The sequence below is a fragment of the Cheilinus undulatus genome, linkage group 4, assembly GCF_018320785.1.
Source record: "Cheilinus undulatus linkage group 4, ASM1832078v1, whole genome shotgun sequence".
Taxonomy (NCBI): Eukaryota; Metazoa; Chordata; class Actinopteri; order Labriformes; family Labridae; genus Cheilinus; species Cheilinus undulatus.
This window is the reverse complement of record NC_054868.1, coordinates 10,169,789-10,279,163: the sequence shown is the minus strand read 5'-3', so window position 1 is coordinate 10,279,163 and position 109,375 is coordinate 10,169,789. Positions and strand designations below refer to the sequence as shown.

At 38.8% G+C, this 109,375-nt stretch overlaps 6 protein-coding genes across 10 annotated transcripts in view; 3 read left to right on the top strand and 3 right to left on the bottom strand.

The window, feature by feature from the left end:
* LOC121508713 (nicotinate-nucleotide pyrophosphorylase [carboxylating]-like) overlaps positions 1-12,059 on the top strand; it is a 15,176-nt gene extending 3,117 nt beyond the window's left edge. For 2 of the 3 annotated variants that reach the window (XM_041785739.1, XM_041785740.1), the window contains exons 2-5: positions 729-1,026; positions 5,287-5,597; positions 7,349-7,480; positions 7,564-8,964. In XM_041785739.1, coding sequence (XP_041641673.1) covers positions 774-1,026; positions 5,287-5,597; positions 7,349-7,480; positions 7,564-7,791 — 924 coding nt within the window. In that variant the 5' untranslated portion in view covers positions 729-773 and the 3' untranslated portion in view covers positions 7,792-8,964. Of the gene's footprint in view, positions 1-728; positions 1,027-5,286; positions 5,598-7,348; positions 7,481-7,563; positions 8,965-10,815; positions 10,907-12,017 lie in introns of those variants that run through there. The other variant, XM_041785741.1, reaches the window with a different exon arrangement.
* An 8,289-nt stretch (positions 12,060-20,348) lies between these two features.
* Positions 20,349-58,249, top strand: zmp:0000001082 (integrin alpha-D). Its single transcript, XM_041784913.1, has 31 exons — positions 20,349-20,473; positions 27,831-27,948; positions 28,244-28,326; positions 29,221-29,303; positions 29,391-29,505; positions 29,605-29,735; positions 29,849-29,991; positions 32,069-32,219; positions 34,634-34,769; positions 34,883-34,956; positions 36,420-36,537; positions 38,469-38,611; positions 40,706-40,852; positions 41,197-41,394; positions 43,195-43,325; positions 45,752-45,909; positions 46,003-46,169; positions 46,491-46,607; positions 49,712-49,782; positions 49,867-50,008; positions 50,815-50,910; positions 51,066-51,145; positions 51,269-51,349; positions 51,440-51,515; positions 53,517-53,624; positions 53,708-53,749; positions 53,836-53,961; positions 54,050-54,163; positions 54,268-54,321; positions 54,436-54,546; positions 54,677-58,249. The coding sequence occupies exons 1-31, from the start codon at positions 20,425-20,427 to the stop codon at positions 54,911-54,913; spliced, it is 3,600 nt and encodes a 1,199-aa protein (XP_041640847.1). The 5' UTR covers positions 20,349-20,424; the 3' UTR covers positions 54,914-58,249.
* A 260-nt stretch (positions 58,250-58,509) lies between these two features.
* LOC121508882 lies at positions 58,510-72,557 on the bottom strand. Of its 2 annotated transcripts, none has more exons than XM_041786007.1 (11): positions 72,397-72,557; positions 72,229-72,307; positions 70,902-71,090; positions 70,299-70,412; positions 70,054-70,168; positions 68,129-68,238; positions 67,923-68,050; positions 64,304-65,994; positions 64,114-64,215; positions 61,525-61,610; positions 58,510-60,246 (listed from the first exon to the last, which is right to left on the bottom strand). In XM_041786007.1, the coding sequence occupies exons 1-11, from the start codon at positions 72,477-72,479 to the stop codon at positions 59,977-59,979; spliced, it is 2,967 nt and encodes a 988-aa protein (XP_041641941.1). In that variant the 5' UTR covers positions 72,480-72,557; the 3' UTR covers positions 58,510-59,976. The 2 variants fall into 2 exon arrangements, with proteins under 2 accessions (XP_041641941.1, XP_041641942.1); XM_041786008.1 differs by having other exon boundaries at positions 64,114-64,212.
* Positions 72,558-73,989: 1,432 nt separating this feature from the next.
* Positions 73,990-81,422, top strand: LOC121508778 (group XIIB secretory phospholipase A2-like protein). The gene is made up of 4 exons (XM_041785857.1): positions 73,990-74,339; positions 77,473-77,561; positions 80,176-80,341; positions 80,957-81,422. Exons 1-4 carry the CDS (start codon positions 74,081-74,083, stop codon positions 81,073-81,075), a joined length of 633 nt encoding a protein of 210 aa, XP_041641791.1. The 5' UTR covers positions 73,990-74,080; the 3' UTR covers positions 81,076-81,422.
* A 1,523-nt stretch (positions 81,423-82,945) lies between these two features.
* On the bottom strand, positions 82,946-94,986 carry LOC121508760 (NK-tumor recognition protein-like). 2 transcript variants are annotated; one of them, XM_041785836.1, is made up of 8 exons: positions 94,576-94,986; positions 93,918-94,454; positions 93,687-93,815; positions 93,130-93,282; positions 91,611-91,763; positions 87,984-90,002; positions 85,815-85,890; positions 82,946-83,390 (listed from the first exon to the last, which is right to left on the bottom strand). In XM_041785836.1, exons 2-7 carry the CDS (start codon positions 94,410-94,412, stop codon positions 85,816-85,818), a joined length of 3,024 nt encoding a protein of 1,007 aa, XP_041641770.1. In that variant the 5' UTR covers positions 94,413-94,454; positions 94,576-94,986; the 3' UTR covers positions 82,946-83,390; position 85,815. The 2 variants fall into 2 exon arrangements, with proteins under 2 accessions (XP_041641770.1, XP_041641769.1); XM_041785835.1 differs by having other exon boundaries at positions 94,792-94,986.
* A 2,271-nt stretch (positions 94,987-97,257) lies between these two features.
* Positions 97,258-107,795, bottom strand: LOC121508762 (cyclin-dependent kinase 12-like). Its single transcript, XM_041785838.1, has 4 exons — positions 107,617-107,795; positions 103,912-104,607; positions 103,716-103,817; positions 97,258-101,583 (listed from the first exon to the last, which is right to left on the bottom strand). Exons 2-4 carry the CDS (start codon positions 104,551-104,553, stop codon positions 100,081-100,083), a joined length of 2,247 nt encoding a protein of 748 aa, XP_041641772.1. The 5' UTR covers positions 104,554-104,607; positions 107,617-107,795; the 3' UTR covers positions 97,258-100,080.
* Between the last annotated feature and the right edge of the window lie 1,580 nt (positions 107,796-109,375).

Here is a 109,375-nt window from a genome sequence, read left to right as displayed (position 1 = left end):
CTTGTTATCAGTGCACAGGTCAAAAGCCTGCATCTCTGATGGTATGGAGTTGAATTAGTGCCTATGGCGTGGGCAGATTACACATCTGGCAATCCTCTATCAATGCCAAAAGTATAAAAAGGTTTTGCATATTTGCATATTTCCGCAAGAAAAAGATAAACCACACACTACATCCATCACAACAGCATGGCTTCATGGTAGAACAGGCCTGCCTGCAGTCCAAACCTTTCACCAATAGAAAACATTTTGGAGCATCATAAAATGAAAAATCAAGCAAAAAAAGATCCAGGACTGTTGAGCAGGTAGAATTTTATGTGAGACAATAATGGGACAAAATTCCTCCTCTAAAACTCCAGAAACTGGTCTCCTCACTTCCCAGACATTTACACTGTTGTTAAAAGAATGCCTGATATATTGTTTATTTTCTATTGTTAATAGAATATGCATGATCATCTTATGTCATAATATAAAGGGCAAAAAAGAGTTTGATGCAATAAGTAAACAAATAATCTGTCAGTTTGGTAAGCAACTTTTTCTTGATTATTGTATTGAAATAACATTCATCTAAATCAGGTATAGTACATCCCTTTAACAACAACATAAAGTCCTCTCAAGTCTATGTTTCCTTCATGGTTTTCAAATTTTCATCTTCATTGTAAAATCACAGCCCTGTGATTTGATAATCCTATCGTTTTTGACACTGCTTTCATTTTCTACTCACATGTCAGCCTGAGCCACAGAAAACCAAGCTGCACCATCCTACACATCACAGAATGTCTGCACCCTCACACCCAGCAGCACTCTCCATCCCACCTCACACTCTGACCCAACTGGCTCGAGAGTGGCTGGCAGAGGACACACCAAACTTTGACCCGGCTGGAGTATGTGTGGGGTCCCAGGAAGTGGAGGCCAGGTTGCTGTGTAAAACTCCACACAGTGTCTTGGCAGGACGCCCCTTCTTCACAGCAGTGTTCTCTGAGGTCGGCTGCACAGTGGACTGGATTCACCAGGAGGGAACCGAGATTGGTAGGTAATACAAAGCTGCTTCAACTGCACCAACATAAAGGAGGAGAAAATTCTTTAGACTTCAATAATCAGTGTTAATATATGCTGAATCCAGACGGACAGAAATGTTGCAGATCTGTGAAACCAAAGAGCTATTAAAACCATAAAATAAAACGGTTACCTTATCACTGAAAGACCAATAGGCAAGGGGGGGGGGGTTTACAAATCCATGTGCAAGTTGAAAAACCATTGCCTACTAACTTGAGTGATGCACATGGGCTTGTTTGGGAATGATTTGTGACAAGTGTGCATGGATTTGCTACCACAGTTTTCAAATCTGTGAGCATTTGTAAACCATAGGAACAGATTTAGAAAAGCAGTCTTGTTCCTTTCTTAACTCAGCCCTGGGTATAGTTCTGTATCCTTCATAAATTTTCACTTCTGGCACAAAATAGTACACTCTAGGGATGCACAATATTATCGGTATATTTGATTCAGCAAATATGAACATTTCAAGCAGAAGAGACTCAAGACAAGTTTAACAATCATCAAGTTTACAAATTTAACGAAAGAGAAATGTGCAGTCTTCTGTGATTAGACCCCATTGTGATAACTTCATGTACTTGATGAGGTAGTGAGGCAAATGACAGGAATAGGATACCCCCTTAGTAGTCTAGACTCTGGTGGTGGTGTTGATGAGGTATGCAGGGTCAGAAGACTTCTGAGAAGCTGGACCAATGAGGTGGCTTGGAGGAGAAAACTGATGTATATAAGCAAAAATCTCTGGTATTCACAGTTCAGTGCAGTAACACAGCTTGGGACTGTCAGTCCTTGAACTGGGTAGGGAGCTTTGGCAAGGTAGACCCAAAGAGAAGACTCGTGAATGGCAACAGAGTCAAAAACCAGCACTCAAACAAACGCAGAGTACATATCAAGTCCAGAGTATGGCAACAGTGACAGTGACAAGCCAGTGGTTCTCAAACTGGGGTCCGGGGACCCTTGGAGGTCTGTGAGCCATGGCTTGGGGGTTTTCAAAATAATTTAAAATAAATTATTAAAGTAATTCTATGTCATAAAAATATAAAATAAATACTTAAAGGGACCACAGCGCCATAAAACAACTGTACTAAACCGATGACTCCCACATAAGTCAGCTTCGGGCCAGTAAAAACTCAGATATGATTGCGACATATCATGTAAATCTATCACTCGTCACGCCTCAGTCACTTTGCTCAGGACGCATTTGGTGTGCAGCTCCAGCTAGCAACGATGGATAGATATTTTAGCATGTCCACTTCATTAAGTGATGCTCAGCAAAACAAGCTAAACTGAGAAAATATGATGACAGCTACCTCGAGTTTGGTTTCATTGAGAACAGCAACGGAAGACCAAAATGTGTTGTGTGTCTTCATTTATTTGCAAATAAAGCCATGAAGCCCGCCAAGCTATCATCTGGTGACAAAGCATGCAGAGTTTTAGGACAAAACAAAAGATTATTTCGAAAGGATGAGGAAAACATCCACCAGAAACACAAATGTTGAACCTGAGCACAACCTCAGAAAAAGCACAGAGGGCTTTTTATTTGGCTGCTCAAAGGATCACAGATCGTAAGAAGCCACACTCAATTTGACAAGAGCTTGTATTTAGGTTGAAGAGTTTCAATACAGCATCTAGGATTGCAAATGGCAGTTGGCGTATGTTTAATCAGCATGAGGGTAAATGTTGGGGTCCTTGGAAAATGTTCTGCCCCGTAAGGGGTCCCTAGCCCTAAAAAGTTTGAGAACCCCTGCTCTAAGCCAACAAGGACCTAAGGTGAGAAAAGGTGGCACACAGCCAAACAGAGAGGCAGACAGGAACAGAAACAGTCAGGAACCAAAGGCTGATGTGATAACAACAAAACAAGCAGGTCAAATCAAACAGGTAGGGTTGGCGTCAGGTAAGCAGTCAAAAATAGTGCTGGAAAGTCTTGCATGGATTCACAGAACATTCTGGCAAAGTGTAAGTGAGCAGGGGAAGCTTAAAAACTGGCTTGATTGCTGATGCGTAAGAACTCATAGGTGAGTAGAGTTGAGCTTGATTAGGTGGGCGTGGCTTACTGGCAGGCAGAGTGGAGCATGGGCAGCGAATACATTTTTATGTAAGTAATTTCAGAAATTCTATAGTTTAACAAAATTACCTCCTTTTTGTTTTATTTTGAAATTCTACTTTGCTTTTTTAACAGGTTTTGTTTCAGTAAGGAGTTTGGTTCTCCGTCTTCAGCTAACCGACTTCCTTTTGGATAAAACCCTGCCTTTATTTTGAAAGAAAATCAGAGACTTCGGAAGATTGAAGATTATGGGAAGAACTTCACCAAAGGACATAGAACTTTTTAATGGGCTGAAAACCAGTGAAGCAATCAAACTGTATTTTTAATGCACTTTTCAGAGAAAATAGCGCAAAAAGCTTTACATGAATTAAATCTTTAAAGGAAATACTGTAACTGTAAAAAAGCTGATTGCTGATAGCACATGATTTAAATGATTTTCAACTTGTCCACTGAGCTGTCTGAGTTTAGTGTGCATCGGGCACGGCCTCACCACAAGGTGGTCTGCGCCCTGTCTGTGAGTTTTTCAACATGAAATAACACATTAAAGAGCAGTGGTGGATTTATTTTACATCACTGTGGCTGCAGGGAGACACTGCAGTGGTTTAACCAAAGTTTGCTGGAAGGGACAATAAAGGATGTGATTCATGTGATTTTAAAAAATGATTGCACTAATTTTGGACATTGCATATTGTTACGGGCTAAACCAAGGTAAATAAACAATGCCAGAATCCAAAGCCCTAACATTTAGTGTATTACAGAAAAGATGAAAGAAATAGGACTGGTTTTCAGTATTGGAAATACAGGCTGGGTTAGCTCACCTGCACGGCATTGACGTCTGGGCCTCTAGCCTAGTTCACTCTGGAAACATTGCGTGATCGGCGAGCCCAAGCTTCGGTACAGTTCAGTTATAGTTCAGTTGGGATGTAACTCAAAAACAATGACTAGTTTCATTCAAGTCCATGGGATTTGGTTTGCTGTAGAGTCCGAGTTGGCGTCTTCTCCTTCACTCAGTGGCAGCGTTCCCCACTACCTGAGTCTTGTGACGTCATTTAAAAAAAATGACGAAAAAAGAATAAAAAAGAACAGCATTGAGTTGTCTTCTTTTCAAAAACAACAAAAGTCGTGTACTGACATGTCTACAGTCACCATGGTTTGTGTTATGCAGTTCTCTATGGAGTTTAGTGCTAGTAGTGGTGCAACTCTGTAACAGCTACGTCACCTGTTTTGTTGCTCTGATTGGCCCGTGAAGATGTGAGACTGACTGAACGTTCATCCAATCACCCCTCGAGTTTTTTTCAAAGGCTCTGCCCTTTCCCAAACGCCATCTATGGGAAGTTTACCAGATGGATGTACAAATCCATCTGGCGTGTCAGTTAGCATTAATACTGACTGCCCAAAAAACCCCTAAACTTTGATGTTGTGTTTTCTAGTTGCCTGTCAGTCTATCAGTACCACAACGTGATATTTCAAGAATGAACATACAGTATGTCAGAGTCATTGGGTCCCATGTGCATCCCTTTCTTGTAAATATCTAAAGAGTGCTTTGAGGAATTTTCTTCACACCTTCCACAAATATCGACTCTGGATGAAGGATGAACAGATTAGATCTGGAGGTAAAAGGTAAAGGCAGTTAAGCATCATGGTTAGTCCTTACTAATAACATTTGTACCACAGAAAACGCTCCAGCCCTTCCTCTTGACCTACCATTGTTCTTTTATTTGATACTCTGCAGAGGCAAATAACAACTGGAATGCACTTCTAGTTAAAAAACAAACCAAAAACTGCAACAGATCCTTACAAAAGCTGAACAGCTTCTTCTTGAATACAGCCTCCTCAAAAGATCATTTCACACTTGATCTTAGAGCTATACTAAAAATATGCTTTTCGCTTCAATTTGATGGCTATTATCCACAGATACCACAGAGAGATGAAGAGCTTTGGTTTTATGCAACCTCTTTCAAATCCAAACAAATTCATGTTAATCTTGTTAAACGCTGCAGGGGCTTTCAATACTATCAAAATCACCTGATCAAATCAAAATAAACTTTTGAACCTTTGCTTTTAATTCCTCTGCACACATGAAAAAATATTATTATCATCATATTATCTTTATAATTATTGTTCTTTTATTCTTTATTAAAGCCTTAATGGCACTTTGTCTGTGTTTAAAGTCAGCCCTCTGATTTCTCCCACAGGCCCAGATGCAATCACATTAACTGCTGTAGTGAGGGGCCCAGCAAGGTGCCTCCTCCTTGGGGAAAGGCCGGCCCTTAACTGCCTTGCCCGAGCGTCTGGCATCGCCACTCGCTGCTGCCAGCTACAAGCGATGGCAAGAGAGCGAGACTGGCATGGAGAAGTGGCTGGCACACGCAAGACCACTCCGGGCTTCCGTCTGGTGGAGAAGTACGCCATGCTGGTTGGCGGTGTGTCCATGCACAGACAGGACCTGAGTGGGATGGTGATGCTGAAGGACAATCACGTGTGGGCTTCAGGGAGCATCACACAGGTGAGAGGCTGCAAAGCATGTCTTTTTAAAATAGACTGTGTCCATGCAGCTCATTCATATGAAAACTTAATAAAAAACAAAAAGGATTGAATTTACCAGACAAAAGAGCAATGAAATGTTTAAACTAGGGCTGTCAGCATTAATACTTCAATCCCAATGAGACAAAGGTTGATAATTAGTGCGTTAATGATTTTAATTACATAAAACATGTACTTTATTATCCCTTCAGCACACTTTGGTAAAGCCACTGCAGCACCAGCCTGCAGCCATAGTGATGTAAAATAAATCCACCTCCAGTGTTAACTTTGGCAGCTATTTTTAGTTGCAGTTTTTATCTTTAAATAAAATGCATTTTAGTATTAGTCACATTTTAGTCATTTCTACCCTTTTTAGCTTTAGTCTAGTTTTAGTCGACGAAAACTCAAAATCATTTTAGTCTAGTTTTCGTCCATAAAAAGTGGAAAGAGGAAAACTAAACTTACTTTTTGTCAGTTTTAGTCATCACAGATCTATTTTTGCTGGTCTTTGTCTAGCTATTGTCATGGAAAAAAAGGCTGTCGACCAACATTTTTAGTCATAGATTTAGTCGACGAATTTAACACCGTCGACCTCTGCTCCTTAAAGTCTAATTTTCTTAAAAAACCATCACAGCTCAATGGACGAGTCAAAAGTCATCTGCACATTGTGATATCAAACATTTTTTCTTTTCCCCTTATTTCTTTTCTGATCCATAAAAAGTTCCCTCTTTAAGCCGATATCATTCATTATCGTCTTTATTCTCTTTCAAAATAAAAGATGTTTGCATTAAAACAGGAAGTCAGTTTCCACTAAGACAGTACAAAAATCCAAAATGAAAAAAGACAGCATTGAACTCAAAATTGTAAAATTTTAGAATACAACAAAAAAGGGTACAATTGTGATTTACTTACGAAATTCTAAAATTGCAATCAAAGTAGGTTTTTTTCAGCACAACTTCTCCAACTTTCAAGGTACAAAGAGGATGGAATAAGTGTTGAAGTAAACAGAAAGCTCCAGCAACATTTATTAAGGAAACAGAAAAATGTGATAACATAAAAAGTAGAAAAATCAAAAACTTGCATAAATATACCAATGGTATACATTATATATCATCCAATAGAGCAATAGCACTAAATGGTCTGATGGGTTTTGACCAATAAATACTGACAGGCAGACAAGGGGAGTGACAACCTGGAATACTGACAGACACCAAATTTCAATCAATAAATTAGGAAGAAGCAGCCACTGGGTGGAGTTAGACTTCATGCTGTGTTCTTTGAAAGTGTTATCTGCAGAAAGGTTGTTAAAAATATATAAAGGTGTCTTTAAAACATTCCTACAAACAGGATAAAACAACTAATGATAAAAACATTGCAAATGTACACTTTTAAAGATACATTAAAACTCATTAAATAAAGAATCCCCATTAATCCCCCTTAGAAATCAACCTTTCAAATAAAAAATCCCAAAATGTTCCTTTTTAAATAAAAAATGAATACTAACACCCCACAGACTTGGTTTGATTCCTTCTATACCTAGTAAAATAAGAAAGACATACTGTAGGGTGTTTGGCTCATTAAAATATTTTGTACTTCTGTGCTCAGTGATGCACTCCTAAAAGAGATGAGAATTTACTTCAGCAGAGCCTGAGAGATAGGATACTCACCTCTTTCATGGGCAGATTTACTCAGAACAAGCTCAATCTAAAACTAACAGCCATGTTTGCTCTCTAGGCCGTGAAAGCTGCGCGGTCAGTGTGTGGCTTCAGCAGTAAGATCGAGGTGGAGTGTCGCTCTGCAGAGGAGGGCAGAGAGGCAGCTGGAGCCGGAGCAGACATCGTTATGTTGGACAACTTCAAACCTCAGGTAGTAAATATTTCACTACTTAGTACTTTTCACTACCTGTGATATAATCACTACATGAAACTTTACACTCATTTCACCTGCAGGAGCTTCATGCTGCAGCTCGCTCTCTGAAGGAGGAGTTTCCTACTTTACTGATAGAGGCCAGTGGAGGAGTGACCCCGGATAACTTAGCTTCTTATTTCTCCCCACATGTAGATATCATTTCCCTGGGCTGCATTACTCAGGGATGCCCAGTCGTGGACTTTTCTCTCAAAGTTAAACATGCCTCCAGTGATGATGAGCACCACAGATGTCATGTTCAGACACAGTGATAGAGTAAGAAAATGTTTAAATTAAAAGAGAAGACTTCTTCAGGGTTTGTTTTATTTGAAAGAGCAACTGTGATTACAGCACTATAGCTGCAGCTAAAGATTGAGAAATATTTCGTGTCCTGATCACACCCTGTCACTGGTTGTTTGATAAGGATCAAAAGAGAAAGAAAACTAGACTGTACTTGTTTTTCTTCCAGCACCAAGCAGGCCAAATGAGAGTCAGCTTTTTTTCTGAGAGAAAGTAGACATAGGTAGTTTGATCAAAACTTAGCACAGACAAAAATGAGAAAAGGTGATAATATACCATCCACACAAATAGGCCACTATATTAGGTACACCTATAACATCTCACTAAAATCAAGACTGAAATAGTTTGGGATATTTTCAGTAGTTTTTATTTTGTTTTCCTGTTTTGTTGCTAAATTAAATTTCTTCGTTATTGGTTTTTAGTACTGGTTTTAAGGTTAAGGTTAATTTCTATGTTTTAAAAATGCTTCATCTCAGTTTAGTTTTTATTAGTTTTAGGCCTATTTTTGTTTTTTTCAGTAAAAAGGGACACTTGTTAGGGATGAGAACCTAAGTGACCAGAAAAAGTACAACCCCAGTTCTAAAAAAGTTGGGGCACTGTGTACAATGTAAATAAAAACAGAATGCAATGATTTGCAAATCTTATAAACCAATATTTTGTTCACAATAGAACATAAACAACATATCAGATCTTGAACCTCAGATATTTAACAGTTCGTGGAAAATATAGGCTCCTTTGGACTTTTGTAGCAGCAACACATCTAATAAAAAGTAGGGACAGGGCCATTTCTACCATTTTGAAGCATCACCTCTTTAACAACAGTCTGTAAAAATCTGGGTAGTTAGGAGGCCAGTTACTGGAGTTTTGGGAGAGGAATGTTGTCCAATTCTTGTCTAATATATAAAACAGTTTTTTGTTTGTGTTTTATTTCAGTAAAATCTCAGTGTACAGTCATATAAATTATTAATGATTTCCTTTTTTGGGGGGTGGGGGTTGGTGGTGTTTAACTACAATTCATGATTTTGGTTTGAGAAGAGATCTTTATTATGACCCCAAAAGAGGGCAAAAAGCTGTTAACTATTTTTTGTGCATCTTTATTTATAATTAACTTAATTTATTTTTCAAGCAAGGTTTAAACTCTATCATATTCCCAGTTCTAAGAGAAACCAATACAAATGAGCAGTGTTTGGCACACTATGGATTTTGCCAGTCCAGTCAATGTTTTCACTATATTAGTTTGAATACCCACATTTCAATCATGAGACATTTTAAAACAAATTAGTCATGCAATACTAACATTTCAAAATATTTGAAAAAAAAAGTTTGAAATTTGAAAGTGTTTATCAGTTACAAAGTTTAATAAATCAGACACTGATGTTAGAGCCAAAACTGTTTTGCACTGTTAAGGGGGTACTTGGCTGAAAACATATTTGACAGGGGTGCCTGAACAAAAAAATGTTGAGAACCTCTGGTCTAGACTACCCTCTCAGTTGGGGTCTATTATAATAGACTATGTTGATCATTAATATAATAAAGACTATACCCTGTTATAGTAAAGACCAGCGTTGATCACTGTGACCACAGCACTAGCAGTATCTAGCCCTGTTACAGAGGCAACATATACCATCCCTAACTAAAGGGAGGAACCACCAAAGCTGCGCTGGGGTTGGAAAGAGCTAGGAGGGGGGATAGGGGTGGTATGTGGTTTAGCATTGTTTTGTTGAACTATGCAAGGCCTTCCCTAAAGAGGATATTGTCTGTATGGAAATATTTTTTGCTCTAAAACCTCTGTATACATTCCAGATGTGTAAGCTGCCCACACCATAGGCACTAATGCAACCCCAGACCTCAGAGATGCAGGCTTTGGAACTGTGTGCTGATAACAAACTGGATGGTCCCTCTCCTCTTTGGTCCACAGGACTTCGCATCCGTGGTTTCCAAAAAGAATTTCAAATTTTGATTCATCTGATCACAGAACAGTTTTCAATCGTATCTCACTCCATTTTAAATGAGATTGGCCCAGGGAAGAAGGCGATGTTTCTGGGTAGAGGGTGTAGATGGTGGGGTATGGTGGTTCTGAAATGTTTCCACAGTTTTTCTTCGATTGGTGAACCTCCACCTATCTTTACTGGGAGATACTGTTTAAGCCTGAGCCAGATGAAAATTTGCCAGGCCAGTCCCTCATGGTCTACATGTGTTCTTAAAGGGTCAGATTTCATAGTAATTATAAATTGGTTGTGGGCAACCTAAAAAATTGACTTATTAAGACACCTCTAAAAGTTTACAGCTAGTATACGTATTGCGGCTAGACTTATACACCATTACTAACCATATGACTGACATTATGTATTATTCAACTTAGTTAAGGCCTTTTAGAAACACAGAATTGTGATAGTCAAGATTTTTTTTCTCCTAACTAATTTCTTAGATCAAGGAAGAGTTCTGTGGTATAACTTCAGTTTCCCTGGAAGACATTTATCCTGAAGCTTGATGGGTACACGCCACGTCTTCTGCAGCCGATGCGTGCTAGAGTAGGAGCTGCTGGTACCAGGATGCATCATCCCCTGAACTCTTTAGATGAGGTAATTTTATTAGTGTTGTCACGGCAAACACGACCCTGAGCAACATAACGTTAGTCTAGGGCTTCCAGGCGCCTGCTGCCCATGCCATACTAGCATGTGGCTGCCAAGCTCAATGAAAGGGAGACGGACCTTAGACGGGACAGTCTATGGTTTGCTCCAAAACGTTCTCCACGAGGTAGCTCTCGGTGTTGCATTGTTCCACACTCCTCCAGCACACCTGCCCACCTCAGCTTAATCAACACAGTGGTCCCCCGCCTCTCATTAGCTACTGGCTGTGAGGGCTGGTAGGCCCGCCCCCATAAAGCTTGACAGCCATGCCATACAACCTATCAGGAGTGTTGCCGTAACAGCGCGTAAATAGCAAAAATAACATTGCAGACAAGAGCATAGTAACACCAATGCATGTCATTGCAGTCCCAGAGTATTGAAGAAAAGGGATGGGATTGTCAGCTGTCTCACTTAGTACCTTGGAGAACAGAAGGAGGAGCTCTATCAAGACTGTCAGGTATGTCATTAAGAAATGGTAAATGAAAATATTAAATAACTGAAACTGATCACTTGCGTAAAGATTATCTAATAGTATAAGACAGAGCACCTGAGTAACATTTTAGGACATTCATTCAAGATTTTATGTTTGCCTACTGAACCTAACAGCCTGCTTATGTAAAATTAAATGGATCGATCTAGTACACCTACCTACATGTAGCGTATGGTGTCTGTGGAGTCTTTATAAAAGTATTGATACATCAGTTTGGTGAAAATTAAGGCTTTATATAAAAAAAAGTATGAAAACGTCTTTAAATCAAATTGGAATGTAATTAAAATTTAGAGCCAGTCTTCCATTTCCATAGGCTATTCACCAAAAAAGATTCTAGGTTTTAATTTTTACAAGTTTGTTTTTGTGTGTATGGGTTGTACAACAGCATGAGTATGGTTTTAGCAAAAACACAAAACAAAAAGAAATAAAAAATTTTCAAGACAAAAATAACTTTGTTGTTTGTAAGATCATACATTCACAGCTTTATAGGCTCAAAATTTCAGTTTTTTTTTTCTCAGAAATTTACAGTTTTATGAAGGGATAAAGTTTTTACTTGATAAGCTTATAAACTTATAACTTTGTGTATCTTTTCCCAAAAATTTACAACTTCATAAACTCAAAATTTTCAAATTTATTAGATCACAAATATTTTATAAACTTTAAATTTGAGATTACCTCCAAAATTGTAAAATTTCTTAAATTAAAAAATGTGAACTTAAGTCTCAAAATTTACAAATTCATTTAATTCATAAAGTGCATTCAAGGGCATTTTAGCAAATAAATAGAAGGAAGTTATACATTTTCAAGGAAAAAACTCAATATTTTAAAATGTGTAAAGTCATGCATTAAGGAATGATAAACTGATGCGCTGTTAGACTTTCACAAACTAAGATTGTTCAGTTGTTCTATGTTGTAGCCAGTAGGTATAACGGGGTCACTAGTGTGACCAGTAAGAAACTGAAGATGCAATGGAATTATGGAGAGGGTCTTAAAAGTATAAAATATAACTCAGATTTTCTGTTAAAAGCACAATGTTAATATATTTGACCTAAAGTTTCTGTTTGTTGTTTCAATGGAGGCTGAAGATGGGGGCTACACAGATGAGACCATGAAGATTCTGGTGACCCACAGTCCCTTGGTCAACAAAGATCCAGCAGATGTTGCAATCGTGATTGAGGGAATCATGGTGCTGAATGGATGTGGAGACCTAACTACTGCATGCGTATGTTGATGGGACTGATCTATGCTTTCAACCTTGAATAGACTGAACTGAAATACACCTTGGAAGTATTTCAGAAACTTTTTCCGGAGCTTGATGAAACAGAGCTGTTCAAGAAGGTACAAAGCCTAAGAAAATAAGCACCTTGAAAGACCTTTGTCGCAGAATTCACAAAAATACAGACTTGCTGTCTTCATCCCTAGGACTGTATGAAATCATTTTTTCACATTTGCATTTGTGCAAAATTATGCATTCTGTGAGTTGAGATCATCAAAAGGGTTCCTCAAAAAAGTTGCAAAACCATTTTTGATAAGCAATGTTTCATAGACTATAAACTATGTCTTGCTTAGTTTTTATCCGGATATTGCTCGAGCAAGGTTGTACTGTTACCCAAGTTTGGTTTACATAGTACATAATTTGTTATGTCTTTTCTTGTCCTTTATGTTAAATTTGATGAAAACTGAGTCAAATAAAACATTTGACAAGATGAATGATGTCTTATTTGTATGGCTAAGGTTTTTGGTTAAAATTCACCTTGATGGAAGAAATAAAAGTTACTTAATTTTGGTTAGTAATTATTAAACAATCCCCTATAATGTATACACTAGAATAGAGTTAATTGTACTCATTTTTAGTAAGTAATTAATTGCAAAATCTATCTAGAATTTTTAAGTACATTCTACACAATTTTTTCCAGTATAATGCAGTGAGTTTAATAAGGTAATCCTTACTCAAAATACAGGGGTATGATGTACACATTTTGATTGAGTGCAAATTGTTACCTCAATTAAATTGAGTAGATTCTATAGGTTTCTTTTTATAGTGCAGTGTATAGCTTGTTTAACAGTGTAAATTTACTGTCCCCTTAAAATAACTCAATTCACAGCCATTAATGGCTGGCAACAAAAGTGAGTAGACCCTTAAGTGAAAGTGTCCAAATTGGGCCCAACGTGTCAATATTTTGTGTGGCCACCATTATTTTCCAGCACTGCCTTAACCCTCTAGGGCAATGGTTCTCAAACTTTTTTTTACCAAGGCACACCAAAAAGCAACCTGACGTCTCAAGGCACACCATATTAATGTCCTTGCAAAATAGCCTCTTTAGCATGTGTAGCAAGTAGCAGCATGTCCCCGTCCCAACTGCATGCAATGTGAGCAAGTGCCAGCTACATCAGTTTGATTACAGAGTTTCCTTTTGTAGCATCCTGACACTCTGCAAGTGATGCACTGCAGTTCCCTAGGTTTATACCTAGTCACGCTGTTCCTATTTTCTCTCTGTCACTTCTATTAAGATGGACAAGTAACAAGGGAAGAGGTTGCACAAAGGATGCCAAGGCACCAGGAGTGTCCCACCAGAGTATATTCTTAATTTTCTTCCACTTTTCACACTCCCAAAACTTGTTAGCTTGTTTTACAAAGAGGAGTGTGTTGCATGGATATTCTTCATACCCATTTATGAATTTTTTATGGTCTGACTTTTGCTAACATGGATACTTATGTAAAGTCAGACGAATTTTCAAGGCATACCTAGACTTGCCTCAAGGCACACCAGTGTGCCACGGCACACCATTTGAGAACCACTGCTCTAGGGCATGGAGTTCATCAAAGGTTCACAGGTTGCCACTGGAATCCTCTTCCACCCCTCCATGACGACATCATGGAGCTGGTGGATGTTAGAGACTTTGCGCTCCTCCACCTTCCGTTTGAGAATGCCCCACAGATGCTCAATAGGGTTTAGGTCTGGAGACATGTTTGGCCAGTCCATCACCTTTACCCTCAGCTTCTTTAGGAAGGCAGCGGTCGTCTTAGAGGTGTGTTTGGGGTCGTTTTCATGTTGGAATTCTGCCCTGCGGCCCAGTTTCTGAAGGGAGGGGGATCATGCTCTGCTTCAGTATGTCACAGTACATGTTGGCATTCAATGAACTGTAGCTCCCCAGTGCATGCAGCACTCATGCAGCCCCAGACCATGACGCTGCCACCACCATGCTTGACAGTAGGCAAGACACACCTGTCTTTGTACTCCTCACCTGGTTGCTGCCACACACGCTTGACACCATCTGAACCAGATAAGTTTATCTTGGTCTCATCAGACCACAGGACATGGTTCCAGTAATCCATGTCCTTAGTCTGCTTGTCTTTAGCAAACTGTTTGCAGGCTTTCTTGTGCATCATCTTTAGAAGAGGCTTCCTTCTGGGACGACAGCCATGCAGACCAATTTGATGACATGTGCAGCGTATGGTCTGAGCACTGACAGGCTGACCCCCCACCCTTTCAACCTCCGCAGCAATGCTGGCAGCACTCATACGTCTATTTTCCAAAGACAACCTCTGGATATGACGCTGAGCACGTGCACTCAACTTCTTTGGTCGGCCATGGCGAGGCCTGTTCTGAATGGAACCTGTCCTGTTAAACCGCTGTATGGTCTTGGCCAACCTGCTGCAGCTCTGTTTCAGGGTGTTGGCAATATTCTTACAGCCTAGGCCATCTTTATGTAGAGCAACAATTCTTTTTTCAGATCCTCAGAGAGTTCTTTGCCATGAGGTGCCATGGTGAACTTCCAGTTATGAGTATGAGAGAGTGTGAGAGCGATAACACCAAATTTAACACACCTGCTCCCCATTCACACCTGAGACCTTGTAACACTAATGAGTCACATGACATCAGGGAGGGAAAATGGCTAATTGGGCCAATTTGGACATTTTCACTTAGGTGTGTACTCACTTTTTTTGCCAGCGGTTTAGACATTAATGGCTGTGAGTTGAATTATTTTGAGGGGTCAGTAAATTTACAATGTTGTACAAGCTGTACACTGACTACCTTACATTGTATCAAAGTGTCATTTCTTCAGTGTTGTCCCAGTGTTTCATTATATGAAAAGATATAATTAAATATTTGCAGAAATGTGAGGGGTGTTCTCATTTTTGTGAGATACTGTAGCTTCTGAACCAGCAGCAAGCCTTTAAATCAAAACTAATGTTACATAGCCTCTGCTACTACTGGCCTCTTCTGAAGTGCATGTGTGTGGCCATTTCTCTTTTATTTTTGTGACCTCTTGCATTCTTCACTTGCATAAGTTCCTGTGTCTTATGATGCTCTTCCAAATAAGGAACTGAAAGAGAAATGAAAAGAAGAGGAACAAGGACAGAAGTTGTAAATACATGTGAGGTGTGGTGTTCGTGTCAGAGTTTTATTTTATTTTGGTAATTTCCGGTGGCCGGCTTTTGCTGGTCCTTTGTGTTTGCGGCCAACTTACCCGTATTCTCCCGAGGTTCCACCATCCCCTCGCGGCACTGTGGAGAGCGGCAACACCTGCAGCGAGTTTCTAATCAGCGCCTGCTTCAAGAGGCTGCATCTCCCACTCCACAGTGTCTGCTCTTGACTTCTTGCTACTAAGTATCTCTCATGAATATTTCCAGTGCTTTTTTGTGGACTTTTGACTTACCTGTGTCTTTTTGCCTTCTAGTGCCTCACTCCTCACTCACCTGCCGCCCTGCTTAGCACTCTCTCCCACGAAGACTCTCTGCACTCTGGACCTCAGACCCCGCTCCCTGCTCCCCTGCTCCTTCAATAAACTGTTAAACCTGGGTCGAACTACCACCTCACATCACAGTGAGGATTTGTTAGGATAATATAAGCTAAAAGAAGAAAAGTGAGGAGAGGAGTAGGGGTATAGCCTATAGGGGGGATTGAGTTATACTGGGAGACTTTTTGAATTTCTGTCTTCTGGCAGCTGTCATGCCATGAAATTGAAGGAAAAAGTCACATGATGCATTTTGTAACATTTTGAAGATGTTGACTGTCCATTTACAAGAAAGGGAGGGTTTAATCATGTAACTGGGAGAAGGAAAAATATAGCATGCTACTGAGCATTGTTGCTTGAGAGAGCAATTTTCCTTTTTGAGAATCTACACAAAAGATCTGTTTCTTGCATGTGTGTTTGACCAATCACAGCACAGCTTATTAGCATCAAACTCAGTGATAGACAGCAAGAGGGTTCCAGAAATATGTAGGCAAGATATTTCAATCGCCCCCTTGTGGCTGGCTTCAGTATAGGCGATAGGTATATAAGAGGTGTCAGACATGTCCATCCATTTTAAAAGAAATAATATTTTCACAAGAATATTTTAATTCAAGCAAAATATTGAATTTAGTTTAGTTTCTTTCAATGTCAGCCCCCACAGCGTCTGTCAAGAAAATGATGGCCCTTGTGTGAATGGAGTTGATGATCCCTGCTTTAGAGGAAACTGGTCCATAACTATTACTGGAGTGACTGGGGCAGACCCTTTGGGTGTTTGGAACAGGAAAAGTTGATTGCTGACTATTGTGAGCATTAATTTTTCTATGTCTTTGCTTTAATTAAGTTCAAATAGTTTTTGAAAGTGAGATTTTATTGAACATAAGTTAAAGATCACATATTCTACCATTTTAAGATAATTTTAAATTGTTCTCAGTGGTCCCCAAAACATGCCTGTGAAGTTTGTTGCTGAAAAACACTCCAGTATTGGATTTTTGCAGGCATCAGCCTGTTTCTCAGAACGAGCCATTTCGGTGTCTGTGGCTTTAAATGTTATTGACTTGTCTGACTCCACCCCTGACCACACCCCTCTCAGGGGTCCTGATGTTACAAAATTACAGACACTTTCATCCAAAGTTAAGGACCTGACAGAATTTGAACCCTCTGTCTCCCAGATCAAAGTCAGCAGGGTAACCCACTGAGCTATCCAGCATCTCAGCTGGCATCTGAGAGGAAGATCAGGAGAGGAGGGTGGAACTTTCTTCCAAGTGGGGAGGGCCAACCAAACCTGGGGGCGGTGCTAACTCCCCACATGACATCATGAGGGTAAAATCTGAGAATGGCTTGTTTCAGCACAAGTTTTCTGAAAGGAGGGAGGGAGGGAGGGAATGGATTTTTCTGGTACTTGAGGGGATTGTGGACAGGCCAGGGCACATATTTTTGTTAGAAAGGCCTGAAAAGGTGATTTCTGAATAATAGGTCTCCTTTAATGAGGCAATGCCATGTTACTGCATTTGTTTAAATTAGACTAACACGATCTCAAACTCCAGGTACTTGGCACAGCTGCCACTATCCAGCAGCTGACCCTTCCCCATCCCCCCTCAACTGAGCAGGTCAGCATAGGCACACACAGTCATGCCAGTGATACCCAAAATTGTGTGTCTGGCCATCAGTCAGCATCCAAGCCTCACAAGAGTATAGAGATACCAGGTGGACCAAGAACTAAAAGAATCTGACTGGTTGGATAGGACAGCATACTAAATTCCAAATTCCAAAAATATAATGTTTTTTTTTTCTACTGGTTTTGCTACAAAATTTAAATTCAATTTTAGCTCATTTTTGTTAATTCTACCCCCCCAAAAAATGTGTGATATCACATCTGTATGGATGTGCAGTTATTCTGATGTGGTTACTCAGCTAAAGCAGCTAAGGCAGAAAAAAAAATTCATTTTACTTTGAGGAAATAAAACTGTTTGTGGAAGTTACACTTCTAGTTTCACCTACTCCTGTTACAACACTGTTACTTTGTTTATTTAAATTGCATTGTTTTATTTCTGGGTTTGAAATAAAGTCCTTCGTCCGTAAGTGTCCATTGCTCAGAACTAACAGACATCCCACAGCCAATAAAAACCAAGATAGAACGGTTTAGATAGGACACACTCAGTCTGTACTTTGTCTCCCTTTATAATGCATCATTAGTGAACGCAGAATGGTTATGAGCATTTACTCAAGTTCATCTGTAAATGTTGGAGTTTTTCCTTTCTTTTTCACACAAGAGTTAAGCATAACCCCACCCACCCATAACAAGAAGTAAACTGGTTTCTGGAAGTTTCTCATGAGATTCTCACAAGTTTCAAACTTTCACATCAACACCACCCTGTTTGTTTTTTCCCTCTACACATAACTGCAAACCCATACTATGATGCTGTGTTATGTAAAATGAGAGGTGCTTGGCTTTAACCCTGGCATATTTAAGAAGTTCACCTTATATGATACAACAAAAAGGGGATTATCTTGGTTAATATATAATCCTGCCAACAAAAAGCTGCATCATCATGTTGATGATTCTCTCCTCTTTGTTTTTACTGCCTTACCAAAAACTTGCAGCTTCATTCTGCATGTGTTTTTTAAAATCTGGCCATGCTAACATTTCTAATTCATGTTAGAACTGAGTAGAGATTAAAATAAAAACAGGGGCTGCAGGCACTGAGCAGGGCCCTTGCACTCCACCTCATGTGGGGGTGTGTGACAACTGTGGGTGTGTAGCAGTAGTTGGGTGTTAGAAATCCATGTGGTGTACTGCAGCACAGCAAAGAGACCAGATTCTTCCAGGACTGCCATTAAATTAAAGTCAAGAGTATATTGCATTTTGTATATGTGGTAGTACTGACTGCAAACAGTAGGTGGCAGTATGACGAAACAGGATGCTAACATTTAAATGTGAGGGCAGGGCTGATATTTATCATGTCAAATTCATAGAAGATTTGATGTTATATGTGAGAGGTGATGTGGCACCACAGCAAATCCATGAAATAAACATATAAAGTAAATGTGTAGAGACAGACCTTGATCATATGTGTGAAATTTAAAGCCCTTCAAATGTTTCATATGAGAGTTAACTTCCTGTGAAATGTCAAGATATTGAAATGCTTTCCATCACCAGTGAGGCGTACTTTCAAGAATCATGTGGGTGTTGTGGACAGGTACTTAGGCCTTTATTTCAAAATTCAAGCTCAATAGGTTCAACACAGTACGAGGAATATACAAGTGACTCGATTGTGTCACTTCCTGTTCGGGGTAGGGGGTGCCATGATGAAATAGCTGCATGTAGGCATGTTCACATTGATACTGATGTCTAGTCAGAAACTGGCAAGGACACAGGGTAATGTATAAAAGAGTTACAACAAGTAGAAGTCATTTGGCAACATCAAAAACACCTTATTTTGAAATTGAGATGAAGCCGGTGGACTTCCTGTTGGGATTCAGGTATAGGTCCAAGAGGCTTTTTCATAGGTCTTATGATAATCCATAAGTGGACACAAAATCATACGTTTAGCTTGAATGGTGTGCGGGGGCTGAATGTTCATAGTTGTTTTGGAGGAAAAAAAATTCAAAGGACAAAATTATCAATTGGCAGAAAGAGTCACTGTGACAGTGTAGTGATATTGATGCATGAATGTATTCAGGATTTTAAAAAAAATGAAAAATAGTGCAGTTTAAACCTTGTACAGTACAACCCCTGAAAAAATCAAAGAGACCAGACCAAACAAGCCTGTATTAAATAAGTGTCACCGACTTTTTGGCCTAACTTTTGTTTCCGTGAACACACTTACCCACTGAACCAACTGAAAAAGGATCAGCAACCCACTTTGGGTTCACAACCCACCACTTAAAAACCACTGTTTTGAGGATGTATAAAAGAGACCTCTATCATCTAGACCTGACATATATGTGTAAGACATGCCATGTGTGTAGCTCTTACCCAGTCCCCTGACTGATTTCTGTGCAATGGACAAAAATGCCTAAATTTACACCGGGGAACAACATTTCTAGAATGGTTTAAGAATTTTTTTAGGTATGTTAAGGCATCCAAGTTGGCGATTTATTTGCAGGACTAAACTAACTAATAATAATTCCTTGCATTCCAACAGTGTTCTTGCTCTCAGGTCGGTCCCTAAATTCTTATTTTCCCAGTTTTTTGCCTGCAAAGGTAAAAATTTATCCTTGGCTTGCATGTGAAAAAAATGCTATTTAAAAACACAGCTAGAGCATAATGAAAGAAGCATAAAAACAGCTTTAAAACCAACAGAGTGACATTAAAGTTGGGCAAAAGACATGAGCATTACAAACTGTGGTATAAGATTATCAATAAAAAGAAGAAATAAACACTGAAGGCCTGTTCAGTTGAGTTTAAAAAAGTGCTGTTTGTGGTTTGAGATATTAGTACAGACTTTAAATCTATTTCAAGGTGTTGTCAGCTTTTGGTAACCACAACTGTTTCCATTCTGTGACGCCTATGTTTCCTCCAGACAAGAGAAATACGGTTAAGGAACTGCAAAAGGAGGAGCATGAGGGAAAAGACTTTTTTTTTTTTTGCTCAGACCATTGCTGCAAGAAACAGAAGTGTCATAACCACCTGTTACGGAAACGCCTGAGTTTCAAAAATTCGCACAGGAAATAAACTTATGCAGTGAAGGCGTCAGAAGCAGCAGTAGCAGATCTGTCGGCCTAGAGAAGAGTGATGTGAGAAGATGCATGGGCAGGTTGACATCTTCCTGCTCAGCTACATGGTGGCTGCTGGTAAGTGTGATCATTCCTTTAAGTCTGAAACTGAACCCCTCAATTTAATGAATTTAATGACAATAGGAAGCTTTTGTCTGAAGACAGTAGGAGATTATATGGCTCATCCAGTAAGAGGAACAAGGAAATCATGTAATGGAAAAAAAGGATTTTTTAATGCTTGAATGCTCAAAAAAAGGAAAAATCCATTTAAATATAAACCTGAAACCTGCATTGGAGAATCTGTGCTGTGAGCAAAAACATATCTAGAGAGCCGAAATGGTGCATGAATGCAAATTTTCATGGTGTACTTTAAAAAAATGAAGTTGCTTTGGGTAAGACTAACGCAACTTTAGCAGGTTTTACAGAAATAGCACCGCCAGGAGAAAGTGATACTGATTTTTTTTTCGCAAGAAAACAGAACATTTATTTTTAAGGAAGAAAACTTTTGCCTTTTCAACTTAGAGTTGCACAAATGATTTTCCCTCAGTTGTAGCAGGGCTGAGAAAGAATCATCAAGACTTATTAAGGCATTTTTTACTTTTACACTCTGAATGAGATTGAAGAAATTGTTTGTGTGTTTGACCTAAAACTTTATGGACTTCTCAAAATACGGGAAATTTAAAAAAAAGAGGAACAGTCTCCCAAAAAGTTTTCATTTTAAGACTCTAGCTGGGGCCATGTTTATTCTTTCTCTCGGCCAAACTATTAAAAATGGTAGGACACTTTTTATCAGACAAATATGATTAAGCTTACTTGTTTATTTAATTAAAGCACCAAGTGTAGAGCTTTGTTTCACTTATACTGATATTTTGAAACTAAAATGCAAAGGGGTGCTTAATATTAATGAGCCAGGCACAGAACTGAAGCATATTTGGGCTATTTTTTAAAAGCGATGAAGAGAGGCTTTGCCGATGATGTGAATCTCCCAGGGTAAAAAAGTCAACCATAACAGAGGCAGAACTGGTGGATCTGACAGACTTCGGTTAAAGCTGTGTCCATCAGACCTACACTGTAAAAATAATAAAAACCAAAAAGTTATAGCTTTTTTATTTATATCTATTTATTTATATCTTTATTTTTATTTATTTCCACTGAATATAATGAGTTGTGAAGTTCAACTTAATGTCATGAGTTATTTGTTTTCCAACTCAGTGTTTGTGTCTTTAGTGAAATGAAATTTTCAGTGTTTCAACACTCAGAAAGTAGTCATTCTCCTTCACCTTAATGCTACAGTCGAAAAAATATTTTTACTTGCATTAAACTATTCTCTGTTCCCTATGGCAAAGTGAAACCAGTATTTTTTGCAAGTTTATGAAAAATAAAAAACGGAATTATCACACTGACTAAATTATTCTAACCCTTTTCAACAACTCTTGAAATGTAGCTCAGGTTCCCCCCATTTCTCTTGATCATTGCTGAGATGTTTCTACTTGCTGACTGGAGTCCACCTGTGGACTCCTCTCTCTCCTCAGTGAAAAAAACACATGAAATCCAACTTGGAGTTTGTAAACCTCCATGTGAAAGCCACTCTGTCTAGCCACCCTGCCATAAGCCCAGATCAGCGGAGGGCTGCAGTGATGGCTGTCCTTACAGAACTTTGTCCCATCTCCACACAGGATTTCAGAAACAGTCACAGTGACCATCGGGTTCTTGGTCACACCCTTTTACGAAGGAACTTCTACCACGATTGCTCAATTTAGCAGCTCCAGCTCTTGGAAGAGTCCTGGTTGTGCAAAACTTCTTCCATTTGGGAATAATGGAGGGTATTGTGGTCTTGGGAACTTACAGTGCAGCAGAATTTCTTTGAAGCCTTCCCCAAATCTGTGCCCTGCAATAATCCTGTCTCTGAACTCTGCGGGCAGTTTCATTGACCTCATGGCTTGGTGTCTGCTCTGATATTCATTATCAGCTGTGAGGCCATCTAAAAAGAGGTGTATGCCTTTCTAAATCCTGTCCAGTCAATTTTATTTACCACAGGCGGACTTCAGTCAAGGTGTAGAAACATCTCAGCAAAGACTGGGAGAAATGTGCGGAACCTGAGCTAAATTTGAAATGTTTTCGCTAAGGGTCTGAATACTTGTGTCAATGTGATATTTCAGTTTTATATTTTTTAAATTATTTAAATTCTGTTTTCAATTTGGTAGGATACAGTACTGAGTGTAGATTGATGGGATTTTTTTCTTTAACCATAGCATCAGGCTGAAACAGAACAAAATTGGAAAAAAATGAAGGTGGTCTGAATGCTTTTATATCAGTGTTGATTTTGTCAAAACTATGACTAAAATTATTTATTGACTGCCTTTTTTCCATGATAAAGACTAGAGTGCTAGCCAAAAAACTGATCTTTGCTGACTGAAACTGACTAAACGTAAGTTTGATTTTTATCAAGATGACTAAAACTAGAATAAAATGTGATTTAGTTTTCGTTGGACATTAAAAATCCTTAAAATCTGTCAAAATACAAAGCATCTGTAGCTCTTCTGCATCTCAGCTGTAGAACACAGAGACCCCAGGTTTTGCAGGGCGCACTACCGTGGTTTGGTATCAAGAGAATTAATGCTTGGACTAAAAGTTAAGACTAAAATGAGAGAACTTTTTATGGACTAAAACTAGACCAGAAAGTTAATCCGCCTACACTAGATTAAAATTATAAAGGGTAGAAATGACTAAAATGTGACTAAAACTAAAAGGCATTAAATCTAAATGCTAAGACTGAGACTAAAATTAAAAAATAGCTGCCAAAATTGACACTGCTGTATATCTTACTCACTACAACATGCTGGGAAGTTGAGACATAAATGTTTTCAAGGGAAGTTATTTTGCATACTCATACTCTTTTTCTGATGCTATTTCATCCTCTATAGTACCTCTACTTCCATCCAAATTTGTCCACAGTTGAAGCACGGTGCTATCATTAAACCTTTAGGCTAATCATGAAAGTTGTAGAAAAAGTGAAATGAAATTTTATTATTATTGTGTTAATAAACCAACAAACTACAGAAGATTTTCTTTAACAAGTTTTCAGGGCTACAGTTTGATTAGTAATGTCTTCACCTTCAAACTTTAATCAGTCAATCTCTGCTTCTCTTTTTCCTCCTGTTATCAGCAGATGACAGAGGCGTGTTTCTGTGAATGCATCGGAAGTTACAGAGCATTTATTAATATTAGTGCTTATGACGGAAATAATAATGAGAAAACATGTATGTAGTGTCATTGCTGAACTTTCTGCTGTTTTTTTGAGCCATCAGAAGACACAGTCGCTTCTCTATCAGTATTTGAGATCACTTTGAAACCTTGCTCTGCTCACACTGTTGCTTGATGGGTGCTAATATATATATATATATATATATATATATATATATGTATATATATATATATATATATATATATAAAGAAAGAAAGAGGGTGCGTGAGAAAGAGGCTTCACTGAGAGATGCAGAAGTCTAAACCTGTAACATTGCTGATTCATTTAAAATGTTCAGGGCTTACATCAGCATCATCTTCAGCATACCGCTATAGGCAACCACATACTTCACCCACACCCAGAACTAGCCCTGTAGAGTTGTCTTGCTGTGTGTACGTTTACAATACAATACTATGTTAATCCCTCCAGCGAGTTCTGGGTCTTCCCCAGGGTCTCCTCCCACTTGGATGGCCCAGAAGACCTCCACAGGGAGGCAACCAACTGGCTCCTTTCCATGAGCAGGAGCAGTGACTCTCTATCCTTTTGGATATCTGAGTGCCTCACTCTCTCTCTAAGGCTGAGCACTGACACCCTCCTGAGGAATCTCATTTAGACAGATTGAACCAGGTTAGATCAAAGGTATGGCTCTGGAGCTCTCTGGAGCTCAATCAGAGTGACCATTGGGTACTTGGTATTAAGGCCATTCTACCCCAATTACTCAGTCCTGGTTGTGCAAAAGTTCTTCCATTTGAGAATCATGGAGGCCACTGGACTCTTGGGAACCTTCAGTGCAGCAGAATTTTTGGTAGCCTTCCACAGATCTGTGCCTGTCAGCAATCCTGTCTCTGAGCTCTGTGGGCAGTTCCTTTGACTTCATGGATTGGTTTTTGCTCTGATATGTATTGTCAGCTGTGAGGCTTTCTATAGAGAGGTGTGTGCATTTCAAAATTATGTCCAGTCAGTTTAATTTACCACAGGTGGACTCCAGTCAAGGTGCAGAAAAACCTCAGCAAAGACTGGGAGAAATGTGAGGAATTTGAGCTACATTTCAAGTGTAGCTCAAAATTTCCAAAATTCTTTTTTCACTTTGTCATGATGATTAAAAAAAAAAAGTTTTTTTTCAACTGTAGAATCAGGCTGCAAGATAATAAAATTGTAAAAAGTGAAGGGGGTCTGAATACTTTCTGAAAATATGATGTTCCACAATCATTTTTGGTGTTACAGTTCCAAATGTGACCCTGTTTCCCAGTGACTTTCAACCTAATGAGATGTTGAAAACAAAAGGCACTTGGCCTCTGTTGTTTCAATAAATACACATCTGATGAGCATAAATTGGCATTTTTATGAGGAACTAACCAAAGCAAGGAAATCTACATTTTGTTTTTGTTTTGTTTTATTTTGTTTAAGGAGTTATCAGGGTTAGGTTAGGTAGAATCCGTAGCATGAGGTGGCAGTGCTGTTTAGGTTTTGCTGCTGTGGTCAAGGAGGTAACATCTGTGTGTTGGCATAGGCACAAAGGGTTTGGGTTGGGCTGTCAATATATATATTTTTTATAACTGTGATCAATCTCAGAATTTCTGTAGTTAATTGCAATTAAGCGTATTTTGAAATGTTAGTATCTTTCATTTAAAATATGTTTTACTGTCCTCAACTGAGGGTAACTGACTTCCTGTTTGGATACAGATCTGCCTTTGTACAGAAATTAAGAAACTTTTGGTAGATCAAAGATACTGGCATGAACTTAACCAGAGAAAAAGGAACATTTTATAGAATTAAAAGGAAATAAGGGAATTAAGCTTAATTTCTATAAACTTTACATCAGGATTAAATTCTATTGTGTAGAGGGAAACTCATACTATTCCACTTATTAATGTAAGCATATTTTCTGTTTTTCAGATTCTGATTAGTCAGATATAAAGTTACATTCTGTTTTATTTTATTTACTAGAAAACTTTTTTAAAAAAATGTACGTTTGTTGTGTAGATGGGAGATTTAGCATTTAAAAGGATACTTCAACATTTTGGCAAATTCGTCCATTGCCATAATCGCTATAGTCTTAGTAATAGGTTCGTTACCTTCAGTTGTCGGTGCAAGCTGTTTTTAGATCGGCCGCTGCCGAGTTCGGACCTGCTGTGCCAACTCAATGTAAGCAGACGTTATTCCGGCTTTCCCTCATCAAACTCATCAAATACACAATCCAACAACTCCAAAACGCTCTAGTGGACAAGTTGTGACCTGCACATTCACCACGCTATGAAATAATAACGTATAATAATGTAACATTACGACGCATGAAGCAAATAGTCGGAACTATTTCTTGAGTAAACCACTGGGTGGAGTGACACAGTGCAGCAGCCATGCCTGGAGTGTAGTTCCGGCTTTGCGTTTAGCTTAAAAACATCTCCGTCTCATAATGTTTCATGAATATTTCATAGCCTATAGCCTATTCATACGCCTTTCTCTTCTCCCGACTGGAAGTGTGGGAGCGGTCTAATGCCAAATGCGGAAGCAGTTCATGCATAGAACACATTGTGGAGCAACGCGTTCCCTCGACGCAGAACTTTGAATGGTCAACGACAGTGTCGCGTCCACGGCGTACAGAGAAGTATTAATCAGGCTAAAGTCTGCTCACAGCAGACCCAAACCTCCGCCCTACTCCCATTGGAAATGACTGGAGGCGTGTTGGTAGCCTACTACATGTGCTCGGCAGTGTGTCTGTAAGCCCCTTTAGTGAATAGATTAGCGTGCAATAATTTTCTTATCGCGCGATAAGAGTCTCGCATTAACGTAGCACGTTAACGCCGTTAATGGCCCAGCAATCGTTTTTAATCACCACATACAGCGACAAGTAATGACAAGAGTCTGGCTGCAGAACACAGATCTCAGACACCCCCTCTTGCAGACCATTATACTGTGAGACGACCCCTTTTGTCAGGATGGAAATGATGTACTTTTCGGGTATCATTCAACTTATTTCATGTTTTACCAAACGGTGGCTTACTAGTTGCTTCTGTATTTAACATTTATGTAAGGCAATGTAGCTATGCTAACTTTAGCTTAATTTCCTAGCTTTGTTAGCTATGAAGGTAACATTGCTATGTGGCTAACATAGCTAATGTAGATACTGTAACTTTAGCAACCATAGCTTAAGCTCAGAGTTATCTATACTTTACATGCAGATATTTATGGCATAAGCTAATGTAGCTGTCTGAGCTTAAGCCACATTACTGTTACTTACATGGCTTTCTTTAGCTTCAGCCTCAGCAACGTTACTCGTCTTACAGTGTTGTAAGCATCCTCCTGACAGAGGCTGTGCCTCATAATTAGGAGTGTGCAAGAGTCTGCAGTCTGCAGCCAGACTGTCTGGCCAAGAGTGACAGATTTAACTGTTTTTGTTCTGGTACTGTGGTGTGGAATGACACGACGACTCAGCACAACACAGATTTATTTACTGACAGCCAATGTCTTCCCTCTCAACTCAAAATCTTATGCTGTAAAATGCCACCTTAGAACTAACAAGCTAAATGTTAGCTGTTAGCAACTTGCTACATCCACAGAGGTAGCCATTTCAGTCCAGCTCCCTCCTTTGTCAGTTTAAATGTGGTATGTTTTACTATACACATCGTATCAACGCTCATGTTGTTGCCACAAATCAACAAGTTGCTCCTCCATTTCTGATGTCTATCTGACTTTAAACTTCATGTTTACTATCACCATGGCTGTATTTGTTGTGCTTCCTCCTTCAGTCCACTTGTTTCCTTATTGGCTATTGCTCTGTTCCATGTAACAATCCTACTCATGTCAGAATGGCTATCCATGGTGTTTCCCCCCACACAACAGGATTTCTGATTGTGATATACTGAACATATGTAATAATGTCAGTCATCTTGCTGGACACCACGCACTATAAGTACAAAACAGTTAAGACATTTTCATCATGTGTGGGGCTTCTCATGTTTAAAAAATTTGATCAAGATTATGATAATCTTTCAATGTGTTAGAGGCTGTAACTTTCAGCTCATCTTTAAACTTGCTCACTTACTTGTTAATTAGATAGTGAAAGCATTTTTTGTTTCAAAGCATGGGTTACCACTCCATGAGACAAGGGAAAATACACGATGTACTCATAAAAAATGTGATAAACACAACCAAATCTCAATGAAACATATTTTCTCCCTCTTTTAAATGCAGCTCTTCCCACCTTCCTGGCTTTTAACATCAATTTGAAAGACCCTGAAGTCTATGCTGGTGAACAAAAGGATTTCTTTGGGTACAAAGTGCTTCAGTTCAAGTCTGGCACAGACAAAGGGTAAGTTTACTGGTTCTGTCAATGCTGTGTGTTTTGCTCTCATCTCTTTAGGTTACATCCATTTCTAACATATCAGACAAGGTTTTGACTTGAAAGTAGAGATGGAAGATAAAGGTAATTTCCTTTATCAGAGGCTATAGAGCAGAGTGCTGAACACTGTGTTTTTATACTTAAAATGTATCACATCCTGTGACTAACCTGCCTGTGTCATCACTTAAAGATCACTAACGCCTTGCATGCAACAGGAAGAGTTTTCTTTTGTTCCCCTGGTAACTGCAATATATTTTGATGACAGGTTCATTGTTAGTGCACCTCTGAAGCGCAATGGAACTGGAGGAATATGCAAACCTGATCTGTCGCGGTGCTTCAGCCCTCCAGGTAAATGAATGGCAGAAAATGAGTTTGTGTATCTAAACTGGAAAAGTATTCATGTCTAAGGAGTGTACAAGCTGAAACTTCAGGATATGTTGATACTCTCCGAAGCCACATTTGTTAAAACAATTTTTTTTTTCATAATTGATAATTTTTCAAAAGTAAAAAGGCTTTAATAAAATTTTCATACTATAAGAAAAATTGGTTGCGCCATTTGAGAATCATGGAGGCCACTGTGCTCTTGGGAACCTTCAGTGCAACAGACATTTTTTGCAGCCTTCTACAGATCTGTACCTTGCAATAATCTGTCTCAGAGCTCTGCAGGCATTTCCTTTGATTTCATTAACTAGTTTTTGCTCTGATATGCAATGTCAGCTGTGAGGCCTTCTGTAGAGAGGTTTGTGCCTGTCCATAGTAGTGAAATTTGTTACATAGTGGCAAAAATGGGCACAAAGAGGCAAAAATGGGATACAAGCAGCAAAAATGGGTTGAGAGAGGCAGAAAAAGGTGAAAAATGGGTGTAAAATGGTGAAAAGTGGCAAAATTGGAGGCTAATGTAGTGAAAAGGTTAAAAACGGCAAAAATACTGTTGTTAAAAGAAGCAAAAATGAGTCAAATTTGGAAAAATGTGGGAAAGAATAGCTGTTTTTAAAGTAATCGTTGGCCAGGATGTTAGCACCAACTGCTACTGATCCAGCACCCACTGATATCATCAATAAATCATGAATTGGGGGGGAGATGAAAACAGGACATGGCCTCGTCATTGGTACTTAGTGTAAGACTATTTCTGTTGCTTCAGTACTGATCAAGCATTTTTATTTGATCTTTACAATAAGTGTCATGTAAAAGTTTAAATTCTGTTGTCATAAGAACCCTACTAACAAAATGATGCTGTTGTAGAATTCCCTCTGACAAATGGAACGGTACCGGTCAAGCATTTCGGGCTGTCGATAGCTGAGGATCCAACAAGCTCCAGTTTCACAGTAAGAAAAACACAAATGACTGACTTCAGACTGCATGAACTCTATCTGTAAGACTTCTTTGTGAACGTATGCTATTCTTTATTCTAGGTTTGCAGTCCAAGTATCGCTCATGAATGTGATGAGAACACCTACCTGAACAGTGTATGTTACCAGATGACGGATCAACTTCAGGCAGTCTCCTCCTTCAAACCTCTTTTTCAAAGTAAAAGATTCAAAAACTTGATGTTTCCATAACTCTGTGTTCACAGCATGTTTTTCTTATTACATTTATGTACCTGCTTTAATTGTATTTTTTTGTCAGAGTGCACCGAGAAGGTAGTGGACCTCGTCTTTCTTTTTGATGGATCTGCAAGCATGAATGAAAAAGAGTTCAACAAAAATAAAGACTTCATAGTGGATATAATGAAATCCCTTACAAGCACATCAATCAAGGTAAGTGAACTTGTTAAACACTGAAGCATTTCTAGAATTTATTTTCAAAGTGAAATTTACATGCTGCTTAATGAAATCTGCTTCATTTGATCTGTTGTCCTCTGTTTTCCTAGTTTGCAGCTGTTCAGTTCTCCACGACGTACAGGAAAGTCTTTGACTTCAATGACTATGCAGCTGGCACTGCTCTGGACAAGCTTAGAAAAGAAGAACACCTGAAGTCTCTCACCAACACACACAGAGCCCTCAAATATGTGTTGTAAGTTCAGATTTATCCTACAAACAGCTCTCAGGCTGATGAACAATCAAAAAAATCTTAAAAACTGACAGGAGGAGTTGCTTGTACTTTGACGAGAGGCTCTGCATCAAAATCAAATCAAGTGTGTGATTGCTGCACTGAACATACAGGACAACAGGATATAGTGTCTTTAATTTTGCTTGGACACCTGCAAAAAGGCCTAGCATGTTACTATAAAAAATCCTTGAAGGCAATCCAATGGCAAGTTTAGAAACACAAAGATGTTGCTGATGCAGGAAAACGAATGTCTGCAGTGGTGTCAGTTGCACTATAGAAAGCTTTTGAAACTGTGAGATTCTTGTTCCTTGGGCAGACATAAGTCCTCTCCATCAACGGCTGCCATAACACTCCACCAAGATGGCCATGGCCAAGTTCCAAAGCCAAGGGTGTCCAAACTTCTTCCACAGAGGGCCGCACACCAAACATTATATGGAGTGTAGGGCCTCACCTTTATGATACTGGAGTCAGAAAATCCAGTCTAAGTAAGGTGTAGATGTGCTTAGTGATTGGATACGCTTAAATCGCTAATTTAACAACACAAATAGACATTCATTCCAAGGATTTTAAAAGGCCTATCAGATTTTATTCAAGCCCTGCTTAGCCCTGGCTATCACTGGATCTGTCCTGGTCAAAAACAAAAGTTTCTTATCATATTGGCGTTTCATCCACATGGAAACAGTGGTTTTGGAGGCTGTAAACACAACTTTTTGAGACCGCATCCCAGAGTGAACAAATCTGTAAACACTTACCTTTTCATCCCTGTGTGGACAGCCGACCACATCTTTCTTGAAACGGTTACATCATACATAGCATAGCCCACTTTAGCCACAAGCACATGTCAAACAAGACAACAATTGCAGATTACAGGGGTGTGTTCGTGCTGCAGAAGCTACTGAGCTTATTATGCCTTTTACAGCAAAATCTGATGCTCCTTTACCACCACTGAGAACAGCATACACCAGATGTTCTTAAATCCACTGCAAAGAACAACCAAAAGGGCAACCAAGAGAAAGTTTGTGGCAGTTTTCTGTGACCTTATTCTCTCTTTTGGTGCATTTCTGTGGCAGCGTTACAACGCATATACACTGCAGTGTTTTCAGTTGTTTTCAGTTGTTCCGTGCTTATATGGACCTTTCCTGAAACAATCCTGTGTTTACGGAAGATTTTTTCAAAATGAAACAGAAATATATCGTTTTCATCTGTGTGTGTGGACAAGGCCTAAAATAAGCAATAACCTGAATAATTTCATACCATCTTCATAAACTATATATTTTTTTCTTTGTTTTCTTATTGACAGACAAGTATAGTTTTGTGTTACCATCCCAGGTGAACCCCCAAGGTAACATAGTTTGGTCACCTCTGTCCAAAGCTGTCTGGACAATTTTCTGTTCTCTCTCAGCACACTAAGAAAGCAGGGCACTTATGGGTTTTTGGTTGGGCAATGGCAGCATTATAACTGACTCCAGATGCATGTCGGAAACATTGTTAGGAATAAACTTTTATTACTATATAATAAATTCTTGCTTTGCAGCAAACAAAGCAAATAGTTCGCAATCACGGCCACCTTGAAAAAAAGCCTGACTGAAATGGTTACTCAAATGTTTCTGTCCCAAGTTAACCTGACGCACAAGATAGACTGTTTTATATATCCACTGCATACATTCAACAATCATCTTGGAAAGCTTCAACAGAAAGCATCGAGGATGGGCAGGATGTTTCAGAAAATTCTCAGAATGTGATTGGACGAACGTTCTGTCAAAATGAAGTTGTACGCATGCCCTTCTCTTGAGCTGACAGACTGTCGTAGACTGTTAATGGCAGGGCATCTCAATGAAAACTAATACCAAGGCCAGTCAGGAGACTTGCTTAAACATATTCTCTGCTGGGACTAGCTCTCAGTACGGCTCTACGCTCTTTAAAAAAAAAAAGTGGTCCTGTTCTGGTTAAACTGCCGCTTTCCTACATCTACATCTGAGCTAACACTAACAGCTACCATGACAGCAGCCATTTAAAATGACTTCTTCCGCTTTTGTTTCAGGGAGGATTTTTTTGAAAACCCAGCCTCAGGTGCCTCTACTGATGCAACTCAAGTTGTGGTACTGATCACAGATGGCGATCCCAGCGACGCTGACAGTTATAATATCATCAAAAGATACGATGACAAAAACATCATTAGATTTGTCATTGGGGTAAGCTGAAAATATTCTAAATGTCTCATCATTCATAATTAGTCAAATATAAAAATGTTGTGGTTAAATTGACTTTTTCCCCTTAAACAACAACCTCGTATCAAGACATTACATACTAGTGACAAACAAACACATCATACAGTGCCTATAAAAAAATATTCACCCCCTTGGATGTTTTACCCTTTTATTTCATCCATAGATCATTCATGGCCAATATGATTTTGCTTTTTTGACAAGAAATACAAAGAAAAAACTCTTTAATGTCAAAAGCAAAAATAATTTCTACAAAGTAAACAAAAATATGTAATATAAGATAAGTGACAGCATAAATATTCAGCAAATTTAGATGAACTTACCTAATTCAACAAAGATCCAGACAACTGGTGCTAGTTGTCTCACAATTAGTGGAGTGGGAATCACCTGAGTGCAGTGAATGGGTCTCAAATTACTGTAGTATAAAGACCAATCACTGGTTAATCAGCATTCCTGGCTACCATTACACCATGAAGACAAAAGGACACTCCAAGCAAATCAGGGAAAAGGTTATTGTTGTTGCATTTTTTCCTCTATTGCTGCTGGTGAACAAAAGAAATATTGGGCAGTCTGCTGGCTGACAAAAAAGGTTTATTCTTGCAAGGTCAATCAACATGTACAGCGGTCAGTAAGCATCAAAAGACAGACAGAGAGAGAAAGAGAGAAAGGGAAAGGGGGAGGGGGAGTGGGAGGGAGAGAGTGAGGGGGACAAGGTCCAAGGCAGAAGATAGTCCAAGACAGAAAAAGCCCCTAAGAGAAGGGACAAGAACATTTTATGCTTGAGCGACACCCCTCCCCAAGATGTGTTTGAGCTACGCCTCTGTCAAGGCCCAATCCACGTCTGCACAGAGTAGGGGGTTTAGGAGGTCTGGAGATCACACAAAGGGACATTTTGATTCAGGCAGGAAGAAGGTTTCACACCTTGTCAGGAAGCTGGCAGTCACCTTTTGTTGCTTTGTATTTGCACATGTGAGAGGATATGAGTCAGAGAAAGAGAACGGTGGAGAGTATTGGGGAAAGACGTTCTCACAGCGGGGGGTTTTGGGGTGTTGAGGCAAAGGAAGCTAAACTGCCATTACATTATTGAAAAATTTAAGTCAGGGGATGAATACAAAAACATTTCCAAGGAACTGAACATCCCCCCAGATTTCAGGTTAAATTGAAGGAATATGGTGCATGTAAACCTGCCTAGATCAGGCTTTCCTCACAAATTGAGTGACCCTTAATATTGATAGTGCCATTCCAGATGTGTAAGCTGCCCACTCCACAGGCACTAATTCAACCCCATACCATCAGAGGTGCAGGCTGTTGGACTGTGTGCTGACAACAAGACGGATAGTCCCTCTCCTCTATAGGCTGCAGGACTTGTCATCAATGGTTTCCAAAAAGAACTTCATATTTTGATTCATCTGACCACAGAACAGTTTGCCATTTTGCCCCAGATCATTTTGATTGAGCTTTGGTCCGGAAAGAAGGCAGCATATCTGAACCATGCGCCCACATGCCTTTCTCTTTGCACAATACAGATTTAACTTGCATGTGGATGGCATGACAAACTGGATGTGTTCCTGAGCCCATGCAGTGATTTTCAATACAGAATCGTGCCTGTTTTTGAATGCAGTGCCACCTGAGGGCCCAAAAATCGCAAGCATCCAATATTGATCTTAAGCCTTGTCCTTTCTGCACAGAGATTTCTCCAGATTCTCTTTATTTTTTGACAGTGTTAATGATATGGGCTGTAGATGGTGGGATATTCAAAGTCTCTGCAATTTTATGTTGGAAACATTTATCTAAAGTTATTCCACAGTTTTTAGATACAGTTTTTCACTGACTGGCGAGCCTCTACCCATCTTAACCCCTGAGAGACTCTGCCTCCCTAAAATGCTCCTTCAATACCGAGTCATGTTACTGACCTGCTGCCAATTAACCCCATTCCAGCGGTTTTTCACAAGTTCCACTAACTTTTCCAGCCATTTGTTGCCCCCTCCCTACTTTTTTGAGATGTTGCTGCCATCAAATTCAAAATGAGCCAATATTGTTCATGAAATGGTAAAATGTCTCAACATCTGATATGTTGATTATGTTACCGAATAATGCCATCACTGTGACTTCTGTAAAAAGAAGTGCTTTCTTGAATATGAATGCAAATGTGTGAAATTCATGCTGACTGCTACATCAAAAAGACATATACAAAAATATTTATTGTGTTCTTACGACCAAATCTCAAGCTGTCGTGAAACTCCGTCCATATGAATGAATAAATTCTTTGAGCCGCACACCAGGCTGCAGATGATTAACTGTTATACTAAAGTAAGGCTGTGCTGTGAAGACATGTCATCATAGGAAGTGAAAACATCATCTCAAACAGATTTTTTTTTCAGGTCAAAGAGGCCGAACTGGATAAATTCAGGGCCATCGCTTCAGAACCAAAAGACAAAAATGCCTTCAAAATCGAGAACTATGACGGACTTACAGGAATACTAGAAAACTTCCAAAAAAAAGTTTTTAAGTTAGAAGGTGATACTCTGTCTTTCCTTTTTCCAACTCTTTAAAATAATGTTAGACATTTAATCTTGCTAATATTCCTCTGCTGTGTAGTAACAAAAAAACTCTGACATATTCATTTTTAGGCTCCAAAGTGGCTCGGGCTGGAGACCTGATTAATGAAATGTCACAGGCTGGATTCAGTGCCGTCTTCCACCAGGTGAGTCACGCCAAATCTCTAGTATCACTGTGACTGAAAACCTTTCATACAGGGTCTATAAAAAGTATTCAACCCCTTCTATCATGGCCAATATTATTTGGCTGTTTTGACAAAAAAACTAACTAACAAAAAAACTATTTAATGTCAAAGGGAAAACAGAATTTGACAAAGTAATTTCAATTGGATAAAAAATATTTAATTTGAAATATTGCATAACATTCACCTTTTTTAAAGTGACTGACCTAATTCAACAGAAGTCCACCTAACTGATGCTAGCAGTCTCAAAATTAGTGAAATGGAGATTACCTGAGTGCAGTGAATGCGTCTCAAGTGACTGTAGTATAGACACCTGTGTCTAGACGGTCCAGTTACGAGTAAACCAGAATTTCTGGCTACCGTTAGACCAGTGGTTCTCAACCTTGTCTCCAGATGCCCTAAAAACATAAGAATATTCTTTAAATACTTTTTAATACTGTTGCCTCTACACCAATTTTGTCAAATTTTTTTTTTACCCCTTTTCATTATTTTTCCCATCAATTTTAACACATTTTTGCCATTTAACACCTATTTTTAATGGTTTTAGACTCTTTTCACCACTTTTTTCTGCCTATTTTTGCCACTTCTAAACCAATTCTTGCCACTTAAGCCTAATGCTGCCTCTGTTGACCCATTACTGCCACTATTAACCGCTTTTTTACACCCAATTTTTCCCATTTTAACAACATTTCACCATTTGAAATTCGCAATTTTTTTTAAAGTTTAACCAATTTCTGCCAAAATCTGTCTACTCGGTTAACCACTTTATGCCAGTTTATATCAATGTTTCATCCCATTTAACCAAATTTCCACACATTTTTTGCCAATTTAAAGCCATTTAAGACACATTTTAACTCCCTTTTACCACTATTTATGTCCATTTTTGCCACTTCAACCAATTTCTGCCACTCTTAGAGTTAAACTTCACCACCTTTTCCAACATTTTTTTGCCATGATTAACCCATTTTAGCAATTTTTAAACCATTTCCTTTTTTTTTTTTTTGGACAAAATTTACATTTTTAAGGCTTTTTACTACACACATGAATAAAAAAAGATAATTGTTTCTTTGATAAGAGTGTTTATTATTCAGGTTAATATAAACTTAACTTTACAATGGACCATGGCTTTGGTGAACTCCATGGGCCCCCGGTTTGGCTGGGCACCAGAAAGCTTTCGTCTATATCCCTCTAATGGGCGGCCTTGTCTGCACATGATTATTCTTAATTGTGTTATTGTTATTTTTGATACCTGAAGGGGTTGAAAAATAAAACATGTAAAACATTTTCTCTACAGTCTAAAAAAGAGAACGGAATCAAAATACAGTATTTTGTTTAATGAAAAGAGCAACTTAATAATAAAGGGCACTGAAACATACATTCCTTACTGTGTGCTGAATTTGAAAAGACATGCATGTTTCTGTGTACAGGACAGGCTGATTCTTGGATCAGTGGGAACAAAGGGCTGGAGAGGTTCAATTCAGGAGCTTCATGGACAAACTACAACCCATATAGAAGACTCACAGATGAAGATGGACTCCTATATGGGTACTTAACTTCAAGTTTATTCCTTATTTTCAGAATACTTAGGCCCCGTCCACACAGAGACGAATTCAGGAGTAAACGCAAACGTTTTTGTCGTATTGGTGTTTCATCCACACAGAAACACGTTTTGGGAGGCTGTAAACATTACCCTAGCCGTACTTTTTGAAACCGGGTCCCAGAGTGAACAAATCTGTTAACACTTACCTTTTCGTCCCTGTGTGGACAGCCGACCACATCTTTCTTGAAACGGTTACATCATACATAGCATAGCCCACTTTAGCCACAAGCACGTGTCAAACAAGACAACAATTGCAGATTACAGGGGTGTGTTCGTGCTGCAGAAGCTACTGAGCTTATTGTGCCTTTTACAGCAAAATCTGAAGCTCCTTTACCACCACTGAGAACAGCATACACCAGATATTCTTAAATCCAGTGTTAATTTTGTCAACTAAAACTATGACTAGAAATATTTGTCAACAGCCTTTTTTCCATGACAAAAACTAGACAAAGACTAACAAATATAGATTTGTGATGACTAAAACTGACAGAAAACTAAGTATAGTTTTCATCAAGATGACTAAAACTAGACTAAAATGTAATTTACTTTTCGTCGGACATTCAAAATTCTTGATATTTCTCCACTGTGGGTAAATCTGTCAAAAAACAATGTAGCTGTATCAATTCTGACTCTCAGCTGTAGAAAACAGGGATGACATGGCAATATCGTGTAAATCAATGGTAGGCAACTGGTGGCCCGCGGGCCAAAATTTGCCCGCCGCCAATAATACCTGGCCCACCAGATGACATTGATTAAAAAATGATTAAATATACAGTGCTTAACAAATTTATTAGACCACCACCCAAAGCAAGGTTTATGCCACAGCTGCCCTAAATTAACAGCATTGGTAATTACCAAAATCATTTTTTATGTTCCTCCAATTGTTAATACACCAATATGTAGAGGTTCTTTAACCCAAATAATATTTTAAATAATAAAATATTATTATAATTATTGTTATCCATGAATTTTCAAATTGACTGATTTACAAAAATGCCCTGAAAAAATAGTAAAGCACATTAATATTTCTTGATTCAAATGTCAAATTATAGTTATTTACTTACATTCCTGGACAGAAAAATGAGTTTTAGTGGTTGAATGTTATGTTTGATTCATTTCTGACTTCTCAGAGAAGCTCAGATTTGGGTATAAAAAAGTGGATTCAGTTTGAAATCCCTTATTCCTGTTCAAAATGGTAAAATGCGAGAGCTCACTGAAAATGAAAGAGTCCACATTAAAGCACTTCATGATGCTGGATGGTCTCTGAGACAAATATGACAGGTGGTCTATTAAATTTGTTAAGCTCTGTATATATATATATGCTTTCACTAAAATGACAATTCCACACAGATTTCAAAACATTTATTCAAAAGTCGTGACAAAATATGATAAAATAAAATAAAGCAGCATCTTCTTGACTTCAGGCGCACACTGGCTCGAGGTAGGAACTTAACTGGCACATGTGCGCTCTGAGAAAAAGGAGAAAAAAAGAAAAAAACACTCCCTGTGTGCCACTGTAACAGACAAAGTGCAAAATCTGTTTCATTGAATTAAAACAAATAACAAGCTTGGCTCAAAGATCAAATAAATAAATAATAACAGCCTGTAGCAAATTGATCGATTTTAAATAAATACATTTATTAAATTACGTTTTTGTACAAGACATAATAGTATAGATGAGAAAAAAGTATTTTTTTAGTAGGAAAGACAGGTTGCTAAGACCTGATGAAGATGTAATTTTGGGCCGCCATTGAGTTGGTCAGAAAAAAATCTGGACAAGGTCTGAGTCAAGGCGCAAAGAAACCTTCCATCACTGCAACAAGTTTGATTTGAATGAGAAATTGAAGTACTTTATCTTGTGTCTCACACCGTACAGGATACTCTGTCTCAGTTGGAGAGAAGAATAAAGTCTCTCTTTTCTTCACCGGTGCACCAAGATTTCTGCACAAAGGACAGGTGGTACTTTTCAAACACAATGGGGGAAAGTGGACAGCAGCACAAAGAATAAATGGAGAAAAGGTTTGTAAATATTCTGAAGAAGTTGGTTCTGTCTGCACCAGTTTTATCCCTAATAGATGTGATTCCTTTAATGTCGGTTTTAGGGGTGATATGCTTAATCTGTTTTTAATTTTTATTTTTTTAAAAAAGCATTTTTGATTGATTACAATATACGAACAAGTAGATCTGCTGCCTGGTTAAATGTCTGTGGGAGTAAGAAATCTTAGAAGCAAAGGAAAACGTGCCAGATGACCGTGAATTTGGCCTCCAAAATCAAATTGTTTCCTCCTTGAGTCATCTGTCATCTATTTGAGCAAAATGTGAAGAACATCTTGAGACACTGAACTCACAAAAATGGCTCAGATGGACTGAGGGGTTAACAACCTGAAAACATGAAACAATGTCTGTGGCCTCCATCAGTGGTGTGAATGCATATGCAAACACACAAGTTCACAACAAGATTATCAAATTTCACTTTAACAATGAAGACATGAGCCGGGTTACATGGAGCATAAGCAGAAATAATTGATATTAATTAGCCTGGATGAGGTGAATCACACCAGCACCTCTCTCTCAATACTGTTTCTACATGCTTAATTAACAAACAGATCATGTGTGCGGTATGTTGCCATTATTTCCTGTTTTTAAAGGCTATTAAAGATGAATGAGACTCAGTGTTTGCATATAAAGAAGGAAAGCATTCAGATGATCACTGAGAGATTAGGATATGATGTGCATCAGACCAGGTGTGAATAGCACAACTTAGGGCTGTGTGGGTGTCAACAGCCAGGACTGCTCACCCAGATACAGTGTCATGAAAAAGTCATTCACATAGGGCCAGATAGGTTTGGATCCCCCCTTAAAAAATTAGATAATCATTCAAATACTGCATTTTCTATTTACCAGGGTTGTCTTTGTGAAATCTAAAAATTGGTTTGATGATCCAAAATATTTACAAAATTCAGAAATCAGAAAGGGGTCAAATACTTTTTCACGGCACTGTAAACTCTCTCTCTCTTCAGTCACTGACACAGACACTAAAATATCAGCTCCACTCACCACCTTTATGGCTCTATGACTACATTTACTTTCATTAACACCCAGAGTGCAGTGCACTAAAATATGACAGCACCCTGGTGAAGTAATTCCAATTTTTATTTAGTTTCTCAAAAGGCAGGTATCTCGTGTGATTTTTTGTTCAAAATACACATAAGATATATAAATATCTAATATGGTGAATTTGTCTGAGCATGCAGAGTTACTTTTGACTTTTGACCTTTTAATTTAACATAGTCAAAAAGAGAGAGACCCACCTTTTTATCTAGTTCAAGATACCAGACTTTTGAGTAACACAGATAAAGAGAGCAAACTTGTCTTGTAGAAGAAGCTGCAACAATACTGAAATCTCTTGCTCTTGCTGTCATAACAAGGAAGTTATCTGGTTTCCTCTCTGTAACCACAAATTGTGTCATTTAGTTAGGCAGCATGTGTGAAAAAAGTAGGCGACAGGAAGAAAGTGGAAGATTTTTAATTTTAAAACGTTTCATTCACTGAAAGTCAAGGCCTTTAGTACTAGTATAATTTAATAAAAAATAGACGAAAGATTCCTTTTTGTTTTAATTTATGGTCATTTTAGAGTTTTTTTTTTTTCTGGGGAAATTCTACTTATACTCTCCCCTCCGAAAGTAAAAGTAATCAGAAAACTTTTGGGTTTGACATTAACAAGGCCTGGACAGAGGAAATGCCATCCAGCTTGACCTTGGCTGCCAAGTGACACACGTGTCAACATCTTTTGAGCTTGGCTCTCCCAAACAGCTCTTCATCTGGCTTTATTATCACCCAAATTAAGCAGTTTGACCTTTGACTGATTTACAGTGCAATTTTGATATGTTGCAGCCTGACGCTATAGTCTTCAGTTTTTATTCTTATTAATCTACACTCAGAACCCCATCATGAAAATGTGAAAACAGAATTTTTGACATTTTATATATATATATATAAAACAAATATATATAACAAAAGATTGTTTGTAGTTAATTTTTGCACATATCATTTCTCTACAGTAATTAATATTAACTTCTTTCTTAACTGAAATGATATGAACTTGTTTTTTAGTTCGGCTCCTACTTTGGTGCAGAGCTGTGCTCAGTGGATGTCAACTCAGATGGTGATACTGATTTCCTCTTGGTGGGAGCGCCGCAGTTTTACCAGCCCTCAGAGAAGAAAGAAGGACAGATCTACGTCTACACCCTGACCGATGAGGTGGGCTCAGATTTTGTGATGGAAGTTTTGGACTAAGGGACACCAGAAGTGCCTCTTTTAAAATACATATGCACACCACATGATGCTAAATAGGAGATAATCAATGCATTTTAAACATTTATTTTGCACCATTAGTCATGCAGGACAGTGGGGAGAAACTGGGGAGAGAGAGAATGGAAAATGACATGCGGGTTAAGAGACAGGCTGGATTTAAACTCTGCCACCTGCTTATAGGACATCAGCCTTTGTACACATCATACACTGACAAAACCACAAGACTTCTGGCACCCCAATAACTGTATTTTTTTTTTTATTTCATCACTCATCATATGTTCTCATTTCAGAAGCAATTGATAAAGGAGCAAGATGTGACTGCTCCTTCTATGGGGAGATTTGGCACCACCATATCCAGCCTTGCAGACCTGAATGGAGACGGACTGAGGGACGTTGCTGTTGGAGCTCCCATGGAGGATGAAAACAGGGGGGTCATGTACATCTACCTCGGTGACCGACACAGAGGGATGCGCAGCACTTTCAGCCAGGTAAGGACTGGACATGAACCAGAATATGTTCAGTCTTTTTAGAAATGGAGACAAAGGAGTTGAAGTGCTGTTGGGTCTTTGTGGTGATCATAGGCGTGTGCTCTTTGGGTACTGCTATGGTTTGCTATGTTTGACTCATCTTGTTAAGTGGTGGCATGAGTAAATAAATGGATTCAATCAAAATATACAAACTCTAACTGTGCATCAAAACTAACAAAGACACACGGTTGATGTGTTTTTATAGTCCATAGTTTTATTTGTCATCCAGGAAGGATTTCTTTGCTGTAAAACTTGCTAAAAGTCTAACTTTGGGGTCTTAGTGAAGAGTATTCCAAAATTGTTATTCAGTCCTCTCATCAATGTGAAGTGGATTTATTGTTTTTGTTTATTTTTTTTAATAAAATGCGATGAACTGGGTTCCTCAAACAGCAAAGGGTGGGCAGAACCATCACTGTTGTTGAAACCCGATCACTGACAATGACGACTAAATCAACAAAAAATTTGTGTTTGTATTTTTATCCCCTCTCCTGAATTTCTATCACTGAATCAAATACTGTGCTTGAAATTATATCTAAAAGAGTAGCCCAGAAGTATTGGGGTTGGACAAATGTGCTTTCCCCATGCACACCAGAGTAAAATTGGCTTTGAATGAACTCAGAAGTGATTCTCAGTATGACATGACTGGTAGACGTGAATAATTTAATCAAGTTTAACTTTTCATATTCTTAGACTGTATCTAAGATGGACAGAGCAACAGTCATCTGGGAGTGAAGCTAGTACTCCCCCTGCTGACTGGCTGTAGTATAGTTCGTAAACCCTGCCTCCTCTCTTTTAACAGATGGGAAAATGGTCAAAATCAGAGTTTCAGCTAGACTATATATGCTTAAATGATCCGCAGTCCCCAAGAATTCCTGCCATTTAGAATAACTACTGGACATTTGCTTTAGATTACCATCTTACCAATTACCTGGATTAAATGGCAATAAATGGTTAAATTGGTACAATACCCCAGACCCAAGCAACTATTTAGATATGCTGAGGTGGAAGAGCACATACTCGGTAGTCAAAGCTCACATTACAAAATAGTGCCAAAACACAGAGGCTTTCTGAGTGAAAAATAAAATGTTAAAATTTTTTTGATATAGCGTCCAATTGAGCCGACATTGTTTTTTTGTAACCTTGCAAAAAAGATGGATAAGCCTGTTTCCGTGTTTCTCACTGGCGAATCCATCTTGCAAAGCTGCCGTCTGAACCATTTGGGCCCAGTTAGAAAGTGACAGGACCAATCAACAAGGAGGGGTAGTGCTTTAGGGTGCTGTGGAGTCGTGACATAAGCAAGCAGCAACAAGAAACCGATGCAGATATGGCTGAAGAGATTAGCGTGGATGCTGTTAAAGCGCCAGTTTTATCAGAACTTGACGACATTTCTTCTTTAAAAGACCAAAGAACAGCAGCGAGTTGTTGATGCCACTATTTTTGCAAAGTACCTAATACAACCACCTTAAAAATACTTAAGTAACCATTAAAGGTTTGTAGGGTTTTTTTGCCAACTGTGGACTAAGCCTATAGTCTAAACTCCTTCTCTGGTAATCCAGACTGGGTCATTCTTAACAGTCCGGCTTGGGTCAGGTGTATTATATTGAACTCTTCTCCAAGTGAGCAGTATTACATAATCTAGGTAAACTAAAGTGGATTATCAAATCTGATTTTTTTGGGATAAAACCTTTAAAAACACCTGATCCCAAAGGATTTTTCATGTTTAAACCTTTCTGTTAAATGGTCAAATCTTTGTTATTACAGAGAATCATGGGGCAGAAAATAAACTCTGAGCTGAGATTCTTTGGACAGGCCATCGATGGGGACATCGACCTTGGAAAGGATGGACTCCCAGATATCGTAGTTGGATCCCAGGGCAAGGCTGTTGTTTTAAGGTGGGGAATGCTGGTTGGTCTCATTTATACAGCAGAAGGATGGAACATTAGTACATCCTTACAAGACCAGTTTTCTTTTTATATTCATCACTGGATCCTAAAAGGGTCGGTAGCTGTAACATTTGGTCTCTTGAGAACTTTGTTAATTCATTCAATGCTTACTTTGATAGTAGGAAGTATAAAATGTAATAGATTCACTCTTACTACAGTGTTTATGGCCTGAGCTAATTTACAATGTCTGTTGCAAGCTGGGCTTTTCAAAGACATAAAACTCAAAAATACACACACACAAAAACATCACAGAATACATAATCTCACATGCTAACACAAAGCAAACAAAAGGAAGTACAAGATCATGCGTGACTTTAAGACTGAGACTCCATGTTTCATAGAATACTATTTTCCTGCTGCATCATTTCTGAGCTACAGGGTTATCTCAAAATAGCTGAGAAGATTTTAAAACTAGGATTAAGGATCAGTTAAAAAGTGTAGGCACAAGCTTTTACAATAAAAAGTGTCTAATTTTCTCATGGTCTGTTTTTCCCTTTTTTTGTGAGATTTCTTGTTCTGCTTTCTTTAACAGCTCTGACTTAAACCTGTTAAAGTATTTATAGCTTTAACAAATTCAATCAAGTTTTTGCAAAAGAAGAGCAAGGGGAGGTAACTGAAACTGGGAGCCCCCTACAGACACCAGTCATTACTCAATATGGCTGCAAGTTATTATCAAAAATCAACACCTGAAAAAAATTAGGAAACATGCAAATTTGCCATATAGGATTTCAACCTGACCAAACGCAAAGACCAAATGCATTAGGATCTTTTTAAAAATGGCAGTTTTCCATCATATTCTTTGATTATCTACAGGGGATTTGTTTTTTGCAATTTTTTACAATAAACGATTGGCTTTAAGTGTTTTTGTAAAGCTCCTCTGGTCATTAGGTAACATATTGGAAAAGAAAGTAGAAATACAACTTGAGTAAAGACTGATCATCATATTGAAGCAGTAGTTTCATTTGGCTTTAGTTATGTTTATAACATTAAAATCAGCATCACTGTTTCCATTTGAGCTTCTAAATTTACAGTGCTTTCAGAAAGTATTCAGACCTACTTCACTTTTTTCATTTTTTATCTTTCAGCCTGATGCTAAAAATGTTTCAGTCCATTTTTTCTCTCCCTCAGTAACCCATTATGACAAAGTCAGAAAATAATTTTAGATTTTTTTCAAATTCATTAAAGAACAGAAACAAAAATGTAACACTGACATAAGTATTTAAACCCTTTACTCAGTATTTAGTTGAAGCACCTTTGGCAGTGATTACAGCCTTGAGTCTTTTTGAATATGTGGAACAAGCTTTGCACACAAGGGATCTTCTGCCATTCTTCTTTGCAAATCCTCTCAAGCTCAGTCATGTTGGATGGGGACCGTCAGTGTAAAAACATTTTAAAATCTCTCCAGATATAGGGTTCTACTCAGGGCCCTGGCTGGGCCACTCTAGGACACTCACAGACTTGTGCCTAAGCCACTCCTGTGTTGTCTTGGCTGTGTGCTTAGGGTTGTTGTCATGTTGGAAGGTGAACCTTCGGCCCAGTCCTGTGCACTGTGAAACAGGTTTTCCTTGAGGATATCTCTGTACTTTCCTCCATTTAGCTTTTCCTCAACCCTGAAAAGTCTTCCAGTCTCTGCTGATGAAAAACACCCCCACAGCATGATGCTGCCACCACATGCTTCAATGTTGGGATGGTACTAGATAGGTGATGAGCAGTGCCTGGTTTCATCCAGACATAAGGTTTACAATAGAGACCAAACAACTCAATCTTGGTTTCATCCGACCAGAGAATCTTGTTTCTCACAGTCGGAGAGTTCTTCTTGGGCTTCTTTGCAAACTCCAAGAGTGATTTCATGTGTTTTCAGGAGAGGTTTCCATCTAGCCAAACTGCCAAAAGCCCAGATCAGTTGTCCTTTTGGACTTTGTCCAATCTCCACAAGGATCTCTGGAGCTCAGTCAGAGTGACCATCAGGTTCTTGGTCACCTCTCTTACAAAAATTGTATTTCACTTTGTCATCATGGGTTACTGAATGTAGATTAATGGGAGAAAAAAATGAATTTAAATGGTTGTAGCATCAGGACGCAACATAAGGACATTTAAAAGTGAAGGGGGTCTGAATAGTTTCTAAATGCACAATAGATGCTTGTATGATTAATTCTGATAAAAGCAATACATTTGCTCCTTTCATTAGTATCCAAGTAATTGTCTTAAATAGAGTACCCCTGAATCTGATTGGAGAATAAAATCAATATAGCCCAGTTAGTAACCAAAATTGCCCATCCCAGTTGTAATCAGAAGAATAACTGTGTGCTGTTACCATGTGCAGGCATGGACAATCAAATTGTCATACTTTAATCAATGGTATCTTTGTCTTTCAGCTCCAGACCTGTCTTTAACATCATGGCACGTCTGTCTTTTCAACCTAAGGAGATCAGCACTGACAAATTTGACTGCTTGGGCAACAAAGATGAAATTTTGTCGATGATAACCTTACAAGCATGCTTTAAAAAGGTGGAAACAACAAAGAGCAAAGCAGGTAAGTACACTTTATAATGTCTTTTGTTCACATCAGCGGACATTTCACACTCTATCCATTAGTTTAACTTAATTTCACTGTATTTCTCTGCAGCGGAAATAAACTCCAGACTGAACATCTCATACGCGCTGGATGTGGATCCAACAAGACAAACATCTCGAGGGTTCTTCAGTCCACGCGACAAGAAAGCCAGGAACTATACCCATACCTACGAGCTGGGGGATGAAAACACCTGCTTCAACTACTCCATCTACATGACAGTATGGAGACTTTATAATACTCCTCCTCACATATTATATGTGCATATAAACTACATCTAGTTATAGAGGGTATGCATATGAGATCACAGGAGGCGGAGGTCAAAGTCATTACATTTTGTTTCATATTTATCAATCCCTTCAATTGTAAAACTACAGTCATAATTACCATTCATCTTCATGACTGAAACACCAACATTAACACTTAAAATAATCTGTGTACTCCTGCTCTGTAGTTAGTTTTTGGTTTTTGTCTTAAACCAAACTTTTAAAAGATAACATTCACTTCAACAATACGCAGATGACATATCTTTTTTCTTGCAGAAATGTGTGATAGACACGTTGTCACCCATCGTTGTCAAATTACATTTTTCCCAAGACAACAGTGAGAATGCAAGTGCCATCCTAAATGTGGACAGCAAAAGGCAAGCTGTGGTGGAGGTATGCACACTCAAATCATTTACATCTTTCTCCATTTGTGTGTGCTTTAAGAAGTTCAGATTTCTTCATGCTAACTAGTAACAGACTATAACATATGACATAATTTGTACTTTGTGAGGCTGCCTCTTTTGAACCTTTTTCAAACAGTTTTTCAATGTCAGTGGAGGGCATCTGTGACCCTACAATTCAGCGTTAAGTTATTTTTAATGTCACGCTGCTCCAGTGAAACCAGTGAGATCTAACATATTTAAAATTTAGAGGTTTTAGAGCTCATGAAAATACACTTTAATGATGTGAAAAATGACAAGAACGTGTTATGTCATTCCATAAACATGGCAGAGACTCTTGAGTTTCTGCACGCATGGGCAGCTGTCATCTAAGCTTGTAAAGCAGATGGTTTTGCCATCTTGAAAAGGTCCAATCTATGACATCTGTGCCGCACCAAACACAGTTCAGACCAATCAGCATCATTTGAGGAGAACTAAGCAGTGGCTATGGGCGTGGTTTAGTTGTCCTTAAAGCCGTTTGCAATGTCTGCCTCCATGCAGTGATTAGCTTGGATATAACTTTAGGAAAGCGTCAGTTTGAATAAGAACTGGACCATGTTTCTTTATAAAAGAACACCAAAAGCTTTTAACGGTGTGAAAGATGTTTTTGCTCTTCTGAGACCTGCTTCGGCATGAGTTTGTGAGTTATGGGGGAAGGGGTTAGATGTTGTGTGAGTGCTGGTATACAATGGCTACTAATGGCGTGATTAGGTCCGACTTAGCCACACAACAGTTTTGTCAGAACTGGACAGCATGCCTTTATTAAAACAAGGGCAGAGAGAGAGACTTACAGGTTTCGTGACAGAAAAGATGTTCTCTCGGTCTGCTTCAACATGGGTTTGTGATCGTCATGGGTGGGGTTCGCCAGTGTATCCAATGGCTGCTACTGTGATAGCTGCTAGCTTAGTTAATTCAGAACTGGACCACATTTTTGATTCAAACCAGAGCATAGAGCCACACAGAAAGCTCGCCTTGGCAGAAGAGATGTCTTTGCACGTCTCCAGACAGGCCTTAGCATTAATTCTAGGCCCTGTCCACACGGAGATGAAAACAAGCTATTTCTTTTTTTCTTTGGAAAATGTTTTCCATAAACATGGGATTGTTTAATGAAATGTATGTGTCAACATTAAACTATTAAAAATGACCAAAAACAGTGAAGTATGTATGCCATGCATGTAAGTGGTGCTGTAATGCTGCCACAGAAATGCACTTGAAATAGAGAAGAAGATTATGAGGATAGTGTGCCTAAAACTTTGTCCTGGCTGCCCTTCTGGTTGCACTCCATAATGGATCTAATAATATGTGGCGTATGCCGTTCTACATGAACATCAGTTGCTCATGGTGGTAGTTGAGGAGCAGAAGACACAAACACAATCATGTCATCTGCTATTGTTGATGCTGTTGTTGGCTGGGCTCACACATGCAGGTTAGGCGAGCTAGGACGTAATTGTCTCAGGGAAGATGTACTTGGTTGCACACACGGAGATGAAACAGTTGCCATATACAGGTTTATTACCTCCGCCAAGGAGGTTATGTGATCGGGTGGGTTTGTTCGTTTGTTAGTTTGTTAGCGTGTTAGTTAGTCAGTTAGTCAGTTAGTTTGTTAGCAACATAACTCCAAAAGTTGTGGACGGATTTTAATGAAATTTTCAGGAAATGTCAGAAATGGCAAAAAGAAGAACTAATTCGATTTTGGGAGTGATCCAGATCACCGTCTGGATCCAGGAGTTTTTTTAAGAATTCTGTACTATTGGGTGATAGGGCTAATGGTGGAACTCTGTGGTGTTACCAATTTACACCAGGAGATGGCAGACATGAGTAACTTCAATCCCAGCAGCATTTTGACTGTGTTTCCATTCAAAGTTCTGGAGTTTATAGAGTTTGAAATACACATGCCCGATTGAGGAGATAAGTCGGATCGTAACAGAGAGAAAGACAGCAAATTGTAGCAAGAATACTTTCAATGCTGGGAGGAATAGAGGAATATTCACCCTCTTCCACCCCACCAGGGAGGGAGTAATCGGCGAATGCTGTGGTGGGGGGCACATGGGGACAGATCCAGGAATCTTTTAAAGGATTCTTCACTATTGGGAGATAAGGCCAATGGCTGAGATCTGCGCTCTCTGAGTACTTTTCTAGTTCATTCTGGGACCCGGTTTAAAAAAGTAGCACTTTCGGGCTCCCAAACACAGAGATGATGAAATAATTTTGTGGATACTCCTGAACTCATCTCTGTGTGGAAGGTCCCATATTCACCAAGAAGCTCCCCCATTAGCACTTACAGCAGCAGTAGCCTGTTGGCTCAGGAGCAGCGCGTAAGTAAGCTATTTTGTCCTGTTGCTCTTATTGGACCATCATGAATGTGACAGAACATTCCTCCACTTACCTTTCAAGAAAGTCCTGCGCTTACCAAACGCTTTCTATGATGAATTCCCAGATGACTGTGAACTATATTCATGCAATGGATGAAACAGTCTATCTGGCATGTCAGGTTAGCTGCCATCATATCTGAGTTGCATGTAGTAATATCTTACATCACCATCCTCAGCTAAAGCCTCAGTCATTAGAGATACCTCTGGTCGAAGCTGATTCTGTGAAAAATTCTCTAAAATAAATGTGATAATATTTTCCCACCCATTTATGATATGGGTATTTGGGCAAGTTGATTTTTGTTCCCCCTCAAATTCAAAATGAGCTAATGTTTTTCATGAAATGTCTCAGTTTAATCATCTGATATGTTGTTTATGCTCTATTGTAAATAAAACATGGGTTTATGAGATTTTCAAATTATTCCATTCATTTTTTATTTACATTTAAGGTGCCCCAACTTCTCTGGGATCAGGGTTGTAGTTTGATGCTGTGAAAATAAGCTACCTCCTGTTATTTAAGTCAAATCGTAACAACCCCAGTACAGTTTTTTTTTTCAAACAATCAGGTCACAAAACAATTTTGTGACCTGATTTTTTTCTGTTGCATTTAAAAGGAAACCTGTGGGTTTTTAACACCACTGTGACAGGATTTAAAGTGTGTCTTTCACAGAAACGTCTCCTTTTTCAGATTCCCTTTGAGAAGCAATGTAGGGGAAACGACACCTGTATTGCTGAACTTGAGGTGGATTTCAACTTCATGTACGTACATCTGGCAAACACAGCACAGCATCTGTTACACTGTCATGAGATGATCAGATTAAAGATGTACCGTCTTTCTCTCAGGACCCCAACACTGTTAGTGACAGAAAATAGCTACTTCAATGTCACAATCAAGCTGTCCAATCAGGGGGATGACTCGTACAACACCAGCCTTACGATGTACTACCCACCAGGCCTCTCCTTCTCCATGATGACTCTGACTAAGGTGAGTCAAAGGTCTCACTCTTTAGAGTTTTTCGTACTTACTGGTCATCTTACATCGTTTTCTCACACTTACAGTATGCTTATGATATTCAATAAAGATGCTTTTGAATTGAAAGTCTTAAATCCCATTAATATTAAAGCATGCACAGTGCCGTGAAAAAGTATTTGTCCCCTTTCTGATTTCTGATTATTTTGCATATTTATCACACTTTAATGTTTCAGATCATCAAACTAATTTTTATATTTCACAGACAACCCGAGTAAATACAAAATGCAGCGTCTGAATGATTATTTAATTTTTCAAGGGGGGAAAAATCCAAACCTACCTGGCCCTATGTGAAAAAGGGGCATTTAGTTTTTCACACAGGGTCCCCTTGATAAATAAAATAGTTATTTAGAAACTGCATTTTGCATTTACTTGGGTTGCCTTTTTGAAATATTATAATCTGGATTTGTCAGATGAATATGGTTTAAAATAAGTTCAATTAAATGTTTTTACTAAAAATAAGCTTAGTTTGAGTTTCAATATCTACAATAGTGAACTAGTAAATCTATTTTGTTGACTAATCAGGAATTATTACCCTGAAAAGCCCCGATAACAGTACAGCCTGTTTTCACGGTCTGACGCCTTCATGATCATTGGTTGCACTTCCCAATCGTGATCAAGAGACTATCTAAAGTTTTGATGGATGTTTTATCCTCATACTTGTGAAACAGATATGTGAAGTAATTTATAACAGTGTTATCAAAGGTGTTATATAATTCTTTCACACTGAAATCAGATCCCTCCTTTTTCTGACTCAACAGTCGACGAGACCGACCCTTCACACATGTCATGATCTAGATGCAATTGACAAAACAATCTGCGGTGTCAGTCGCCCTGTGTACCGCAGCCAATCAGCGGTGAGTCATACTGCACCCTGCCATCCCATTACCAACAGAAGTCTAGTTTCATAAGCATGAAGAAACTTACAATTGCACATTCAACACCTTAGAATCAAGAATTTCCCCTCTCTCTCTGAGTCAAATCTGACATCATTGTTCTGTTTTCTGTAAAGGCGACATTTCATTCAACTTTCCACATCAGGACTGACTACGAGTGGAACGACACCATTTCAGTGACTATCACAGGAAACAGGTAGAAGCCTTCTCATTCAACATTCAGAACAAAGCACAATCATTGTCTGTTTAATACAAATGATGTTCATATAATTAAAGTTGTATATGTTCATCATTCACAATTATCCATTTATATCCTCAGCGATAACACAAACTCCACTGGAAACAACTCTATGACGAAGAGCATCCCAGTACAGTTTGAAGTTAAAATGGCAGTGACTGTGTAAGAGGACCTTTCTCACTAAGTGATGAATATACATGTGCCTGATTTTACTTTAATAATCAACTGTGCTCATTCTGTGTAAATTTTTAGGAAAGAAGACTCAGTCACATATCTGAACTTCACAACAGATGATGCTGAACCGAAAAAACTGGTTACAATGTACAAGGTAAGGCAGACAATTAAAAAAACAACAAAGCAGGGTAGAAACATTTCCCCATTTTCACATATACACTCCCAGGGTATACACAGAACATTTAACATTAAAATTAATATCCTATAAGAGCTTCTGCAACACCCTCTCAATATATTTTAGGGCCCCATTGCATCTTTAATTTCTAACCAGTTACACTGGTGACAGCTATGTGCATGTTTTGTGCAGATTGTAAGATAAAAATGTGACAGTGCTAGCGTTGGTAACATCAACAGGCTCTGTGCTAGTATTACACCAGGCAAAAGCTACTTTTTAATAGCAAAATCCTGTAAAATGTTCCATTCTAATCCAAATTTAAATTGCAAAGCACATTTAAAAAAGCTGACCAAATTACTGTACAGTAAATTAAAAGCAGTAAAGACACAATTAAACACAGAACCAATGTAAAAACAAGGACATATTAATCATCAACTCTCCATCAGAGGAGTTTTGATTTAAAAACAGGCAGTGAAGGGGACAGCCAAGCATGGGGAGGAAGAGAATTCCAGAGAAAAGATTTGGTCACCCCTGAGCCACAACTTTGACCTTGGGACAGTCAGAAGCAACGGATCAGTGGATCTGACAAATATGAGGTTGTCAAAGGTCAGGAAGATTGGAGGGAGCCAGCCCACAGGCATTGAAAGGGTTAACAAGAATAACTTAAGGGAACCTTAGAAGGATAGACTGAGGCTGGAGTCAGTGGATCAAGAGTTTCCACACACAGATGGGGCCAGGAAATTGGCTACAAATGTGTCTAGCCAGTCCTGAATCATAGATGGCATCAGTGTCTCACCTGGGCTAAGGAGAAAAAGAACTGGCCTGTTGCTCAGTGGTCCAAAATCCTTTTTCAAATGAAAGTAAACTTGAATTCCATTTGGAAATCAAGGTCCCAGAATCTGGCCCAGAATCCAGGGTGCTTGGAATTCAGTGTTTCCTGTTTCCACAGGCAGTGATGGTTTGGAGTGCCATGTCATCTGCTGCTGTAGGTCCACTGTGCTTTATCAAATCCAGCATTTTACCAGGAGATTTTTGAGCCCTTCATGCTTCCATCTGATGAGAAGCTTAATGGAAATACTGATTTCCTTTTCCAGCAGGACTTGGCACCTGCCCACAATGAAGCCAAAACCACCAGAAACTTTAGCCAACTGGCCTGACCTAAACCTCATAGAGAATCTCTGGGGAAATGTGAAGAGGAAGATGAAAGACACAAGACTCAACAATACAGACAAGCTGAAGGCTGCTGTCAGAGTGACCTTGGCTTCAAAACACCTCAGCAGTCCCACTGGCTGGTTGGCTCCATGCCACGTCGTATTGAAATGCAGTAATTTGTGCAAAAGGAGCTCTGGCCAGGTCAACATTTCTGTATCATATATCCTTTGTTACCCACGCCGATGAAATCGGCAGGGGGTTATGTAAAGGGTTTCGTATCTTTGTTTGTTTGTATGTGTACAAGATAACTCAAGAACGGAAAGTCGGATCTTCACCAAACTTTCAGGGAATATTGAGATAGTGACAAGGAAGAATCAGTTAGATTTTGGTGATGATCCGCGCACCCGTTTGGTTTTTGTCGGACTTCGAAATTTTGAACACCATAGTAATCAATGGGAGCGTGAGTTCCTCGGTGGCGCTGCTTCGGCGTGGGTCTGCTGCCTCAGATGGCCATTCTAGTTGTACATTTGTTTTGTGATATTCTAATAAATTGACAGTGCATTTTTGATTTTTGTGAGCTATAAGCCATTATCATCAACATTAAAACAATAAAAATAAATAATTCACTTTATACAGGATGAATCTTGAGTATATGGAAGATTAACCTCTTGAATTGAATAAGGAAAAAAAACTTTTTCATGGTGTTTTAATATTTTAAAGATGCACCTGTAAATAGGGTATGGTGAGTTGTTTTTATTTGTTTGTGGCTATGGTTTAATATCCCAGCTTTTCCATTTAAATTGACCATTTGTCTTTCACTGTTTGCAGATAGATAATCTGGGTTTTAAGGCATTCCCTATCAACGTGTCACTTTTCTTTCCAACCAAACTGGAACACAATTTTGAAATGACAAACTCTCGAGTCTTTGTCAAACAGGTAACTTCAAACTGTCTAAAAATACTCATTTACACAATTCTGCTCACTCCTCATTAATCTTGACCAATTATTTTATCTTTAAGAACAAAACTAAATGTGCCAGCGTTGATGGCATGAACAATCAAGTAAGTTAAACACATTCAGAATCACTTTAGAAAAGCTAAGCATGTCATAAATATGTTAAATTCAATTCATTGGTGTTGTGTTTCAGTACTGCTCCTCAGACAAACGATGCACAATCATAAAGTGTGACAGTTTCATCCTGGAGAGCGAATCAGCGGTGGAGTTTGAATTGTCGGGAGACGTTCAGTTCAGGGATCTGAAACAGCATGCAGCCGTATGTAGCAATAAAACACATGCACACTAAAAAGCAAACCGTTAACGGGGATGAATGTGTCTTTAATTGTCATGCTCTTGTTTTGCAGAATATTGACTTTCTTAAGCGATACACTGGAGAAGTAGCAGAGGTTAGATTTAAAAGTGTTTTAAGTGTCGACTATGACAAGCAACGCTATGTGCTGAATCCTTTAAAACAACTGGTAAGTTTAGGACAGCAATGCTGTTATGAGAGGCTTTTGCTTCCCACAAACCAAACCACAATGATCATATTTATTAACAACACAGTTATATTGCTTTTATACAGGAGAAACCTGATCAAAGTGGTCTGTGGAAAGAGAAAGATCCAACAGTAAAAGAGGTATGTTTGTAAAATCTGTGAACGCTTCTCTCCCCTGAGCAATTTGAGATCTTTTCCAGATACAAAAAACGCTCACACCCCACTTACAAATGTGTTTTTTTTTCTCACCAACAGACTGAAGTACGCATTGAGCTCATAATCCCTTCCAGTCAACTCCAGATCATATTAACTGGAGCTGGACTCGGTCTTCTACTTCTGATCATAATCACCATCATCATGTTTAAGGTGATTAGTATTTAAATTTAAAATCCTGTGGCTTCTTTGAATACTAAATGGTGTTCCTCTTCTGCTTTGAATAATATTTCTAATATTTCTTGCTCTGTCTTTATGTTTTTCTTCTTTTTCCCATCTTAAGTTGGGTTGCTTTAAGAGGAAAACTTTGGAGGATTATCAGGCAGAAGATGCTGCTCTCCAGGCTGCCTACTCCTTCCCCACCAACCAGGCAGTCAATAAATCAGAGTATGAGGCCAAATCTGACCAAACCCCAGAGGACAAGAAGATGCTTGATGATGTAGAGAAAAACGACAGTCCTCTGCTGGCTGAAATTGATACAAAGGAGGAGTGTCCGAGTTATGAAGAATGCCTGCCATAATTATTTTAGACAAAACCAGAGGATTGACAGCATGGAAAAGTGAACAAAATTCATTTATCAGATCTGTCTGCAGTAGGGATGCTTCATTACAGCAAAAATCATGTTTTTTGTTAATATGATGATAATTATACACCACTTAGTGTGTGATTATCAAATATGCTGCTCAAAAAATAAAGGGAACACTTAGATAACACATCCCAGATCTTGATGACTTAAATATTCCAACTGAAAATCTTTATTCATTACATAGTGGAACGCATTGAGAACAAAATAACATAAGAACAATCAATGGAAACCAAAATCCTTAATCCATGGAGGGCTGGATTCAGAATCATACTCAAAATAAACGTGGAAAAGTCAGATCACAGGCTGATCCATTTTCTGTGAAATTCCTCAAAATGAGGCTCAGTAGCGTGTATGGCCTCAACGTGCCTGTATGCACTCCCTGCAACATCTGGGTATGCTTCTGATGAGATGACAGATGGTCTCCTGTGGGCTCTCCTTCCAGACCTGGATCAGGGCATCTGTCAGCTCCTGGGCAGTCTGTGGTGCAGTGTGGTGGAGGTGGATGGAACAAGACATGATGTCCCAGAGGTGCTCAGTTAGATTCAGGTCTGGGAAACAGGCAGGCCAGTCTGTAGCATCAATGCCTTCGTCATGCAGGAACTGCTTACACATTCCAGCCACAAAAGGCTGAGCGTTGCATCAGAAGGAACCCAGTCCCCACACAATGGGTCTGAGGACCTCATCCCAGTACCTTACGGCAGTCAAGGTACCTCTGGCTAGTACATGGAGGTCTGTGCAGCCCTCCAAGGATATGCTTCCCCAGACCATCACTGACTCACCGCCAAACCAGTCATGCTGGAGGATGCTGCAACCAATAGAACATTCTCCACGGCATCTACAGACTCTCTCATGTCTGTCACATGTGCTCAGTCTGACCCTGCTCTCATCTCTGAAGAGCATAGGGCACCAATGGTAAATCTGCCAACTCAGGTGTTCTCTGGCAGATGCCAATCAGGCTGCATGGTGCTGGGCTGTGAGCACAGGCTCCACGTGTGGATGTTGGGCCCTCGTACCACCCTCATGGAGTCTGTTTCTGACAGTTTGAGCAGAAACATGAACATTAGTGGCCTGCTGGACATCATTTTGTAGGTTTCTTCCTCCTGTTCATCCAGCGCAAAAGAGTTGAGTGGTCCTGCTGCTGGGTTGTTGCCCTCCTACACCCCCCTCCACATCTCCTGGTGTACTGGCCTGTCTCCTGGTATCTCATCCACACTCTTGACAGTGTGCTGGGAGACACAGCTAACCTTCTTGTGCACACGGATAAGCCATCCTGGAATAGCTGCACTACCTGAGCAACTTCAAAGGGTTGCAGATATCACCTCATGCTACCACTAGTGGTGAGAGCTCTGAAAAAATGCCAAAGTAACCAAAAATCAGCCAGAGAGGATGAGGAGAGGGAAATGTTCTGTGGCCACCACCTGCAAAACCATTCCTTTATAGGGGTTGTCTTGCTAATTGCCTCTCCTTTCCACCTGTTGTCTGGTTCATTTGCACAACAGTAGGTGAAATTGATTCACAATCAGTGTTGCTTTTCAACTGGACATGCAGATATCCCGGAAGTGTGATTGACTTGGAGTTACACTGTGATGATTATGTGTTCCCTTTATTTTTTTTTTAGCAGTGTAGATTAATGATAACTAGAAAGTAGAAAAAAAAACAAGTAGCATGATGTGTATTAACTGTATATCTCGTCCTCATCTTAACAGTTGGTATTACAGACAGAGCTAAACACCTTCCATCGACCACATCTTACCTGTGTGATATACTGTATGACAGGGGTGTCCAAACTAAATGTGGGCAAATGTGGCCTGCAGCCCATTTTTAATTGGTCCCCCAAAAATTCTTTGAATTAAATGTGGTCCTCAACAGAGCATGAAGCTTGAGCTGGACTGCATTATTCTCCTTAGTTTCAGCACAAGGCAGAGCTACCATACTAGCACTGTAAACAAACATTCTGACAAGTTTTTATGCTTTTTTTTAAGGATTAAATTGGACAAAGCTATAAGTAGTAAGCATTGGCAGCCAAAATAATAAAGATATCTTGATTTATAACACACTAATTGATTACAGCTGCAAATAGCATTACTAATGATGTTTCGGGGGGGGGGGGGACCAGTAGTAGCCAGAGCCAACCAGGGCCTCCTGAAATCTGATTGGCCCCCCAAAATCCTGTCAGCCATCACATAGTCATTTAAGCACACCCAATCCCTGAGTGTATTTTAACCTACATAAGATTGGTTTTACTTACTTTAATATCAAGCTAAGGTGTATGAAAGTGGCCTCACCATCCTTATGTATTTCTGTATGTGGCCCCCAACTGAAAAAGTTTGGACACCCCGGCTGTATGACTATGTGTTGATGGCTATGATGGAGAGTGGGGGCGGGGGAGCTTTAAAGTATTTTCATTGGCCAAAGAAGTGCCCAGCAGAATTAGCTTGGGAACCACTGGTGTAAGAGTAAAGGCCGCTGGTGTCTAAGAAAATAATTTTTAGAGTAAGTTTGGTGAGTGTATAAAATATTGTATAAATGTGTACAGTGTACAAAGATTTATATACACAGAGCAGCTTTTTTTAAAGCTTACTGAGTGGTTGCAGGACTCACCATTTTTACAACTTCCATTGTTTTCTTCTATTCAGGAGATTTTAGTAAGAAGGGAATCAATATCATACATTTAAAATAGTCTCAGAAAATCAATGCTTAAATCAGCTTATAGGGAGGGAACTTGGTTTAATGATTTATGGAGGGTGTTGGGATTAAATAAGTCTCCATTTCTTCCCTCTCCTTTTTAAATGTGTAAACTGAATATTCAAGTGTTCATTTTTATGCTTATCATTGTTATTATTATATTATGTTTTATGTCTGTTTTATGATCATTTCAATTTTGTTTCTCTATTACATGTTTGAAATAAATTTCAGTTCAATGCATTTTGAAGAGCGCTGGAGAGGAATGGGTATTACTCTGAAAAATAAGTTGAGGGTGCAAGATGTGAATTGATAAAGCTCTGTGATGTCGATGATGGTGCTCTATATTATCCATGAGGGCGTCGGTTTAATTTTTCTTTCTTCTATATGTTTAGAACCTGACATTGACTTCTCAAATATGAGCTCAAAGCTGATGCTTGTACCCTTAAATAGCTTTTAAATGTTCATAGAAAAAAATAGATTTTTGCAGTCACAGTATTTGAAACTGCTATTGTGTTGATAAAGTACACTTGTGTCATTCTTTAGGTTGTATCTTCTGTAACACAAATGGATTAAAATGAAATCTTAAATCAAGCTCCTTTTTTGTATCTGCTTTATTTTTTTAAAACAAAAATACAGTCAACAAAAATAATTGTTTTTTTTTTTTTATAAATTCCAAATAGATTTTTTTATACATACACATCATTCTGAAAGCATTCAGACCACCTTCACTTTTTCCAATTTTAAGTTGCTAGTAATTTAACTTCATTTTTTCTCTCATTAATCTTTACTCAGTACAACATAATGACAAAGTGAAAACAACTTAGACATTTTTGCAAATTTATTAAAAAGGCACACACCTCTCTATAGAAGGACTCACAGCTGACAATGCATTTCAGAGCAAAAACCAGAAGAAAGCCATGAAGGACAACCATCACTGCAGCTCTCCACCCCTTCTTGGTTTCATGGCTAGTAGCTAGACAGAATCCTCAGTGCAACACGTGAAAGCCCACTTGGAAATTGCAAAAAAAGCACCTGAAGGACTCTCAGACGGTGAGGAACAAGACTCTCTGGTCTGATGAAAGCAAGACTGAACTGTTTGGCCTCAGTTCTAAATGAGGAACTCAGACACCACTCATCATCTGCTCAATACCATCCCAACAGGCAAGCGTGGTGGTGGCAACATCATGCTGTGGGATGTCTTCAGGAGCAGGGACTGGGAGACTGGTCAGAGACAAGGGAAAGCTTAATGGTACAAAGTACAATGACATCCTCAATGAAAACCTGTCCCGCAGCGCTCAGGACCTCAGACTGGGCTGAAGATCACCTTCCACCATGACAATAACCCTAAGCACACAGCCAAGACAACACAAGAGTGGCCAACTCAGTAAATGTCCTGGAGTGGCCCAGCCAGAGCCCTGACTTGAACCCTATCCAACATCCCTGGAGTGACCTGGTGGCCGTCCACTATCGTCCTCATCTAACCTGACTGAGCTTGAGAGGATTTGCGAGGAAGAATGGCAGAAAATTCCCCAATCCAGGTAAGCAAAGCCTGTTGCGTCATGTTCAAAAAGATTTGGGACTGCAGTTGCTACCAAAGGTGCTTCAATTGGGCACCTTCAGGGTCTGAATAGTTATGTGGATGCGATGTTTCAGTTTTTTTTCATTTTTTATTAACTTGCAAAGAAATCTCAAATTTGGTTTTCACTTTGTCACTGTGGGGTCCTGAGTGAGAAAAAATGGATCTAAACGACTGTAGCATCAGGCTGAATGATAACAAAATTTAAAAAAGAGAAGGGGGTCTGAATACTTTCTGAATGCACTGTATACAACAACAGATTAATTTCTTAGCATCATCTTTTTAAAGAATTAAACATGATTCAGAAGGTCATTATTATTTCCATAAAATTGAAGTGTGAAACAGGGACCAACAACCATGGCACATTCACAAGCCCCTTTTTGATGCTTGGTTTGAACTTCAGCACATCATCTTGTCTACATGCCAAAATGCTTTGGTTGCTGCCATGTGATTGGCTAATTAGATATTTGAGTTAATGAGCAGTTAAACGGGACCTAATGAATTAGCCAGTTAGTATTTATTAGTACTCCCAGATACTTCTTGTTTCTGATGGCAAAAAATTTTATTAATACAAAGATTAAAGATTCAAAAATGATTTACCAAAAACAACAATTCATCATGTGAATTCCTGATGAGGACATTAAAGTGACAAATGAAGGTGTTAAATTTCAAACTGATGAAGTATGATTTAATGAGGTGCTAATCGGCATTACTCTTTTAAAACAAAAAAAAAAAACTAAAGCAAACTGTCTAAAGTCTTAAAAAGATTCTTTAGTGGAGTTGCCTCCATGTTCCTGTTCACACACTGTCTATGCTCTGATGTTGGCGTCAGTATTTGTCCACTGTGATGCTGCATCAGCGTTGTTGTTGTAGAGCCGTGCGCTCTAGAGTTTCTCATCCGGGGTTTAGTCACTCGTGGACTGCTGTTGGTCACCATGTCTGTTTGCAAGATGTGAGGAGTCTGATGAGAAGGCTGCTGCTCCTGTTTCTCCGTGGTCTGTAGAGTCTGAAGATAGATCACGAACCTTAGTAGGTTAAAACTGTAGAAGTCTCACTCTAGCATTCTAACCTAGCATAGCAGATGGATACGTCCGTTTCTGTGTTTTCCACTGGCGATTCCATCTTGCAAAGCTCCCGTCTGAACCGTTTGGGCCCAGTTAGAGATTGACAGGACCAGTCAGCGACAAGGGGCAGAGTCATGACATAAGCAAGCAGCAACAAGAGACCGGTGCAGATATGGTGGGAGACATTAGTATGGAAGCTGCTAAAGCACCAGTTTTATCAGAACTTACTTTTCCGGAAATTTCTTCATTAAAAGAAGAACAAGGAACAGCATTGAGTTGTTTTATTTTCAAAAACAGCAAAAGTCGTGTACTAAAATGTCTACAGTCGCCATGGTTCACGTTATGCAGTTCTCTATAGAGTTTACTCCTTCAGTAGGGGTGCAGCTCGATAGTGGCTACATCACGTGTTTTGTTGCTCTGATTGGCACGTAAAATTGTGACAAACAGAAGGTTCATCCAATCACCCTTCATGTTTTTTTTCAAAGGCTCTGCCCTTTCCTAAACGCTGTAAATGAGTGGTTTACCAGATGGATGTGTGAAACACATCCATCTGGCGTGTCAGGTTACTAGAATTCAGCTTTTTTTCAAGTTCTATTAAAATATTCAGACTACTGTTTTATTCACTCCTCAACTAAAAGTCATCATCTTTACTGATACTGAGTCTGAGTTAAGCAGATGCCGGGAGAGTCAGCATTTGGGCCAGGCCCCTGATCTACATTATACCAAGATCATTTTAGACAATGTTATGCTTCCAACTTTGTGGCAACAGCTTGGGGAAGGACCTTTTCTATTCCAACATGCCTGTGCCTCAGTGCATAAAGCAAGGACTTTCAAGAAATGATTTGGAGAGTTCGGTGTGGAAGAACCTGGCTAGCCCACACAGAACCCCGACCACAACCCCATCAAACACCTTTGGGATGAACTGGATCAGAGATTGTAAGCGACATCAGTGCCTAACCTCATAAATACTCAACACAATGAACAGACACACATTCCCCAAAAACTCCAAAATCTTGTGGAAAGCCTTCCAAGAAGAGTAAAGGCTTTTACTGCTGCAAAAGGGGCCAGCTCTATATTAGCGTACATATAATTAAATACAATATTATTACAGCCCCTGTTGGAGTAATGGTCAGATGTCCAAATACTTTTTTTTCATACATATTTAGTTCGGGAAAGACCACCTCAGCTCATACTCTGTTCTCTTCCAGTTTCTTGCTTACCTTCAGCTTCCTCTGTTTTTGCGCTGTTTTGCTTTCCCAATGTTGCTTCTCAAAGGTCCCTGAGCTGATTTGGTTAATTTCAGATTCTGAAATAAAACAAAAAAATTAACAGTCAAGTCTACCAGCAGCATCCATGGATATGCAGTGTTTTCCTTAAGGTTTGTCTGTTAGGGGAGATGGTCTGGTACATCTCTGTGGGTGGTGCATTTACTTGATAAAACTAAAAATTAAATTCTACTGTAACATAGAGTTAGGGTTACATACTGTAATGTTCAAAGTAGATATGATTAGTGGGGAGAGTACAGGTATATAAATGGTGATCCTTCATACAACCCCTGGTAAAAAAAAGTCTGGCTCTGCCCCTGCTTACTTGTGTGTACATGATGATACTCTTTTCAGATTAATTTTGGAGTTTTTTCCTTTATTCTAGGTGAAGAGAGACAGGAATTATGGGGAGAGAGAGTGGGGATGACATACACCAAACAGTTCCTGTAATACGGTAATACCCTATCCTGGGGTATTAGAAAATAGCCACGGTATTGCTTTGATTACCGTCATAAAGACAGTGCTGTGTAGGGAGCGCAATTTGTCAAAGACCAGCATGTGTATACAAGTATCGGCGCATGTATTCTCTCGTGCCATAGCACAGCTGGCGCCGATCGGCTGACACGATCAAAACATTCCAAGGTTTTTAAAAACATTTTAACTTATCTTCAGCCCTTTTTATGTCAAATGTAGATAAACTTTACTGGTGCTTAGTGGTTATTTTAGGCGCAGAAGTAGTCTGTAACGTTTCGATAAGCTTCTTGTAAAGTGAAACCACAGCTGGACAGAGCTCGCCCTTGAAGCACAGCACATAGATAAATAACAATAAAGGCCTATATTCATCTGTTTAAAAGCACATGGAACACTACTTCACATTCCCAGATCCAACATGATAATAGTTCATTGTTATTTTGCATATCAAATCAGGATGGTGGGTGGGAAGAGAAAGGAAAAGAGCACATAGATGGAGAGGTAATCGAGAGGAACTTCATTTGATCCTCTGTCCTGGTGTAGCTCAGTTTACGTATTAAATGAAAGAAATTTTACTATAAATCACTTCCAGCTCATGTAAACCTAGCCTTATGAATGCTGTTTTTATCCTGAAGCACTTTAATAAAAGGATTAATGAGATGCCGGTGGAGGCGTGGACTCTGCCCGCTGTGCTTGTGCGTGCATGTGGACAAGTGCCTGCATAATGTGATTTTTGAACATCTAACAATAATAAAGTATATCCCAGGAAAATTCAGGGAGGGCATGACAGTATTAAAAATAAACCGCCCAATCCTACGTTACATTGTGTTGCATTATGGGGTGCAGCGGCCATGTTGGGGACTAGAGTAGCAAACAAACAGAGATAAAAGTGCTTGAAAGAGACTGATGCAGCTCTTACATAAGCAGGTTTGTTAGGCAAAAAAAGAGGCAGCTTTTTAGTTTCGTCCTCCCCACATGTGGAATGACCCTCTGAAGGTCTGCTACAACTGTGAACTCATAAATTTAGGGCTAAAATCATTTTTGTTTAGTTTGCCTTCAGAAAAAGTTTGTCAGTAAAATTTGTTTATTTCCATTATCTTGCACCTTTTTTGCTTCAATATAATTTTACTTGCAAATTTGATTTAACATGAACTTGTCACCTTTTAAGTTTCTTTTCACTTTATTTTCTTTCAAATGCAATTTTTACTAATAGATAATATCTATCAAAAGGTAACATGAAGGCTATAAATGAAAATGTAATCATGTTTAACATTTTACTGACAAATGAAAGATAATTAAACAAAAATTCATGTATTTATAACTCAGATAATGCACTCTCAGTGCATGAATGAACTCTCCTCTATTGCATAAAACTGTAATTCACTATTTTTTTATCATTACCATTTATGTGAAGCAGTGCTACACCCTGTCACAAAACAATGCATTACCCTTACTGTGAATTCAAAATGTCAGAAAAGAAAATGATAACAGACAGAGAAAGCTTGCTGATAATTGGCCAGGCATTGCAGCATGACAACATGATCCTAAACCTTGTAAGCCATAGTATACAATGGCTGCTACGGCTGTAGCTATTAGCTTGCATGTAGCTTTGGAAAAACAGCAGTTTAATCAGACCTTGACCACACTTCTTCATTATACCAAGAGCAAAGAGCCACACCGAAAACTTCTCTTGGCAGAGAAGAGGTTTTTGCATGCCTCCTGATAGGTTTCAGCATGAATTTTAGCCATGACAAATTCCACTTTTCTGATTACTGCAGTGCTGGCCTGTACAGGTCAGGTTACTACTGGAGCTGCGCATGCCTGCTCCCTAATGTTTTTAATGAATGCGATGGAAAGTTAGTCCAAACACCTTCTGAAATTTTTTTTGAAAAGCCCAGCCCATCCTAACCATTTTAAATTGGAGGCATCCTAGATCTACGCAAAGAATAAATGAAGCAGTCTATCTCGCTTGTCAGATTAGTTGTGTTTGGGTGTCCGGCCACCGCCTCAAATGATAGGTGGGGAAAACATTGATATTAGTGTAAATGTCTCAACCTGAAATAAACAGCACACCTTGAGAAGAACTGATCTCAACACTGTCCTGTTGCTCTTCGTCCTGGTACGGACTCAGGTGGAGAAACAGAGTCCTTAGAATGGAGTTTGCAGGAACCTCTGCTGAACCAACACAATGAAAAAGGCACTTGGAGATCAAACTAGCATCACTGTAGTATTTAAAAAAACTGTGTGTGTCATGCATTTGTACCTTTTTGGAGTGATACTTCAGGTACTGAATGATCAGCGTGGTTTAAAGTTTTTCTGTCAACACAAGGAGCTGGACAGGTAGACTGCTCACTGACAGAGTCAGACACGGGGCTGCAGAGAGGGTTGATTTCCTGATTTTTAGGCTCAGTGAAACTGTCTTTATTTCCGTTTTCAGCTTCAGAAGAGAGATGAGGAGATTTTGGCCTGTGAGAGATTTCTTTGGCTTCAGTTCTGACCCTGCACTTGACAGGGATCTTTAAATTAGCAGTGGTTTGTTTGGAGTCAGACAAATGAGATGCAAGTTCAACTGCCTGGGCAGACTGTTGTGGACAGGAGGAAGTCTTTGAATAATGTGGCTGACACTGAGTGATCAGGAGAGCAGAGACACCAAGAGGTGGAGGAGCAAAAAGGCTGGCAAAGGACCTTTCAGGGGCTTTAACAGCAGCAGCAACTGGAGGATTATTTTTCAAAGTGGCTGACTTTGGAGCAGAGCTGGAAGCCTGAATTGAACTGTTAGGACAGGAGGAAGCTGTAATAGATTCATCTTGAGGCTGCAGAGAGTCTGTGATTGGGCTTGCAAAGAGGTTATGAAAGGATATTTTGGAGATCTTTTTAGATTCAGTCGCCAAAGTACCTCTATCTGTCTCTGTACTGCTGCAGTCTAGTGTGTTTTTTTGGGAGGGCAAGTCACTCTCAATGGGTTGTTTTGCTTCAAGGCAATGGCTGACCAAGCCTGAGGAATCACTTGGCTTGATGGCAGTGGTGACAAGCTGAGTAGGAACAGCATCTTTATCTTGAAACTTTATGAAACCTGAAGAGGGACAAAAAGGTTTAAAAGAGGTTTTAGAGTTAGACATTAGAGTGGAGAGATTTGGCTTCAGCTGTGCTGGATTTTCAAAAGATGTCTGATCAGATGAACTTGATGAAACAGATTTCAGCTTCTTGGGAACCACTTGGAAAACACTTGCACAGGTTCCAGAGAGTTGAATATCAGTAGGGAGATGCATGCTTTCTTTGATATCTCCTTTGTCGTTGGTGACTAAGGACTTCTGAGAATGCAACAACTCAAACTTTACTTCATGAACAGGCTTCAGAGGTTCTTGCATACTCTGAACTGGTGTCTTGTGATCCTTGGAGGTCAGGATAAAATCAGAGCAGGCCTTTGAATACGGGCTGGTGAGTGTTTGGAAGGATGGCAGGCTGTTGAACAAAGTTTCCTGAAGTTTGCATCCTTCATTTCTGGCGTTTACCGAAGAGCAGACTTGTTTATTTTGTGTTTCTGTGCTTAGCAGAGAATCAGTGCTTTCTTTAGAGCCAGTTTTTGGAGTATAGGAAAAAGTTTGTCCAAAAGAAGGAGTGGATGCTTCCGCTGATTTAACAGACCTGAGAACAGCCTCAACAGAGTAGGGAGCCAGGCTTTGGTTTGAAGTGCTTTCAGAGGAATAAAGGGGAGCAGATTTTTGACTATTTGCAGATGTGAAACTAAGGAAACGTTTTGATAATTGAGGTCCGAGCACGGCTTCAACTGAATAACAAACTGGTTCCTTCTGTCCGAGGTGAGATGACGGAGGTTGGACATCATCCGGTACATGTGGTTTAAGATTTCCCTCAATGTTTTCAGGTGTTTCTTCTGTTGGAGGCAACAAGGAATTGTTCTCTGCCTCCGTCTCCACACTTTGATAGAATTTAGGCCTGAAAAATAAAAATAAAAGAGTTGTCACAAATTATGATAAACTTTCGTGCAAGTTCATTCCAATTTGTAAAACTGTGTCATAATGTGGTGATTTATCGTATATTGTAACCCCATATTTGATTTTAAAAGTTAGAGAGCAACATATGTTAAAACTGATTAATTTTATTGTTTGGGGAAAATTAAATACTCATTTCAAGATTTAGTTTACCCCCCTGAGGCATCACATCTTTCTTAAACACTCTGTAAATGTCTTGAGAACTTAGAACCTTCTCAATATATTTGAAAACCCCTTTGCATCTTCAATGTCTAACCAGCTACACTGGTGATACAGTTTTGTGCAGATTGTGAGATAAAAACATGACATAGTCAGGAAATTCTTTGAGATGCTAGCATAACCTCACTGAACCACACCGGATCACCTGCAATCCCAAGCAGCAGCGCACGGGTTGTTTACAATATCTAAAGAACCGTTTCACGGATCTCTATGGAATAAATTGTGATCGAAAGCTTACCTTTTTGCCAATCTATTGACAGATTTTGGCATTTATAGCCCTTCCAGAACATTTTTAATTCAGGTACAAAGCGTGGCGTTTATTAATAGCTTTGATACTACAAATCCACATTGCTAAATCCATGATAATATGACTAATCATAGCAATTTTTGTGATATAAAACTTAGCAGTCTATCAAGCTGTCCTGCATTTGGCAACATAAGCAAAAGACAACAACTTCCTGTTAACTTGTCGGCAAATCGTGATGCTCCAATGGTGACAGCAACCAATCAGGGCCAGCCAAAGATAAAATAAAAAAGACAAGACATTATCTATTAGATGGAAAGTTAAAAAATAGTCCTCTGTGGCCCAAATAATGAAATGAGGATATTTGGGCACCTAAAATGGAATTAATTTTACTCACTGGAATACCGCAAGTGCAAAATGTGAATTGGTTTAATAGACATTAAAGATATTGATAGTTTCTGGTGTAGGTTTATTAGAAAGTTTTAATTTATTTCCCTAATAGGAAATTCCTCTAGGAAATAAACAAAGATATAAAAAGGCTTGTTCATTGTTGCTATGGGTGTGATTTATATAAAGTTCTATGAGATCCAAATTCCGTTTTGTCCTTTATCTTGGTCTTTTGGGTCATATAACTTTTCATACTTCCATATTCTGATAGTCCATGTTGTCCTGAAAAAACACGTTTGTAACTTGACTGTGCTTAAAAGGGTTGAGATTCTACGGCATAAAAATTAAATAAAAAATAAAGGCGGATCGAAAATAGCACTTAAAGCTTCATTGCAAAGCTGCTTTTTATTAACAAAACCTTGTAAAATGTTACAAAGTAAAGGCCCCAGCCTCAGCTCCAACATCTTTAGTTACATAGATTTTCATTAACTGAGTAATTTTGTGGGGGGTTTTTTTGTTTTTTTTTTAAACAATTTTTAGGTGTAGACTTCAAACAACCTCTTCATAGTTTTCTGCCTCCTCCTGCGCTGTGTATTATCTAATCTTGTCATCTTACGCATTTTTTTAACCATGCAAAACTAAAACTAAACTAAACTATCTCCTCCAACCATCATCAGAAAATGTACCTATGACTTACATGCACACATCACTCAGTCACATGGTTAACCTGCTAGCTAGAGACACAGCAGAGCTTTAAGGATGCACTGATAACTCAACAGGTGAGAACAAGAACTAGTGTGCAGACTGACGATGGCTCTGGTGCAGGAAAGCAAAGGAAAACTTTGTAAAATAACAGCGATAACTGATGATGAGCAGCTCTCTAAAAGTGAAGTTTAAATATGAGGTTTTGATGTTTCACAAGTAACCCTTTTACAATGTCCCGACATTTTTGGAATCTATGTTTTATGCACCAAATGCACTAACAGACTTGCCTTCATGGGTTCAATTTTGTAGGTTCTTACCTGAGTGGTTGTAAGAGAATATCAGGGAGTTCATTCATGTCTTTATTTTCTGACTCTTCTGTCTGCTTTAATGACTCTTGTTCAGCTTTCTTTGCTCGTTCATTCTGCTCTTGTTCTTGTTTAAGTACCTGAAACAGAAGGAGTAGTACATGAAGACTTTTTCACATGCTTTTATTTAAAGAGTAACACAATTTTTGTACACACACCTCATCCAACAGTCTTTGTGTGAGATCAGAAAGAGGCTCATGTGAAAACCTGCAGTCTTCTCCCTGAGAACACTTTCCTCTTGTGTGGAAGAACTTGCACGGGAAGGACTGTAGAGTTTAGTGAAGGAAACATTACATATTCAACACTGGAGTTTAAAGAAGAAAACAGTCAATAAAATGTAATAAGTTTAATTTGGAACGATAATCAGATCGTTGCCAGTCATACGCCAATTCATCCAGTCTGTTGTTGTGGCAGCACGCTAATTAAGTCGACCCAGACATCCCAACTCCAACAATATTTTCCAGCTCTATCTGGGAAAACATGATGTCCCTCCCATCTGCTCTGGGTCTATTCATGAATCTCCCCCTGGTTGCATGTGCCTGGAATGTCTCCAAAAAAAGGCACTCAGGAGGCATCCTAATCTCCTTCACAGTGTTTTTACAAGGTTGAAGAGTTAATACATTGTGGAGTTTAAAATAACAGACTAGCAACTGTTATTAATTTGGACATTAAAAAAAGCAGTTATAACATCTTAAAATATGTTTTATGTTGAGTTATTTTTCTAATCATTTTTAAGAGTTTTCCAAATAATTAAATGAGAGTATTTTTTTCTTGGTTTTTGATTGCACAATTAAACAACTAAGGTAATCAATGCTGAATAATTCTCCCGTTTACAGCTAGCAAGCCCTCCTCCTTACTCTCCATTCAAATTAGTTGATTTCTTTTAAAAGCTTGCTATCGTTTCTCTGCAAAAAGCTTGGCTGAAAGCAGTGGCACATGCACCAACAGAGGTCAAATGTGCATGCACTTACAGATACACTATATGGACAAAAAGTATTTGGCCAAATCTGTTAATTATTGAATTCAGGTGTTTTTATCAACCCCATTGCCACAGGAGTATAGAGCCAAGCACCTAGCCATGCAGTTCTGAAGAGCTCCTGATGGTTTGAGAATTGTCATTCCTGCTGGATATTCCACAGTCAACTGTAAGTGGTATTATCAGAAAGTAGAAGCATTTAGGATCAACAGCAGTTCAGCCATGATGTGGAAGACCATGCAAAATCAGAGTAGGGTCAACGACTGCTTAGGCACATTGTATGTAGTCGGCAACACTCTGCTGAGCTAGCTCTGAACTTCCACTGGCATTTATGCAAGCACAAAAACTGTGCAGTTGAATCTTCATGGGATGGGTTTCCATGGCCAAGCAGCTGCATGTAAGCTGATGGAGTGGGTTAAGCCCACTGACATTGGACTGTGGAGCAGTGGAAACATATTCCATAGAGTACTAAGTCAAGATTCTCTGTCAGATCGGTGAGTCTGGGTTCAGCAATTGCAGGAGAGGACGTTACCTGCCTGACTGCCCTGTGCCAAATGTGAAGTCTGGTGGAGAAGGGGTCATGGTATGGGGCTGTTTCTCAGGGTTTGAACTAGGCCCCTTATCTCCAGTGAAGTGCAATCTCAATGCTTCAGCATACCAAGATATTTTGGAAAATGTTATGCTTCCAAATTTGTGGCAACAGTTTGGAGACAATTCTTTTCTATTCCAGCATGACACTGTCCCAGTTCACAAAGCAAGGACTATCAAGACATGATTTGATGACTTTGCATGGAAAAACTTCACTGTCTCACAAAGAGCCCTGACCACAACCCCATGTGGGCACAAATTCCCACAGAAACACTTCAAAAAAATTTTGAAAGCCTTCCACAAAGAGTTGAGGCTGTTATGGCAACAAAAGGGGGTCAAACTCTATTTTAAAGTACATGTATTTGAAGACAATATCATTACAGTCCCTGTTGGTGTAATGGTAAGTTGGCCAAATACTTCTGTCTATATACTGTATGTCAATGCATGCACAACCAGGTACCTCTGCTTTTAGATGCAAAAAAGTAGAAGTCAGGTTGCTGCTTCTGAGTCAAAGGATATTGTGCATGTAGGGGCAGCTCTCTCCTTTAATGCAGGCTCCTTGGATGTAAAACTTGCAAACTTCTTTAACAAGATTGTTGTAACCTTGCACATGCTCCAGCTGGCAGTTGTCACCCTGGGTATAGGAGAGGGTAGAAAAGAATTTAAGAACATTACAGCCTGACTTTAATAAAATTGTCTTTGATAACTGCGCTGATATTTTACTGTCATATCAACTTAAAAATCTATTATAAAAGTTAACTTACCTTGATGCACCTCCCGTAAAGAAAATGTTTACAAAGTAGGCGACCATCCAAAAACAAAGCATTCTGGTCCTTGAACTCCTGGGACATGAATCTTTTCTGTTTCGCTTGTGAGTCCTACGAAGAAATGATGATAACAATGACATTCACAAACTTTTTTTTTTTAAAGTAAAATAGTTTCAGCAGAATCTTCTCTTAAATGGCACGAGGAAGGTAGAACATGTCTATACACCTCTATATGACAGAATTTAGCTAATCTATGTGGTAAATTACAGAAAATTAGCTGTCAGCATTCCTGCAGATCTTAAAAGATGGATAATCTATAATTTAACCCATTTTTAAAGGGACTTAAGCATTTTTGCATTTATTTTGACTTAATAGGCTAGAGAGACAGATGGTGTATGTGTTCAAAGTGAGAATAAGTGGGATGATGTGGAAAAAAACATCACAGGCTGCATTTAAAAAGGTCCAAAATGTCTTTCTTTAAAGACTCTACTGCCACCACAGCAAGTTGGTATTCTTAAATGTCTTTTAATTTAAACTGCAACATAAATCTACAGTGAAATTATACTCAAAATGATGGAGAAAGCCATGCATTTTGCTCACCTGCCAGTCATTCTTCCTGTGCTGTCCATTTTTTCTCTGTCGTCCTCTATCCCGCTTCTTATTTTGCTTGTTCAAGATAGGATTATTTATGTTGCTGTTGTTTTGACCTTTAAAGGACATGTGATGGTTGTCATCTCTAAAGGATGCAGCCCCATATGTTCTGCTTGTCTGGGTCTGGTAGTATGGCTTCTGTGGAAAGAAAAGCCATTCAAATGCGAAGTCAAGGAAGTGCAGATCAACATTATTAAGAAAAGTTTGCAAAGTTTACTTTATGTTTGTAAAATCAATATACACAGATAAGGGTTCAGTGCAAGTAGGAGTTAACCCAAACTACTTTATTTCAAGAAGCAGTCAGCTGCAGTCAGAGCTACAGATTAGTACAGCAGTTAAGTTCACAGGTAGGTACAGATTCAACTTACACAGAAAACAAAATATGTCATTGATAGCAAATAACTCCATTTGGTTGATCTCAATAAATAATGTCTTTAAAGGGGTTTAGAGGGGAGACATTGTACTAACTGCTTACATTTGTTTATTAATGTATTTATTCACTCTGGTGTTCAGACAGGATGGATATTTGTTATAGGGATTGATATGTGTGATTTAATCCTTATCATTTTGAGTTATTTTCTTTATTTTGAATATGCCCACTGAAAATCTATGTTAAAGTTCACTTTATTATCTATTCATTTATTTTGTCATCACCTATCCTCTTAAACTGTGGTAACATGAATATCATAAAGATAAAATTGGAGATTAAACAGTCTATACCATATCATTTATTTAGTTTAAGGCAAAATAAGAAACATTTAAGCACTTTGTTTGATATAAAATGCACCAAATCTTTGTTCCCTCACTTATTCTCTTTTATCTATTCAAATATATCTTAATATATTGTATACTAGATTTTTGACAACATCAGATTTGCTTCAGTCTTCAGTCAGTCAAACTTCAGGCCTTAAACACAAAATTTAGAGTTTGAAGATGGAAAAATTTAAGTCCTTAAACACACTTCAAAATGTAAGAAATGAAGATGGATAGAACAAAAATTCAGCTGATGTAAGTCTGTTAGTCCAGCCTAAAAGTCCACACACTTATTTCTTTGTACGGCCAATTTTACAGCTGAATTTTTATAGCCAAAATTAGGGCTGAAAAAATTGGGAAAATAATATAATTATTAAACAGGTATCAATGTTACTTTAATTTTTCTAGTGTTGTATTTAGATTTAAAATTATTTTATTGTGACAACCTCACATTAGACAACACTAAATGCTATGTAAGCAAACAAAATACGTGAAGCTTGAACTTTAAGTCCAAAAAACTCACCTTTTCATCAGGTCCAGTTTGGCCACCTTGTGCTCCCCTCTTCCTCCTTCTACCTCTTTTACAATGACCTGTGTCGTTCCTTAAAAACAAAAATGTGTTAGTCGTACAAGAATTTATCAGAACAGATATGCTCCTTCAAAAACACCAAGGCTTTCTGTCATTAGATACCTGTGTCCAGGGACTGGTTGAGCAGGGCTTTCCAAATCTTTTCTAATATCTGACAAACTCGAGAAAAGGTTTGCGAAAGCCATTTTATTCTAGGTGAGTTTTGGTCCGCAAAGTTTGGTTCACATGGCCGTGTGTACATCCCTAAATCGTTTCCCTTTGTACTTCCGTGTTTGAGACTGACGTCACAACCCTATTTTCTTTTTCGGCTTCAATGGCGGCTGTTCAGTCACCTTTTAAGCGGTTTTTTACCACCACCTACTGGAGAGGATGAGCAAACCCACACATTTTTTTAGCAATTTTTATTGAACATTATGCCCAACACAAATAGAAAAAATTAGTACAGCCCAGTAACAATCAAACAAATTAAGTGAATTGAATTGTGTATTGTAAGGAATACAGTATAAAAAGAAAAATGATGTGGCAGTCAATAAGTAAGACAGAGCAGTCAAGGTTAAAAGGGTTAGAGGGGGTCAGAAACCCAATGTTTAAATAAGCCTTTAATCAAGTTTAATGTGTGAATAGATTTATTATCATTGATAATTTTAATGGATTCAGTGTAACCAGTGCTGAATGCTCTGAAGTGTGGTTGAGTTTTCTGGAATGTAGATTTATGGATGTGGAATTTAACAAGTAATATCAGAAGGTTAATAGTTTGCTGTAGTTTTTTGTTCTTGTTTTCATACACTAAAATTATATATTTTTGTGTTAGACTTACTGTGAAGTTCATATTATTTACCAGAAAATTTTCAATAGCTTTCCAGGAATTACACAAACACACAAAGTAAGGTTCAACTCATAAAAGTGCAGTGTAAAATATTCAGCCTTGAAGCATTTAGCAAAGTAAACATGGTAAAATTGTAATTCATATCAATAATTATGACTCTCTTAATAAGTGTTTAATCACATGGATATATGAAATTAATTTATAGAATTGATATACCTTCACTACCTTCAAAAAAGCTTTTTTATAATGGGAGATCCCCTCCACTTTGTAATTTTTTTTTGCATCTTGCATGCTTCTACAGCACCACAGAAGGGTCAAATAATAATAATAACAACACAATGTTGTATATTCAGGTGATTAAGCACTAATTTAGAAAGGCTTACTTAAAAATGTTATGTTTCATTTTTACCAAGTTTGTTCTGGTCAGTATACTTAGCTAAATATCTCTGCAACTCTAAGATCACCTGTTTTCTCCAACAACTAAGCCCCCTTAACTAAACATTGGATTGTTTCACTAACTTTCTCAAAGTGGCCCTTTCATCCTTTAATCTTTCTGTATATGGCTCTCAGGTGAACAAGTTTGGACAAGCCTGGATTATTTATTATTTTCAAACCCCAATTTAAATGTTTTTAAATGAACAGACAGACTCAAGAAGGCAGCAGAGCATGTAGGTGATTGCTCCACTGTTGACAGAGATGATCTAATGGGATTAAATCCTCTTCTATCTCCTGGGCTGATCGTTGAAAAAGCAAACTCTAATCAATCAGTGAGGACAATAAAAGCTCAGATATGTCAAAAAGCTGAGATAGAAGCTGGACTTTGTTCCTCCACATACAAGGCCGTCCCTGCGTCTGGCTCAAAGTCCAGGTCCCTCATTCGCAGTTTCAGTATTTCTCTGAGAGTGTGTCACTGTTTCTCTTCTGCCTTTAACTCTGTCTGAGTTCACACTGGGAAACAAGATGACCCGTTGGGCCCTTCTTGCTACCTTCCTGCTCCTGCTGGGCCTCACCATCCAGGGAGCTCTTAGTCAGGAGGCAGAGGAGCCGGCACCCCCAGCACCGGATCAGGCCCCTGATGGCACACAGGCAGAGGACGAGGACGGAGAGTGGGGGCTTCACTCCCTGAGAGGGGGCTTTGAGTCGGTAGGCAGCTACTTCGACTCCATGCTGGAGTTCATGGGCGGACGTGATGGAGTTTGTCAATATCGCTGTAGATATGGTAAGCCTGCTTTATTATCAAGATGATACTGATGTGTTATCAGACACTGTGGTGCACTTAAAACTATTTGACTGCCAGTATCCAGCCTTAATTTATGTTATCTTACACTAAATGCATTGACTAGATCGGTGGTTCTCAAGCAACACCCACCACCACCTTCTTGAAGACAAATCATGACCCAAATTTCTAAAAATTTGGTTATGATTAAAAATTTTTAGAAATTTTTAATCATAACCAAATGTTTTTAACTAAAATGGGGTATTTGGGACTCTAGATGGAACAAAAAAGGTAAAGAAAGTTAAGAGATGGAGGCATTTCATTCAAAATAAAAGCACATCATAGACTTTTTGCAACTTTCATCCCCCCATATCATCAACGACCCACTGAAAATGGCTCTGGTACCCACCATTGGGTCCCTTCCCACTAGTTGAGAAACAAGGGACTAGATTATTTTCAGCAGGTTGTTTAGATTTGGTAGCAGTCTTCAGATTCAAATGCCTTTAATTTTTTTGGGGGGGGGGCTGTCTGGGCCCTGTCTGCTCTAATGTAAGGATTACATGCACATATATTTTTTCGAGATTAGGGATGGGATTTTGTCAATGACAACTATTAAAAATGGCTAGAGCCCTGCCCAGGACTCTTTTCTTAATCCTATTCCCACCCACTCCGGCTGGATTTCTGACCACTTAGCATCCACTGTGTCAAATCGCACCCACATCCTGCACAGACTCTGGCAATCCATGTTAAATACTTAGAATAACACACAGTGTGTTTGATTAAAGGCAATATTCACTTACGCACCTCCCTGATTTAGTTTCCTCTCTGAATGAAGGAAACCCTTAGAAAACAACCACATCCTTGCCATGTGTAATGGTGCCACACATGGATTTAAAAAGCAGCTGTGAGCCTCAGACTTATTTAACTCCTGGTTATGTCTTAGAAACTGCAAAGTCTAACCTTATTTACAAATCATTTATTTTAAAGGCATATAGACTTGAAATTGTTTCCTGATCTCTGGAAAGTTTGTGCGTCATCAAATTTGCATCACACTTCCATCAGCTCTCACAGACAGAAGACTAATGTTTTCAAAATTTATGCCGTGTTATTACTGCTCTCATTATAATATGCTGGATGTAGTAAGGCAAATTTGCATGGAAAGGGTTTTTTCCCCAAATAACTGCATAATGGCTCAGTGTCTCTGCACACCAGTGCATATGTGCAGTGATAGGCTAACAATACAAAGTTTTAGTGAACATACTTTTTGTGAAGCTTTAAAAAATCATCACAGGGCCAACCTGTCATGTGGGCTGAGAGAAAATGGTTAGGAACCACTGTTTTCATTCATTAAAAAATCCTTACATTTCAGTCATAAGATTTTTACCTTATTGCACAATTTAAACAAATGTGAAACACTCTTATGAATGCATTATCAAACATACTGACGAAGACTGACACCTTTTGAATACTTTCGACCCAATCTCTGCTTGTCATATGACAGGTTATTTACACAGTGGGGAAATAAAATGTGTTTTGAATGTCCAACAGTACAGGACTGACAATTTGGACTCATTTTAGTCTTCTTAACGAAACTTAACTTTTGTCTGAGTTTTTTAATATCAAATATCTACTTTTAGCTAGTTTTGTCTCGCTCATGGAAAAAAGTCAACTAACACAGAGTGTCACTACAGCAGTGGTCCCCAGGATTAGATAAGCATGCATCCAGGACGCCTCCCTTTGAAGGTCTTCCTGGTTGTTCAGCTGGTAAGAGACCTCAGGTAGACCCCAAAGGTCCTGGAGGGAGTATATTTCTGTCGTAGCTTGGGACCACCTGGGGATTGCCTAGGGGGAGTTGGAAAATGTTGCTGGGGAGAGGAATGTATGGGTCGACTTGAAGCCACCATGACCAGATGAGCTGATGAAAATGATGGATGGGTGGAAATTAAAGCAGATCCCTCCAGCCTGTTAAACTTCTTTTTTATTTTAAGGGTTAATTAGCTACATCATAGCACAGGACAGGCAGTTAATAAGCCCTGACTCCACTAATAACCTATTTCTGCACTGATATTACTGGGCCTCGTTCACTAACCACCTATGCAGTTTTAAAGAAGATTCTGAAATGTGGTGAAAAATTGTTTATTTAGTTTGCTTTAATTTAGACATCAGTTTGGACATTGGCCTTAAACTAGCATAAATAAAGCTGGTGAAGACAAATGTGCACAAGCTTCCAGATTCAGAACAGTTTTCATCTATTTGAGAGCGCCAGTGAGAACAAACATGAATCATGAATCTGATGTAACTTTCTCCGAAAAACTTTCTTTAGAACAAATTCAGAAAAATCCAAATATCATTTGATGAGGCCCACTGTCTTTAAAATGATAGGAATAAATTACTGAAAGTTCTGTCTAAACTTATGTATTTATAGAACTATCTTTTAAAGACAATGATGTTTACCAAGGAAATAAAATAAAATACGATATATCAGAATTAAAACAGAACATGAAACACATAGGACACTGAAATCCTTTTATGGATGTAAAATAAATGAAAACTTATTAAACTTAGTAAGAAATATATCAAATGTTACAAACATGATTTCAGAGAATGAAAAACCTACATCACAACACTTATGTGGTGAGTTAAAACCCAAGGTATAATAAAAATGAATTTCAGGACAAAATGGAAAGGTTGGTAAGGATATTTGTACAACCATTTTGGTGTCCCATCTTAAAAAGCTTTTCTGATTTTCAGTTTAAAAAAAATCTTAAAGTAATATATGTAGTGATGATTTTATAAAATGTGCACAATCAAGGAGGTTGTTGTCTGAATTTCCAGAATGGATTATGACTGAAAGACTCAGTCAAATACATAAACACTCAGATTCTTAACACATGATGGACTGGTACTTATCATCTTTATTATCATCCAGAGGAAGGACTGTGACCTCTGTATAATAGGACACGTTTCATGTGGTGACTGGGGAATGAGTCAGTTATCTGTCTGTATGAATAAGATATGACCTTTGTTTCTCTGCGTGCAAACATAACGTAAACTCATATGAATGTCAAACAGAGCCAGAAACAGAGGCCTGTCCTGAAACAAGACGTCTGACATGTTACTTTTCTTCACCTCTCAGGTAAAGATCCTATTCCTCGTCCAGGCTTCCAGATGCCAGAACCAGACGGATGTAGCTCCTACTTCTTCGGCCTTCCTGTTCCAGAGGGGGTACGATAGATAAAGTTTATTCCACTTTTATATTTGAGAGTTCCTTTTCTGAACTTCAGCAAAGCTAGAACTGTACAATTCCTACAAAAAGTATTTACTCTCAAGGATGTTTTCCCCTTTATTGATTATATAAATCAATCATGGTCAATATAATTTGGATTTTTGATAAAAGAAAAACCTTTTCAATGTCAAAGAAAAAACAGATTTCTACAAAGTAATGTCAATCAAATAAAAACATGTAATGTAAACTAAGTGACTTCATAAAAATCCATCATAAATATCCATTGCCCTTTTCAAGTCCAGACACAAATTTTCTATTGGACTGAGTTCTTATTGTTGTCTCAGCCACTCCAGAACATTCACCTATTTGTCTTTAAACCATTTCAGTGTAGCTTTCGCTGTTTGCTTCACGCCATGGTCTTGCCGGAAAACAAACCTTTTCCAAAGCTGTAGTTCTCTTGCAAACTGAATAAGCTTATCCTCCAGGATTTTCCCACATTTTGGTGCATTCATTTTACGCTCAACTTTACAAGCCTTCCAGGTTCGGCTGCAGAGAAGCCTCCCCACAGCATGATGTTGCCACCACCCTGCTTCACAGTAAGGATGGTGTGTTTGTGGTGAAGTGCAGTTTTTGGTGTCTTAACTGATGGCCAAAAAGCTCCATTTGGTCTCATCAGACAAAAGAACATTCTTCCACTCAAACACCATGTCTCCCACATGCCTTTTAGGAAGCTAGTCCAGATTTAATCAGTTTTCTTTAACACAGTGTTTCTAAAACTTTTTCTATCGGGGCTCCCTTTGGCAGATAAAAATATTTTCAGCCCCATCCCTTACCACATGTATCCACATGTAAAACGTAAATGCACGACAAACATACCACATTCATAATTTTTGCTATATATATATTTTTAATTCACCACAACATAAAACCTAAATTTTTAAAGTTTTAAAAATCTGACTCTGAAAATGAACAATTCCCTTAAAAATAAAACCTTAATGAACATCTTTAAGATTTGTGGGCTTATTTGGTGCCACAGATCTTTTGTGTCTTGGTTGCTGCTGTGAGACTGCCACTCTCAGTTAATTTTCAATTTCCAGCTATGATTTGATTTTGTATTGTAGAGGCAACATCCTCACATAAGTAGGATGCTGCAAAAGGAAGTATGGTAAAGGCTCTCATGCCTAGCTACTACTACTCCTTTTCTACTCCAATCCAAAATGCAAACAGTGTCTTTGACTTGAACTGTAATAATATCATTGAATCAGAGGTGACTCAATGAAATGCTCCTTTTCTACAGGGCTGAAGTCATCAGTTGGTGTTGCTTAGCCTGGCCTTGCCGCGCCCCCTCTAACAGTTGTTATGTGCAAAGTCTCTCCCAATTCAGTTGCTAAACCTAGCAACTTCTTCAGAGTAGCCGTAGGTGTCTTGGTGTCCTCTCTCACTAGTCTCCCTCTTGTAAAAACAAAACACTGACCATGATTGATTTATAAAATCAACAAGAGGGTAAAGCATCCAAGGGAGTGAATACTTTATATATGGCACTGTAAATTTCATACATGCACCATTAGCAGTGCAGTACAGTATAAATGGTTGCTTTTAGATGATGTTATGTTACAGCAGAGAACTCCAGAGTGGAGGGCAGAGAAAAAAAATCTGTTCATGACTATACAAACTATTCAAAAAGTGGAAAATAAACAACACTAAGCTACATTTGAGTCCCCACAGTAGTGAGACATTCAAGCAATAAATAAAAATAACAGGAACAGCAGCAGGCCACAACCTCCATCTAAATCCTGAACAAGTGGAGTCACACACCATTCATATTGTTTCTTTTCCTCAGAGTAGTCCCACTTTGTTCTGTACAATTTCATGTTGAAGAACATTTTTTCTGATTGTTCCACAGTTTTTAGGCACTTTTTTTTTTTGCAGATTGGTGAGCCCCTGCCCATCTTTATCTTTAGAGACTCTGCCTCTCCAAAATTCTGTTTTTTATACCCAGTCCAGTTACTGACCTGTTACCAATAAACCTGATTTCAGTCAGGAACACTCTCCTCATACATTTAACCATTTTACTGCAAAACTGATATGCATATTCACTTGGTGGAGAAGGCTTTGATCAAAATAAGCTCCCTAAGTTAGTCAAGCAGAAAGCTTTTACTTCCAGGCGGCACATGGCTAGAAACTTCCATGTGGATAGATACATCTATGACAGTGTGTATTGAAAACAATGAAATAAATCCAGAAGAAATTAATCCACAGTAGCATGAATCTGAATATGAGGGTGTAACAAGGTTTATACTATAAAGGACGAGGCTGGGGTGGAGGAGGTGAAGCTTTGTCACTAGCAGCATGGTGCATCAGCATTGATGAAAGCAGGGATCAGAGAGAAGGATGTCATATTTAAATGGGCTGCTTTATTGAGAAGAAAGTTGTGATTGGCTTTTTTAGATGTGTTGCTATCTCAGTTGCAACATCTTATGCTGTTAATGTTCTAGTGTGAATAAAATATGGGTTAATGAGATTTGAAAATCATTGCGTTCTGTTTACATTTTACCTAATGCCCCAACTTTTTTGGAATTGGGGTTTTACATTAATTATGTTTGTTTGCACCAGATGGACATGGGGATCCCCGCCATGACCAAGTGTTGCAACCAGCTGGATATGTGTTATGACACCTGCGGCTCCAACAAATACCGCTGTGACTCCAAGTTCCGCTGGTGCCTCCACAGCATATGCTCAGACCTCAAGAAGAGTCTCGGCTTTGTGTCTAAAGTGGAAAGTGAGTAACATTTTTATCTAATCCAGGTCAAATAGTGTATATTTAACAGTAAATTTAAGCTCCAGTGAGTGACAACACAAATGGTACCAATGCTGCCACATGGTCCCTCACAGGCCTCCGTACCCAGTTCGTGCTTTTCAACCAAAAGCACCCAAAAATTTTAGTTCCTGGTACTTCTCTTCAGGGAGCTAATTGGTTCCTGTGGCCTACTGTTATCTGCATTTCCACCGTGGTCTAGATGAGTGTTTCTCAGCTAGTCTGGCTGAGGACCTACTTAACTACTTTTTTTCTTTTTTTTTTAAATCAAGCACTGAGAAAAAAATTAGAAGCCAAAACAAAGAGCTTCTTTTCTGCTAACATGAACTGGACAGTAGTTTGGCTGGTCTTACCACATGGCCATCCAAAGGTATCACTACTTTCAACAGACCCAGACTCCATGCATGGAAAACCCATGTAATCATAATACCGATGCCATCTTCCCTACTACGACACCTAAAAGACCCCACAAACCAAACAAGCTATTCCTGGTGCCAACATTAAATTTACCTTCTTTTGTGTCCACTCTGCTTTAACTGACATTCCTGTTTGTGTTTCTCTGTCTCTTCCTCTCCTCAGCGTGTGAAACGGTTGCAGACACTTTGTTCAACACAGTGTGGACTCTGGGCTGCAGACCCTACATGAACAGCCAGAGAGCAGCATGCTACTGTCCAGGAGAAGAGAAAGATGAACTGTAGATCATTAAACCCCTCTTATTTATATCTGTACAATTTGGAGCAGCATGTCTGATAATGCATAGCAAACACTGCTGTGTGACTATTTGAGTAAGTTATTTGGTTTTGTTAATGTTTTTCTTCGCAGCGCAGGGTTGTCAAAAAATCGCTCTGTGCCTGGGCCAAAAAACTGGATTGGTTTGATTCTAAATGTGCATATATGCCATTTTCAGTGTTATCAGCATTAATAGTTAGGGAAATGAAAAAATCTGAGGTGACTTAAACATCACAGAGAACAAATAACCTCCAGTTTTAGAATGTATGTGTCCTCAGCTATAGTCTGCTCTTTGAATAAATGTTATTGACACATTCATGATTGTCTTTTATTCACTATAAAAACAAATAGAGATCAATTCATGAACAAATATGATGTACTTCAACTCTATTTCAATGCAAATGTCTTTTTAGAACCTCTTTTCTTCAGCTATTGATGTGAAGAGGGCAGAAGCAGGTAGCACAACCTACCCAGCTTGTTCAAAACAAAAGGAGAACTGCAATATATTTTTTGTCTTATTTGTATCAACTTTTAATTGTATAAGAAGGTTTTGTTTTTTTCATCTGTATGGCAACACCTCTATTTGTGCAATTTGCAACCGTCTCTCATCAGAATCAGCTTTACTGGCCAAGTATACTTCTGCAACAAGGAATTTGACTGCAGTTAAATTTGCTCTTAATGCACAGGAATTAAACATTAAATACAAAAAATAAAACTGAAAAAATATGTACAAGCTCTTTTTAGGTATGTTTTCTAGTCTGTGTGCATTGATAGTCTTGTTGCAAGATGTGCAAAGGATGTAAGAATACTGACAAGACATGATCAGAAGTATAAAATAATCAAGAAAGTGGGCAGATTTACATGAGGTAGAAAAGATAATTTGAGACAGCTGATTAGTGTCTATGTAAATATGAGGGTGAGGCTTTTACCACAGTGAACTTTCTTACAGTGTTTGAGACAGTGAAGAATATTTTACATTAAGCAGGAATAAGGTGCTTGCTTAATAAAAGTTCCATTTTCTGGCATTCTATGACTGCTGAGTGATCATCAGAGTAACTCTAGGTGTTGTCAGACAGACACAGTTCTGGTTCTGGAGTCTCAGAAACTAGGTGCTTTGTGGGAACCAGCCTGTGTTCACACCAGTTTAAGCAGAAAGAAAGTGGGAGGACATGACGGACATGCATCCAGCTCCACTTTTGCCAAAGTCTCTCCTGCTGTCTGGTCTGGTGGTCTGGTGTTCAGGCGAACCCAGCCTTTGCTATCACTAATGCAAGTTCAGCATTTAACTTGCACTTCCTTGTTCTACTCTCAGGCTTCACCTGGAATTCTTTCCATGCCCAGATTACAACCAAGCATTTTTTCCCCCCAGCAGATCACTTTTTCTCCATTTTCTGCTCATCATCACAACCTAGAATATGATACACCCACTGATGATGTTACCGTTCCCAAGAAAGAACCAACTATTTTTGGTTCCAGCTGAGAACCAACTTTTCAGGTTCAGAACCATTTTTTTCCTAGTTTGAACACGCTGGCTGGTTCAAATTAGGTTCAGGAACCGGCACGGAGCCCTGCCAGTCTGAAAGGCCTAAGAGTGACTGTTGAGTGGTCATCAGAGTAACTCTGTGACAGTTTAGTGGATATCATAGTGACTGTGTTTTTAGGATTGTACTTATAAAACTTAAATCACCTCTGAGGTATCATTTTAAAAACCTAAGAAAAAAAACATTAGAGGGAAAACAAAGCAACAGTGATTCCACCTCTATTGAAGAATTATTCTCAAACATGAGGGACTAAATCAGATATTTAAAAAAGTACTCCATTTTGATTTACAAAAGAATTTTTAATTCAAAAAAATAAACAACCATCAGCAGTAAAAGCCAAAATACCAGGACCTGAATATTTTTCACACCCAACTCATTATGATGAAAAAAGCATCAACAACATAATGCAGATTCTAAAAAAGTAAATGCTGATTTAAGATTGTAGAGGTAGAAAATGCATAATAGAAACAGTTACAAAGCTGTGATGTTCAGTAAAATATAATGCTGAAAACATTAAAATGTTCAAGAATAGGAAAATGGAGTTTTACTGCAGAAAAATATTATTTTGAAGACCGTTTCATCCGTATCAGAGTTTGACGAACATTCAGTAATATAACTGAAATGTGACTAAAGTAATGGTCTTTTTCCACAGTGAACTTAAATGTAAATACTAAATGTGAAGTCCACAGGGTCTGCTGGAGTACACTGCAGGTTCAAATGACAAAGATGACACTCCAACCGACCTGTGAAAAAGAACAACTGAGAAATGTAGAAGAAGAGATGATGCATCTTTGCATCCTTCTATGTGTGATTCTTCAGCTGTTCACAAAGAGGTCATCTTCAAAAAACACTTATTTAGATTCTTAATATTGAGTAAGTATTATTTTCTGTTGTTCAAAAAAACTTAAGTTAGGAACATCAGCAGTACTGTGGAGTTGGTTGGATTTTTTAACCCATAAAACAGGATATTAATGTAAATATTATGAATGGTATATTATTGTCAACTTGTCTGCATACATATACAGTGCAATCAGAAAGTTATCAGTCAAAGTTATCAGATCCTCTTCGATCTGCTGTTACACTCACTTAAATTCATTTTTATCCTCATTAATGTACACTCTGTATCCATTCATGACATAGTGAAAACAGAATTTTAGAATTTTGTCATTAAAAAGAAAAACATGCAATATTAAACATCACAATTACAGAAGTATTCAGACCCTTTGCAACAACACTTGAAGGTTTACCTTGTGTTCCTCCCATGTCAAAATGATATTTCAGTGTTTTGCTTTTTAATAAATTTGCAAAAAAAAAAAAAGCAAAATTCAGTTTTCACTTTGTTATTATGGGTACTGGGTGAGAGAAAGGAATAAATTTAAACAACTGTTCAGGCTGCAACATATCAAAACTGAAAAAAGGGAAGGGATCTGAATACTTCCTGAATGCACTGTATTTACAGTTGTGCTCGTAAGTTTTCATTCCCTGGTAAAATTTGTGGAATATTGCACATTTTTTTAGGAAATATGTTTGATGATGGGAAAACTTTTCTTTCATTCAGGGTTAGTGGTCAGACAAAGTTATTTATTATCACACAATTGTATTAGCTCTTTTTAAACCATAACGGGAAGTTGAATCACCCAACGCCCTGATCAAAAGTATACATACCCTTAATGTTTTGGCCTGATAATATGCACACAAGTTGACACAAACGGGTTTAAATGGCTTGTAACAGTAACTGTCCACACCTGTCACATGTTTGCATGTAGTTAGTGTCTGTGTATGAAAAGTCAGTGAGTCTCTGGGCTCTTGACAGACCCTTGCATATTTCCTCTAGCGCTGCACTGACTTTGCTGGATTCTGAGCCATGGGGAAAGCAAAAGAACTATGAAAGGACCTGCGAGAGAAGGTGGTTGAACTTTATAAAACAGGAAGAGGATATTAAAAGATATCCAAACATTTGAGAATGCCAATCAGTAGTTTTCAAACTGATAAAGAAGTGGAAAATAAGGGGTTCTGTTGATACCAAGCCACAGTCAGGTAGACAAAAACTTCAGCCAGGACTGCCAGAAAAAATGTTCAGGATTAAAAGAAAAACCCACAAAAAACCCTACAAATAACTTCTGACATATAGACCTCTCTACAGAAAAGTGGTGCAGCTGTTTCAAGAAGCAGAATGAGGAGAAACTTGAAGAAAAATGGGCGTCACGGTCGCGTTTCCAGAAGGAAGCCATTACTACGCCAGTGCAACAAATCAGCCTGTTTACAATCTGCAAAACAGCACCTGGGCAAGCCTCAAAGCTTCTGGAACAAAGTCATTTGGAGTGATGAGACTAAGACTGAACTTCATAGTCAACCATAGATGTTGTGTTTGGAGGGGCATCAACAATGCCTATCAGGAAAAGTACACCATCCCTACTGTGAAGCATTGAGGTGGATCTCCAATGTTTTTGGGGGGTGTGAGCTACAGCAGCACAGGGAATTTGGAAAAAAACTGATAGCAAAATGAATGCAACATGTTATCAGAAAATACTGGAGGATAATTTGAACTTATCAGCCTAGAAGCTGCCAATGGGAAGCATTTGGACTTTCCAACATGACAATGATCCAAGATACCTGTCAAAATCAACCTGTCTTTGGCTACAGTAGAAAAAAGTGAAATTTCTGGAGTGGCCATTACCATCTCCTGACCTCAATATCATTGAGCCACTTTGGGGAGATCTCAAATGTGCAATTCATGCAAGACAGCCCAGGAATTTACAGGACCTGAGAGCTTTTTGTCAAGAAGAATGGGCAGCTTTACCATCTGAGAAAATAAAGGGTCTCATCCACAACTATCACAAAAGACTACAAGCTGTCATTGATGCTAAAGTGGGCAATATACAGTATTAAGGACTAGGGGTGTGTAAACTTTTGAACAGAGACAATATCAGTATTTTCTCTATTGTTATGTTTTATTTATTGAGTGTGCTTTTTAGATCCCATTTAAAATAAAACACATTTATTTTGCCTAATCACCCCTTTTTTTGAATAGTACACATTTTACAAGTTCTGCCAGAGTATGTCAACTTATGAGCACAACTGTATATACAATTCATTTCCAATAGTTAATTTTCTATTTCTTTTAAACCACTTTTGCATATGAATGTATGACACAAAAAGTTACTCACCTTAATCATCCTCAAAGGGTACAGAACTGTATGGCTGTATGACATTTGGCTTTGGCTTCTGGTTAAATGCATCAAGCTATGAAAAAACAGGACAAAGTAACACAGAAAAAGAGCATTTGATAATTAATAGACATGAAAAGCAAACACTCAGACTAAGACTGTGAAAAGATTGAATACTACTGATTTTCTTTTGTTGCTGACTGATTCTATATTCATAAAAAAAAATCATTTTTATTCTCATTAAAATACACTCAGTATCCCATCATGACTAGGTAAAAACAGAATTTGAGACATTTTTTGAACATTTATCAAAAACAAAAAACTGAAATATCACACTGATAGAAGTTTTCAGAACCTTTGCAACAACACTTGGAAGTTTAGCTTGGGTTCCTCCCATTTCTCTGCATCCCTACTGAGGTGGTTCTAACCTTGTTTGGAGGCCAGCTGTGATAATTGGTGCCAATCTTCTTCTATTTAAGAACCATCAATCAATCAGTCTTTGTTCATATAGCGCCAGTTCATAACCAAAGTTATCTCAAGACATTTTAAAAGAGGGTAGGTCTAGACCTTACTCTCTGTTGTGGCCTATTAGAATAGACCAGTGTTAGTTTTATAATCCAGGCTAAACCCTTTTATAATAAAAACCAGCATTAATGTGTTATTAATATAGCAGTAAAGTAGTATTGCTCTTGGATTCAATGAAACTGTTCTAGTAATGATTACAGAAGTAAGAATGATGTTCAAAGATGAAGCAATGATCACTGCAATATTAGCATTAGCAAAAACAACTGCGGTGAAGAATCATAGATGCCACAGTGCTTCTGGGAACCTTCAGTGTAACAGACTTTTTTTGTAGCCTTCCCCGGATCTGTACCTGTCAACAATCCTGTCTCTGAGCTCTGCTGGCAGTTCCTTTGACCTCATGGCTTGGTTTCTGCTCTGTTATGCATTTTCAGCTGTGAGGCCATCTAAAGAGAAGTGTGCCTTTCCCAAGAATGTTCAATCAATTTAATTTACCACAAGTGGACTCCAATGAAGGTGTAGAAACATCTCAGCAAGGATCCAGAGAGATGAGGAAAAACCTGAGCTAAATCACAAGCGTTGCTAAGGGTCTGAATACATGTGCAAATGTGATGTTTCAGTTTTCCCTTCTTAATAAATTTGCACAATTTTCTAAAATTCTTTTAGTTTACTTTGGTCTGATGGGTTACTGAGTGTAGATTAATGAGGATAAAACTGTTTTTTTTTTTTTTTTTTTTGGTTTTGTTTTTTTTTACCGTAGCATCAGATTATAATAGTTTTTTAATTTTTATTTAGTTTTTGTTTTTATTTAGTTTTTACCTTTTGTTTTAGATTTTAGTTCAGCTTTTATTAGTGTTTCCTGTTGGTTTCTTAGTTAAGTTTAGTTTTGATTTAAAAAAAAAATACATCATTTTAGTTTTAATCAGTTTTAGTGTTAGTTTTAGTTTTGGGGGGAATATGGGACACCTGTCAAAGGCCAGACCATTGAATTTATTCAATTTTTATGTTTGTATACAACTCATGACCTAAAATTTACCATTGTGTCTTCTGAAATCAAATCAGGCCACTTTACTCTCTCCAGGCCTGGGTGTTCATGTCAGACAGTGTGTTGCTGCCAAAGACTAAAACTAAGTAGATTTTGTCTCTGATTTTATTTCATTTTCATTAGTTTTGTCAGCACAGAATTTAGTTTTTGTTAGTTTTTGTTTTTCTCATAAAGCTCGTTTTTATAGTTTCATTTATCTAACAGGATTTTTACCTTTTAGTTTTAGTTATATGGTTAGTTTTAGTTAACTGCAACAACCTTGGTTTGAATACTTTCTCAATGCACTGTAGAAACACAGAAATGCTTTGCTAGCTCAGTCTTGTCATGACTGAGATTAAGAATGCATGAAGTCTTTGCTGGACCAGTCATGAAGTCCTCAATTTACTCATTAATATGCCAAACAAAGACAGTGTTTTTTTGGTGACATTTACAACTCTGATTCATTTGATAAATTTAGACCCTGAACCACAAATGAAAAACATCATTTGCTGCTCGGCAGAATAGCAAATTGAAACTGGCCTTTGCTATAAACTGTAGCACATGTAACTATGAATGGGACAAAATGATGTCCTCTAAACCCAACGTTCCAAAACTCCACTTACCATTTTCCTCAGATTCTTCTTCACTTCCTCTGTTGGCACTTTTTTCTCCTTTTCTGACTCTTCAATTTCAGAATCATTATTGTCCTGCTTTGCCTCTTCCTTCTTCTCTTTCACTTCAGACACAAATCTGCAACTCTTTGCCCCTTTTTCTTTCTTCTTCTTCTTTTTCTTTCCAGTTTTTATCTGATTTTGACTATTGACATTACTATTATTTTTTTTACCCTTCCTTTTCCTGACCCTTTTGCCCCTTGTGTGGTTCTTTAAACAGTTTTGTGGGATTTCCTCCTTAGTTTGGACAACTTGGAGGCAGCAACTGCGAGAAGCCGGCTCAGGTTGTCCTTCACTTTTCAACAGATCTGGATTCACTCCTGAGCCAATTTCAAGTCTGCTATGACTGTGGGCCTTCTGAGGTGCTTCTACAAACTCAGGATAGTGATGACACGAGTCTTGGGGATAAGGATACTCATTAGGATAAAAGGAGGGAGGATAGGCATCCTGTGGATCCACCCAACAAGACTGTGCAGCAGTACTTAAAGTGACACTTTGATAGGTGTTATACTGAAAATAGTGGGGATAACTGTAGCCCTGAAATGCAGGAAAGCCAGCAGGGTGTGGAGGTGGATACATGGGGGTGTGTTGACGTAAATGTGAATGTGGGTATGCATATGTGGAGGTGTCATAGGTCTCAGCAGAGTATTTTCTATCATAATTTCTGTCCCAGTGTCTCTGTGCTTTTTCACTGTTTGGGCTTGACAGTTTATCTCTGCTTCTGTCTCTAGAGCGGCTGCGTTCAGACTTTCTCCTTTGTAATGAGTGTCTGCTGTAGGACCGGCTGCGAGAGGGGCTGGAACTTGAGCTTCTAGATGTTGACCTTGAGTAGGAAGATGAAGAGGAGGAGGAGGAGGAGGAGGATGATGAGGAGGATGAGGAGGAGGAGAAGGAAGGGGAGGTGTTCCTGTGATGTCTGTGTGCGTCTCTCTGTGGCCTCTCCTGCTCCGCACTGCTCTCAGCCCTACTCTTTCCATACAGCCTCTCTTGAGTGCGGTCTGCTAGTTTGCTCATCTCCTCTGCTTCCAGGCTCAGACCCAGAGTTTTCAGGATCTTCTGGAGATGCTCCTGATGCTCATCTTTCTGTGGTGTTTCCTCCTTTTTCCTTCTCTTCTCCCCTACTTTGGGAGACTTGGATCGACTACTTGAGGCCCTCTTGCGGTGGTCTTTTCTGTTTTTCTTCTTCTCATCTTCAGATGGGGAGAGTCTGTGACTGATGGATCTTTCTTGACTGGGTGGGGTGTTTGTTTTCTCTGCACTGCCGGTGGGACTACGGCTTGGCAGGGAGACTCCACTGTTGGATCGTTTGGATCTATTGCTAGAGTTGAAGCAGCCATCTCTGTTGTCATTCTTTTTGTCTCCATCATCAGGTAGGGAGGGTTTCTGAATGAGAGATCTCTCTTGGCTTCTCCCTCCACTGCTGGTGGGACTGTGGCTCAACAGGATCAAGGCTCCACTGTTGGATCGTTTGGATCTACTGCTAGAGTTGAAGCAGCCATTACCTTTGTCGTTCTTTTTGTCTCCATCATCAGGTAGGGAGACTTTCTGAATGAAAGATCTCTCTTGGCTTCTCCCTCCACTACTGGTGGGACTGTGGCTTGACAGGATCGAGGCTGCACTGTTGGATCGCTGGCTTTCGCTCCTGAACGGTGGGCCTAAATTGTTCCCCAAAGTAGGAGATTGAATGCTTGGGACCTTCTCACATATGGAAAGATCATCAGCATCCGCTCCAACAATTCTACTGAGTACGTCAATGTCCACTCCTTTGTTGAGTATGCTGAGAAAGCGCTGGAAACCCAGGTCTGATTTATTTGCCTCCCTCTCTGCTGAAGTTTCCCTGCAGCCTGGAGGATGCTTTTCTTCTTTGTTGATCACATTGAGGAAGCGCCAGAAACTCATGTCTGCTTTGTTTGCCTCCGTCTCTGCTGAAGTTTCTCTGTGGCATGGAAGAGGCGGTGTCCCACCAGGGACCTGGGAGATATCACACATGCAGAACATCGGAAAATGTGATTTTAAAATCAATTTTTTTCACAAAAGCTTTTGTATTTTTTCAGATTGGGCAGCTAGAGACAGACAGGAAACATCATGTAGGTCAGACCTTAAACTTCAGTCCATAAAAAATGCTTTAAAGACTAAAGATCAACAAAGAAACAAATGTCAGTCCTAAAAACATATTTGAATGTGGGATAAAAAGACTTTAGCTGAAATGAACTTTATGGACAAAAGTATTCAGGGAAATGATCATTACACCTACAGGAACTGCAATGACACTGCATTCAAATACATATACGTTGATGTGGAGTTGCCCCCCTCCCTATGCAGCTATATAAGTCTCTAGTCTTCTTAAAAGGCTGTCCACAAGATTCTGGTGTGTTTCTGTATGAATGTGTGCCTGTTCATTCTGTAGAGCATTTATGAGGTCAGGCACTGAGGATGGACAAGTTAAGCTCTCACACACTGAACTCCTCAAACCATGTCTTTAAAGTCCTTGCTTTGACAAAGGGGTGGGGGTGGGTGGGGGGGTCATTTTGGAATTAAAGTTGCCACAAAGTATGAAGCCTTGTATTGCTCAAAATATAATTATAATATATAATATAATATAATTGACCTTCACTGCTGATACAGCCAAACCTCATAGTTGGCACAATACAGGCAGGTAACATTCTCCCAGCATCTGCCAAACCCAGACTCATCCATCCAACTGCCAAACAGAGAAGCATGAATACTCACTCCACAAAACATGTTTCCACTGCTTCACAGTCCAGTGTTGGTGCACTCAACACCACGCCATCTGATGCTTGGCACTGGACTTGGTGATGTGAGGCTTGTATGCAGATGTTTAGCCGTGCAGTTTTTGTGCTTACATTAATGATTTAACATGGTATTCCTAAACTCTTCCATTTTTCTAATAATATCATTTTCAGTTGACTGTGGAATATCCAGCAGGAAGACAATTCACAAACCATCTTATTGCAAAGGTGGCAACCATCACTGTACCATGCTTGAAGTCACTGAGCTCTTCAGAACGACACATTTTGTGTCACAATTGTTTACAAATGGAAACTGAATGGCTGGGTGCTTGATTTTATACACCTGTGACAACAGGTCTGATTGAAATACCTGAATTCAATAACTAACAGGTGTGGCCAAATACTTTTGTCTATATAGTGCAAGTCTGTTGGTCCTGCCTAAGTTGCCACAAACATATTTGCATGTACATGAACATATTTTTGCCTTAATAAAAAAAAATATATAAAATAGGAATGGTCACTTTTAAATCAATATAAATATTTCAAAGCAGAAATTCTACATGCTGTCCCTTTAAGGGGTAACAATTATTTACAAAAAATGATGCCATTTTTATACTACAGCCTGTTGTACTCCAATTTTGAAAGTACTCAGATATGAAAAGGCTGTTTCATAAAAAAAAAAAAAAAAAAACAAGCTCCATTTCTACAACAGGAGTTTTGTTGACTTTGTCAACCATTTGTAGATAACTGACATGGATGCAAAGCATGGACATGAATTTTCACTATTGTTTAAAGCATGTAAATGTTTAATGCCTCCAGCAGAACAGACCTTCTCTGCCAAAGTTTCCCTGTGGCCTGGGGGAGGCGTTTCTCCTTTGTTCAGCACGCTGAGGAAGCGCTGGAAACCCAGGTCTGCTTTGTTTGCCTCCGTCTCTGCTGAAGTTTCTCTGCAGCCTGAAAGAGGTGGTGTGACACCAGGGACCTGGGAGAGATCACACATACAGAACATCAGAAAATGTGATTTATAAAATCAATTTTCACAAAAACTCACATTCTTTTGCCTTTAGTATTTTTTTTTTCAGATTGGGCAGCTAAAGACAGACAGGAAACATCAGGTAGAGAAAGCAGATCAACAGAAAATATATCAGCGTAGATTAAAATAAAGACGCACGATATTAGATTTTTGCCCAAATGCAAAATATTTACAGATTCATTTAGCCGTTACTGATATAGATATGATATTTAACTATGTAGGTCAGACCTTAAACTTAAGTCCTTAAAACACGCTTTAAAGATTAAACATGTTGGAATAAAAGTTGCCACAATGAATGAAGCATAGGATTGTCCAGAATGTCTTGGCATATATTTAGAATTGACCTTCACTGCTGATAAGAGGCCAAGGCCAAACCATTAAAGACAGTCCTATACTATTACCCCTCCTCTACCAAACCTCATAGTTGGCACAAAACAGTCAGGCAGGTAACATTCTCCCGGCATCTGCCAAACCCAGACTCATCCATCCAACTGCCAAACAGAGAAGCATGAATACTCACTCCACAAAACATGTTTCCACTGCTCCACAGTCCAGTGTTGGTGCACTCAACACCACGCCATCTGATGCTCTGCACTAGACTTGGTGATGTGAGGCTTGCATGCAGATGCTCAACCATGGAAATCCATTCCATTAAGCTCCCACTGTGCAGTTTTTGTGCTTACATTAATGATTTAACATGGTATTCCTAAACTCTTCCATTTTTCTAATAATATCATTTTCAGTTGACTGTGGAATATCCAGCAGGGAGGACATTTCACAAACCATCTTATTGCAAAGGTGGCAATCATCACAGTACCATACTTGAAGTCACTGAGCTCTTCAGAACGACACATTTTGTGTCACAAATGTTTGCAAATGAAGACTGAATGGCTAGGTGCTTGATTTTATACACCTGTGACAACAGGTCTGATTGAAACACCTGAATTCAATAACTAACAGGTGCGGCCAAATACTTTTGTCTAGATAATGCAAGTCTGTTGGTCCTGCCTAAGTTGCCACAAACATATTTGCATGTACATGAACATATTTTTGCCTTAATATAAAAAAATATATAAAATAGGAATGGTCACTTTTAAATCAATATAAATATTTCAAAGCAGAAATTCTACATGCTGTCCCTTTAAGGGGTAACAATTAGTTAAAAAAAATGATGCCATTTTTATACTACAGCCTGTTGTACTCCAATTTTGAAAGTACTCAGATATGAAAAGGCTGTTTCATAACAAGCATGGACATGAATTTTCAGACTATTGTTTAAAGCATGTAAATGTTTAATGCCTCCAGCAGAACAGACCTTCTCTGCCAAAGTTTCCCTGTGGCCTGGGGGAGGCGTTTCTCCTTTGTTCAGCACGCTGAGAAAGCGCTGGAAACCCAGGTCTGATTTGTTTGCCTCTGTCTCTGCTGAAGTTTCTCTGCGGCCTGGAAGAGGTGGTGTGACACCAGGGACCTGGGAGAGATCACACATACAGAACATCAGAAAATATATGTGTATTGATTCATTAAAACAATGCTTTTTCAGACATTATTTAAGAGGGCTTTTTTTTCCACTATATAAGACAAATAAAAACACAGTGCTGGAAAAGGTATTCGCCCCTTCCTGATTTTTCCGGGGTTTTTTTTTTTTTTTTGCTTATTTTTCGCAAAGAAATGTTTCAGATCATCAAACAAATTTTAATATGATGCAAAGATAACCCAAGTAAATACAAAATGAAGTCGTACAAATATTTAGAAGCCTTGTCTGTGGGTGTACCAGAATATGAAAAGGTTTTGTGGAAGTTTTTCTAACTAAGTTACTCTAGTATTTGTCTGAAAGATTAACAAAAGTTGTAGCAACAAAATAATATCACAAACCTTTCTGTGTTTAAGCATAACAAAGGGATCTGTGAGTCTCTGCTTCAACAGTGCCTTCACTCTGAGCTTTAATCGATGTTCGTCCTGCAGTCGACTGGATGAGTCCAGTCTTTCTTTAGGAGTGTGGACCTGAGAAGCACAAGCAATGGCACTGGAGAATATAGGTTGAGATTTCAACAGAAACTACATTCATGAACACCTGAATGTTAGGTGAATTAATCAATTACTCACCTTGGACAGAAATCCAACAGAATGTCGTTGCTCTAAAATTGCAGTCACCCTTTCTTTAAGCGTTGGGCCATCATAATCATCTGTTTCACCATTACAGGGAAAGCCTTGACTTGTGTAATTCACTACGTTTTCAACTTTTTTTAGAGCTATAGAAACTTTCTTTTGCTGAATCTGCTCCTCGATCTCTCTGAGCTCTTCCCTCTTTCTTGCAAGCTCTGGGTCCTCATCTTCTTCAACAAGTGCCACTCCATCAGGGTCTTCATCCTCCTCTAACTCCTTGTTGTAAAAGGATGCTGGAGCAGGTTCCTCCCACCCCTCATTCACCCCGGCACTGTACTGTGGTCCTTCATCCGTGTATCTTGAGTATTCACAGTAACTTTGCTGGTTGTTATTACTTCCTGGAGCGTTGTCCGTGCTATTATTAACACCACTCTGATGATTTGGGTCCCTCCCTCTCCGCAGACTTTGAATAGCATCCCAAAGAAGTGAATCCATCTCTCGACCAGTGTCATATGGTCTATGAAATCAGGAAACTCTCTGAAATGCATAGGTAAGAAGACTACGGGTAGATACACACATGCCGGAGAGTACACTGTTACTTCTCTTACAGCACACCAGAAAATCACAGCTACTTTTTAGACAAGTCTCGACTACTGACCTTAATCTTTCACCACAAAAAGTGTGAAGAAATGTAACAAAAACTCAATACGTTTGAGTAACTACAGGGCCTATTGTTTGGTAACCGTACCCACATGGCAGTTTTACATAACAAAGTATTAGTGATACGGCAAAATAAAGAACTAAACAGAGTAAATATAATTAAATGTTATTTCTTTACTGACTTAGCATAGCAGCTAACAGACTGTTTACTTACTATAGCTACTTAGACGGTACCTCCCACTGTCGCAAAACGGTGAATGTCATTTTATGGCAGTCATTTTGGACAACTGAATAATCAAATATCAAGCTGGGCTATGATTAGGTTCATAATATGTTGAAAAAACTGTTAATATTTAAAAATATCTTATACTGAAAGAAAGGAGACCGGAATGCGCGTACTACTACGGTGGTTTTGACACATTGTTGACAGCGCCGTCTGCTGGACGGAGTACTGACACCTTTTCTTCTTCTTCTGCATTCCCGGCAGACAAAATACTTTGCGGCACATCGCTGCCTCCCTCAGGCCAGGCTTGGTATTTGTTTTTACAAGAGAGCAGGATTTGCCTCCTTCCTGGTTTCTTATTTTTTTTGCCTATTTGTCACACTTAAATGCTTTACATCCTAAAACAAGTTTTCATATTAGACAATGATAATCTGAGTAAATACAAAATGCAGTTTTAAATGATGATTTCATTTATCAAGAGAAAAAAGTATAAATGTACCTGGCCCTATGTTAAAAAAAAAAAAAAAAAAAAAAAGTACAGGTGAGGATGAAATGTTTAGTCCCTTTAGGAAAATGTCACTCTTTTAAGTATTTCCCAAGCTCTATTAACCTGAGCAAGGGTTTTCCCCCCAATCTTTTCCAAGATAGTTTGAGTTTTATTTTGGATGTTTACATTATTTTACTTTGGACACAGCAAAACTACACCCACCCCCCAAAAAAAACTACCAGGGTCTGAATTATTAGCCCCCTTGATGCTAATAGTCAGTAGTTGTGTCTCCTTTTTGCTAGATAACAGCCTTGTTGCAGGTTTTTTTTTTTTTTTTTACAAGTTTCAGACATGTTTCCTGGGGAATTCCAGCACATTTTTCTTCTGTCTCTCAAGCTCCTCCAGATTTAAAGTCTTCTGGCATGGACCTTGGTCTTTAATTAACCCCACAGATTTTCCATGGGATTCAAGTCAGTCAGTAACATTCAACTATGATTGCTGTTGTGTTAGGAGACAAAGCGATGACCCAGACTCAGTTTTGCTGCTGACTGCTTTAGGTTTTAATTCTCAAAATCTTCACATGTCCTTCTATCTTCATGATTCCTTCTACCTTTAGGAGAATCCCAGTTCCAAACACACTAAATAATCCCCACAGCATACAAATCCCTTACTCTGTTTAACAGCGCTAGGAAACACATAAAAAAAAACAATTTCCTAGGAGGGCTAATAATTTCATCCTTATCTGATTACAAAGCCATTTCTAAGGCTTTGGGACTCAAAAGAATGAAATTGAGAACCATTATCCACAAATGAAGAAAACTTGGAACATTGGTGAATCATCAGAGGAATGGCTGGTCAACCAAAATGACTCCAAAAGCGCAAAGACAACTTGTCCAGGAGGTTGCAAAAGAATCTGGAGCAACATCTAAAGACCTGCAGGCCTCACTTCACTCAGTTAAAGTCAGTGTTCATGATTCAACAATAAGAAAGAGACTGGCCAGAAGTGGCATCGATGGAAGAATTCTGAGGCCAAAACCAGTGCTGACAAAAAAAGAGTACAAAGGTTTGCCTCTCATTTAAAAAAAAAAAAAAAAAAAAAAATCATCTTGATGATCCCCAAGACTAATATTGATAAGATGAAAGCTGAACTTTCTGGAAGGGTTGCATTCTGTTACATCTGTAGTAAAGCTAACACAGCATTTCATAAAAAGAACATCATCCCAATAGTCGAACATGGTGGTGGTAGTGTGATGGTCTGCGGCTTTGCTGCTTCAGGACCTGGATCACTTGCTAAAATTGATGGAACAATGAATTCTGCTCTCTACCTGAAAAATCCAGAAGAAAAATGTCTGGCCATCAGTTCATGACCTCGAGCTCAAGCACACTTGGGTTATGCAACAGGATAATGGTCCCAAACAAACCAGCAAGTCCACCTCTGAATGGCTTGAAAAAAAACTGAAGGTTTTGGAGTGGCCTAATCAAAGTCTGGACTTAAATCTGATTGAGATGTTGTGGCATGACCTTAAACAGGCTGTTCATGCTCAAAAATCCCCATTGCAGCTGATTTAAAACTATTCTGCAAAGAAGAGTGGGCCATAATTCCTCCACATAGATGTCAAAGACTCATCACCAGTTAATGCAAATGCTTGCTTGTAGTTGTTGCCACTAAGTGTGGTACAACCAGTTATTGGGGGCAATTACTTTTTCACACAGGGCCAGATGATTTGGATGGCTTTTTTCACTTAATAAATGAAATCATCATTTCAAAAACACATTTTGTATTTACTCAGGTTGTCTTCACCTAACATAAGCATTTGTTTGATGATCTGAAACATTTAAGTGTGATAAATGTGCTAAAAAAATCAGGAAGGGGGCAAATACTTTTTTGCAGCACTGTATCTATCTGTGTAGTTTATAAACAGAAACTCAAGTTTCAATGAAACACACAAAGAATTAGTTCATTTGTTGCATCATTTACTCCAAATCAATGTGTTTAATATTACTCAATTTAAATTATTTACACAATACATCTCTGCAACTGTACACAAAAAACAATAGGTAACAACCTACAAACCAAATAGCTTTAGTAAAGAGCAGGTTTAATTATTGTAGGTTGACCAAAGCCAAAGAGACTGAACACCAGACCGTGGTGTTTATTTATTAGGACAAAGTCCTGTTTCCACAAAATTTCCTTTAGACAAATATTACTCACACAGCATCTATAATGTACCACATATGCATGGTTATTTTAAAGACAAAATTAAGAAAACAAAGGTTTGAAATAATAGAAAACACTTTCTGGTCTTAATTTTCTCTAGCATAACACTCTGCTATGGGCATGGATCTGAAACATCATCTGGGACTCTCAATAACTTTTGATCATCATAAAGTCTTGGTGAAACATAAGATGCTAATTCTGTTTTCAGTTATATTTGGTCTCATCTTTATGAAGCTGGACAGGTTGCCTCTAATTGTATTATGGCCACCTCAAACTTGAAAATGTCCTCCTTTTTTTACAATGCCACATCAAACTTTGAGTCAACCTTTCATGACTCATCCAAAAGCTTTCTGTGGGCACTTTGAAAACATTTCCAGCTGAAATACTTTCTCCCCGTTTTAAGTAATGCCACCATTGGTCTTAACTTGATCAATTAAACTGGAGAAAAGATTCAGGAAAAGATTGGCTCCCAGCCCTTGAATCTGGATCACAGACAGTTACGGTGTATTTCCACCTAGCAGTTTGGTTTGATACTTTAAAGTCTGATCATGCCAATGTCAATCCAGCCTCACTTGTAGTGCTGGGAATTACTTCTCTATGTAAAAATCCAAATTATATGACTCAGCTCAGTGATAAAAGGCATCTTTTGACTCCCTTACGCTCCTGATTTGGTACATTTTGACTTTGTCTATCAAATAACAAAATTGTAATAAAGGAGCCAATGGGAGCCAGCTCAACACATTTCCCATTTCCTGTAAAAGCAAGTTCATGACAGAAATGAGGGAAAAAAGCTGTTCATCTTAGTGCAAAACATAGCCTGTTTTGTTTGTTCATTCTCACCACTGTCACAAGTGAAGTGAAAATTCTTTCTGCAAATAAACAGACTGTAGTGAGTCTAATTCCACCCTTTAGAGTTGGGAAGGTATGCTTAGTAGCCCAAGAAGGGTGACAAAAGTAGAATGATACAGATCAGTTATTTTGGTACCTTTCCAAAGTCCTGACATTGGAAATGAATAATTGTATATTGAACAAACCAAAGTGAGCCTGACTGCTTGGTGGAAACACAGCTTTCGAGATATTACGTTAGTTTATTTATTTATTTATTTTTTAACAAAGCTGTTTGAACAGGTTGCAGTCATTCAGTCAATTATTTTTTGAGGAGGAAACCTTTTTAGATTATTCAAGTCACAGTAATTACTTTCTAAATCATGAACACAAAGAGCCCTAACTTTAAAATAAGTACATGATACCCAAGAGCTTGCGGCAGCCCAACTTGCACCCTTTAACATCCTGAGGGAGGTTTTTAAGTATTTCTAAGGATTTAAATCAACAGGTTTGTCCTCTGGTAGAGGAGGAGACCTCTATGGAGAACTGTGATGAAATTTAACAAAGAGCTTTCAGATTCTGTTTTTTAGCCTTTCATATTTCTCCTTCATTTCCCAGTACAATGACACACCTTAAAAACAAAAATGTGCAGATATGTGACTATTAAATGCAAGCTGATTAAGTTCTTTTTCTCTAGGGCTGGGCAATATATTGAGTTTGTAAGATATATTAATTGATTTTCAAGCGAGAAGTGTGAGGCAATATCATTTATATAGTGTATTGATTTGGGAAAAAAAAGACGGTTTCCAGTAAGAAAGCCATAAATATGCTTACTGATGGCTACTGATCACGAGAAAATCTCTTCAAATGCCATGTCTAAATGAGGAATCATTGTGCAATGTATCTAATTAAGGAGCATTTCACTTTTAAGTTAAAACCTAACAATATAAAGACCTGGCAACAAAAACAGAACTCCAAGACACCCAATGATGGACACTTTTTTCTCACCAGTTTCATCTTTTTTTAAACATTACCAACATATTTTTGCAATTTAGACAGTGCTCCCTCTCTTTTAGTTAAAATATTACTTTAAAGATTTTGTTATTTTTATAATGTTTTCTTTGAATTCTCTTTAACCAGGAAAACCCCAGAGATAAGAATCCCACCTAAGAGTGTCCCGGCCACTTTAAGATGCATCAAATCATTTAAATACCTGAAGTTTTATTATTTTCAAGCACAACATATTTAACAATGTAACATTTTTAACAAACTACAGAAATGTAGCCAATGTTTCTGGTACAATTTAAAGTCTGTAAAAGTTTGTCTAAAAGCTTGTATAGTATACAAAAAACTGCCCAATGCTGAGTGTCTAGGATTTCTATTTTTGTTGCTGTGATTTAAAAAATGTTCAAGTACTGTTTGATTTTTACTAAAATCATTTAAAAGTTTATAACTCTGGTGTTATGACAACCATTTGTTGCTTTTTAAGAGGAGAAATAAATTGAAATAGATATTCTGTTTTGTCCATACTGCCCAGCCCTATTCTTAAAATATTGATTCAGGGGATCACTGAAAAGACATATTTAATTAATCTGAAATAAAGTCCAAAGTTGTGTTTTGTGGTATTGATTTGACTCACTGAAGCCCAAAATGTTCAATTTCTAAATAACTTATAACCTAGTTTTTTCTACAGGAGAAAAAATACTATTCAGAAATGTATCATTCACTTTTAAAGTCAGTGCAGCCATCTTCAACCAGCTTTTTTTGTTTTAATGACCTGCAAACAGCGAGGCCTCTGTTTTTTATGCTGTGTGTTGCTCGTAGGCTTAATTAGGTTCATATGTGGAAGGTTTAAAAAGGGCGGTTGAGGATTGCTAACTTGTTGTGGGTATAGATGCCTCGCTTGAGGGAGTATACCTGGGAAAAAATTCAAATTTGGGACACGAGGCCCAGGGAGGAGGGGAGACTGGCGGGGAAATAAAAACCTGGGTCCAACGTGGGGCAAAAATGGAGGCAGAGCAGAAGGGAGGGCTGGAGGAAGAGTGGGTGGAAAAGCTCGAGGCAATGTTGGGGGCAGAGCTGGTGGAGGAGCTGGAGGCAGAGAGGGAGGTAGGGAGGGCGGGTGAACTGGAGGAAGAGAGGAAGGCAGAGAGGGAGGTAGGGAGGGCGGATGAGTTGGAGGAAGAGAGGAAGGCAGAGAGGGAGGTAGGGAGGGCGGATGAGTTGGAGGAAGAGAGGAAGGCAGAGAGGGAGGTAGGGAGGGCAGATGAGCTGGAGGCAGAGAGGAAGGCAGAGAGGGCAGATGAGCTGGAGGCAGAGTGGGTGGATGAGCTGGATATGGAAGTGGTGAGCTGTTTACTGGAGAGTAAACCGGCATCACAGGTGAAGGAGATGGCTCTGACACACTGTATGTGTGATTTCGAGAGAATGCTTGGGGGGCATTCCTTTGTTCTTGAGAGTTTGTTTTACAGTCCTCCCAATCATGTAAAGTTTTACTGCTAGATTCCTTCTCATACTCCACAGATTGAAGTATTTCTACTTGATGTACTTGTATTTCATCCCTCAGGGCACTATCTGTGTCCCTCCTTGTGTGATAATCCTGAGTCGTTGGACTAAAACTTGATCTACTTGATGATGATCTGCTTTGACGTCTTGGTGAGTATGCTCGCCTCGTGTTCCTTTCCCTACTTCTTCTACGACAGCCCGACCTGTCGCCATCTCTCTTTCCATATAACCGCTCCTGGATCCGATGTGACATTTGGCCCAGTTCCTCAAATCCTAAATTCATACCAATTGCCTGCAAAACGTCCTGCATCTGCCTGTGCTTGTGCTCATCCTCAGGAGTTAAAGTTATCTTTTCCACGACCGATGGAGACCTAGATCTACTGCTGGAGTTGAAGTCACTGCGTTCCCCATCAACCCCTCGCAGGGGTCCTTCATCAGACAGATAGCTCTTCTTTGGGATAAAGGGCTCATGGGGGGGCGAAGCTAGTCTCTGAGGTCCAAAGCTCTCGCTGTAACGTCCATGTTTGATCCAAGCACAAGTCGGGGACCACGGTCTGTCCTCAGAGTCTATGAAAGGAATGGGAGAGCGTGGTCGAATTCTCTCTCCTTCACAGTTCTGAGTCACTATTTTGGTAAGTGTGTCCACATTTACACCCTTGTTGAGCACATCTAGGAAACGTTGGAAACCCTTGGCCTTCTTCTGCTCAGGAGCAATAGAGGCTTGGTGGGAAACATCTCTCTCAAAAGACTAATGGAAACACACAAAGGAAACCACAATTAGCGGACAATCATTAGCATTTATGACTAATTAAACATAGAAATGGAACAGCATGTGGGACACTGTAGCCATCAAACACACAATTCCCTCAGATATTAGACTTCAGGATTTAAAACCAACACTTCTGGGCCCTCTCCGATATGATCTGTATAAAAACATATTAAAGTGGCATGTGATGATGGGACACTACTGTTAGCCTTTCAGTGATAAACCTGAATGAAGGGGATGGTGTAAAAGCTCCATTCCCCTGACTCATTTATCTCAATGTAAATTAAACCACATGTAAACTGCATTGCCGGTAAGCTTGTTGGTCAGATGCTGCTTTCTGCTGATGTTCTCTATACTGAACCTTAGAGCTAGGCAATTAATGAGTTTCAATTTCAGTCCCACAATCATGAAAACAAGATGATCAAGATTAAATGATTACTAATCCCTTGTTGTGTTGTACTCACTTTGCTCTGGGGTTTTGGTATGAGCTTTAATTGTATTATTTCAAGCATGAGTACATAATCACTATTTAATCACTAATTAAATTCATGATTTTTTATATTGATTTAATCATGTTTAATTATTTCTGAATATTGTGGGGGTGGTGGAAATTATTAGATCTTTTATCAGTCTTTTATTGCTCCTGAATAGCCATCACTGTACGTACTGTTATTCTGTTTATTTATGTCACCTGCCAAGGGACTACGGATGTAAATTAACATTTTTGCCAACTTGGCATGTTTACATTTGTCTTTAATGTTTATGTTCATTTATGTGCTCTGCCCCTTTTAAACAAAATGAGTATTAGCATGTTACAGCCTTCTTTATTAAGCAAGTCTAGTTCATTAAACCTTCGGTTCAGTGTGAGTTTACAGTTTCACTGGTCATCATGACGGGCTGCTGCAGGTTACAAACAGACCATTCAATGGAGGGGTGGAAGATGAACCATCATCATGATCCAAAAACTTCTCTTTCCTCTAAGTCCTTCCACAAAACTAAGCCTTTTAGTACTGTGCCCCTTATATAATGCCCCTGCCACAGTACATCCATCTTCTTCCGCTTATCCAGGGTCATGTCAGGGTGGCAGCAGGCGAAGAAAGTACACCCAGACATCCCCCTGGGTCTGTCTCTGGGTCCCTCCCAGTTGGATGTGCCCACAAGACCTCCACAAGAGGGAAGGCACCCAGGAGGCATCCTGATCAGATGCCCAAACCACCTCAGCCTTTTTTTCCTTTTGACGTGAAGGAGCAGCATCTCAACTTCAAGATCCTTCCAGATGTCAGAGCTCCTCACCCTATCTCTAAGGCTTAGCCCAGCCGACTGCTTTTACCTGCAACCTTATGCTTTTTCAGTCATTACCCAGAGTTCATGACCATAGGTGAGGGTTGGGCCACAGTACTAGTCTAGATAAAGGAGTAGCTCTCCAGGAGCACCAGCAGTGCGTGCATCCCATTATATAGCCAAAAAAATATGAAACACAAGGGTGGGGCCCTTAGGACTCTGCCCCACACATCAAATAAAATAATTATAACCTTATTTATACAGCACTTTTAAAAACAAGGGTTTACAAAGTGCTTTGCCAAGCAGAAAAACAAAGCAGCAGAACCCAACAAGAGATAACGAGAGCAAAGCATTAACTCCAGAAAACACTCAAGGTAAGAGAACCTAAACAGGATCAAACCCCAGGCTACATGTTCAACCCAAACAACATTATAACTGAGACAACATGAGACATTATTAGGACTAAAAAACCAAAGAAATAATGAGTACTGATATCCCATGACATCATCAGAACTGAGAAAGCTAGGACGTCAGTAGAACAAGACATCCTGAGATATCACAGGAACTAGGAAATCATGAGACATTGTAAGAACCCACTATCGCCTGGCCAACACAGGGACCCAAGCACAAAAACCTGAGACAAAGGGGACTGAAGTTTTAAAAGGCAAGTAAAAGAGAAGCAATAAGAACTAAAAACATCAACAGAGGTAAAATTGTGAATGAAATATAAATGTAAAAGAACAAGTATGAGGAAAAATATATTTTAATTTTATTATCAAATACTTGTATTTAGTTACTTCTACTACTGTTGAACTGCTGTGAAATGAACCCACCTGTCCACCAGATCCATTCAAAGGAAAGCTCGCTCTATCATGACGATGTTCCTCATATTCTGGAGGAGGGCTTTCATTCCTCTCTCTGGGGTTGACATAATTCTGTTTGATTTGGAGAAAAACGCTTCATTACAATGGATTTTCATGATGAATGATAATTCCTTCACTGAAACCAATAGTGTTTGATGAGACTCACCTTGGTAGAGTAATCTTGCGATTGTCTCCTTTCTTGCGAACGGTCCCAGCTTCTTTCCCGGCTCTCTCTATCTTTGTAATATCCAAACGATGGTCTGCGCATTGAATCATCTTGTTGGCTGTAAGGGAATTCCTCATGCCGGTATTTGGGTCTCGAGTCTTGTGTTATTCTCCTGCATTGGAAATCTTCATCATGTGGTTGACGTTGTTGGCGATCTTTAAAATCCTTTTTTGTATGCAAGTGGAAATAACTGTCAGGAGAAAAGCGGCTGGAGTTATCCTCAGTGTCACGCCTGTATCTGTTATCATCCCCATTGTCCTCTGTAAACCTCCGCTTTTTCTTTTCTGAAGAACCCCAATCAGACGAAGAAACACGTCTCCTCCCAGGACTCTTTCTACTCCAGTCTCTGTTCAGTGAGTCTCTGCTGTACGGCCTCTTAGGTGAGTCACTGTACTCTCTACTTCTGCTTCTCCTCTCTGCACTTCTGTGCCCATCCCTACCATAGTTATGATAGGAATCCTGCTCTTTATCCCAGTGAGGTTCCCATCTTTCTTCACATCTGTCATTATAGTCATCCCACTGCCTTGAACTTCTCTCACTGTACTGACCCCTGTGACCATAATCAGACCTGTTGGAGTGCATCCTCTCATCTCATCTCATCAGTTCCAACTGCTAAGTTGATTCCAAAGAATGGAGCTTAAAAAAGACAGGAAAAACTGTTTTAAAAACACAAGATACGTTTCAAAACACTTAATGAAGCAAACAAGTATTAATAAAAGGCTGCACAACAGAGCATCAGTAGCCACATTGGTAATACTGTGGCTAAAATGTCAGCGGTATGGAAACACTTACAGATTGAGAGTGAAAACAGTCCAACGGCCACTTGCAGCATGTGTAACATTTAATTACGTATGTAACTTTATTTTAGACTAATTATTGAACTGAAACAGCTATTACAGTATTCAGAGTACAAATTTGATTTTAAGTGTATACAACGTTAATAGCTCTACCAAATTAAATGGAATAAGCATGAGACATCTAGTAGTTCTGAGATCTGAAGCACTCAGAGGGATTGTTGATAAAAAGCCTTTATTTCTCGAGAGCTACAGAACTATAAAAACATGCCAACATGTTTCAGCCATACAGGCCTTCATCAGGGCAGTTACAAAACAGCAGCCAAGCTGCTTCCTTTAAAGGTTCTCAACAGGTCACATAATTACTAAAAGTCACATGATAAAGTCAAAGGTTGCACAATTAAAAGATGTAAAGCGGCCAGTTCAATAAATCCATGATGCCTAAGTACATTAAACACGACAATATTAAAAATATGTACTCCCTTTACACTGAATTGAGAAATCCAGTTCCCATTCAGACCAGGAAATTTTGTTGCTTTTAATGTATATATCCAAAAGGACTCTCTTTGTAAGAGCTTTTTTAATCCGTCTCCTCCTATGATTAAACTCTGTGTGTGCTCAATGTCTGATATTTTCAGAGAGTTGCAGCTGCCATGATTAGCCTCTCTGTAATGTAAAGCAATAGGATACTGTGGATTTCCTGTTATAATGGCTTTTATGTTCTGCAAATCTTGCCTTCAGTTTACAACTAGTTCCCCCCATGTAAAAACATCCTCAAGGACATTCAAGTCTGTGAACTACAAAACAAGTGCTCCAGTTTAGAAAAGACTTCATGTCAAACTTCTGACATCTCTAAAGTAGCTGTTTTTTTGTGATACTGTCACATTGTACTTTCACCACTTTCAATGACCTATTCTGGTGCCTATTTTGTGTCTTGGGGTGGGGGGGTGGGGGTGGGGGAGCTTCTCACCAGTTGATCATTTAGGGGCTCACCTGAAGCTGATAGAAGGAGCATCAGGGAGGGCTTCTCTAAGAGATGTGTCACTTTTCAATATATCCCAATGTCTTTTAATTACTTGTTTGATTTGGTTTGCTTTGCAGCTATACTGGGTCACAAAACACACTTGATTTGGTGGCTGTTGATGCCTCTATTCTTTAACCAGCTGCTCTCTAGGGAGATCTTTTGCTTTGTTGTAAGCTGCAGTGATAGTCTTCTCCGAATATCCTTTCTTCTCAAATCTGGGACTCAGATCTTGGGCATTTATTTCAAAGTCATTTGCTTAATCAAAGATTTGTTTAACTCTTTGAAACTGACCAAAGGTATGTTATGAATCAGCCAGGGAGGATGAAAACTGTCTGCTCTCAAAATGGTGTTACAGACAAATGGTCTTCTAAAAATGGTTGTATGTAAGTCACTGACACCATCAAGAAAATGGATATTGTCTGATGAAAAGACTTAACCTTAAATTCTTATTGTTTTATTGAGATATGAATGAAAATGTTCAAGTTCTGACTCTGATCCTGACCAAAGTAAGAGAATGTCATTTGTATCTACCCCGCCATATGATTTTATCTAGGTAGACATTCTGGCTGGAAAACACAAACTTCTCCCTGGGTCCCATAAGCAGGTTGGACTAGATTGGAACAAAACATGCTCCCATACCTTTCTTCTGTTTATAAAATTGATTCTAAAATAGAAAAAACATTGTTTACTAACTTAAGAAAATAGATATATTTACTGAAGTTATTTTTGTGAACAAAGACCATTGAAACTCTAATCTATCCACATATGAGTAGTGGATTGGGATTCAGAATCGGTAGATACTCATTACTAAAAATATCGGATGAGGATAGGAGGCCAAAAATGCTGACCGGGAGAGACTTCATTTCCAGCGTTGTAACCACAGCAACAGATGTAAAATCCGACCGTTTGGTAATTACTTGTTTTTACTTACCAACAAAAAGGCTTAGAAAACCCCTCGTGACTACGGCCTAAACTGCATAGAAACGTTGCACACGTATCGAAAATTGTGACAAGCTTACAGTAATGTAATTAAAGGGAGATGTTGTCAGCTGCTATCAACTTAAGGCAAATAGTTCACCCCAACTTACAGATCCAACAACCGCCTTGACCAAGAAATTAATTATTCCGATTAAGGTCTTGCTATAGTTTGTAGTATTTCTTATCATGTAGTAATCTTCTTACCATACACATAGCACTCAGGTTTAACTAAAGGTTAGCCTTCGGAATATTTTGTGCGCATGTCAACGTCTATACTACTTTTCTAACCGCTTCTGCTCGCTGTAGAATTTCAAGTGTACTAGTTAAACAAGTGACCGTGTTACCTGGTGAACTGCGGTTGAAAGCGTCTATGGTTGTCATAGATACAAGAAATGTTAAAAACATAGGCTTTCCTTGTGAAATTAGAACTTAATTTAGGAATTACCTGGTGTAAATATAATGACATTATCGTAAAAATGACAAAAAGGCATCCGCGAGGATGCTTTGCGTTTCCAGTTTCTGTTATGAAACGACAATATTAGACGCATTTGGCTTAAAGTCTCAAGTTAACACGGTCACTCATTCAACCATAACATCGGCCGACTGCAACGTAGCCTAGCAGGCTAGTTTGACTTTAGCTAGCACAGGAAAAAGTTAACCCACAAAGAACGGTAACTGGCATTGCAAGAGCTTTAAGAGACCACTGATTATAAAAGCAATTAAATGCAACACCTCACGAACCGGTTCGAAAAGAAAAATCTTTTCAAAAAATGCCTTGGACAGAGAGTAGTTAACATAACGCTGTTAGCCTACTGTTCACCATAGCACTCAATATAAACTTAAGGTTACCTTCTTACTGGAAGACTCCGCTTTCTGAAAGAAGCAGGGCCTTGAAGATGAAAATATGCCCGTAAATTTGTAATAACATGCACCACAGCAAACTATGAGCATACAAGCGATACACTGAAACCCCAAATTTCACAGGGGTTGTGCGCGCGACTGGTTATTCATCTTCTTCTTCTTCTTCTACGTCGTCTTCTTTTTCTTCTTCTTGATTTCCGGCAGGCTGTGCACTGAATAGTGTAATGCTGTCCTCCACCGACTAAAAGTATATGTTCAACTCAAATCTTGTAGTAAATGCCTGTCGTGTGCAGGAGTCTTAATAATGCTTTACTAACAGCCTGAGAGTTGGTCCCTGGATAAAAGATAGATTTAAAGGAGAAACATGGGAGACCCAAATCCGACAGTTCTATAAATAGCGCCTGTCTTTCCTTCCGGTAAATGGAGCAAACAAAAACCACATGCTGTGCTGTCTCTTCTCCCCCACATTGACATAACTCCTGTTATGGTGTTTCCCTATTACATTCATATATGTAGCGACACCACAGTACCCCAGTCTCAGTCTAGTTAGGACCACATCATCTTTCCTGCACAGTTTGGTCACTAGCCTCTGCCTTCTGACTGATGGCTGCAGGGAGAAATAATGCCTGTCCTTTTGCTCCTACTGTTTTTGCCACTGACTCTCTACTTTACATTTACATAAACTGAAATACTCACTTTTCCCATAGGGACCTTTAATTCAACTGTCTCTTTCAAGAGAGACTCCTTTGCCAGCTTGTCCGAAATCTCATTTCCTTAATTCCTGAGTGCCCTGGCACCCACAAAAACTTAACATAACACCATGCATTCTTGAGTTGATATAAACAACACAACACCTCCTGAAGCAGGTCAGGGCCGGATGAAGACATCCCCTCTTTGCCGCAGGGTCCAAGCAGATTACACTTTTTGATGGTTTTATTTCTCCAACCCACCATATGGCCCATAAAATTGCCAACAGCTCTGAGGTGAAAACAGACAAATTATCAGAAATACGTACACTCTGTTGAATGTAAATATTTGCCACATATACGCCAAACCCAGTTTTCCCTGACTCTGGGTCCATAGATCCATCAGTGAAGATCTATATATACTCATCCTGCAGCTGATTAATATATACACTAGCAAAGTCTGTATAGAGTTTTTTACTATGCAACAGTTTAAGAAGATACAGATCCACTTCAGGTTCTGGGAGAAACCATGAAGCAACAGGAGACCACACATATCCAGTTGGAATTTCCCCTTGTGGGACTAATAAGGGAATATCTTATCTTATTTTTTATCTTTTGATTCTGTTTTACCAAGATTACAGCACTTTTTGGAAGCTGACATTCTTGTCAATGAATGGCTTATTAGGGTGCAATATTTTAAATCTGGCACAACACAAAAATTGATAATGCATCAAAATCAATTTTGTTGCTTTTCTTGAACATATCCAGGACTGCTTTCAAAAAATCCCGAGTGACACCATGTATTTTAACTAGCATTTAAGTGGTGAAGGTCCTGAAAATAATTGAATATTTGGTATTTAAAAAGTTTCAAGCCAAAAAAGGTGTAAAATATTACTCTGGGGGGGGGGGGGGGGGGGGGGTTTTTTCTGACATGACACAAAAAATTATAAGACCAAAATGAATTTTGAAGACACATCCAGGGCTATGCTTGAAAAAAAAACCCAGCCACCCATTTTTTTTTTTTTTTTTTTACAAAATACTTCTTTTTTTTCTTCATGATT

Bases quoted from the DNA above. Each gene is read 5' to 3' on its own strand.
- zmp:0000001082 (XM_041784913.1), top strand. From the start codon at position 20,425: ATGCATGGGCAGGTTGACATCTTCCTGCTCAGCTACATGGTGGCTGCT. The intron at 40,853-41,196 runs GTGGGCTCAGAT...TTCTCATTTCAG, and splicing joins TCTACACCCTGACCGATGAG to AAGCAATTGATAAAGGAGCA. The intron at 54,322-54,435 runs GTATGTTTGTAA...TCTCACCAACAG, and splicing joins AAGATCCAACAGTAAAAGAG to ACTGAAGTACGCATTGAGCT.
- LOC121508882 (XM_041786007.1), bottom strand. From the start codon at position 72,479: ATGGCTTTCGCAAACCTTTTCTCGAGTTTGTCAGATATTAGAAAAGAT. The intron at 72,308-72,396 runs GTATCTAATGAC...TTTGTTTTTAAG, and splicing joins CAACCAGTCCCTGGACACAG to GAACGACACAGGTCATTGTA. The intron at 71,091-72,228 runs GTGAGTTTTTTG...TTCTTTCCACAG, and splicing joins AAACTGGACCTGATGAAAAG to AAGCCATACTACCAGACCCA.
- LOC121508778 (XM_041785857.1), top strand. From the start codon at position 74,081: ATGACCCGTTGGGCCCTTCTTGCTACCTTCCTGCTCCTGCTGGGCCTC. The intron at 77,562-80,175 runs GTACGATAGATA...TGTTTGCACCAG, and splicing joins GCCTTCCTGTTCCAGAGGGG to ATGGACATGGGGATCCCCGC. The intron at 80,342-80,956 runs GTGAGTAACATT...TCCTCTCCTCAG, and splicing joins CTTTGTGTCTAAAGTGGAAA to CGTGTGAAACGGTTGCAGAC.
- LOC121508760 (XM_041785836.1), bottom strand. From the start codon at position 94,412: ATGGATTCACTTCTTTGGGATGCTATTCAAAGTCTGCGGAGAGGGAGG. The intron at 91,764-93,129 runs GTCTGTTCTGCT...GATCTCTCCCAG, and splicing joins GGGAAACTTTGGCAGAGAAG to GTCCCTGGTGTCACACCACC. The intron at 90,003-91,610 runs GTCTGTTCTGCT...GATATCTCCCAG, and splicing joins GGGAAACTTTGGCAGAGAAG to GTCCCTGGTGGGACACCGCC.
- LOC121508762 (XM_041785838.1), bottom strand. From the start codon at position 104,553: ATGCACTCCAACAGGTCTGATTATGGTCACAGGGGTCAGTACAGTGAG. The intron at 103,818-103,911 runs GTGAGTCTCATC...CAAATCAAACAG, and splicing joins CGCAAGATTACTCTACCAAG to AATTATGTCAACCCCAGAGA. The intron at 101,584-103,715 runs GTGGGTTCATTT...TGTTTCCATTAG, and splicing joins TGAATGGATCTGGTGGACAG to TCTTTTGAGAGAGATGTTTC.